This window comes from Brassica napus, chromosome C5 (genome assembly GCF_020379485.1).
Source record: "Brassica napus cultivar Da-Ae chromosome C5, Da-Ae, whole genome shotgun sequence".
Taxonomy (NCBI): Eukaryota; Viridiplantae; Streptophyta; class Magnoliopsida; order Brassicales; family Brassicaceae; genus Brassica; species Brassica napus.
The window spans coordinates 47,618,769-47,746,065 of NC_063448.1; the positions used below are offsets into that span (position 1 = coordinate 47,618,769).

General features: G+C 36.0%; 8 protein-coding genes, 1 long non-coding RNA gene and 1 pseudogene across 12 annotated transcripts in view; 2 read left to right on the forward strand and 8 right to left on the reverse strand.

Moving 5' to 3' along the window:
- The window catches only part of LOC111213117 (psoriasis susceptibility 1 candidate gene 2 protein homolog), a 2,779-nt gene extending 1,297 nt beyond the window's left edge, over nucleotides 1-1,482 (forward strand). Inside the window, exon 1 of the mRNA XM_048758908.1 lies at nucleotides 1-1,482. This exon is cut by the window's left edge and continues 1,297 nt beyond it. The gene's annotated coding sequence lies outside the window, so the exon portion shown is untranslated.
- Nucleotides 1,483-31,044: 29,562 nt separating this feature from the next.
- Nucleotides 31,045-33,987, reverse strand: LOC106452130 (nitrile-specifier protein 1). Of its 2 annotated transcripts, none has more exons than XM_013894154.3 (4): nucleotides 33,835-33,987; nucleotides 33,539-33,765; nucleotides 32,484-32,744; nucleotides 31,045-32,272 (listed from the first exon to the last, which is right to left on the reverse strand). In XM_013894154.3, exons 1-4 carry the CDS (start codon nucleotides 33,959-33,961, stop codon nucleotides 31,196-31,198), a joined length of 1,692 nt encoding a protein of 563 aa, XP_013749608.2. In that variant the 5' UTR covers nucleotides 33,962-33,987; the 3' UTR covers nucleotides 31,045-31,195. The 2 variants fall into 2 exon arrangements, with proteins under 2 accessions (XP_013749608.2, XP_022552774.1); XM_022697053.2 differs by having other exon boundaries at nucleotides 33,539-33,748; nucleotides 33,835-33,939.
- Nucleotides 33,988-42,247: 8,260 nt separating this feature from the next.
- Nucleotides 42,248-46,238, reverse strand: LOC125587827 (annotated as a pseudogene).
- A 3,865-nt stretch (nucleotides 46,239-50,103) lies between these two features.
- On the reverse strand, nucleotides 50,104-53,819 carry LOC125587320. Its single transcript, XM_048757569.1, has 11 exons — nucleotides 52,941-53,819; nucleotides 52,310-52,729; nucleotides 51,980-52,229; nucleotides 51,727-51,773; nucleotides 51,557-51,640; nucleotides 51,391-51,474; nucleotides 51,090-51,307; nucleotides 50,926-51,007; nucleotides 50,803-50,815; nucleotides 50,379-50,737; nucleotides 50,104-50,253 (listed from the first exon to the last, which is right to left on the reverse strand). The coding sequence occupies exons 1-11, from the start codon at nucleotides 53,817-53,819 to the stop codon at nucleotides 50,104-50,106; spliced, it is 2,586 nt and encodes an 861-aa protein (XP_048613526.1).
- Nucleotides 53,820-70,192: 16,373 nt separating this feature from the next.
- On the reverse strand, nucleotides 70,193-72,524 carry LOC106452131 (nitrile-specifier protein 1-like). Its single transcript, XM_013894156.3, has 4 exons — nucleotides 72,347-72,524; nucleotides 72,039-72,271; nucleotides 71,688-71,951; nucleotides 70,193-71,455 (listed from the first exon to the last, which is right to left on the reverse strand). The coding sequence occupies exons 2-4, from the start codon at nucleotides 72,228-72,230 to the stop codon at nucleotides 70,385-70,387; spliced, it is 1,527 nt and encodes a 508-aa protein (XP_013749610.2). The 5' UTR covers nucleotides 72,231-72,271; nucleotides 72,347-72,524; the 3' UTR covers nucleotides 70,193-70,384.
- Nucleotides 72,525-94,923: 22,399 nt separating this feature from the next.
- Nucleotides 94,924-105,964, reverse strand: LOC106345338. Of its 2 annotated transcripts, XR_007324217.1 has the most exons (6): nucleotides 103,741-105,964; nucleotides 103,497-103,597; nucleotides 103,224-103,333; nucleotides 102,203-102,849; nucleotides 102,041-102,115; nucleotides 94,924-101,928 (listed from the first exon to the last, which is right to left on the reverse strand). It is a non-coding gene; the product is annotated as an uncharacterized LOC106345338 (long non-coding RNA). The 2 variants fall into 2 exon arrangements; XR_007324216.1 differs by having other exon boundaries at nucleotides 94,924-102,115; nucleotides 103,741-105,962.
- Nucleotides 105,965-105,982: 18 nt separating this feature from the next.
- On the reverse strand, nucleotides 105,983-113,359 carry LOC106454017 (nitrile-specifier protein 2-like). The gene is made up of 4 exons (XM_048757571.1): nucleotides 113,322-113,359; nucleotides 111,853-112,033; nucleotides 110,011-110,254; nucleotides 105,983-108,257 (listed from the first exon to the last, which is right to left on the reverse strand). The coding sequence occupies exons 1-4, from the start codon at nucleotides 113,357-113,359 to the stop codon at nucleotides 107,551-107,553; spliced, it is 1,170 nt and encodes a 389-aa protein (XP_048613528.1). The 3' UTR covers nucleotides 105,983-107,550.
- On the forward strand, nucleotides 113,292-116,144 carry LOC106454018 (polyadenylate-binding protein 6-like). Its single transcript, XM_013896202.3, has 7 exons — nucleotides 113,292-113,580; nucleotides 113,732-114,044; nucleotides 114,113-114,372; nucleotides 114,478-114,771; nucleotides 114,870-115,222; nucleotides 115,309-115,371; nucleotides 115,515-116,144. Exons 1-7 carry the CDS (start codon nucleotides 113,358-113,360, stop codon nucleotides 115,716-115,718), a joined length of 1,710 nt encoding a protein of 569 aa, XP_013751656.2. The 5' UTR covers nucleotides 113,292-113,357; the 3' UTR covers nucleotides 115,719-116,144.
- LOC106452134 (GDSL esterase/lipase APG) lies at nucleotides 115,911-117,667 on the reverse strand. Its single transcript, XM_013894158.3, has 5 exons — nucleotides 117,228-117,667; nucleotides 117,015-117,145; nucleotides 116,683-116,916; nucleotides 116,335-116,590; nucleotides 115,911-116,257 (listed from the first exon to the last, which is right to left on the reverse strand). Exons 1-5 carry the CDS (start codon nucleotides 117,484-117,486, stop codon nucleotides 116,061-116,063), a joined length of 1,077 nt encoding a protein of 358 aa, XP_013749612.2. The 5' UTR covers nucleotides 117,487-117,667; the 3' UTR covers nucleotides 115,911-116,060.
- An 824-nt stretch (nucleotides 117,668-118,491) lies between these two features.
- LOC106345339 (histidine-containing phosphotransfer protein 4-like) lies at nucleotides 118,492-119,995 on the reverse strand. Of its 2 annotated transcripts, XM_013784551.3 has the most exons (6): nucleotides 119,840-119,991; nucleotides 119,598-119,728; nucleotides 119,444-119,512; nucleotides 119,118-119,189; nucleotides 118,874-118,946; nucleotides 118,492-118,751 (listed from the first exon to the last, which is right to left on the reverse strand). In XM_013784551.3, the coding sequence occupies exons 1-6, from the start codon at nucleotides 119,882-119,884 to the stop codon at nucleotides 118,704-118,706; spliced, it is 438 nt and encodes a 145-aa protein (XP_013640005.1). In that variant the 5' UTR covers nucleotides 119,885-119,991; the 3' UTR covers nucleotides 118,492-118,703. The 2 variants fall into 2 exon arrangements, with proteins under 2 accessions (XP_013640005.1, XP_013640006.1); XM_013784552.3 differs by lacking the exon at nucleotides 119,118-119,189 and having other exon boundaries at nucleotides 119,840-119,995.
- Nucleotides 119,996-127,297: the final 7,302 nt, after the last annotated feature.

Consider the following 127,297-nt stretch of genomic DNA (forward strand, 5'->3'; position numbering starts at 1 on the left):
ACAGCGTCGCTATCTCAACCGGTATGAGAACTGTTGGAAAAGAAATGCACGATTCACTTATTTGGGTCAAGATTCTAAGACTATCTCAGAAAAGTTTACATACGTAATATGTTCGACTGAATTTTTCAAAAACATACGGTTTTAGGTGATGCTCTCCAAATGTGGTACAGCCTTGGATAGTATCTTTTTTCCTGGATCATTTGAAAAAGATGGATGAAGATTGGCCTGGAGTCTACTAGCACATTTTGTGTGGACAATGGACTTCACCCTAAGTGGTGGATCTAGAAATTATTTTGATCTGGAGCAAACTTAAAATATATTAACAAAGTATTGTATATGCATGGATGCATTAATTAAAAATTTAAAGAAAATACATTTAAATTTTAAAAGTCATGGTGCAGGTCAACTGCCCCACCCTTTTTTCATGTAGTTTCGCCACTGTCCACCTTATAACTATAGGTTTTTCTCAGATTGTGTTGCTACTCTTATGGCACATGTACACCTAGCTTAACGGCAACGATTATTCACGTGGAGATTCTTTTTCCAACAGAGAAAACAATGGACAAGGACAAGTTTACGCTCAAAGCTTTATTAGTTTATTATCTCCAAAACTCAGCATACTACACGTTTGTAAAGAAGAAATAAATCGACTATCTAGTCTAAGAAAACCCTAATTCAGATTGATTAGGATGTTCTTAATCCTAATTTGAATTGGTTTAATTCCTAAAATTAATTACACTTGGTTTACATTAAGACACATTTAAAGTTATCATTTATCAACCATAAAGAGACTAAGACCAAGAGTAACCTCAGTCTCTTAACTGGGGTTCTTAGCTTTGGTTAAGAGACGGTTTTAGATTTTCTTAGATTTTAACTAAGAAAAGCTAAGAACCGTCTTTTAATTAAGAGATAAGAGCCGTCTCTTAGCCGAAAATTGTAAAAAAAAAAAGTCAAATCATAAGTTAAGAACTCCGGCTAAGAGACCAGGATTAATCATGCTCTAAACCACACGACCGTTCTCCATCTTTGGTTTTCGCTTCTTCCTTTTTTTATACGTAAAACACAAGTGTTAAAGTGCCTCCTTTTGATCTTTAGATCTTGATCTTCTTGTTGGTCCAACCGAGAAGACCAATAGATTCTCAATCAGGTTGTCTCGCTTATCTTCTCCTTGAATCTAATCTGCCGCCATTCTGGCTCGACTAGATTGTTCATCATACAAACAAACACTACAAGAAAACAAGCAGAATTCCGATGGAGGTTCCGACGGACTTCAATGTCGTCGGACGTTTGTGATGGATTTTCGACCAATTTCCGACGAAAACCAAAAATTTGAAGTCGTCGGAATTCCGTCGGCCATTTCCGACGGAATTCAGACGAAACATGGCTCGTCGGAATTTTCCGACGACTTTTCGACGACATTCCGATAAAACATGTAACCGTTGTAGTCGTCGGAAATTCGTCGAAATATACCGACGAACTTCCGACGACATTCCGATTAACAGATATAACCGTTACCGTCGTCGGTATTCCGTCGGAATTTTCCGACGAATTTCCGACGAACCATGTGACCGTTGCCGACAAATATATATGACCGTTGTATAGCCGTTTGAGATTGGAAAATACCGACAGTATTCCGACGGACTGCTTTACACCCATTGGAATTTTGTCGAAAATTCGTCGGATGGCCGTAAGCAATTTCCTATAAATGCAACCCCTCCTCATTCAACTCATTTACACTTCATTCTCTCTTCATTCTCTTTAGTCATAACAATTCCGTGAAAATCATGTCTTCATGAGCTTATTATCGTTCGTGGATGGATAAATCTCATTTGGATCCCAACACCAATTTGCTTACGAAAGAATACTTTCAAGGGATTGGAGAATTCATGAGGCTTGTTCAACAGCAACCGGATGCAAAAAGTGGTATGTTAAGATGTCCCTGCTCTACTTGCAATAATAATAAAGTTATAAAAGAATTTTGATGTTTGGACTCATTTGTATATGAAAGGGTTTTCACGTAATTATAAAGTTTGGTACCTTCATGGGGAAACTGGTTATGAATATGGTAGTACTAGCGAACCTCAGCCTGTTAGTGAACTTCAGCCTGATATTAGGTTAGAAGAATCTAGAACGGATATAGATTATGGTGTAGGTACTGAGCAGATGGTACATGATCATTATAGAGGAGAAGAACCAAATCCCGAATATAGGAGATTTTTTGACATGTTGGATGCAGGAAAACAGCCTTTGTATCAAAATTGTAGAGATGGTCATTCAGCCTTATCATCTGCAACTAGATTAATGGGTATTAAGACAGACTATAATTTGGCTGAAGAATGTATGGATGCGATTACTGATTTTGTCAAAGGTATTCTACATGAGGATAACCTTGCACCGGGTTCATACTACGAGGTTCAGAAACTTGTTGCCGGTCTTCAACTACCGTACGAAGTAATAGATGTATGTATTGACAACTGCATGATCTACTGGAGAGCGGATGAGACACGAAATGTATGCAAATTTTGTGGGAAACCTCGTTATCAGGAGACGAGGGGAAGAGTTCCGATCCCGTTCAAAAGAATGTTTTATTTGCCGTTGACGGAAAGATTGAAGAGGTTGTATCAGTGTGAGCGCACAACAAAAGCAATGAGATGGCATGCAAAGCATTCCACAAATGGTGAGATTAGACATCCTTCAGATGCGAAGGCTTGGAAACATTTCCAGTCAACATATCTAGAATTTGCGGAAGAGAGAAGAAATGTTTATCTTGGATTATCTACTGATGGTTTCAGCCCATTTGGAAAGCATGGAAGACAGTATTCTCTATGGCCAGTTATTGTGACACCGTACAACTTACGTAGCGACCGAGCGATCGTTCTGCTCGGTCACTATGTAGCGACCGAGCGATCGTTCTGCTCGGTCACTATGTAGCGACCGAGCGATCGTCCCGCTTGGTCGCTACGTAGCGACCGAGCTCGAGCCAAAGCTCGGTCGCTACGTAGCGACCGAGCTCGGCCAAGCTTGGTCGCTACGTAGCGACCGAGCTCGAGCCGAAGCTCGGTCGCTGCATAGCGACCGAGCGCTCGTCTCGCTCGGTCTCTACCGAGCTCGGTCGCTACGTAGCGATCGAGCGATCGTCCCGCTCGGTCGCTATGTAGCGACCGAGCTCGAGCGAAAGCTCGGTCGCTACGTAGCGACCGAGCACTCGTCCCGCTCGGTCGCTACGTAGAGACCGAGCGATCGTCCCGCTCGGTCGCTACGTAGCAACCGAGCTCGGCCAAGCTCGGTCGCTACGTAGCGACCGCGCTCGAGCCATAGCTCGGTCGCTACGTAGCGACCAAGCGCTCGTCCCGCTCGGTCGCTACGTAGCGACCGAGGGTTCGTCCCGCTCGGTCGCTATGTAGCGACCGAGCTCAAGCCAAAGCTCGGTCGCTACATAGCAACCGGGCTCGAGCCGAAGTTCAGTCGCTGTGTAGCGATTGAACCCTTCCGAACATCGATACGACATCAATCCATGCCTTCTCGTCAAACCTTCGAATGCTATCTCCCGAAGACCGTAGCAAGCTCAGTCCATGTTTTCCGCTATTCAAATTCATCGATCAAACTTCGCGGATTAGAAACCGCGGAAATTTCATTCTTTATCAAAAAGAATTCGTAGTAAACGTTTCGAGTCGGAAGACGGCCCAAAGGGATCTAAAACACGACTCGAGGCCCATCCTACGATTTCTTAACCAAAAGCCCGAAAACCGCAGCACGGTTTACGCTTGGTCCACAAGGAAGGATAAATGTCAAGTTTCCGCGGATAAATACGGAAGTTTTGAAGATAATTGGAAGATCGGGAAAATGGAATATCTCCATTTTTATGCTATGACGGCTTAAGGGCAGAAGAGTAAAAGCGTAAACCGACCTTGGAGCTAGTATATAAGGAGTCCTAGGCGAGGAGCATGGAAGAGGATTTTTTCCAGAGCAAACTTAGCACTTAGAGCAATTTAGGCAATTTTCTGTTTTTGTTATTTCGAGCTGCGACTCAATTAGGTTTAGCCGTCTTAGGGTTGCTAGAACTAGGAATCTCGCCGACAGCTCTCGAGCCCAGGCTTATACCTTGTTGTAAACGCTCATACGCAGATTCGGAATAAGATCTACTTTGCTCTCTTTTTCGATTTCTTATTCTTATCGTTGTTATTCTCGTGTTCTGATTGCTTGACGTGTGGTAATTAGCAGATATATCCGGGTCCTCTGGGAAATTAGGGTTTTCCTAGTTTCCTTATTTAAACGGAAATCGACAGTGCGAATTTCGGTTCCCACAGTTTGGCGCTAGAAGGAGGGGGGGGGGTACGGATCAATCTAACCCGCAAAAGCCACATCACTCTCGATCAGACATGTCAACTAACGACGCGGATAACGTGCAAACTCCTCTTAACGGAGGCAGCGGCACCGATCTCCACACTCCAGTAGCGGACGTATCCGCGGCCAACGCACAAGCCAACGCCGCGACGCTCGAGGAGTTTAAAAAGATGTTCGCCACCTATGAGAAAAGGTCGGAAGAACAGGATAAGCTCGTGAATACCTTGACGGCAAGGACCCAAGCAATCCGCCCCCGCGGAACCACCAAAATTTGCGGGAAGAGGCTCGACTTCGCTACCCCACTCGACAGATCAGGAGTCGCGCGGGAACGACCTTCTGGTCAAAACCCTAGCGAGAAATCTCCCATCGAAAAGGGGAACCCTGAAAGTCTTCCGCCCCCTGCAAAGGACTCGGAGGATAACGAAGCCGAACATATTGACCTGGATCCTAGCGATGTTTCCAACGACACCGACGAGGACGTCGACAGACATCCAAGAAGGACCAGAAGCCGATCTGCTCGGGAAGGCTCCCCGTTTAAAAAACCAATGACGGAAGAGGAAGAAATCACCTATTGGAACGAACAGGAAGAGCTGGCTGAAAGACAAACCGAGCTCACTCGCAGTAAACGCCGACAGGCTCGGAAATCTACTGACGATACATCGGATATCCGCGATCTTCGCGACTACATCACCAAGACTGCGGCAGAAGTGAGGGCCGTAAAGTCTCAAATCCATCATGCTACTAGTGCTGCCCCCGAAATCGATCGACTGTTGGAAGGAGCTCGGAAGACCCCTTTTACTAATCGCATTTCGGACATGAGGGTGTCCGATCCGGGAAAAATCAAAGTACCAAAGTACGATGGTACGGCCGATCCAAAAGCGCACCTTCAGGCTTTCCACATCGCGATGGGAAGAGCTAGACTGAAGGACGGCGAAAAAGATGCCGGCTACTGCCGCCTGTTCGTTGAAAACCTGGAAGGAGCAGCACTTGAATGGTTCGCACGCCTTCGTCGTAACACCATCGGGAGTTTCCGACAGCTCGCATCGGAATTTCTCAAGCAATACTCTGTATTCATAGACAGAGAAACTTCCGATGTTGACCTCTGGAGTCTCTCCCAGAGGGAATGTAAGACCCGATCCCGACCGACTAGGCCACGGTCGATGCCTTACGTGGCTCGGTCTATACACTGACCAAACCTCAAAAAATTTACCCTTTATTTAAAAATATCGCCCATAGGCGAGGGCTAACTCAGATCTTAGCTCAAGACTACCTTAGTCATTCCCTAGCTTAGATCATTTCAACTTATGCACAGCGGAATAACATCTATCATCCATTGGACTAAATCCCAGCCTAATCGTACTAGATCATCCCTTAACCGACCACAGCCTTTTCCAGCTTGGCAATATTGCGATCTTAGTCCCTACTAGACTAAAACGCCTTAACTTTACTTCTGTCCATCACTGGACTTTGTCATATTTCGATCCTGGTCCATTTAGGACGTGATCATATTCCGGTCCTGGTCCACTCAAGGACTCGACCATGCATTCGGACCATAGGTCCATCTCCGAGTAGGTCGTGTCCTGATCCTCTTCCTTTACTGGACTTGATCATATTACGGTTATGGTCCACTCAGGGACTCAACCTTACGGTTATGGTCCACTCAGGGACTCAACCGTCTCAATCAATACACAGCCTGAAGTTACCATCTTTCTGTTTCACAAAAAGAACTGGTGCTCCCCAAGGCAATACACTAGGGCGTATGAACCCCTTCTCAAGCAACTCCTCAAGTTGCTTCTTCAGCTCTGCCATCTGAGCTGGTGCCATTCTATATGGACTTTTAGATAATGGGGCCGTTCCAGGTTCCAATTCAATGATGAATGGGTCAGCCCTATCAGGGGGAATGCCCTGTAGTGCCCCAAACACATCCTGAAATTCCCGAACCAACGGTATACCCTCTGGGTCACAGGCCCCTACAACCTCATCAGTGTAAATGGTAGCCAAAAAGGCCTCACAACCATTTCCAAGCATCCGTTCTACTTGGACTGCTGAAACCACCAAACTACAAGAGGTTGGCTTGATTCCTTGGTACTTAATCGGGGTCCAAACTCGTTCTCAAGTTGCACCCTTCCCCGGTGACAATCTAGAGTTGCCCGATACTTTCCCAACCAGTCCATGCCCAAGATCACTTCATGATGCTTGAGGGGGACCACAATCAGATCTATAGGCATCGGCCTATCCAAGATCACCACAGGGATGACCTTAACCAGACCGACTGAGTTCATAACTTGCCCTCCGGCCGCACTCACTCGTTCAGGACCATCCCATGTTCCATACTAGAACAAACCTTTTCCAATCATACTTGGACTCACAAAACTATGTGTAGCTCCAGTATCAAATAATGTGTTTCCACACCACCGATCATTAAGTACTTAGATGAGTAGGATCTCGGTTTGATCACACATTTGGAAAATGTCCCATACCATTCTCCAAAGCATCACACATCTGTGAACGTCCCATACCATTCACAAAAGTGTTTATAGTATACCTCAATCCTCATCATACTAAGATACTTAACATCGTGTTTCTAATTCCTCTTGGAATTGATCCATTCCATTCACTCAATCTTAAGGAATCCTACCTTGACTTACACTGAGTCCAAGCTGATCCATCTGATCACAAGCCCACTCATGTACTAGCCATGTAGCGTCTCCCTTAGACTAACATGAACATTGCATATGCTCACTTGTTTTGAACGGCCACCAAGGGATGACATTTACCTCCAAGAGAGTGCTGCACGTTTCTTTCAACCTAAGCCACTCCCTGGTCCATGTTACCTCCCTTGTCCAGGTCGTCCATACAAAGATCTTGCATTGCGTCCATCATCCAATCCGTCTATTATTCCCAAATAACTAGATAAACTAACCTTTATGTTTTCAGGGTCTTGCCGTGGAAGAGTGTATCTTGGCTAAGCCGGCTCATCTTGGAACTTCCCCGTTCACAAGCATGAAACCCAAACTTACCTCAACTCTCACTTGGCTCACCACAACTAAGGTTCCAAGTCATCTCAGTTTTCAGAAATAATTTCGGTTTGGAACTCAACATCTTTGAGCACTGTCCGTAACAGGATCAAACATGCTCTGATACCAACTTGTAAGACCCGATCCCGGCCGACTAGGCCGCGGTCGATGCCTTACGTCGCTCGGTCTATACACTGACTGAACCTCTAAAAATTTTGCCCTTTATTTAAAAATATCGCCCATAGGCGAGGGCTAACTCAGATCTTACCTCAAGACTACCTTAGTCATTCCCTAGCTTAGATCATTTCAACTTATGCACAGCGGAATAACATCTATCATCCATTGGACTAAATCCAATCTAACACTTGTCTGGTCAGATCACCTCAGCTACTGGTCAGTAAACACCACTGCCAGCTAGCTCCAAGGTCGATCCTGAACCTAGACCAACTCATACAATCAGAGGTTCCGTTCCCCTAAGCCATTCTATCTAGATCTATGCAACATTGACAGATCATACCTTTTCCACATTCCCAGAGCTTGTTAGCTCATTGTCCCAGCTGACTTAGATGTCTTAGCTAGCTCACCCAGCTAGTTGAGCTGAACCACTTCACTTGAGGTTTGCTGCTCCGTTCCAGCTGATCGAGCTGCGAGGTAGCTTTGCCCAGCTCCCCGTCCACTCGTCCAACTCCGTTATACCTGCATAAACTCTTCCCTTGGGTATTTAGTCACTCAGCCAACCATCCCCACAGACCAAGTACCTTTGGGAAGTCTTCAGCTATATTTCTGGCCACTTCCAAAAGTGCTCCAAAAATTAATTAAAATTCATGAAAACTCATGATAAATCTCAACTAAGAGATTCCCATAATCGGAATCCAATGAATCGACCCAGATCATATGGATCCCGATCATGATCAGTCCGGCCAAGGCCATGGACATCACCCCTGAACCGGCCAAGGCCATGGTTCAGTGCTATCAAGTCTTAAGCGTATGCTCCCCTGGAGCCAAGTCCTCTCATGGACTAATAATGCCCATCAGATCCTAAGTCAATCAACCAACCACCCCACATGATTCAGAACTGATGAGTCTTCATACTTCCTAATCAGTCATGGAACCATGTCCCACTGAACCTGATTAGTGTTGCTCTTACCACCGGTGCATTCTTTGATCAATCAGATCAGACACCTTGATCCAACCTCCAAGGATCAGGTCGTCCATCCTTGCCCATGATCAGCTCACACACGGCCTGCCTTACCAACACCAAGGTTGATAACCAGCAATTCCTTATGATCAATATCATAAGTGACAATATGTTCCAGCACACAAACATATGATCAGATATCCTAACACAAGGATCTGACCCCAATATACCCTCAGGTGCAATTTTGACCGCAAGCAAACCTGCTCCAAAAATCAATTAAATTTCATGACAACTCATGATAAATCATAACTAAGAGAATGGTCTAATCAGATTTCCCATAACCGGCTTCCATCCCATTGATCTCGGCCAAGATCAGCCAAACCGGCCCAAGGGACCATCTCTAAATCAATCCCTAAAAACTCATTAGGATTCATGATAATTCATGATAAATCTTAACTAAGAGAATGGTCAAGTCAGAATTCCAAGAACCGATCTCGATCCTATGGATCTCGACATAGAACAGCCCCACCGGCCACCTTGACTATCTCGAAATCAATCAGATAAAAATCACCAAATACCATGATAATTCATGATAATTCACCACTAAGAGGATTCCAAAGTCAGATCGCCATAAATCCATAATGAAGTAGGAGATCCGGACTTAGCTGCCAAATCAAGGCCATGGAGGGTTCTTCTGAACCGGCCAAGCCATGGTTCAGTGCTACTATGTCTAATCATCAATCTCAATCATAAGAAGAAAAAATAACATGATTAATAATCATAAAACAGAGTTAGGTGTAACTGCAGGACCAGATCAGCCCATAGTGTACCAGACTATGTCCAATAGTTTGCAGTCCCCACCTGTTACCTCATCAGGGGCGTCCATGCTCCTCCTAGCACGCCTTCATTAAACCCTTATCACATACTTCCAGTATTGATAAGATCTAACCATGGTTCGTGCCCATCACTCCTTCCATGGAACTTCCATGAAACCAGTTTCTATACTGCATCCATCTTCAAGGCTGTTCATGCCTTTGAGAGTGGAGTCAAGCCTTCCCCCTTCTCTCCTAACCAATTGCGTGTGTTCCCAAGACACAGAGGAAGCCTTAGACATGATCATCCATGATCAATCACCATCCAAAGGTCGTGCATCACTTCCCTCTTTGTTCCCCATGAAACTGCTTTCCACACCAATCTTCCTTTAAGGCTGCATTGGCCCTTGGGAATGGATTCCGGTCATCTACCTTCTTTCCTCACCATTTGCGTGTGTTCTCAGGCCCTGGAGGATGCTTTGGGTGATAGCATCACGGATCAAAGCCACCAGAAAGTCCATCATAACTTTCCCCCTTGATCTTTCCCAAAACTGCCTCTTTATGGCCTTCACACAACCATGGGTCTTGGATTGGGAATCCGACCAACTCTCTATCTTTTTTCTGTGTTTCTTTGTGTTTCAGGGTGTAGAAGGAAGCACTGGAGTGCCTGAAAAGGCACGGAATTGCCTTCCTTATATAGGAGAAGGGGCATTTACCTTTTCAAAGGTTGCACCCTTTCGGTATCATTTCTGGCCATTGATTTAATCAATGGTCCAGATCACACCCTTTCGCCTCTGGCAGTTACCAAACGTCCTGGAGCTGTCAAACCACTCCTGGACATGTCCAAAACAAGCCCACACAGATTTCCCAAGATCCTGGCTCAATCCCAAGAGCCAACCAGCCCATCGGCACACACGGGTCGCCCACATGGCCCTGCCACTGTCCAGACCCGGCCCAACTGCCCATGACTTGAACACTCAGTCTAGCTGAGTTGAGCTGATCCCCAGCTGTCCCAGCTGAGTGAGCTAGACCATCCAGCTCAGGGAGCTGACCTACACTTCAGTGAGCTACATCGAGCTGCACTACACTTCACCTAGCTGGTCGAGCTTGCTTACTGCATCGCCCAGCTGTTATACACTGTGTCCACCTTGCTTCCTTTATCTTCTTCAATCCTTCTAAGTCCCTTGGTCAATTTCCAGACCTAGACTTAGTTTTCCCATGATCCATTCTGATCACTCACTTCATCGAGCTTCACCTGGATCTTGTCCAGCTACCAGCTCGCTTGTCCAGCTCCTTTGAGCTTGTCTCCTTCTTGGATTAGCTATGCCTTAGCTTCCTGATGCCCTTAACCTTACCTTCAGGCCATGATATACTTGTCTTTAGGTCATATGACCTGACTGGTGCGTTTCCTCGCACCGCAGTCCGTCCGGACGATCCTATCCAAGTTCGGGGACATGACAGGGAAGACGAACCCCTCCGCGAGTTTATCCGTCGGTTCAAGCTGATAATATCAAGGGTCAGTGGGATAAGCGACAAAGTGGCCATCGACGCGCTGAGAAAGACGCTCTGGTACAAGTCAAAATTCAGAAAGTGGATAACTCTCGACAAACCACGAACGATCCAGGACACCCTCCACAAAGCAACGGACTACATCATAGTAGAGGAGGAAACTAAAGTCTTATCGCAAAAACATAAGGCGGTAAGACCATCCTCGAAAGACGTGGACCCGAAAGGGAGAAAGAAGAACTCTCGTAACGGCAAGTACGTCCATCACGAGGGGGAAGATCTCCAGGGGGCGCATAACTATGCGATCAACTCGGATCAGGGTCGGACCATGGGCAACACATGGACTCACAATCAAGGGTATGACGAAAACACCTTCTGCGAGTTCCACCAATCCCGAGGACATTCCACAACCAACTGCAAAGTCTTGGGAGCAAGACTGGCCACGAAGCTACTCGCTGGAGAGCTCTCGGAAGTAACTAGCGTCAAGGATCTGATCCTCGATTCTGATCGCCCTCCAAAGACGGACAGAAATCCATCCGCTGAAAAATCCCCTCAACAAAACCAGCCTGGGGATAAACGCGGCAGGAGGCCAGACGACAAAGGGAACGATAACAATCACCGCAGAGTCAATATGATCATCGGAGGATCACAATACTGCAGTGACAGTGTGTCGGCCATCAAGGCTTTCCAACGGAAGGCGGAGTCGAGCGCAAATTGGTCTACATGGTCTCCTCCCCGAGATGGCCAAAATTGCTCGATCACCTTCACAAAAGAAGAGGCCGGCGGCATCGATCAACCTCACTGTGACCCTCTCGTCATAGATCTCGTTATACAAGACTTAGAAGTCGGAAGGGTACTCGTCGACACGGGAAGCACAGTCAACGTAATCTTCTGCGACACTCTCAAACGGATGAGCATCGAACTCGGAGAAGTAATTTCGACGCCAAAACCACTCACGGGTTTTTCAGGCGAAGTATCGATGACTCTTGGATCGATCCAATTGCCAGTCATGGCCAAGGAGATCACGGAAATCGTCGAGTTCGCGGTGGTCGATCATCCCGCTATCTACAACGTGATCATGGGAACCCCATGGCTCAACGCCATGCAGGCAGTTCCGTCAACCTTCCACCTGGGTCTCAAATTCCCAACCCCAAGCGGAGTCGCGGCCATCTGGGGGTGCCAAAAACAGTCGCGGCTATGCTTCCTCGCAGAGCACAAGTTAAGGCAAATCACGACTTCTACAGCTGTAAACGGCAAGCGCACGAAGATAGACCAATCTTCGGCCAAAAGCACCCCGGGAAAAAACGAATTAAAAATGTCTACCAACGCAAACGCATCGGACGTCGAAGCTCGACACAAGTCTGAAGCCCACGCTACAACTCAACCGGAACATCCGAAAAATAGCGTTGACCCAGCCACGATCGATAAGGTCAAGGCGGACATCGCGACATCTACCGCCGAGTAAGAACACTCGCGGCATGAAACAGAACTACGAGATGGCTTGATCCTCGAAAGGGGTACGTAGGCAGCTCGTCAAAAGACGAGTTCAGCTATCCCCCTCTCTAAAAAGGGGGGGAGTGGGTGCGTATACTCCCACTTAAAAAATAGCCATTATTGTAATCGAGTTTTTAAGAAACTTCAAAAACTTTTACTACAATATACGTTGTCCTTTTTATCGGAAAACGTTTACGCTTCAGTTAATCACAAAAAATTTTCAGGACACGCCTGGAAACAATAAGACTCTTGTCTGCAGCCTCATCCGGCCCAAAAATCGTAAAAAATCATCATCCTTCAAACGCACAAAGATACACGTATAATCCTCGAAACAACTGCGAGACGTCGCAAAGTTAAAATTCGAAGATAATACGAACAAATTGTCCGAACGCGACCACCAAAACCTTACACCCCGTTCGTCGATTGGCCCGACGAACACGCCAGCCGTCTTAAACAAACGCAATTCGATCACTCTTTTGATCTTTAAAAACGTCCAGCACAAGGACAAAAGCGCGCTACAACAAAAATCCGAAATTTTGGTTTAGCACTTCCAGTTAATTCTGAGAAGATGCTCGATTCGTACCATACAAGTCATATAAGCCGAGAACATATCACGGACTTTAAATCGGTGCGAATCAGGAAGAAATCGCAACAGGAAAAACGATAGCCGGCTAGTCACCGCATAAACCTTAACCGAAAGTAAACCTAGGTCTTGCCCAAACCCAACGCTTTGGTCTCAAACATCTCAAGGCATGATATCTAAAAGATACGAGATCCTAAACCATGTCTCTCCATTCGTATCTCAATGTTCTCGGAAATCATAAGATAAATAATTTTTACGAAAATCACGAACGAACCAACAGATTGAACGTCTCATCGGAATTAAATATGAGACGACAACTCATATTTACTTCAAACCTACTCAGGAAAACTCGAAAACGAAAACATTCATCATATAAATAACCGCGTAAAGCGGTAAGGGGATTCAAAGCCACCAACGGCCAATCCCGATAAACGATAAAAACGGCCAAAACAGGCCCGTACAAATCTCTCGGCCACAATCGGCCATAAACATGAAACAGAAAGACGAGCATCTCTCTTTTGATAACTACTCCACCTCTCATAATCCAAAGTCAAAGTCCTCGGACAACGAAGCACCGAACGCATCCGCGGGACGATCCACTTCCTCGCCATCATCGGGAAACCCAGTCGAAACCTCCTCGGTATCAGGGGAAACCGGGATGGAATCCCAGAACCCTTGAATCCGCTCGTCGATCGGAGGGATAAGCGCCTCAGCGTGGGCACGTTCATTCATCCCACTCTTCATCAAGCTCATTTCCTCCTCAACCGCATAGTCATCGGCTCGCGTCCTCCAAAGACTTCCGACCGAACCGCGACACTCACGAAAGTCACCCACTAAGGTAAAGGCATTCTTGAGGTTCCCATACTCAACCTGGAATTGAGAGCCACGAGTCTTCATCACCTCGACGAATTCCCTCTTGCCTTTCCTTTCCGCTTTGCGGATGGCCCGCGCATGAACACGAGTAAGTTGCGCCTCTCGCTCCAACATCTCGCCTTGAACGCGAGCGAGATCCCGCTCCGCTTTCTCCGCTTTGAAGCGGTAGACCATGGCTTCTCTATGGCCCGCCTCAATGGCCGAGCCCAGCAAGCTCAGGCCCTGCAAAATCGATTGACATGTTATAAATATATATATACATAGGACAATCACCAAAAAATTCTCAAAAAACTAACCCCATTAATGATGCGAGATCCTTCCGCAACGACTCTCGGCCTCTCCGATTCTTTCGTAGGAGGAGGAGCATCGAAGCCCGGTGGCAGATCAGCAAAGAAATCATCGAAATCCGGATTAGGGACCTCGCTCGAACCACTGCCATCGTCGTAAGCAAGGTTCGGATCCCATCCTGGAAGCATAGAGTCATCCATCAAAAATTCTATGTCGCCAAGATCGACATCTTTTCCCTTCCGAGAGCTCGACTCCGGCACAGCTGTTGGAGCTTCGACGGGATTCTGGTCGTAAGATTTGGAGTCGCTTCCCGTGTCCGCAGCCAAAGCAGGACCGGGTTGCACGAATCTCAGTGCCTTCCGAACCCTCTTCGGCGTAAAAGAAGTCCAGAAGAAGGGACCGTTCCTGAGAAGATCCCTCACCGCAATGATGTCCTCAGGGAACGGAGCAAGAGGGTTGATGAAGGGACGATCATTCGGCAACCTCCGGAACAGTGGAAGGCAACTCTCTTCGACGGACGCAGCGTCTATACGAACAAAGAAAAAGAACTTCTTCCACGAGTTGAAGTTAGAAATGAACTTATTAACCACTGACATAAATTTCCGAGGGACCAACCTATGCTTATCCGTATCTGTGACAAGTTGAAGCCTCAAAAGCGCTTCATAAAGATCGACGGAAAGGGAAAGGCCATGCTCGTAGCTTAGGATCAGGATCCCAATAAGATGCTGAATGGCAAGGGGAGTCAACTGGCTTATCGCAACTTCGAAACGGTCCAACACTCTGACGAGAATTTCGGGTATTGGGAACCATAGGCGACAACGCACTACGAACGCCTCGTAACAAGTGAAGTAACCCTCTGGGGGGCTGTTAGCACATTCCCCACGGCGAGGAACCCGGAACTCCACAGCATCCGGGATATGGTAGAACGATCGCATGATCGCGAGAAACTCGTCGGTACTCCTGCTTGCATCCCCTTTCTCGACTCGACGATGGGTCAAGACCGGGAACGACTTCTCCTTGGGAGGGGTCAACGAGCCATAATGAGCAACCCACCATGCCTCGTTCTCGACAGGATGTACCGAGTGAGGCACGAACTCCATCTTCGGAACAATGAGCTCTTCGTAAGCACTCGCGGATGAAGACCTTTTTTCCGCAATCTTTTTCTTGCTCGGCATCTTTAAACTTCTCCTAAGAAAATAGAGGAAAAGGGTGGAGAGAAATAAAGAAAAGTTTTTCTTAAGAAAGATCTTAGAGAAAGACAAGAAAGTGAAAAAAATATGAAACAAGTTACCTCCCTTCTTATAAGCATGAGGATTTACTGTTCAAGCTCGGACTTTCGGATATTAATTCCATCCATCACGCCTAACTTGCTGAACATGCCTAACCGCACGCTAGGATCCTACGATGCATGATCCTAACGGGCTGGGGGGCTAACTGTTGGGGTCAAAAACGGTTACGACGGAATTACCACCCGAAAATCCTCGGAGATCGTATTTCCGAAAGAGATAGTAAAAAGGAAGATGTAACTTTCGTAAAATATAACCAAACACAAATTTTTTACGAAGAAGTATCCTTGAAGATTCAAACCAAACTAACCAAGCTCGACCGTTGCGTAATTACCACGCATACACGCTGTCCGGTCGTTGCGTAGCAACCAAGTCCGAGCCAAAGCTCGGTCGCTACGAAGCGACCGAGCTCGAGTCAAAGCTCGGTCCCTACGTAGCGACCGAGCTCGAGCCAAAGCTCGGTCGCTACATAGCGACCGAGCGCTCGTCCCGCTTGGTCGCTACGTAGCGACCGAGCTCAAACCAAAGCTCGGTCGCTACGTAGTGACTGAGCGATCGTCCCGCTCGGTCGCCACGTAGCGACCGAGCTCGAGCCAAAGCTCGGTCGCTACGTAGCGACCGAGCGATCGTCCCGCTCGGTCGGTACGTAGCGACCGAGCGATCGTCCCGCTCGGTCGCTATGTAGCGACCGAGCTCGAGCCAAAGCTCGGTCGCTACGTAGCGACTGAGCGTTCGTCCCGCTCGGTCGCTACGTAGCGACCGGGCTCGAACCAAAGTTCAGTCGCTCTGTAGCGATTGAACCCTTCCGAACATCGATACGACATCAATCCATGCATTCTCGTCAAACCTTCGAATGCTATCTCCCGAAGACCGTAGCAAGCTCAGTCCATGTTTTCCGCTATTCAAATTCATCGATCAAACTTCGCGGATTAGAAAACGCGGAAAGTTCGTTCTTTATCAAAAAGTATTCGTAGTAAACGTGTCGAGTCGGAAGACGGCCCAAAGGGATCTAAAACACGACTCGAGGCCCATCCTAAGATTTCTTAATCAAAAGCCCGTAAACCGCAGCACGGTTTACGCTTGGTCCACAAGGAAGGATAAATGTCAAGTTTCCGCGGATAAATACGGAAGTTTTGAAGATAATTGGAAGATCGGGAAAAATTGAATATCTCCATTTTTATGCTATGACGGCTTAAGGGCAGAAGAGTAAAAGCGTAAACCGACCTTGGAGCTAGTATATAAGGAGTCCTAGGCGAGGAGCATGGAATAGGATTTTTTCCAGAGTAAACTTAGGACTTAGAGCAATTTAGGCAATTTTCCGTTTTTGTTATTTCGAGCTGCGACTCAATTAGGTTTAGCCGTCTTAGGGTTGCTAGAACTAGGAATCTCGCCGACAGCTCTCGAGCCCAGGCTTATACCTTGTTGTAAACGCTCATACGCAGATTCGGAATAAGATCTACTTTGCTCTCTTTTTCGATTTCTTATTCTTATCGTTATTATTCTCATGTTCTGATTGCTTGACGTGTGGTAATTAGCAGATATCCGGGTCCTCTGGGAAATTAGGGTTTTCCTAGTTTCCTTATTTAAACGGAAATCGACAGTACGAATTTTGGTTCCCACAATGACAGAGGGGAGAGAGCAATATATCATGTTACTGTCCCAAGCATGTTCAAGGAAATTGGACGACTTAGTGGAAAATTTACGAAGCAGAGACTTACGGACACTGAGCACGCTCATTAGCAAACATATTTGCTCACCAATTGTGAAGATGTTCTACAATATGAGAGGTAAAAATATTTATTCATTTATTGTTAGATTAATATTCAATAAATTTATTTCATTTTGATAATATTTTTGTATATAGTGTATATATGGCGGAGTTGCGTATGACTCACAGGCATGCAACAGAAGATGAGCTTCAACAACTTAGAGATAACGGATTTGATGCATGGCTTCGTAGTTATGTGAGTCATATATCATATTACCCTATGCAAATGAGTAGTTTAAATTTAATATAAACTAATTAACTTTTCAATCATATATGTTTTTAATTTATAGGTGAATGATGGTTTGGCCAGAGGTCTTGTGTTCGATGATTGGATACGCGAATTTGTGCAGGAACCAAACTATGTGGTCAAATCATATCCAAAATTTTGTACGCAAGGATATGCATTCACAAGGAAAGGTCATTCTAAGACAACATATGATGCTGGTGTTTCATCTTCTTCCGGTGACGATGTCTACTACGGCAACATAAAAGAAATATTGGAAATCTAATTTCCTGGAATGGTTGGATTGCGTTGTGTAGTATTCTATTGTGATTGGTATGACACCACCCCAGATAGAGGAGTGAAGATTGATGCGTTTGGTGTTACATCAGTTCATTCGCGGTGGAAACTTCAATATTATGATCCCTTCATTCTTGGTTCGCAAGCTGATCAGGTATGTCAATCAACCCAAATCAACCCAAGAGGACGAGTGGATGGAACTTCTGATGATGATGAACCATTGCAACCAGAGTCTACCAGCAACGCCCAGGCAGTTGAAGATTTGGAAAATGTTGAACTCGTTGAGAATTTGACTGTGTTTGGACTTGATGATGTTGTACATTCAAAGCCAGAAGCTGAGGTTGGGGAGTTTGATGCAGATTCAGAAGATTCTGATTAGTTTTTTTTTTTTTTTTTTATTGGTCCGTCGGAAATCCCTCGCAAAATACCGACGACATAGCGACGACCAAGGGTTTCATTGAAGTTTGGAAATGTCCTCGATAATTCGTCGGAATATACCGACGACATTCCGACGAACTTGTCTAGTTCGTCGGAATGTCGTCGGTATATTCCGACGAATTACCGACGACATGTGTTTCTAAAAAATTTCAAACATAAAAATCTATAAATTTAGATGCCAAAACTATGAAAATAACACATAATAAGTGTTTAGTATAGTATTAGATCGCAACCGTTTAAATATAACAACTCATTAAAATATTTATGTATGCATATCATTGTTTTCATAACATCTCATCTTAACACTCATATACTTATACAATCACATTCATCTAATCTTACACTACAAAAAATGTTGTGTAAAATCGTGTTATAAAAACATTTTTATTGTTAAATCTTTATGCAAATACTATATATATTATCAAAGATTTGGATTTTGCATTTAGAAACTTGTAATCAACACCCTAAACACTAAGTCGTCGGAATTCCGTCGGAAAAGGTCGTCAGTATTCCGTCGGAATATACTGACGGACACCAATTCCGTTGGAATTTCAATTTGTCCGGGAGAACCAAACCGCGTGAAAATTTTCGTGAATCGCCAATTGGTATATATTTAATTATACCGACGGAATACTGACGAACCCGTGTCTGTCGGAAACGTTAAATATAATTACCCTTCTTCTTCCTTCTTCGTTATTTCCGCCTCTCTCTCAATCCTCTCCGCGATTTCTCTCTCTCTCACGGCGATTCCGGCCATTCTCGAGCTACCATCACCGGCGAATCCTCTTCTCACCCTCATATCTCTTCCCCAAACCCCAAATCATGTAAGAATCATCACAAACCTTGTTTTATCTCAATTGTTTAGGGTTTTGGAAGTTAGGATTTTAGGTTGTTTGATTGAAAATTTTAGGATTGAATGGATAGTTTAGGATATATAAGTTAGCATTGTTGTTTGGATTGTTGTTTTAGTTTTTTTTTGGAATTATTTTTTGTTTTTGTTAAAATTCAAAGCGTTTTACTATTTTTAAAATGTTTTTTTTATTTTTAAAAACGTTTTTCAAGTTTCCAGTAATAAACTATGTATAATAAAACGTTTTTCAATTTTTTTTAAAATATTTAACAACATTTTTCTATATTTATAATTTTTTTATAATTTTGTATACATATATATATATATATATATATCATGTATAATAAAATTTTTTTAAATTTTTATAATTTTTTATAAGTTTCCAGTAATAAACTGTGTATAATAAAAGGTTTAATAGTTTTTTATAAAACGTTTATAAAACCTATTGTAAATATATAAATGAAAACATTAAAAATAGAAAAGATTTGAAAAGATTTTTGATGTATTAATTTTTTTTTTGGGTCCAAGGATGAAACCCACCCCGCAGCCCATCTTCGATGTAGTTCGGTGAGCAGTTCCCGTGCATGGGGATTGTCTCACGAACAAAACTCGGTTCCCGCATATATTCCCGCTCCAGCTCCCGCTGCCCCTCCCGCTGCTGCTCAACAGGATCCGGGGGTCATGCCAGTTGAACTATTGGTTGAACAACTAGGTCGAGAGCATCTCCCGGTTCTCCAACCCAACCCACGACGAGGACTAGCACTTGGTTAGTATTTTTTTTATTTGTAGCATTATGTTTTTTTTCCATTAATTAACTTGCTCACTTGTATTTTTTTTAAAGGTTCACCAAGTCGAGAAATAGCATTAGCAGGAGCATCAACCAGATGATGTACTCCATGCTCCGTTTTGGATATTCAAAGTGGAGTGTGATCCCTTCCGACGAACGAGAGTTCTGGTTTCGTCAGTTTGCGGTAGTAACTCTTCATTTTTTTAAAGTATTTACATTTTTTTTAATATATTTACTTATTAAATTATGTTTGTTTTGTAGCAAGAGTTTAACTGGCACTCCGATCTCACGGAAACAGTCCGTAAGAAATTCAACGAAAAGGCCATGGACTCTTATACGAAGCAGATGAACGCGTGGAAGACAGTTTGGCAGAAGAACAAGAGGCCACGGTTCATCAACGGGACGGTGTGGGAGTAGTTGATAGCTCATTGGGAGAAGTAAGAAACTGCAGAGACGTCTTCTAGGAACTCCAAGAACCGGAAGAGGGATCGTGGCGGAAAAGATATGTATGTGCACAACCTCGGCGCTTGCTCTATGTCTACTAAGGAGGATGAACTTGTAAGTTTTTTTATTATTATTTATCTCTATTATTTTTAAAAAATATTTTATATATTCCTTGGCTAATAATGGCGGTTTTTTAGATCGAAGCAAATGACGGTAATCCCGTTGATCGTCTCCAACTCATTAAGGTGGCTCACACTAACAAGAAGACGGGTCAAATTCAGGACCTCGTGATCAAAGGTGTCGTTGATTTGGTGGAAAATGAAATAGCATCTCAATCTCAGCTTCTCTCTGATGACGGCGATTCTACGGGAGCTTCAACCAACTTGTCTCTATTGCAAATAAATGAGATGGTTGAAAAGGTAATTTTTTTATTAATATTTTTTTTTTTATAATGTCGATTACTAACTTGACCCTATTTACTAACTTTAAATATTTTTGTAGGCGGTTCCTAAAAGGAAAGGAGGCCGTTTAGTTGGGTTGGCCCGCCGTGCTTCTTCGTATCCGGCATCTTCTTCGCAAGCTCCGTATGCCGATCCCATGATTCTCGAGGAGCTACATGACAAAGATGAATAGATTGGGGCATTGGAGGAGCAGAACACCACTATCCTTTCTGAGAATGCCACTATCCGTTCGGAGAATGCCACTATCCTTGCTGAGCTGGCATCCCAGAAGAAATTCAACGCCGAGATAATGCAGAAGCTAGATCGTTTGATGTCTTAGAGTTCTTAGTTTTTTTCTGCTTTTTAAAACTTTCTGAATGTTTTTTTTTCTATTTCGATTTGTATGAATTTTAAACTTTCTGAATGTTTTTTTTCTATTTCGGTTTGTATGAATTTAAATTCTATAATATTATTAGTTTTAAATTTCAGATTTTATTTATTTATTAATTAATTTTTAATATAAAAATGCAAAATTAATTCGTTTTTAAAATTGATATATTCCGACGAATTGCGGGCGTCGGAATATACCGACGGACTATGGTTCGTCGGAAAATACCGATGGAGAGGATTCCTCGAAAAGTTCTGACGAACTATTGTCCGTCAGTATCTTCCGACGAACCATAGTCCGTCGGTATTTTCCGAGGACTACGTTCGTCGGAATAGTCCGAGGAACGTTCTCCGTCGGTATATAGTTTTTCTGATGAACTCTGGTCTCGTGTGTCCGCATTGGAATATCGTCGGAAGTTCGTCAGAATGATGTTTCTCGGTATTCGTCAGAAAGTCGTCGAAAGGTCTGACGAAATTCCGACGAATACTTTTTTTCCGACAAAAAGATACCGACGAATTGGTTCGTCATAAATTCGTCGGAATCGGTCTATTCTGACGAATTTCTGACGATTTCTGCCATCAGAATCCCCCTGTTTTCTTGTGGTGAAAATTAAAATTGAAACCAGTATAAAATGAATTAAACAACGTATTATCATATACTGATTCTCTTTTATAATTATATTTAGATCATTTTATTGAATATTAAGACAAAAATGTAATAGAAACTAAATTACTATGGCTATTTCATCAAAATTTAATATTATAATTTATTTTGAATATTAATATGACCATGACTTATAAGACGAATTAAATATTTTGAAAACGCAGGGTAACTCTAGTAAAGATTGTATGCATGGAATTTATAACACATGAAATTTTATGCCAAAGTCAAGAAAAAGATTAAGATAAGCATAATGTTATATTGTGTTAAAAAAACATAATGTTATATATAATACTTGCTCTTTTTATATGTGATCATCATACGATAGAGATAAATATTTGTATTCACAAAACATATAGAAAGAAAACAAGGTAATATAGAGAATGTGGTGCTTTCTACCAGAAACTATAATATTCCGATTGCCATCATTTGAAGTTCCCCACATCCTGAAAGTTCAGACACTACCAGTTATAGGAACAAAAACACAAGATATCAAGAACGCTTTCTTGTATATTACAAATATGTTAAACAATCTTTCTAGATTTGTTTAATCCGATTTACTCTCAGTCACACACGACTAGAGACAGACCAATTTCTAATCTCACGAAACAGAAACAAGAGCTGCACCCAAGGTCACTCGTATTTCTTCAGCTATCAAGAACAAACCTCTTGCTATAGCTTTTTCAATCTCAAACGGCTAACATCGATCTACCCAAAGTAATAAGGTTAAATACCCTTAACACAATATCTTATTTTCCTAATATTGTGATAAGCCCAAATCTTCCAGATCTTCTTTACTTCACGCCAAAGTAATATCCTAGAACCAATGAGACACTGACACGTCATCATCTCATAACTGAATTGTAACAGCGAGTTACACATCCATCAACTCGTGTAACACCTCCTCTGTTTCACGATCAGCACAAGCTCCTTTTCCTGAGCTTACATTCTCCCCCTTTTTATCTGAATGTAACAACCTAAGCATCCTGCACTGAAACAACCACACAGAACAAATATCCAAGACCATGGAGATAACTAGAATATTCAAACTACTAATCATGAGCTGAAAACCACATCCTTAAATAAGTTGCAAATACGGTTCATAGGAAGCACAGCCGATACACATAGTCTAAGTCTTAGATGTCACAAGATATATAACATCAACAACAAATGTCAAATGAAATTTAGATGTGACACAGTCATTATTCAGAGACGCCTCAATCCTCTTCCTCGTCTTCATCATCTCCATCCTCCTTCTCGTCTTCATCAAACTCAGGATGAGGGACATATTGCACATAATCTCCTCCTGCTTAGTTGCGCATTAAGATAAAAACATCTTTGTTAGAAAAGCAGCAGGTAAAGATATAAAAGCTGTACAACTCCCTTACTCCTCAGGCGGACTCGAATGGCTTTGAGGCTAGCAACGGTGCGATTGATGTCTTCTTCAAGACTGGCAGCACTTGAATCTGCTCCAGACCCTCGACCAGCCATAATGTCCTTGACGACCAATTTTGGTGTTCCCGTGAATTCATCATTTAGAGTGTCAGGAGGTACAGTACGTTGAAAGAGAATGACCTGCTGAATCAAGGTAGGAAACATGATGCAACGGGTCTTCTCTGTCTTAGTGTTCCCCGCCATCGCCATAATTTGATCGTATACTAGTTTACCAATGTCGAATCCATCATGATGATGGAGCATGTAGACAAACCTGAGACGCTTCTGATTCATGGATGTGTAGTTCATGGTAGGAATCCAATTCGAGCACACGAGTTTGTACAGAACATGATTTGTAGCAGTGAGATACTTTGAGCTCATATTCTCCCATCGTCTTATTCTGCCGTCAGTGAGAAAACCACAAACTTCATCAATGCTTTCATCCATCCAATTGGGATCTTCTTCAAATCCAGGAATGCAGTACAGAGAATTGATCAGACTCGGAGAGAAATCAACAAGAGAGCCTCTGACATACGCAGCTACACCATCGTTTCGTTCCTCAGCCTCAGGGAGATTAGCAATGAATTCTCTTACCACGTTCGGCTGATAGGGATCGATATCAGTGAGGGTGTGAATCAAACCTGCTCCAGTCACAATTCTTCTGACATCAGAGAGATTATCGTCCGCGAGAGAGATAGACTGCTGAGGAATGAATTTCCGGCCTCGGAAGTCTTTGTACCGCTCAGTCGCCGCCATTGAGAAGAACTTTCCAGTCATTGACATCCTTTGTGGTCGCATAAGCTCTGGATAGAACTGAGCTTTAGTTTGATAAACATTCCGACTCTCCGCATATCTCTGTTCTTTGGAGCGATTTTCAGGAGTATCAGCTGCAACCGGAGCTTCATCGGGGTTGTCGTTGGAGGATTCCTCATCAGAGAGAAACTCAACTTCCGGCTGAATGTGCTTAGGCGGAGGCGCAGTATCACCAGCTGAAACACGACGGCGAATCCGCTTTCGCGAGGATGAACACGATCCAGAAGGGATGTTAGAAGTGTTCATCGGAGCTGTCTCGGAGACACATGGCGGATCGGACTCAACATTCTTCAGCTTCGAGAGCTGCGAGCTTCTTCTTGTTGGTTGCATGTCGCGGATGAGAGAGATCGAGTGCGCCGGCGAGAGAGAGAGAGAGTGTGACACTTGAGATCTGCTGAATCATTCAAGCCACAAGTAACAACCCTAAGCTCACTCACAAGACCCGTTAGAAAACAAAAAAATAGGCCCAAAATATATGACCCAGAACTAATGAATGAAGAACTTAAAATCAAACCGTTGTTGTTTTTTTTTTTTAATTTAAAAAAAACTATGTACCAACATCACTTACGTTTGTGAGAGAGAGAGTTTGTGAGAATGATAATCACGTCCTTGTGAGCAGTACAGCACGCAAAAGAAACCGTATCTATAACAATCCGCCAGAAGACATACTCAAGGATGCCTTTAGCGTCCAGAAGAAAGCTACAGAGATTACTTCCCACTCGCACTAAGTCACCAAAAAGTTTTAATAGAAATCAGTGAGACCAGCCCAAGTCTGTAGCTATTTCTCAGCCGAGTAGCTGTCACAGACATGATTCTACCACACAACTCACTCACACCTTAGCTCCTACAGCACAATCATTTGTATGGTCTGGAAACACAGGGTAGACATCTTGTGGGTCTGTCTCTCCAACTCGACAGACATAGTAAACATATTTTCTTTTATCAGAGTCTGTTTATCAACCCAAGTGAGTGAGACAGTTGTCAATACTAGAGACTAAGTGGGGCAACACCTCGCTCCAGGCTGAGCTATCTCGAAGAGTTGACATCAACCCTGCCCAGTCCGGACAGTGATCGAAATCAGAGTCTGAATGTTGTGTCATCCAGCTCCAAAACGAGTATACATCATTCCAGGCCTTTCCCTTTTTTTTTTTTTTTTGATTTTCTTTGCATTGCATGAGATATGATATTCTCCTTCTGCCTATTTTCACTCAGTCTCTGCTGTGTTTCCTCATTCAATTCAGACAGTGATCAATGCTCATACCAAAAATTTTGCATCATCCTGGTCCAAGATGAGTGTCTTTCACCAGCGAATCAAGTGACTGTACTATTGAGAAGATAGGTGGAGTAAGCTGCACAATCGAACTTGTTGGCTCAAGGTTTTGGGATTGTGGTGACATATCGACAAGCAGTAACACATATATACAGCAGCTCTCCTCTTCTTACATGACTTATTCAGAGATTCACAATCCCTAAGGCCTTTCGAAGGCCTAGGAACGTGTTATAGTCCAGAGGTTTGGTGAATAGATCAGCCAGTTGTCTTTCCGTTGGTACATGCTCCAGGATCACGATTTTCATCTCAACCAACTCTCTCACAAAGTGATGTCAAATGTCAACATGTTTGGTACGTGAATGCTGAACCGGATTTTTAGACAAATTTATAGCACTCATATTATCACAATGAACTAGCATAGGGTCAGAGATGATACCATAATCCACGAGCATTTGGCGCATCCACTGTAATTGAGTGCAACAACTCCCTAGGGCGATATACTCAACCTCGGCGGTTGATAGAGAGACACAGTTCTGCTTCTTGCTATGCCAGGCTACCAAGTTGTTTCCAAGGAAGAAACATCCACCAGATGTACTATGTCTGTCGTCCAAGCATCCTACCTAGTCAGCATCACAGAAACCTGCAAGATTCACGTTAGTTTCAAAGGTATAATGTAGACCAAAATACAACGTCCCTTTAACATATTTGATAATGCGTTTGACAGCATTCATATGTGATTCCTTTGGAGAGGTTTGATATCGTGCACAAATACCTACGCTGAGACATAGATCTGGTCGACTCGCAGTAAGGTACAGCAGACTGCCTATCATGGCCCTATAGAGTTTTTCATCGACCGGTTTCCCATCAGCATTTCGCGACAGCTTTGTAGTTGTGCTCATCGGAGTACTGGTTGTCTTACTCGTCTGCATCCCAAATCTCTTAACAAGATTTTTCGCATATGTGCTTTGTGATACCGTGATTCCGTCATCAAGCTGCTTGACTTGAAGTCCAAGAAAATAGCTTAGCTCACCCACCATACTCATTTCGAACTCCTTGGTCATAGTTCTTACAAACTCATCAACCATGGACTGAGAGGTTCCTCCGAATATGATATCATCAACATAGACTTGAATGATAAGTATGTCTTTTCCATTCTCACTAATAAACAAAGTTTTATCAACTCCTCCTCTTTGAAACCCAGCCTGAGTCAGGAACTCAGTCAGTCGGTCATACCAGGCTCGGGGAGCCTATTTAAGCCCATACAGTGCCTTCTTGAGTTTGTAGACATGATCAGGAAAGTGAGGGTCCTCGAACCCTTTAGGCTGTGTGACATAGACTTATTCCTGTAACACACCATTCAGGAATGCACTTTTCACATCCATTTGATATAGCTTAATCTTCAGATTGCATGCTATTCCGAACAAAAGTCTGATCGACTCTAGTCGTGCAACTGGAGCAAATGTCTCATCAAAGTCTACACCTTCGATTTGTGTGTAGCCTTGTCCTACAAGTCTGGATTTGTTTCTGACCACGTTCCCATTTTCATCAGTCTTATTCTTGTGGATCCATTTAGTGCCAATGATGTTGACCCCATCAGGTCGTGGAACTAGTTCCGATACCTGTAACCGATCAAACTGCTAAAGCTCCAGATGCATAGACTCTGTCCAAAACTAATCATTTAGTGCTTCCTGGAGAGTTTTAGGTTCAATCAAGGATACAAAGCACTCGAGTTCGTTCATCTCAACTATGAAGCACGCAAGCTTGACCATTTCCTTGAAGTCAATCTCCTCTTTTTTTGTGACTCTCTCGTCAAATACTCCACCAATCACATCAGGAGCAGAGTGATTCTTATGCACTTTAGCTTTATCCAGATCAACACGCTGTTCCCTGGTCTGATCATCCTCTCCTTCTGACTCGTCTTTGATTTTTACCTCAGAGGATGATGAAGCTGGCTGTGTGACACACTCAATTTTCCGAGTTACTCGTGCTTGATAGAATCCGACACTGTCATCAAACACAACATTTACATTATCTCCAATGAACTTGGTGCATTGATTGAACACTCTGTATGCTGAGCTATTTGTTGAAATATCCTAGAAACATCCCAACGTCACTCTTTGCATCAAACTTCCCGAGATGTTCTTTATCATTCAAGATGTAGCACAGACAACCAAAGACGTGCATATGACTGAGGTTTGGCGTCTTTCCCTTGAACACTTCATACGGAGTAGTTTTTGTGTTAGGCTTGACATACACGCGATTTATCACATAACATGCAGTGGCTATAGCCTCTGCCGAAAAACCGGATGGTACACTGTTTCCGCAAAGCATGGCTCTAGCCATCTCTTGCAGTGTCCTGTTTTTTCTTTCCACTACTCCATTCTGTTGAGGAGTTCTGGGAGCTGCATAATTATGTTGGATTTCTTGACTGTGACAGAATTTATCAAATTCTTCATTTTGAAACTCTCCTCCATGATCACTCTTGATCTGCACTATGCCGCATTTTTCCTGTTTGAGTTGCAAAGCCGGAATGCGGAAACTTTCCAATGCATCAGATTTGTTCCTCAGGAAGTCTACCCAAGTGTATCTGGAGAAGTCATCTACAAGAATAAAGATGTATCTTTTTCTAGAAATGCTGTTTGCCGTGATTGGTCTCATAAGATCCATATGCACCAGCTTCAGTATTCCCTTGGATCTGATCTCAGAAATCTGCTTGTGCTGAACCTTAACCTATTTTCCCTGACAGCAACCTCCACTCACATTGTCAGTTCGTTTCTCTAGTTCTAGAACTCCTCTGACAACCTCAGCATTGACCAGTCGGGTCAGACCATTAGTATTCATGTTATCGAGTTTTTTGTGCCAAAGATCCAACTTAGACTCTTTAGCCGAGTAGCACAAATGTGATGGCTTCCACATGTAACAGTTGTTTCCAGATCGCACACCGCATAGAACCACATTCCCTTTAGTATCGACAGCTCGACATTCTTTGCTATTGAAGATAACCTCCAATCCCTCATCACACAGTTGGCTGACACTGATGAGGTTTGCCTTAAGACCGTCCACATAGAAGACATTAATGAGTCTAGGTAAGACAGCCTTGTTCAGTTCCCCCCACTCCTCGTATCTTTCCTTGACCACCATCACCGAAGGTCATTTTGCCTCCTTTGATAAACTCGAGCTTCTCAAAGAAATCTTGATTTCCTGTCATATGTTTTGAGCAACCACTGTCAAAGTACCAAGGAGTATCAAACTGTAGGTTGGAATCAGAACTTGGGCATGCAACGTTGCTCACTAACTCAGTTTCAGTGGACAGAGTTGCAAGGTTGCAGATGATAGGTTGTTCTGCATCAGTGCGTAGTTCATTCTTCTCACTGTGTGAGACAGTCGAGGCTCTCTGCTTGTAGTTCAGGTACAGATCTCGCTTAGCTATCCAAACATGAACATACAAGGATGGTTCCATAAAGCAAAGATTCATTCTCCAGGCTCGTTGATACTGATTTCGTCGGAAGTAGCAGAATCTGACGCTATGACCACGCTTTCCGCAGAAGTGGCATCCATTTCCTCGTTGCATAGTAGTAGTCTTCTTCATGTTTCCACTTTTCTGATTATCAGTCTGAACCTTTGTTGATATTTGGGTTTCTTTTTCTTTCGAACTGCCTTTCACAAATACAGTTTCTTCAGCAGATTTGGATGCAGAGCCTTGAAAACCCAAACCCCAACTGCTGCTAGGACACTGACCGATGGTGAGAAGATGATCCAGAGTTGTTGTGCCAGTAGTAAGCATTCTTACTTTCTTGAGATTTACAGCGAGTTGATTTTCAAGTAATTTTCTCTTGTCCATCGCCTTGATCAGTAGATCATTCAGATGATTTACCTTCAGCTTAAACTGCTTCTGCACCCTTTCATGTTCTGTCATCGCTCTCTTTAGGGACAGCATCTCTTGGTCTGAGTTCTTTAGGATTGATAATTCAGCACTTTGATTCGATGGTTTCTCCAATTCCAAGATATTCACCTGAGCTTTTAGCATGGCCTTATCTTTCAGTAGTTGCAGGTTCTCATGGCTGAGTTCAGCAAATTTGTCGAACAGAGACTTGTATTCTGTTTCAAGGTCGTTGTTGAGATCATCTTCATCCTCTTCTACGACTGAATCCAGCTTTGGTTCTTCTCCCTTACAGACAAGTGCCATAAAGTTTAGATGTAGCTCATCTCCATCGCTGTCACTCTCTGAGTCTGTATCACTGAAACACATGAGTGACTTGTCCTTTTTCAGATTAATAGGACATTCACATAGAGTGTGACCAAAACCCTTGCAGTCAATAGACTTCAGTTATTTTCGTTTAGTTAGCGGACACTCATTGCGATAATGCCCATAGCCTTCACACTCATGACACTGGAACTCCTTCTTCTTCGAGTTCTTCGATCTGAGTCGTTCCTCTGAAATCGTGAGTTGGATCGATTCCCTCCTTTCTCCACTCGCTTGATGAACTTGTTGAAGTTTCGAGCCATTAGTCCCAAGTTCTCTTCAATCTTTGTGACTCGATCCTGTTCTTTAGAGTCAGCTACAAATGCGATGCTTTTTTGAGAGTTTGCGGTTCGATTAGTTTTCTCCAGATCATGAAATTTCAAGATACCAGACAACTGATCAAACTTCATCTCATCAGTGTTAACGGCTATATCCAGTACAGCCTTGTAAGCTTCGAATCGTGGAGGTAGGCATCTTAACAGTTTTTTCACCAAATCCTTCTCATCATATTTCTTTCCAAGAACTGAAGCTTCGCTAGCAAGTTCATTGATCTTTGAAATGAATCCGTCAATCGGTTCATCATCCGTCATGCGAAGGTTTTCAAACTTTGAGGCTAAGTGATCAATCCTTGTTCTCCGTACGCTAGTATTCCCTTCAAAGTGATTGGTCAAAATATATCATGCCTCTTTAGCAGACTCACAGCCTTGGATGATTTTGAACTGGTCCAGATCCACCGAAGAGAAGATCGTAGTGAGAGCTTTAGAGTTGAACTTTGATGCTGCCTTCTCTTGATCAGTCCACCTATCCTTCGGCTTTAGGGCCAAATTTTTGTCATCGGTCATCATTGTAGGAACATACCAACCTTCCTCTACTGCGGTCCATGCATCCTCATCAATTCCTTTGATCAACTGTCGCATCCTTGCCTTCCAATGACCGAAGTTGCAACTGTCCAGCATGATAGGTTTATAAATCCCAAATAGTTCCTTCATGGTGTCCATGAAAACCACGGGATCTCAACCTGTTAGTAGTATATGATACCACAGAGGTTTCCTGCTCTGATACCAAATGAAAGTTCAGAGACTACCAGTTATAGGAACAAAAACACAAGATACCAAGAACGCTTTCTTGTATATTAGAAATCTGTTAAACAATCTTCCTAGATCTGTTTAATCCGAATTACTCTCAGTCACACACGACTAGAGACGGACCAATTTCTAATCTCACGAAACAGAAATACGAGCTGCACCCAAGGTCACTCGTATTTCTTCAGCTATCAAGAACAAACCTCTTGCTCTAGCTTTTTCAATCTCAAACGGCTAACATCGGTCTACCCAAAGTAATAAGGTTAAATACCCTTAACACAATATCTTATTTTCCTAATATTGTGATAAGCCCAAATCTTCCAGAACTTCTTTGCTTCACGCCAAAGTAATATCCTGGAACAAATGAGACATTGACAAGTCATCGTCTCATAACTGAATTGTAACAGCGAGTTACACATCCATCAACTCGTGTAACACCTCCTCTGTTTCACGATCATCACAAGCTCCTTTTCCTGAGCTTACACATCCATCATTGTTCACTGAATTAAAAGCTAAAGCTAATGCTATGTGTTCTTAATTTGGCTCTTTTTTACCTGGTGCTTCCGTTGAAGAAAACAAGCAGTTTATTGATTTAAGAGATGAAACATAACAAACATTCATAGAAGATTAATAAAGCTGATGAAGGATCATATGGTATCACGACCCTTCCTTATTGAATCACACAAACAATCACAAACGGTAACGATCAAACGGCATTTAAGCAGAGTTAAACTCATAAAAGAAGAGATCTTCAAAACGGTCATTGGTCTGAGCTTTGCCACCATGCATCAGGAGCCCTTTCTTACCATTAATTGTTGCACTCGTGGAAGCTGTCCATCCCCTGATCTCCGGAGTCTCCTGCTTCTCTTCTTTCTTTTTATTGTGGCCTCCAAAAGGGTTTCCGATCGAAACATCTACATCTAATAGGATTGGGATCCCAAGATGTATTGATAGTCCTGATGACCCACTCGTTGTCCCCTCCACCTCCTTCTCTTCACCTAACTTATCCAACCTCTCCCACTTCAACGTCTCTGTATCCAACGCAAATGTCCCATCCATCAATTGTCCCGGACCCACGTGAGCTTGTGGATCCATCGCTACCTCACCTCCAAATACAACAATGTGTTTCCCAACAACCGCACTAGCAAAAACGCTCCTCGCGGAAGGCTTCTCACCAAATGTTTCCACTTGTGTCCACTTGTCTTCAACCGGGTCATAGTAATGAACATCATCTATTTCACATCCGTTGAATCCATAGACCACCCAAACCTTCCCGTGCACTACTTCGAGGCCGGCTCCTCCTCTTATGCTAAATGATTCCCCTGGGGTCGCACACTGCTTCCACTTCTTATCAACGATGTTGTAGGAGTCTAGGGTCTTGAGCCGCTCCGTAGCACTCACTCCACCGAAAACATAAATGTTTTTATCATCGGCTGCCATAGAGTGGAAGCTACGAGGAGTGGGTCCTTCTTCGACCGGAGTTAGCAGTTTCCACACGTTTTTGGTCGTATCATAAGAGTAGAAACCGTTGTATTTGCGGTCCGCGTCTCGGCCACCAAAGACATAGAGGGTTTTTCCAACTGACACCATTCGGACACCTAAGCAGGAGAGGTGTGGAATGTCTCCCGTGGCTGGAGCGATGGACCATTTCCCGGTCTTGAGGTCAAAGACGTAAAGGTCTTTGTCAATAGGCACATTTGGTGTGAACTCGCCTCCAAAGGAGTAAATCTTGTTTCCTACTTGTGCTATGGCATGTGAGCATCTTAGCCCTGGGGCCTTTCCTTTTTGCTCCACCTTAAAAGTTACTATGATTTGTTAATTAACACATTTAAAAAAAGATTTACAATCTGATTTATGATTACAAGATTTACTCATCTTTTAATTAATTCAAGTCTACTTTTAGTTAGATATATACGTTTAACCACTACTATGTTTTCACAAGATCACATATATCTATGTTAAAAAGGAAAATCGTTTTTTTTATGTCGATCTAAGAGATTTTTACCTTTGTCCAGTTTCCAAGCGAATCAAGAGTGGATGAGAAAGAAACATAGGCTCCAAGGGCGTGTAGACCATTGGTCGAACGCCCGTGAAACCCAACGATTTTCCCACCTTGGAGAACAAACTTTACCCCCGGACTGGTCTCGATGTGCTTATTGGTTTTGCCTTTGTAAGTCTCGAACTTAAGAGCCACGATGGTTTCTTGAGTTACTGTCTCACGGAAAGCTTCTACGTAAATGATGTAGTCGTCGACATCAACCACAAACTACATATAAAAAAAATACAGCTTTCAGTACGAAACCAATATTGAACAAAATATATATTTTTTTCAACCTAATATAATTATATAACTAGATTTTGACCCGCGCAACATTAGTGGTATATATTTTTAACGTTAATCATATAATTAAATGTTTATATAACTATTTCAAATACAATAATTTTATAATATACATGTTATAATTAATCAATTGTTTAAAACCGTATGTATTTTCACTTCTTATTATATATTTATCTTATTGTATTTGCATTTAGTTATTAAGCAAATTAATATATTCATGAGAAAACATATTTGAAAATGATTTTGTATTTAATTTATGCTAAATTCTGACCCTTGTTTCAAAGCTGTATTTCTTTTTACTAATATTTTTTATACTTATTCATTTTAGATAATATATTATTGTATATACAAAAGTCTAAGATATGTTAATTTTTAGAAATGTATTATATGGTTTGCTAATTTTAAGTTGTTCTATCATCATATTATATTTTTAAATTTTGTTTTCATAAATATAAATTATTTATTTTAAAAATATAATATGATGATAGAACAAATTAAAACAGATTTGTAAGAATTTTAAAATAAATATATTTATATTTAAAATAAAAGATATCAAAATATATTCTGATTAAAGTATTTTAAAGACTCTATGTATTATTAGTCTTAATAAAATATATTTAATAAGATTTCTAAGTGATGATCCAAATTAAAAAAAAAAAATTATATATGAAAGAAGTCATGACTTCTATTTTAATATATAAGATATATATTATTAGTACCTCCTCAACTTCTTGTGTTTTTTCTCCATGTTCATCTCCAATAACCACTTCAGAACCATCGACATACTCAAACTTGAGGAAGGATATACAATCCTGGCCTTGCCCTACATATACTTTTCTAACATTTTCGTGAACGCCATCATCCCATACATTTCCTTTCTTACCACCCTTTGCTTCCAGCTTTAGGACCATCTCTTTTGCTTGCGCTTTCTTACAAATATTACAACCTGTAGTTACGAAAGTCATACAAAAACAATAATATGGGGTAGAGGGAGAGAGATGTTGAGAGAACTGACCTGAGAATAATTTAATTATTGGTGCAGTGATCCAATATTGGGAAATTGCATGGTATTTATCGACCCATGGGAAGTAAACATCGACGAATTTCTTCATGTATTTTATATCTCGCGATACACGAGACATTAAATAATAAATGAACCGCGATACACGAGACATTAAATAATAAATGAACCCATGTGAGTACACGTTGACATACCGCAAGTAGTGGGATCGGAATATATTTTCACTAAACCAAATACAAGCCAACTCATCTAGTTTCCTTATTAGTTATACAAGGAGCATCGCCAGAGGAATGATCTAGGACTGTTAAATATGGTAAAACCGAACCGTACCGAACCGAACCGAACCAAAATAGACAATATGGTTTGATTTTGGTATATACCATATAAACCGAATGGATATAATTTTATAAAAACCGTAGGATTTGGATATGGTTTGGTATATAACCGATTAAACCGAATAAACCGAATAAAACCGATTAAAAGTAGAAACATGTAAATATGTATCTATTTTATAACAATACATGAAAATCTATTTGTTATATAAGTTAAATTTGTGTTAATAACTATTACCATAATGTTATAGTAATAAAGAACCGTATATAATTTGTAAAACACTTGAACTATAATTAAATAACAATACATCTTATTTTCTAAGTCTTTTTTTTATCTTTTTGCTTTATTTTAGTATTCACTAAATTAATATGAAAATGATAAATTTGATGGAAAATAATTAATGGAAAATTTTCACAACTTTTTTCTTATCTATAAACAAACAGAGTTTCGTGTTCAATCGAAAAAACATGACTTTAATGAACACTAAATATGGAAGAGTGAAAAAACTTTTCTTTCATGTTTCTGTTTTGTTTCATATTTTTATTTTCAAAATTTCAGGTTCTGATTTTAAATATAGATTTGATGATTTTATTTGATGGTAGAAGCATTTTTACGTTTTTGTTCATTTATTTGAACATGTAATATATTTTTAATAAATGACTGTGTTGACAATATGACTCTAAAATTTATTTTATATGATCTCAAACTAAATAATTATGTTTTTTGGTATAAAACCGAAGAAACCGAAAACCGACGGTATATAAACCAAACCGAACCGAAGTAAATATGGATTTAGAATGGTAGTTATATTTTACTAACCAAAATACCAAAAACCGAAAAAAACCCAACCTAAACCGAACCGATATCCGGATCGAACACCCCTAGAATGATCAGAGCTAATTTCATGGCAAATTCTATTAATGAATGAACTCATGTGAGTACACGTTGACATACCGCAAGTAGTGGGATCGGAATATATTTTCACTAAACCAAATACAAGCCAACTCATCTAGTTTCCTTATTAGTTATACAAGGAGCATTGCCAGAGGAATGATCAGAGCTAATTTCGTGGCAAATGGGCTATTGATGAAATACAATAAAACTCCTAATTTTATACTTGATACATGAATACAGATGATAATTTTTCGGACATGAGTCAAATATCATTTTTTTCTTAACTACTATGATTTTTTGAACAATTCTTAACTACTATGATGTATTTATAGTTTTGCAGTTTCGTTGAGAATATATTCCGTTGTAATATTCTTATTCATATGTTCATGAAATATACTAATATAGGCATTATATTTCCTTAGAATTTATTTTTATTATATATTCCATGACAAAAATATTTTTTTATAATACTTACAAATCTACCATATAATATATGAGAAATTTGTTAAAAACAATTATATCACTTTAAAAAGTTGCATTACTTCTGAAAATGTGATTAAATATATTATTAGGGATGAGATATTATTGATCAAAAAAAGAATGGGGATGAGATATTAAAAAATTCCAAAATATCCAAATCATAAAATCTTGTTTTAAATAATGTTAATCACGATGAATATATTGCTTTCAAAAAAGAGGATATATTTTAATAACTGTTTAAAATATTATTAGTTTATAATATTATATTTTAAGTGATCAAGCTTAAAACTTAACATTTTAATCAAGTTATTTAAAAAATTAATATATAATTATAATATATGAACTGTCCATCTTAATGTAGCCACGCGATTATGCCCTTCAATTTTAAAACCGGAACCAGTCGGTTTCGATTGGATTATGTCAAGTGGAAGTCAGTTTCTTATGTGTGGCTCTCACGTAGGGGTGTTCAATCCGGATATCGGTTCGGTTTCGGTTCGGTTTTTTTGGTTTTTTGGTTTTTCGGTTAGTAAAATATAACTACCATTCTAAATCCATATTTACTTCGGTTCGGTTCGGTTTATATACCGTCGGTTTTTGGTTTATTCGGTTTTATACCAAAAAACATAATTCTTTATTTAGGGATCATATTATATTAATTTTAGAGTCTTGTTGTCAACACATTCATTTATTAAAAAATATTATAAGTTTAAATAAAAGAACAAAAATAAAAAATGTTTCTATCATCTAATAAAATAATCAAATCTATAATTAAAATCAAAGCTCAAAATTTTGGTAATAAAAATAAAAGACAAAAAATAAAACAGAAGCACGAAGCACGAAGCACAAAAAATAAGTTATTATATTCTTTCATATTTAGCATTCATCAAAGTCATGTTTCTTCTATTAAACACGAAACTCTATTCGTTTATAGATAAAAAAAATTGTGAAGAATTTCCACTAATTGTTATCATCAAATTTATAATCTTTATTTCAATTTAGTCAATGCTAAATTAAAGCAAAAAGATCAAAAGAAGACTAAGAAAATAAGAAGCATGTTTGCGATGAATTGTTATTTAATTATAGTTCAAGTGTTTTACAAATCAGGATTATTTTATTACTGTAAAAAATATGGTAATAGTTATTAGCAAAAAAATTAACTTATGATTTTCATACGTTGTTATAAAATATATACATATTTACATGTTTCTATTTTTTGATCGGTTTTATTCGGTTTATTCGGTTTTATCGGTTATATACCAAACCATATCCAAATCCTACGGTTTTTTAAAAATCATATCCATTCGGTTTGTATGGTATATACCAAATCCAAACAATATTATCTATTTCGGTGTGGTTCAGTTCGGTACGGTTCAGTTTTGCCATATTGAACAGCCCTACTCTCACGATGATTGATTACATTGATACCTTTAATAAATTAAAAATATTACATTTAAAATACTATTATTTATTTTCTATTTATTTTCCTTTTTAAAAATTTCCAAAAAACATATACATATAATAAAAAAGAAATTTTTTATAAAGTTAGAAAAAAATGAATTGAGAAATGAAAATATATGTATATAAAATATGATTTCATAAAAAAAGAAAAGTTCACAAAATAGTAATATTACATTTAAAATATTTTTAAATGACATAAAATATACTTTTGAAGTAATAAAATACTTTGTCTATATCTATATTTTCTTAGATAAAAAATATACATTTGTATATAAATGTGATAACAATTTACGCAAACAATCTTGATATTAGAAAAAGAAATATTATTTCTTTTAAAACATAATTTTAAACGATACAAAAAACTCAAAGTAATAGAAATCTTTTTATATATCTATCTATTTTCTTAGAAGATTACATAAAACAATTAAGTAACATAAATTGATATATTTTTAGTTGATTAAAAATAGTTTATAATTAGTATTATTAAAATGCTTTATTTTTGACTATTATATCTTTTAATTACAAAAAAAATATCGATAAATTATATTTTACTTATATAATATTATTTTCAAACAAAATCACATAGTTACAAAATAGTTTAATGAGGTAGATATATTATATTTTATCATTAATGAAGTTATTTCTTTTCTTAATATTAAATTTGCTTTTAAATTTTATGTTTTTATGTTTGTGGAACTTAATAGAACCATAATCAAAATACCAAAGCAAATCTGAATTCTCATTTTTAAGATTATTTAAAATAAATTTCAGTTTCCATTCATGAGCTTCCAAAAAGGGGAATTGCCACTAATAACACTTTCCTAATACCACTTTTCAACTTTACCATTAAATTTTTAATGGCTAAAGTAGCATTATACCCTTATTTAATCAAACATAAGAATATGTCTTCTCCACCAAGAATTTTCAAATTCAAATTCCCCAAACTGATCGACGGTTCCGGCGAGAGAGATTCGATCCGGCGAGAGAGATTCGATCCGGCGAGAGATTCGACGATTCCGGCGAGAGATTCGACGATTCCGGTGAGAGATTCGACGATTCCGGTGTGAGATTCAACGATTCCGGTGTGAGATTCGACGATTCCGATGAGAGATTCGACGATTCCGATGAGAGATTCGACGATTCCGGCGAGAGATTCGACGACTTCGGCGATTTCCCCGGCGAGATTTGATTATTCAGACGACATTGACGTCCGACGAGATTTGGCGTAGACTACAAACTCAAACGAATAGAACAATCTCTCTTCACGAACGCTTAACAAAGGTCAGAGGATAATAGATAGTGATTTTCGTCTCTTTTCTGTAATTTTTGCTTGGTCTCTCAAAATCGATCGGTTTCTGGGAAAGAGACGAATTTTTTCTCATGAAGTTTTCAAATCTCAGATTTATAAAGCCTTATAAATTTTTATCTATGAGGAACATAGTGTTATGTATTTTTCTTTTTGATATATCTTGTTGATCATTCCTTCTCTAATCCCTATGTTCTTATAATCAAGTTATGATGATCGAAATATGTTCTATATGTGGAGAATGGAAACTAATAAATGGAATTCACTGGGATTTCATAGTGGATAATCAACGAGGATCCTCTCTTAGTATGATTCATGAAGATATCAGCTACAATGATTTGATTGTGGTTGTTTTAGATGATTTTGGAATTGATGGCAACAGAAACAGTGTAAATCTTAGCTATGCCTCACCTTCAAAATTAAACTTTGGTAAAAAAGAGCTTCCTCCAGCATTTATTAGGAATGATCGTCAAGTAACATCTTATCTGAACAAACTTAAAGAGAATGGAGACCTTTATCTATGTGTAACCATTAAGGTAACTACATGAAACTCTTTTGCTAACTTGTTTGTTTATTAGAGTTATCAGTTATTTTATAAGGTAGTTTTTAGTACTAATGATTTGCTCATTGCTTGAGGAAGTACGCCATAGCAGTATCTATTACAACTTTTACATTTATAAGACCTTATAATAATAATTGTGCATTTTGGAGGATCATTACCACATATATTTTAACTATTGGCTTTTATGTTTTTTTTAATGTTTCAGAGAAGAACTCAATTATCACCAATGATTGTGTCAAATATGATCCAGTCACGGGGTGAAGCTTTAATTAATCATGATTTGCCTATTGATGGAAATAGTAATCCGCTTGAGGTATTTATTACAACTCTTATATTTATAAGGCCTTATAAAAACATTATAAATGATTATATATTTATCTTTATCTTTTTATGTTTCAGAAGGAAACACAAATATCACCAATGATTGTGTCAAATATGGTTCAGACACAGGATGAAGTGTTAATTACTAATGATTTGTCTATTGCTGGTAGTAGAAATTTCTGTCAGGTATTTATGTCACCTTTAAAGTTTATAAGAACCTTATAAAATACAAGGTACAAGATTCATTACTAGCTTTATGTTTTTATGTTTCAGAGAGGAACACAAAAATCACCATTGCTTATGTCAAACATGATGCAGACACAAGATGAAATTTCCAGTACTCATGATTCGCCTATTGCTGGAAATAGTAATGTATTTGAGGTACTTTTTAAAACTCTTACCTTAATAAATTGTTTAAGAAATTAGACTTATGGAGTTCTACAATAATATCGTTACTTTTGGCAATATTGGCTCTTATTGAGCTATTTTTGGTTGTGACGTACTTATTAAAACTTTGTAAATAAGGTTGTATTTTATAATGTCTTATAAAGGTAATATATACATGTTTATTTTTCTGGAGAGGAACATAAACACACCCGGAGACTGAATGGAACAGCATTCAGAGAGTGGATGAAGTCTCTGGTATACAACATACTCGTATTAGAGACAATCTTATTTCTCCTTCAAGTGGTCTTGTTAGCAATAAGGTACATATAACTTTTTCCTTTGTTAAATATAAATATATAAGAGTTTAATCAATGTCATATAATGGGTTATAAATTCTATTTTTAGTGTACATGTTTCATGTTTTTATCTTAGAGAGGATTGGGCTCGATTGGACTTGTTGTATATGGGTCTGGAAAGTCAAAATTGACATCTTTTTCTAGTAGACGTGGTAGAGAAAGCATGGGAGAAGATTCACATTCCCATTCAGATATCTTGTCTCCAATTTGTTTAACAAATCAATGTGATGATGATGATGATTTGTTCTGCGAGAAGTTTTTCAAGGATAAAAAGGAAATGAGCAGAAAGTTGAGGTTGCATGCAGTCATCAAAAGCTTTGAGTTCCACACAGAATATTCAGACAAAACACATTATGTTCTTAGTTGTGTGGATGAAAGATGTAGTTGGAGTTTTCGTGCAAAATCAATTAAAGGATCTCAGAGTTTTTTTGTTAGCCATTATGTATTTAAAAATACTTGTGACACTTCTCTGAGAAGTGTTAGTCATCGGCAAGCTACTGCGAAACTGTTGGAAACTATGGTAAGCAATCATTATGAAAGAGGAAAGATTGGGCTGAAACCTAAACAGGTCATGGAAAAAGCTAGAAAAGATCATGGTGTTGTGATTTCATATTCAAAGGCTTGGAGGTCTCAAGAGCACGACCAAGATATAGCTAGGGGTACTCCTGATGACAGTTATGAAGCTTTGCCCAGCTGGTTTCACATGATAAAAGAAAAGAATCCAGGTTCTGGGACTTTTATCGAAGTTGATTATGTTGGGAAATTCAAATACGCATTTTTGTCGCTTGGTCCATCTATCAGAGGGTTTAAGTTGATGAGGAAGGTACTTTCTGTTGATGGTGCCCATCTGAAATCAAAGTATAAAGGGACTCTACTTGCTGCCACAGCACAAGATGGTAATTTTCACTTGTATCCTATAGCTTTTGCTATAGTTGATTCTGAGAATGATGCCTCATGGAGTTGGTTTATGAAATGTCTGAAAACCATCATTCCTGATGAAGAGGATTTGGTTTTTGTCTCTCATCGTGAAACCTCTATTGAAAACGCTCGTTTACAACATTATCTGTTTGCTCACCATGGAATCTGCGTCTTTCACTTTGAAAAGAATGTCTAGGACAATTTCAAGAGTTCAACACTTGTCCCTTTGGTAGTTGAAGCTGCTTATGCCTACACCAAGGATGATTTTGATTGCTATTTTCATGAGATTGAGGCGTCCGACATTGTATTAGCAGATTATCTTCGTAAAGTAGACTTCAGGAAGTGGTCCCGAGCTTATTCTCCTGCTAATCGCTTCAACATCATGACGTCAAACTTGGCCGAATCTATAAATTCTTTGCTGAAAGTGAGTCGTGAGTATCCAATAGTCTGTCTTTTTGACACTATTAGGGTGATAATGACTAGGTGGTTCACTGAACGACGTGAGCAAGGAGTTCGTCACATGCACCCTGTCACGTTCGATGTGGAGAACAAGATGAAGGAGCTATATGATTTTACGTCTCGCTTTCTTGAAGTTTCCAAAATCAATGATTCCGAGTTTGAGGTTAAGGGAGATACAAGAGATGAAGTGGTGAATTTTCAAACAAGGCATTGTTCATGCTTTGTGTTTGATGTTGAGAAGTTTCCTTGTGCTCATGCAATTGCTGCTGCAAAGGCTGGAAACAAGCATGAAAATGATTATATCGATGAGTTTTTCTCCAATGAAAGGTGTGTTTTCTCAGTCATTGTGGTAATACATTACCACGTTTATAAATGTTTATATAATTGATCGAATTTATAAGGTTTTATAAACATTGTTCTACAACACTTCTTTTTCATTTTTCTTTCTTGGTTGTACTTTTATCTAATTCTCTTAATTTTCTTATTAGGTTTAAACTAGCATATTCAGAGAGTGTATATCATGTTGGCGATAAAGCATATTGGGATATTCCTCCACATGTAGCTTCGTTTGTCTGTCGCCCTCCATCTACACGCTTTTCTAGTGACAGGAGGAAAAAAAAGAGGATTCCAAGTTCGTGGGAGTATGGAAAATATCGGCCCATATCCAAACCATCACCCAAGTCTTACAAATGTAGCAAATGTGGACAGAAAGGTCACAACAAAGGTAGTTGTGTAGTGCCTATTTGATAACAGAGTAATATAAAAACTTGTGTGCAACTGATTATTTTTATATGATGTTATAAGAGAGAATTGGAATCGCATAGTTTTTGGGGAACCTTTTATTATTGCATTTATCATTTTATAATGCTTTATAAAGTTTACAGGTGTCTAATAGAAATTATGTTACTTATTATACGAAATGTGTGGTTACATTAACAACCCTTTATAAAACATTGGGATTCAGATTAATTGCAGAAATTATATGTTCTTTTGATATCTTAGCTTACCTGCATGAACATAAATAAAATATGTTTCCTTATCAAAGGATTAAGGTACAAACCAAAATATATTTTCCTCATCATGGATGATTAAGGTACAAGCCAAAAGATGTTCCTCATTGAAGACATCAACAAAAGATAACACTAAAACTTAAAAAGTTTCATTGATATTAGTTAAAAGCAATAAAAAACTGAAAGAGCTTCATTTCTTCAAATTCGCGATGCTTCTAATCGGTTTTTTTTCAGATCTTCCAATACACGTCCTATCGCATCAGCAGCTGAATCTTCTTGTTTCTTTTGTATTTTTGATTTGGAGGTGTCAACGTTAGGTTCCTTTATAAGCATAACAATTAAGAAAATCAGAAATGATAATTGGAAGTAGTCAATGAAATTTGAAAGAACATTTTATAAACCATTATACACAGAGAGATATTTACCTTAGTTACTCTTCCACGTTTCTTTGTAAACTTCACATGCTTTTTAGATGCATGTTCATTCACTTCTCCATCCTCCAATTTTAATGACACAATACGTGAAGTTACATAGAGTATATTAAACATTTAAAAAGTCAATCAGTTTATAAATACTTATAAATCAGCTTACTTCATTGGTTTTTGGATTTTCACTTTCTTTAGCATCGACTTTTGCATCATCTTTTACTTGTTGTAGTACTTCACGTGGGGGTGTTACACCTTTCCTCATTCCCTAATATCACAAGACAAAAAAATAACTTAGGAATTTCGAATTTAATAACGGCTTTTGTAAATCAGAAATGATAATCATAAAGAATATTTTATAAACCATTATCCGCAGAGAGATATTTACCTTAGTGCCTCTTCCACGTTTCTTTGTACCCTTCACGTGATTTTTAGATGCATCATCATTTACTTCTCCATCCTTCAGTTTTGATGACACAATAAGAAACGTTACAGAGTATATTAAACATTTAAAAAGTCAATCAGTTTATAAAGATTTATAAATCAGCTTACTTCATTGGTTTCTGGATTTTCAATTTCTTTAGCACCGACGTCCACTTATGCATCATCTTCTACTTGTTGTTGTACTTCACATGGAGGTGTTGCACCTTTTTTCATTCCCTAATATTACAAGACAAAAAAATAACTTAGCAATTTCGAATTTAATAACAGCCTTTGTAAATCAGAAATGATAATCAGAAAGAACATTTTATAAACCATTATACACAGAGAGATATTTACCTTAGTTCCTCTTCCACGTTTCTTTGTACCCTTCACGGGCTTTTTAGATGCATCCTCATTTACTTCTCCATCCTTCAGTTTTGATGACACAATAAGAAAAGTTACAGAGTATATTAAACATTTAAAAAGTCAATCAGTTTATAAAGATTTATAAATCAGCTTACTTCATTGGTTTATGGATTTTCAATTTCTTTAGCACCAACGTCCACTTCTGCATCATCCTCTACTTGTTGTTGTACTTCACCTGGGGGTGTTACACCTTTCTTCATTCCCTAATATTACAAGACAAAAAAATAACTTAGCAATTTCGAATTTAATAACAGTCTTTGTAAATCAGAAATGATAATTGAATGTAGTCTATGAAATTTGAAAGAACATTCTATAAACCATTATACACAGAGAGATATTTACCTTAGGTACTCTTCCACGTTTCTTTGTACCATTCAAGTGCTTTTTAGATGCATCCTCATTTACTTCTCCATCCTTCAATTTTGATGACACAATAAAAAAAGTTACAGAGTATATTAAACATTTAAAAAGTCAATCAGTTTATAAAGAGTTATAAATCAGCTTACTTCATTGGTTTTTGGATTTTCACTTTCTTTAGCACCGACGTCCACATCTGCATTGACTTCTGTGTCATCCTCTTGTTGTTGTTCCTCTTCCTCTTGTGTATGTCCCTATTTCAATAAAAGGATTACATATTTATAATGATTTATAAATTTAAAACGATTGTTGAGTTTATAAAGATTTATAAATCAGCTTACTTCATTGGTTTCTGAATTTTCACTCTCTTTATCACCGTCGTCCACGTCGACTTCTTGTTCCTCTTCTTCTTGTGACTGTTCCTATTTAAAAAAAAAATTACACATTTTTTAATGATTTATAATTCTAAAACGGTTACTCAATTTATAAAGGGTTATAAATAATCTTACTTCATTGACTTTTAATGTGTCACTTTCTTTAGCTCCGTGTTCGACTTCTGTATCATCTTCTTCTTGATGGTCTACTTCACGTGGAGGTCTTACACCATTCTTCTTTCCCTAATATTACAAGACAAAAAAAAATAGCTTAGCAATTTCGAATATAATAACAGTCTTATAAAATATCAAAAACACAATAACCTTAGCGATTTCCTGTCTTTTGGCATCTATATAATTTTGTAAAACTTCTGTTTCATCAAGTTCATAATCGGCATTCTGTCCATTTACCTGGAAAATTATATGTGAGCACACACACATTGTATTAAAAATATGGAGACGTTATAGATAACAAACCTTGGTTTTTGTGGTGGCTTCAGTTTCTTTTGACTTCTCAGCTTCCTGTTACAAGTTAGAAGTATATAAATCTTTCTTTTCATTTACAATATGAAACAAATATAGAAAATAGTTTACCTTCACTGTTTCTCCACGAATGTTCAAAAGACCTTCAAGGTAATTCACTTTTTCTTCAAGAGACACTACCTTCTTAGTGAGGAATTCAATCTTTTCTTGATCAGTTGCATCAATCCCAGGAAAAAAATTATTTTCGTCCACTTCAGCTTCAGCAACGGCAATGTCGACACTTCCATTGAGCCAATCTTATCTCTTCAAACGATATCCTCTTTTGACAAGATCAACAACTCTTCCAAATTCACAGTCAACATCTTCAACCAAGTCGCTATGCAATTAGGGATCTCCAAGGATACATTTGACATCAACCTGATAAGTGTTTGCATATGATCAAACAATCGATAAAAGAAGAATGCAAAGACTAAAACAGTTTTATAAAACATTAGAAACGGTTACCTTCTCCATTTGGTCGAATCTGTTAACCTCCTCAATAAAAAGCGATTTGGTTTCTTTCCAATGCAAGCACAAGAGAAACTTAATTTCATCATCCCTAATACCAAAGAACGTGCCTAGTTGATTCACAGAAGATAACGCCCATAGCTGAATTGGATATATAAAGCCACAAATCGCATATTGATCTTTCTCCGTCAACTTTTTATAGGTAAAGCTCTCCACTTATTTCCGTAAATAATCAAAGGCCAAATTCCCCCAGGGATACTTGCAAAACTCTTTGAAATTTCTAGGTCTAAGCAGACGCTCTTCTGGTATACTTGTCACCGGATTGCTTGCCATTAATATCCCTTCCACAAAGATTGTAGCTCCCAATCTTAATCTCTGATCAGCAGTAAGCTCTGTACTCTTTTCCACAAGTAGTTTAAGCAAGGTGTTTAGAGTTTGATTCTTGTTCATCCATGGATCTTTCTTCTTCTTTTTTTGTTGCTGAAGTCTCCACTTCCTCTTCATCTTTATCAACAACACAAGGCAGACCCGTTGCCAAGTGGAATTCTCTTAGAGAAAACCTCATTAGTTGTTCTCCAAAAGAAAACCACAAACCCTTCTTGCCAATATCAATTCTCCTTATGAGTAAGTGATGAATCAAATGCCTTGAAAACGCCATATGCTTCTGCCTCCTTCCCATCTTAATTACCGGAGCCAAGAATGAATCTTCAAACTTCTTGAATTCTTTACCCAAAACGTTTTCAACTTTACCAACCAACTTCAGATTGGAGCGCTTGTTAATTCTTTTCAATACGACTCCTTTGGTACCAGTTTCGGAGATTCTTTTTGGCAAAGCAATCTTATCATTAGATTTACTCATCATTTCACCTGAAACAATTCAAAATGGTAATGTCAAAGATATGTTTTATAATGACTTATAAAAGTTTTGTTTATCAACACTTGTAAATCATAATAGATCAATCTAAAATCGATTAACCACATCAAAAACGAAAGAACTAGCAATGAAATATATCGCAAATGACAAAAAAAAAACCGTAGTCTACTATATTCCAAGTTACGACATACTAAACCTAAAGGCCATAACCTCTAACAAAATTATTCAAATATAACACTAATATCAATCACACATCTATTATAGGCAGAGCGAGAAGAAGAGTCGCCAAGAAGAACCAATAACATTACCGGAGTTAAGAGAAATCGATGGTAATTGAAAACCACCAGTGAAAAGTAGGTTTTTGTACTCAAAGAAATGGAGAACGGCGGAATATAAAAACAGATGAAAAGATGCGGTTGTAGATTTGTATCGGAACAGACGCGAACGGAGGAAGACGATGAAAGGTCCCGTCTTTTTACCCTTAATTTTGACGGTTTTATTTTTAAGGCCCAATTTTGATTATCAATGTTTAAGGCCCGGTTATATATATGGTTTAATGCTTAGAAAACAATAGTATAGTTTTGTTAACTATTATAGATTTACAAGCTCTTGTAAAGTATTTTTATGCTCTTATAAATTATTTATTGGGCTTTATAAATTATTATATATAGATTCATAAGTCTTTATAAATTAATTATTGGCAAATTTGTAAATCATTTTATACACATTTATAAATTTCTTAAAATTATTTATTGGCCTTTATATATTACCTTATAACTTATTTCATAAATCTTCATAAATCATTATAAAATAATTGTCAAATTTTTAATATAGATTTAGAAGCCCTTGTAAACTATTTATATGCTCTTATAAATTATTTATTGAAGTTTATAAATTATAATATATAGATTCGTAAGTCTTCATAAATTATTTATAAGCTTTTATAAATCCTAATTTGCATTTTACCTTGTGGTATCTCTTGAGGGTCTATGATCGGAGTGGCTACATCATCCATCATATCATCTGATTATTGAGGTAATGGTAACTCCACTCCCTACACATCATTCATTAGTAAAAACATATAGTTTAACGATAAGAAAAAGAAGCCTATGACAACACACAAGGGGGTTATAGTTTAAAACTTACATCTACGGGTTCATGGTTTTGTGTTTCAGTCTCAGTGGCTTCTAAAAAAGAAGTGTTAATGGGGCTCTCTCGAGAGGATTTGATTCCGGTGGCATCATCATTCACTGTATCATCTTCATCGTATTCTAAAACAAGTGTGTTACTAGGGCTCTCTTGAGCTGGTCTGATTGGTGTGGCAGCATTATTTTCAAATTCTCTCTGAAAAAATGATGTAGGAAGATTTTAAAGTACACCAAAAATGAATACAACTTATGTGTGAGAAAATACCTCATCTGCTTTGATCCAACTACCACCACCTAGCCACTCCATTGACAGCCTAATCTCAGTATAATTAAAAATCGCATCCTCTTTTGTGGCAGCGAGATACACTTTTTACTTGTTTTCAAGGAAAATTTCCGTCACTCGACCTTTGCGCCACCCATGTGTAACAACCACTTCAACATAGTCGTTCAGACTGTACTATGCACAAAGATCTCGAGGAGGAGATGGCCTGATTTTGAAAATATCAACTATTAAATGTTTTCCTTCCGCTTCATCACTCGAATTTTGTGAGATTGTACATCTTTTGATCAGAAATTTTCTTCTATCATCTCCTTGTGATCGAATCTCTGTAATTACTAATGCTCGGACCCAAATTTTTTCCTTTTCACTTTCACTAATTTCACGGGTCATTTCCACCAACTTTCCTGTTCTAAACATGTGTTGACTCAATACCTTCAATTCCAAAACAATCATATATAAGCTAAAGCCCTCAAAAATTCAAAATTTTAGAACTTAAAACATACAAAGAAAACAATACATTGTTTTTGCTTTTGACCCATTCGGAGCCGATCCAATCAGCATGAGGTCTCAGTTGGCTTCTGATGAATCTCATTATGTCTGGTGGATCATCAAAGTAAACCAAAAAACTACCATCTGGCCTTTCAACTACGATAAGACCAGTCCACCAACCATTATTAAAATAAGCATCCACCATCGACCCTTCCTTGAATACGACACCCTCATTCAGACATTCTGGCGGGACCGGCCGAATAAAACGTCGTTCAATATTTTCCTTGCAAGGATTTACACCGTCTTCGTTGAACAAAGTTTTGTAACAAACCCGAAGCTTTTTTCCTTTTATTCTCGTCAAATTTTGCTCGAGGATAGCTCTAAACCAAGAACCTTTGAACCCATCTTCTTGAAGAGATACTTCTACTTCACAATCTTTGGCAATAGACAAAAGTTTTCCTTTTTTCTTCAAATTATTCTTCATTGGTTACTACTGAAAAGGAATCGGAAATGCAGAGCACAAAAAAAAAATCAAGAAAAGAAAGAAAGAAGGTGAATAAAGATCAAATGAACGAAACTGAAACAAATTGAGATTTTAGATAAATCAATTAGGTTCCATAAAAAAATTCAATTCGATTTTGGAGTGTATATACAAAAGCAAATAGAAATTTCAATTTGATCTAGATTGAATATAAAAAATCAAAAGAGAATACAGAGAATGTTCTTGAATTAACTTTTGCTAAAATCGATTCAAGTTGAATTGAAACTGAAACTGAAACAGATTGAGATTTTAAGTCAATCAATTAGGTTTCAAACAAAAATTCAATTCAATTTAGATTGTTGATTCAAAATTGAAGATGAAACTCAATAACCTTTGCCACGATAATAATTCAAAATGGGGAAGATCGTTGTGTTGATTCTTCTTCTCGGAATTTACGGACATAGAAAAGGATGAAGAAATGATAGAAAACAACAAGAAAGCAAAAAAAAAAAAAAACGTGTCGTAGTGGAGAGGATGAAGACGTGGCGTGAGAAGAGTTAAATTTACTGTTTTGCCATCCCTTTGGTAAATGATTAAAAACAGATAAATTGTTGAGATCCTGGGTCGAACCCGGGATTCCGTCTAAACTGAAATTTATAGTAACCTCAACTTACCACTAAACCATATCACATACTCGTTACGGTTAGCACGTTTTCTAGTATTGGTGTTTACATATCATTATTTTAGTATATAAATATTGTAAACTGATTTATAAGCCTTTATAAATTAATTTTTATAGATTTATAAGTCTTTATAACTTTTAAATACGCCTTTATATATTCTAAACTCGATTGATTTTACAAGAGGTAAAAAATCAGTTTTATTTTTTATCTTATATAAAATTTATATGACCTTATAAATTATTTTATACAGATTTATAAATCATTTTGGTTGTTTATACGACTTTATAAACCTTAATTCTTTTTTGTTTTATGAACTGATGAGCTCTTGAAAAACGATTTATAAGCCTTTCTATATTAGTTATAGACCTTTATAAATTAATTTTCACAGATTTAAAAATCTTTATAACTTTTAAATACTCCTTTATATTATCTTAAACTCATTTGATTTTACAAGAGGTAAAAAACGAGTTTTAATAAGGTCTTATAAAGCTACTAAGATATAAATTTTGTAATAAACCATTTTGTTTTGATTTTACAAGAGGTAAAAAACCAGTTTTAATAAGGTCTTATAAAGCTACTAAGATATAAATTTTGTAACTTTTAAATAATCCTTTATATATCTTAAACTCATTTGATTTTATAAACCATTGTAATAAACCATTTAACTTTCTAAATTAAAGCAAAGCCATAAATCGAAGTCATAAACTCTTAATACTCATAATACTCATAATTCTACTAACAAAGTTTACCAAACACGCATAAAACAGATAGTTGTTCACACATAACTATAAGCAAGTGATAAAGTTTTTGTTCATTCCCACATTAGTACTCATTGTAATTCCGAGAAGATATCAACCGCCAACTTTTCTCGGACGATTGCAATTTTTTCTTCACTCAGCTTTGTCAAGTCCACTGTACGCATTGCATGGCACTCTATCGGCTTCAATGCATAAACTCCACTGTCTTCTATTTTAAGAACCTGAAACAAAAATGTTTTAGTAATATATTAGTCTTAAGAACATAGCAGATAAATTATAATATAAGTTATTTGATCTATGATACAAATCTAACATGAAGAGTTAATAGCAGTTATAAAGATGTTACCTGTGGAAAACCTTCAGTTACAATTTTTATCGAGAACTTGCTTGTATCCATGCTGACATCTTTGAAGAAGTTGCGAATCATGAATGGGAGAGCTATCGCATATGCATTAACGTCAGGGACCAAACTCGCATCTGTGAACTTCATTGCTGCACAATTGAATGATGTGATACTTCTCTTCTCCAAGTTGACTACAACTCCAAGCCAATACTTCTCTGCTACTGCAATAGCCGAATAGAGGAAGTTGATATTCTTCTCTATGTTGTACTTGTCAAAGCCTGTTCCAAATTGGAAACCTTTCTTGTCATCTAAAAACTCATCATAAAGCTCATCTATTTCTTCAAGAAACTTCACTCCAACAACTAAGGCAATTTGGTTAGAAACAAATCTGGATTGTTTATCTGTCTCAGTTTCAGCAACTCAAAACCTGCTTCAATACGCTGAGACAAAAATAATAAATACTCAGAAAAGCGATCATATAGTTTAATAAAGAAGATTAATATAAATTTATAAGGGATTATAATGAATTTTTGTTCACATATAGTCTAACCGTTTTTGAAAGCTTTTTTCCCGGAGTTTCAATATCTGAAAACCACTTTGCGGTTACTATCTCTTGATTGATTCTCAGTTTCCTACATTGGACACTCATACTTTTTATGTAGGTATCTAGTTTCACCTCATGAAATATATAGTTTCTTATAAAATAAAACTTACTTTTTTTTGTTTGACATTTTCCATTCTCTCATCTTTTCTTTTCTTGTTTTATCAACTGGCTCAAAGGGATGAAGAATCAGATGTTTCTTCCTTACTGCTGTAAACGGTGGTTGTGTATGAATGGATGGTATTTGACCTCTTTCACTTCTTCTTAGTGGAACATTATCTGTATCAGCTTTAAACTTCTTTTGAAGTGGAGGCTCAATATCTTCGTTTACCTACAGACAAAAAAAAATAGTTTTTACAAAGGGTTATTATGTCTATAAAATAAATGAATACTTATAAGGTTTGGAAAACAAACCTGACTGTCTTGTTGTACCAATCTCTTTTTAATTTTCATTAGAGGTTGGAAAACAGTAATCTCACAAACATCTCTCATAAGAACCTGATTCATGCAAATTGTTTTTATATAATTGTTTAATAGGCCTTATCGATCATGAAATAGTTTATAAATCTTTATAAAATACCTCATTTGTACCTTTTCCACTATGACTTTCTTGGGAAAAGAGATCAAACTTAGGAGACGTAAATGTTGGAGTAGGCGATGAAACCTTCAAACAAAAAATTTGAAAATTAGATGTTTATGCTATATACATTAAACTTTTACAAGGCCTTATAAAATATATTAATTTTGTACCCTTGTATCAAAGTTTGGAGTATTGAATGTTGGAGTAGGCGACGTAACTTACAAAAGAAATAAGAAATTCAATTTGCCAAGCACTAAATCAAAAAAATTATAAACCTTTATATCCTATTTTAGATTCATACCTGCGACGTTTGTTTCAAGCAACTTTCTGATTCAAGTTTTTATGTGTCTTCGTCTTGAGTGATTTTTTGTGTAGTCTCATTTTCTCCAAGAATATTCTCTTCTTCCCTTAGATGCTCTGTACCAGATTTCGCTTCTTCATCACATATCTCTTGTTCATTTTCATCATCTTGTGCACTTCTTCCATCCTCAGAGTTTGCTTCTTCAGCAATTGTATCTTCTTCATTTTCATCATCTGGTGCACTTTTTTTATCACTAGAGTTTTCTTCTTCATCAATTGTATCTTCTTCATTTTCGTAATCTTGTGCACTTCTTCTATCACCAGAACTAGCTCCATTCTCACAATCATCTTTGTTTGGTGAACCGTCATTAAACTTAAAAAAAACAAGTGAAATCGTTAGAGAAAAATAACACGTGAAATTTGATAAGTACTTGGTAAAATTCAATTGGTTACCTTAACTCCTAAAACATTCTGGATCACTACTACTCGCTTATCCAAATCACGAACCATTTGAATTAGCTTATCAAGTTTCTCGCTGTTAGACATGGAATGATCTTTATCTTTTCTTTGCTCCTTATCCTTTTGATACTCTTCATCTTTATTTTTCTCTTCATCTGTCTTTTCCTCTTCATCTTCACTATGGTTCAGATCTTCACCATGCTCTGCATCTTCGTCTTTTGTCTTGCGTTGTTGACCTATATCTTCTGTTGCAACAAACATATCCACAAAACCTTTCTCCCAATCGCTTCTCCTCATTTTGTATCCTTGTTGAACTAGTTTCACAACACTGTGAAAGTCAGTATCGTCACTTTGTGTTGCCCCCACCAAATGTTTGTATTCCTCAGCTAATCCAATCACTGTGCTAACCTCAACCTGTAGAATAAATAAAACAAATCTCTGTAAACCTCATATATATTAATTTATATAGTCCTTATAAAACTACATTTACAATCTTTTATAAACACACGTCACATTTACAATCCCTACAAGACACCGATTTGTGGACCTTTTCAAGGAGTCCCTAGAAATCCACTTTTCAAACAATACAATACGAATATATTTATACACGCTTATAAAAACTCACATTGTTTTTCTTCTCCAGCTCTAACACTTCAGTTATTGTCGGAGTTCTTGTTGAGTCCCAATGTAGACACAATGGTTTTCCCAAAGATTTACCAAGCACATTCACTGATGACATTGCCCACAAATTTATGGCTAGCGCAAAACCACTCACTTCATAACTATCTCCTGTCCAGGAACTTGCACTCAAACTTTTTACACTTCTCATCAAGATGCTATAAGCAGTTTTACCCCAAGCCATCTTGGGTAAGCGATAGTTCATATAACGCTGCAACCTGTCTCTCGGGATTTTAGAACTCAGGTTTTCTGCCATAATTACCGCTTCTGTGATTATTGATGTTCCAAGGGATAATCTTTCTAGTGTTGGCATGCTTCGTGCTTTCTCTTTAAACATTTCATACAACATTCTCACCGTAAACTTATCATTCTTGCCCAGCATCCAAAGGTATGGCTTCTTCATTATTTTGAACTGCGGCTCTGTTATTGTCTGATCTTCCTCACAACGTAAGCCTGTTGTCAGATGAAATTCCCTTAGTGAAAACCTCATAGGCTGGTCTGAGAAAGTAAACCAGAGATCCTCTCCTTGCGCCAATACTCTTCGTTGCATTAGAAAATGGAACAACTCTTCTGAAAATTGAACCCTATTCCTTTTAACCACCTTCAAAATGCTCCCAATGTGAGAGTTCTCTATCAAAGAGAACTCTTCTTTTCCTAATATATTTTCTACCTTCTCGACATAATCAATCTTTGAGTGATGGATTATCGCTTTGGGATTATCTGGTGTTTCTACAGCTTCATAAACCCTCCCAGGCAATCTCAAGGTTGTGCAAAACTCGTTGCTATCCAACTGCACTACAAGACAACACTTCTTGAGTTCACGCATCTTATAATTACTTGAAACCCACATTTATAAAGGCTTATAATTTTTCAAAAAAACTCAATTTTCACTATCGATACTCTTTCTCTTAGATCTAACTAGGAACATGACAATCCTCAACCAATCTTCTTATATTTTCTTATAACAGAAATAACAAATTCAAAAAATGACTTGAAACAAACAAAAAGATACCCAAATTTAGGAACTTACTTGTAGAGAATCGTGAAGATGAGAATCATGAAGAGGAGAATCGTTAGGAGAAGACGGCATTTTTTTAGATGAAATTTTGAATCGTGTAGTGTGATTGTTATTCGTCGTCACCGGATGCTCTTTCTAGAGAGACGTCGTGACTAGTGAGAGAGAAGACCTTTTCTCGTCGTCTTCGTGAGAGAGGCCGCCGTTGTTAGAATCGCCGTCGTCCTAAAACTTAGATTTATAAATAGTTATAAATTTTCAAAAACTTAATGTTCACTATCGAAAATCTTTCTCTTATATCCGACTATTAATAGATAACTCTTTCTCTTAGATCGTAACAACAAAATCTGAGAAAATTACTTACAATTTGTGATTCTTGCTCGATCTCGCCGTCGTCACTCGATCTCGTCTGCTTCGTGCATGCGAGAGGATACACTCGATCTCGCCGTCGTCGCTCGATCTCGTCGCCGTCGTCGCTCGATCTCGTCGAGAGTGAGAGATAGGAAATTAGGTTAGAATTGTGAGAGGATTATTTTTGTCTTTTGCCTATTAATGATTTAGGTATTTCTGAAAATGTCCTCCTTCTAAGTGTATATTTGAATAGTGGTATTAAACAAAGTGTAAAAGTAAAATTTCCTCTTCCAAAAATATATCAGCTACTTTTTTAATCAACTTGTATCAGCTACTTTTATGCATGTAACTTCCTATTGATCATCGCTTTATTTTCTAATATTTTTTAAAAAACATCATATAATTTGATAAATATTATGAAAATACATGCACGTTTAAACGATAAATAAAATTGATTTAATTTGACTTAATTATAATAAAAAAAATTATATTTCATTTTGAATTTGATAGAATATATGTAACTTAATATACTCACAACATGAGAAACTCGACTAATCCAACTTATATCTAAAATCCTAGATTTAACTATGATAAAAATTTATAATTTTTTAAGAATAGTAATTTATTTTATCAATATAAATCATAGAACAACTCAAAACATATTAAAAATGAAAATAAAATATTAACCAACTGTTACAATTTAGTTCTTTTGTAAACCTTCTATGTATGCATGAGACTCTAGAATATTATCGTTATATTAATTTATATAATTTGGTATCAGACACTTTAGTTTATTTTTTTATTTCATTCTAAGCTTAATATATCTTAAGTTATACACAATCTTCATAAAATATATTTACATATCTAAGACAACAACTACCTAAATGCAAATAAGAAAGTAATCAAAATTTTAATATATAGAATAAAAAATATTATAATTGAATTCAGAGATGCAATTCAATTTACCCAAATGATAAGTAAATCGATTGTAAAAACAACAAAACCGATTAGATATAACATATATAAAATCAAATGTATAATTAAAATAATATAATATTATTAAAATAAATGATGCATACAAATTATAAATTAATTTAAAATTAAAAGTAAATAGAAATCAATTATTATAGTATGTTTACTTTAGAAATATTTATACCCGTGCATGAGCACGGAAAAATCACCTAGTGAAAAAGTATATATAATAATCTCTATTACAAATTCGAATAAATATTATAGAATATATATTATTTTTTATTTTTTAGAATAGATATTGAATTGTGTGATTTATCTTGAACACAAATGTAAAGTATTAGTATTAATCTAACTAATTTATGTTAGATTGGTCACCTTTGGCAAGACAGTCGACATGGATATTAAATATAATTATAGAAAAAGAAATCAATAGAGAGAGCTTTAATTTCATCCAATTCAGATGCCATTGCTGGCCAGTCTTCTTATTTCTGAATTAGCTTTACAAGCTGTTCGTAGTATGATTTGAAACGAATTTCCATGATCCTGTGTTTTACATTTTCTGCTTATCCCACAACAGGCCTTCAACTTCCACTTGTAGGGGTGAAGCAGTACAAATTTTTCCATGCGCTTTAAATAGAACTGGAATTTCTTCGTCCAACAGCACAAAACCCAAACCAGCTTTGTCGCTTTTGTTTATCACAGCATCTATTTGGCATCTCCACCGAGATGGGGCAAGAGACTGTGATGAGTTATTGATTATCTATTGCTGGTCCTCCATGTCGATGACTGATAGTGATACTACTGTTACTAGCTGAGTTAGCATCCAGCTCTTTGCTTCCTTTACGACTCCTTGGACTATTGTTGAAATTTTTTTCTGTCATGCGTTTTCAAATATACCATAAGATTCATGGGAACACAACCATCACTTATGAACTCATTCCTTGCTCCTTTACACGAAACAGAAGGAAATCAATATTTTCATATAGGGACGTACACGGAAAACTCCACGGAGAAGTTGGCACGAAAGATAAGACCCAGTATTACAGTGCCGGTGGACAATTTTTTTTTTTTTAACACAACAATATTTCATTCATTCAAGGTGGTTAAGTCTCAGCCATAAAGGCCTCATTTACATTCATTCAAGCACTGTTTTGACATCATCCTTCTATCTTCTAGTTTCACTTTTGAATCCTTTCGTTGGATAAACCCGGATGTTAATGCGGTGGCAGATAGGTTGGCAAAACAGTGCTGAGACAACTCCATAAATTTCCATCTTTTCCTCATTAATGGCATTTATCAGCTGAGAGGAATCTGATTCAAAGCACACAGCTACCAAACCCAATTCAATGCACTTGATCATAGCTTCTCTCATGGCCATACCTTCTGCAAGGAGTGAGGATTGAACATTCAAATCAAAACCAGAGAAGGTAAACGACACTACAAGAAAACAACGGCATACTGAGGGAAAAAATCGTCGGTATGTCGTCGGAATAACGCTATTCCGACGACATACCGACGAAAAAAATCCTCGGAAATAACTCCTCGGAAATTCATATTTCCTCGGAAATCCCTCGGAAATTTCCGACGGAATTCCGAGGAAACCCTATTTCCTCGGAATTTCCGAGGACCACAAGTTCGTCGGAAATTCCTCGGAATATTCCGAGGAAGATGTCGTCGGAATATTCCGAGGGATAAACTTCCTCGGAATATTTCCAAAATTAAAAAAAAAATTATAAATTTATTTTTTTAAATTGAAATTCGAAAATATAAAATTAAAATTAAAATAGAAAACATATTTAAAATACAAAAAATAATAAAATAGTTTTTATAAATAAAAAAAATGTTTTATATATACAAAATTAGTTTTAATAAATATGAAATCATCTTTTTATAAATACAAAATAGTTTTTATAAATACAAAAAATAATAAAAGAGTGTTTATAAATCAAAAAATGTTTTATAAATACAAAATTAGTTTTATAAATATAAATATTTTTATAGATATGAAATCATCTTTTTATAAATACAAAATAGTTTTTATAAATACAAAAAACAATAAAATAGTGTTTTTAAATCAAAAAAAATATTTTATAAATACAAAATTAATTTTAAAATATGAAATCATCTTTTATAAATCCAAAAATCGAATTTATATACAAAGAACGGTTTGTATATTTAAAAATAGTTTTTATAAATACAAAAATAAAAAAAATAGTGTTTATAAATCAAAAAAAAATGTTTTATAAATACAAAATTAGTTTTAATAAATATAAATATTTTAATAAATATGAAATCATCTTTTATAAATCCAAAAATCGAATTTATATACAAAAAACGTTTTGTAAAATCGAATTTATATAGAAAAAACGTTTTGTAAATACAAAAATAATGAACAATTTATAAAAAAAGTTCTAAATCAATTCAACACAACCAAATCACAATTCTAAACCTATTACACAACAAATCACAATCCTAACCAATCACCCTAACAAAAATCTATCAAAAACCTTCTAAAATCATCAAATCTACTTAAAAACCTAACAAATAGGACCTAAGAGAGTGGGATAGGGTCCTTACATGATTTGCAAGGGAATGGAAAGGATTCGCCGGAGAGATCGTCGCGAGAGAAGGTGGAGAACGCCGGAAGGAGAGAGAGATCGCCGGAGAGGAAGAAGAGAGAAATGGGGAAGAAGAGAGAAATGGGGAAGAAGATGCGTTTCAAGTTTATAAAACCTTGGGTCCGACGGATATTTTCCGTCGGAATTCCCTCAGTATTTCAATTTCAATTTTCGCGAAATATTTGGCGGCTTGTTTGCCCGGTTAAATGAAAATATTCCGAGGAAATTCCGACGGCCACTTAAATATCCGTCGGAATTTCCTCGGAATATTTTCATTAATTCGAGGAAAAAAATATCCTGTGCATGTATTTCTATTAATTTATATTGTTCCTCGGAATTTCCTCGGAATATTCCGAGAAAATTCCGAGGAACTAGTGTTTGGGGTTTCAAAACGTCAATTTGTTTTTTATAAACGCATCGATCGATGTATATATATTCAAAAACGCATCGATCGATCACGTAGATGCACCGGGCCGTAAGAATGTGATCGATCGATGAGATTATCCCATCGATCGATTGAGGATATCAAGTGTTCCTCGGAATTTCCTCGGAATATTCCGAGGAAATACCGAGGAACTAGTGTTTGGGGTTTCAAAACATCAATTTTTTTTGCCGTATTTCATTTCTTATACAATTGTAATGCATACCATTGAGGATTCTTTGTATAGATGAGCATAAACCATGAAATAAAAAATTTCAAAACGAATTGTAAGTATTCCCTTTACCGTTCATTAAAGTGTATAAGTGTTTCTCTTATGTTGTGGGGATTTCGTTCATACAATCGGAAAAGTGTTTATTATAGGGTAAGAAACAAATTTTTGACTTCATAATGAACGTAAGACCCTTAATAAGGGTTATATAGGTGTTATTCAAACCGCAAAACGTTGTTTTCGGTTTAAAAACCCTATTTCCTCGGAATTTCCTCGGAATATTCCGAGGGAATTCCGAGGAAACCCTCTTCTTCCTCGGAATTTCCTCGGAATATTCCGACGAAATTCCGAGGAACTAGTGTTTGGGGTTTCATAACGTCAATTTTTTTTTATAAACGCATCGATCGATGTATATATATTCAAAAACGCATCGATCGATCACGTAGATGCACCGGGCCGTAAGAATGTGATCGATCGATGAGATTATCCCATCGATCGATGAGATTATCCCATCGATCGATTGAGGATATCAAGTGTTCCTCGGAATTTCCTCGGAATATTCCGAGGAAATTCCGAGGAACTAGTGTTTGGGGTTTCAAAATCTCGAATGTTTTTTTATAAACGGATCGATCGATGGATTTATGTCCAAAAACGCATCGATCGATCACTAAGATGGACCAAAGCGTAACAATGTGATCGATCGATGGGTATATGTCCAAAAACGCATCGATCGATCACTAGTTCCTCGGAATTTCCTCGGAATTTTGTAAAATCCCTCTAATATTTCCTCGGAATTTCCTCGGAATATTCCGACGGATTGATGTTTCCTCGGAATTCCGTCGGTTTTTTCCGTTTTCCTCGGAATTTCCTCGGAATATTCCGACGGATTGATGTTTCCTCGGAATTCCGTCGGTATATTCCGAGGAAATTCCGAGGATTTCATTTTCCGTCGGAATGTCCGTCAGAATACCGCTGTTTTCTTGTAGTGCGACAAGGTTCCATCAATGATATTCCACCCGAATCCAGCAATGTTTCCCGGGTTCTTCCAAGCCGCATCCTCCTGCAAATCGCACACTCCGATGTTGGTCCCGGTGAAGGTGAGTTTCGCTTCTCCATCTGCTGATTTTTAATCTGTCCATCTTGCCATTCTCTTGCAGCTAAACTAGATTCAGAGAGAACGTCTTCCGGGGTTAAGGTTTTGTTGTTGAAAAGCAGATTGTTGCGGTCGATCCAGAGTGACCAGAGAATCCAAGGTGAGGCGTTGGGCATTTATTAAACCTATTTAACTGGTCAAAACCATAAAGCAATATAACAATCTTTACAAAATGATTTTGAACTAGATGTTAGTAAACTTTTCACAACCTCAACAACTTTCTGTATATCATTGAAAGTGAATGTGCTTAAAATAAGAGGGTGTTATGGACAAATAAATTATGATATGGACATAAATTATGGTTGTTAGAGCAACCGCAATGGTGAGACTCACCACGGAGTCCTTAGCCATATAAAACTATTATTTTTATTTTATTTTATTTTTTTAATAGTTAAGGATATAATCCAAAAGTTTAGTCCAATGGTGAGTCTCAGTTTGGAGTCCTTATGAATAAAAAAATATTAAATGTATTTTATTATTTTAGAAAGTAAAATATAAAATATTTACTTATAACATGATTAAATAAAAAGACGATTAAATATAAAGATGATTAAATATAAAGAAACAACACGACGGTTTATAAGATGATAAAATATAAAGATACAACATGATTATGAATCACCAAATTTGTTCCAAATATTTTCAATTAAATCATATTTCAATCGATGATGTGCCTGGGTATCGTGAACATCATCCCGAATGCCGAGCATACTATGGATATTTGTAGACCTGTCTTTACCCACCCATGAACTTCTTGTAACGTCTTCTTCTTCAAATTCATAATCATCGTACCGAATGTTTCCATTTCGTTCATTTTCGACTATCATATTGTGTAGTATGATACATGCTCTCATAATCTTCCCTATCTTTTGTTTGTCCAATGAAAGAGCCGGGTTCTTCACAATCGCAAATCGAGATTGCAATACTCCAAAAGCCCGTTCCACATCTTTGCGGGTTGCTTCTTGTTTTTTAGCAAATAATTCTGCCTTAGGACCTTGAGGGCTTGTGATAGATTGGATAAAGGTTGCCCATTTGCGATATATACCGTCTGTGAGATAGTAGGCCAAGTTATACTTGTGTCCGTTGACCACATACTCGACCGTGGGAGCTCGGCCTTGGAAAATGTCATCAAAAACAGGAGACCGATCCAAGACATTAATATCATTTAAAGTACCTGGCAGACCGAAGAAAGCGTGCCATATCCAAAGATCTTGTGAAGCCACAGCCTCTAAGACAATGGTCGGTTTTCCTGATCCACGTGCGTACTGTCCTTTCCAAGCGGTTGGGCAATTCTTTCATTCCCAATGCATGCAGTCAATGCTTCCAACCATCCCAGGAAACCCGCGTTTCTCTCCAATATCAAGCAATCGTTGAAGATCCTCTGCTGTCGGCCTTCGTAGATACTCATCTCCGAATAACTGTATTATTCCGTCAGTGAAATGGTGTAAACACGAAAGTGCCGTGCTTTCACCAATTCGGAGATATTCGTCTGCCAAGTCAGCCGTCGTACCGTAAGCAAGTTGACGAATAGCCGCCGTACATTTTTGTAGTGGAGAAAGACCTAACCTCCCGGTTGCATCTTTTCTGTGTCTAAAAAAATCAAATGTTCTCCGAGAGGCTCACCACAATACGCAAGAATAAATCCTTATTCATGCGGAACCGGCGTCTGAAAAAATGTGCCGTGAATGTTGAATGTTCGCTGAAGTAGTCATTCCATAAACGGTTGTGTCCTGCTTCACGGTCTCGTTTTATATAAGCACGTCTCCTTTTCTTATTGGTTTGGGATTCCATAATGTCATTGCATGTATCTTCGACAATATAGGATTCGAAACCCTATATACAAATCTCCCCAAATCGATTTATCCCCAAATTTTTTTAAAACCGTAATTTCAATCGTTAAACGAAATCGATATAAACCCCATTATCCAACTCGATTGAGAGGAAACAAGAAGATAACTGATCTAATTAAGCGAAAATCAACGATTTTAGAGAAAGATTTACCAAAAACGAAACAGAGATGAATCGCCTCCGATATCGCCTTTTACTCGGGATGATTTTTTTTTCTACGGTTTCGGTCGAGAATGAGATTTCTCGCTTGACCCAACGAAACACAAACCAACGCCCACCCAGTTAGAAGAGGATACATACTCAAGGATCAGCCCCTTAAAATCTTTCTCGACGGGACAATCCTTAGGTTTACACGGATAATTAATATTATTATATTAACCCTAAGCTAAGGATTAGCGCTAAGGATCCGACATGGACCGCCGTTGCACTTGCTCTTATATTGCGCTGTTGAAGAGTAGATAATTATTAAGTAATCAATTATATAAACAATAAACAATTATAGTCGGTAACCAATAAAATATCAATGGTCAACGATAAGGATTATCTATATATAATAGATCTGAACCTACATATTGCCTTATTGAGCATGATTTGGATTTGAATTGAAGTAAATCTTTAAATAATAAATAATACTCCATGTGTTTCTTCATATATGACTAGACCCTGACCAGCGCGCCAGCGCGGATATTAATTTTCAGTTTTTAATTATTTATTTTATTAAATGATGTATTTGTAATATTCGTTCATATTATATTCATTAAGTAAATATTTTTTTGCATCTTAAACTATCTATTTTTTTTTACGAATGTGTGATATCATATAAAAAAATATAAAAAATGAGTATATAGAGTTAATTAGATAATTGTAAAAACAGAAAAAAAATTTCGTATGCGATATCATATAAATAATGATCCACCTAGTTAAAAAAAATCATGATTTTTATTTATTTGTAATTTTTTTTTATTTTGACCATTTCCTTAAAACTATATTAAATTTTACATATTTTAATTAGAATATTTTTAATATATTTACCTTTTTATTTGAAATGCAACTCAATATTTTTTCAAAAATTATAACAAAATATTTAAAAAATATTTTTACAATTTGTTTGAAAAATATGAAAATTACATTTTAAATTAAAATTATCATAAAATATGATGAGTTTTGATGTAAACGAAAACTTAAATTATATCAAAAATAATTATATTCAATGATAATAACAATTTAAATTGATTTTTTTTTTTTAAATACAAATTTCAAAAATATTGTTTGAAAGAAAATTCATTTATTCTTTCGAATATAAAATAAAAATATTATAATTAAATAATAAAAAATATAAATAAAAACCATAAATTTAGCAAATGACAACTGAGTTATATTATGCTAAAATTTTCTTTCTAACAATTTAGCAAATGACAAATGAGTTATGAACAAATAATACCATATAATTTTTAAAAACATAGCCATTCTTAAATATTTTTGAATAAATAATTATTTTTAAATTTAATCAACTGAAAATAATATTCGTATAATTGTGTGAGTCAAATTCTTGTTTTATTGATGCATGTTATATATTAGTGCTGCAAGTTTTAGGTAACATTTTAATGATGCACGTTTTTTAAAATCTTCATTATTAAAATTATGCACGTAAGGATAACTCATGAGTTTTTTTGGTTGATTAAATGACATTATGTCCAAATTTACTTAAAGATATTTTATTAAGGTAACCGAAAAAGACAAACAATAAAATAGGAAGTTTAAATTCATTTAACCATATTTCATTAATATAACTGAAAAGACAAGTAATAAATTAGGCAGTTTTATTCGTTTTACGATATTTCATAAATGCAACTGAAAAAGACAAGTAAAAAAATAGGGAGTTTAATTAATGAAATAAGAACATTTTCAAATGGATACTTCTCTTTTAATAATATAGATGTTTTGGTCTAAATCACAAGAATTGAGAAATTTACTTTTCTTTAAAAATACTTTTGAATATATAAATTAAAATTCATTCAACCAACGGTAGAAAACTGCAAAACCTAATTGTTAAACATCCTCCCTTGACGCCTAATTGTTAAACATCCTCCTTTGGCGCCTAATTGTTAAACTGCAAAACCTAATTGTTAAACCTAATTGTTAAACATCCTCCTTTGACGCCTCACCTCTCCGTTGCACAATCATCCTCCCTCTACGTTCTCCTACACAATATTTTTCGTTGGAAAATGTTAGTTTCGATGACTTCGTGGAAAATCTGGTGTAGTAGAGGAATAAAACAAGACAAAATCTGGTGTAGTAGAGGAATAAAATATTTTCATGGAAAATGTTAGTTTAGATGACTTCGAATCTGAAATGTACTGTAGAAAAAAAATGTACTGTAGAAAAATAAAATAAAGTGAACTGTTAAAATTGAACGAGCGAACAAAAATGATATTAGTAACAAATTACTGAAAAGAAAATCATCGTGTTATTATTTCGATCGTACGTTTGAGTAGAATAAGTTATATTAATTGTAAAGGAATTCCATATCTGATATGAATTATCACATTACGTGATTTAAATGTTTAAGTTGCCATTTTTGGAATATGCAATGATTTTATGCCACCATTTCTGGCGCCAGTCCCGGCTAGGAGGGTGGATCGAATTGACACCGTACGGACGCCTAAGCTAGAGAGGTGCGTAACGTCTCTGGTGGATGGATAAATGGATCATGTCCTCCTGGTCTGAAGGTCAAAGACGTAAATTAAAGGTCTTTGTCGATCAGCTAATTTGGTGTTAACTCACCACCAAAGGAGTAAATCTTGTTTCCTACCTCTGCTATGGCCTATGTCATGCGAGCATCTTAGCTCTGGAACCTCTCGCTTTTGCTCAACCTTATAAGTTAATAACATTTGGTAAAGAATGTTTGATGTTTCTAAACCTTTGATGTCTTTTGTGTTTTTCTATGAACTTTGCATATGTACATCATCACAGTTTAACTCTCCTTTGTGTAGGCTTATCAAAATAAAAACTCTCCTTTGCAGGCTTCACGTCGATGAAGGGCCAATTTATATCTTCTTTTATGTCTTCTTCTCGCAAGCCAATGTATCAGAGAACCCATCTTAAAACAAACCGGAAATGTTTTTAAGTTGAACCGGAATCAATTCTGGTTTACACGAGTTTTTGTTGAAAATTATTAAAACCCTACTCCAGAAATATTAACTAGGGAAATAGCACCCTACGACGTTCAAAAAATCTATAATTCACTCTATGACTAATTTCCCTACCGATACATTGTGTGTCTTAATATAATATTGCTATAGTACTTTTCTGTCTGACCGGTGAAACTTTCAAAGAAAAACTAATAATAATTAGTGACTGTAAAAAAATAAAATGTGGCCAATTATGGTAAAGAATAGGCAACGACAAAGGCGTAGACGGTGAGTACACACAACGACTTTTTCATTTCTTTTCCTCTTCTCTTAAATCATTGATTCTCACAATCATGTTTTTGATTTCATATTTTGTTTTCGTTTTAGAATCTTGCAAATGAGATTGAGATTTTCGCATCATGGTTGATCTGTGCTGTTATATATATTCAGTGGTGAAGACTAACGACGGCGGGTTGGTAAAAGTTTCGCCATGTCAGAAAAAAAGAGGAGATGAAGACGATCTCTATATGGTGATGAAGAATAATGACGCCGTGAACGACCCAAAGTTGATTGGAGAAGATGAACAGTTTTTGTTAAATTGTGTTTTATTCCATGCATATATAATAGAAATGTAAAAAAAAACATGTATTATGTTTGTTCAATTCATGTTATAATGCGGCATATTTTGTTATTATACTATTTAACATGTTCCATTCCATTTGACGACTAATAAAGAGTGTTCTATTTTGTTTAGAAATATAGTTTATAATTTTCCTAAGTTCTAAATATCGTTATATGTTTTCGAACCTGTAAAAATCGTACAATGATCTATATTGTACATTTTAATGTTACATAATATAATTTAATATTACATAATATTATGTACTTTTTAGATTTTGATATTTGGGTTTATGGTTTGGTGATAAGGGTTTAGGGCTTAGTATTTACTAGGTGAAAGTATGGTTGGGGTCAACATTAACTTATTTCATGCAATCAAAAATATTTCATAATTTAACCAATATGTATTATGCTATGTATTTTTTTTCCATTCTATTTGGGTTTAGGGTTTATATTTGGGTTTAAGGTTTAGTGATTATGATTTTAGGTTTAGTATTTAGTAGGTGAGGGAGATGGTTGGGGTCAACATTAACTTATTCCTTGCAATTATAGATGTTTTATAATTTCACCAATATATACTATGGTATCACTACAAGAATAATGCATACACTCCGAAAGCTATATTCATCGGAAGTTACACGGTAATGACCTGTTCCCACTATTTTCCGACAATTGAATATTAGTCGGAGTTTGGATCTCGGTAATTTCCATTTCTCGGAAACAAGTAGGTAAATTCCGATGAAATATCTTGTCGAAAGTCTTTCTCGGAGAGTGATCGGAAGATACCGAGGAACATTGGAGGCGATATGTACCAATAAACTTCCGACAATTTAGTATTTTTAATTAAAAAAAAAACAAATTAATAAAATAAATAGAAATATAATTCAAATAATATTACACTATCAAATATATATTACATATAAACAATTAATTACAAAATTCTATAGAATAAAAATAAAACTATTTAACTATACGGTGCTTCGATGGCCGGTGTTGTTGTGAAGGCTCCCGCTACACGGAGTTGCGACGGTGACTGAGAAGGAGTTGCAGGTGGCGGTGCAAGGAGTTCCGCCGTGGTGGTGTAAGGAGTTCCGTCGGTGGTGGTGAAGGAGTACCGGCGGTGGTGGTGTAAGGAGTTCCGGAGTAGCGGTGCAGAGAGTTACAGTGGTGGTGGTGATGCAAGGAGTTACGGCGGTCCAAGGAGTTGAGGTGGTAGTTGTGTCTCTTGAAAGAATCACAGATCTAGAAAAACATAAAGTAAATATGAATGTCTCTTGAAGAATCACAGATCTAAAGAACATAAGGAATATGAATGAGAGGAGGGGAAGAAGAAAATAGGAGAAAAAAGGAACGAAAGAAGATAAAATGGAGGAAATAAGAAGAAGAAAAGGGAAGAAAATATCTTATTCTTCATGGAGATCTGTGGAACAAAGTGGTAGAAGAGAAGATAAGCCGAACATTGATAGAGAAGAGGATCTATATTGTTGCTCCAAAAAAAAGAGGATCAATATTAAAATAAATAAAAATTATTAAATACATATGTTTCGAAAACAGATATGAAATCTGGCAAATCTCCAAAATAGCACCTTTCTAAGTTTATATCACAAAAATAGCACTCAAAAACTAAAATGACCAAAATAGCACCTTTCTAAATTTATCCTTTGAAAATTTTAATTTTTTTATTTTTCAAAATTTGAAATCTTAAACACAAAACCTCATTTCTCAACTCTAAACCCTAAACCCTAAACTCTAAACCCTAAACCCTAAATTTTAAACCCTAAATTTTAAACCCTAAACCCTAAACCCTAAACTCTAAACCATAAACCATAAACCCTAAACTCTAAACCCTAAACCCTAAACTCTAAACCCTAAACCCTAAATCCTAAACTCTAAACCCTAAACCCTAAACCCTAAATCCTAAACCCCACCCTTTAACTCTAAACCCTAAGTTTGTAACTTTTGATAAAACATTAAGTGATATTTTTGTGACTTTTGACCTTGAGTGCTAGTTTGGAAACAAAAACTTGGTTTAGTGCTATTTTTGTCTTTTTCTCTATGAAATCGCTGTGAACCACATATTATAGATAACTATAAACGTTATATATTAAATATTATGGTTTAAATATTATATATATTATCAAATATGTATTCGATACATATCTGTGTATACAATACAAAATTTCCGGAGAAGGTTTCATGTAAATTCATCGGAACAATATCCACTTTAAAACCGAGTATTTTCCGATGATAATCTCTGACAAAATAGCGAGAAATTTCATTTGAAGGTACAATCCGGGAATTTTCCGACAATTTAACGAGACGTTCCCGAAAACCTTTTTTGTCGGAAAAAACCTTCAAATTTCTGATGAAATTAGTGAGTCCTCACAACTATCTCGCTTAGTCATCGGGAATTTTCCTAGAACAAGTGCCATCGGAAACTTTTTGTCGGAGTCTGTAATGTTTTCTTGTAGTGTATGTATTTTGTTTCATTCTATTTGGATTTAGAGTTTATACTTGGTTTATGATTTATATTTGCGTTTAGGATTTACTGATTAGGATTTAGATTTTAGGTTAAGATTGGGGACATCCGATAAAATTATATCCCATAAAATTGATAAAATTTTATCCGATAAAATTGATAAAATTGGAACTATTACCATGGAAATTCTAACCTTTAGATCAATAATCTTTTAAAGATTCGTTTAAAAATAGCATTTCGTATGATTGGAATCTGGTGCATAAAAATCATTTCTCTTTCATTATAGACCACCAACACTTTGGTAACGAGGTCCAATTATAACGATTGACAATTATAAAAAAAAAAAAACATTGCATTGCATGGAACTTATAGCACGTGAAATTTGTTGGTGCCAAGCATGGTGGTATATATAACACTTGTTCAATATATGATATCATCTACGATTGAGAACTTTTTTGTAAACACAATTATAAGGAAAACAATTTTGTACGTATTTTGTATTTTTCAAACCTTTTGATATCTTTTTTTTTTAATATGTAGTTGATATCTGATATAAATACTCTTTTATATACGAGTGAGTGAAACAAAGCGCAGCTCTATTCGTATTGAGAAAACTGAAATTGGGGATTGAGAAAATTTCAGTACATTTTTTCTTGTAACATTTTCTCATCACATTTGTGTGTGTTTGATATGCATAAGTTTATTGCTGAACTTAGGTTACAATAAAAATAAGTCATGTGATTATTTTGTACCTTTTATATTTTCTTAATGGTTATTTACTTCTTTTACAATTTTTAAAATACAATCATTTAAATAAAACCTTTTTTTTTTGCTCTAACCAATCAGACCATAATTGTACCATGATCCCGAACAGTAATACTAGTACAATCGTTATTTGTTCAGATTGGACTAAGGGCTGTTTGTCTTACCATCGAGATGATTTATCTGGATGGAGATGAGAGTTTTGTTTGTTTAGATTTAAAATTGCAACTCATCTGGATGGCTCAACCGAATGAGTTTCAGAAATTTAATTTTAATTTTAAAGTTAATCCAGCTGAACCAATTTAGACTACCTGGATGGAGATGAATATGTCAAAACGGTATAATGTCTATTATGCCATTGATTTAAATTACATATTACAAACCTAAACCTAATACCAATTTGTTACTCACAAAAAAGACAAAACCGCATTTTCGCACCAAAATCATAAAACACATTTTTGCCAAAACAAGAAAAATACATTTTTTCCACAAAAATGTATTTTTCCCACCAAAACCACAAAAACACAATTTCCCACCAAAATCGTAAAAATGCATTTTCCAGCCATAAACACAAGCACGCGTTTTACCGTCAAAACGTGTTTTCTGCCGAAAACGCAAAATATGTTTTACCGCCAAAAACGGAAAAAGTGTCTTCCCGCCAAAAACGAAAAAAAAAACATGTTTTCCCGCCACAACGGAAAAAGGTGTTTTCCCGCCAAAAACAGAAAAACACGCTTTCCCACCATAAACAGAAAAATGTGTATTTCCCACCAAAAACTGACAAAAACGTGTTTTCCGCCAAAAAAGGAAAACACGTTTTCCCACAAAAAAACAAAAAAAAAAACAGAAAAACATGTTTTTTCGAAAAAATCATTTTCCCGCCAAAAACGCTAAAATGTGTTTTCCTAAAACTGAAAACGTATTTCCCCGCAAAAAACAGAAAACTCGTTTTCCTGCAAAAAAAATGGAAAATGCATTTTCGTGCCAAAATTGCAAAAACAAGTTTTCCCGCCGAAAACGCAAAAATACGTTTTCCGCCTAAAACGCATAAACGCGTTTTTCCGTCAAAAACGCATAAACGTGTTTTCCCATCAAAAATGAAAAACACATTTTTCCGTTAAATTCATAAAATTAATTTTCTCCTAAAACTGAAAAGGTTATATTTCCCTCCAAAACTATTTTTATAATTTGGATAAGTAAAAAATAATAATTGTGAAGGAAAAAAAAAATATGATTAAATCAAAACAATGCTATTTTGATTAAATCAAAACAAAGATATTATAAGAGTATTTTAGTATTTTGTTTACTAAACTTATCTGGATGAAAATGAAAGTAAAGAAACAAACATAAGTCCATTTAGATGATTCATCTAGATGAACCATCAAGATAATCAAACAAACAGTCTTAATGGATCAGATAAATGGATCATTTGAATGGAGATGATAGATGGTACTGAAACAAACCGTCCCTAAGTATCTAAAACCCCGGATTATGATTGATGTCTCTTTAGTATATAAAACTGATTTTGTTTATGAATCATGATTCTGCGCTCTAAAAGCTAAAGCTATGGCCCTGCATGCGTTCTTAGTTTGGTGATTCATATCCAGAAAACAAGTAATTTATTCATTAAAAAGGAAACATAACAAACATACATAAAAAGTAAACGGAAAGCAAATGAAGGATCATACATGTCACGACCTCCCCTTATTGAATCACACACAACGCAAACATACAGAAAAAAATAAGAAGAAAACGGAAAGCTGATGAAATATCATATGGTATCATGACCCTCCCTTATTGAAACTCGTAAAAGAAGAGATCATCAAAACGGTCATTGGTCTGGGCTTTGCCACCATGCATCAGGAGCCCTTTCTTACCACTAATTGTCGCACTCGTGGAAGCTGTCCATCCCCTGATCTCCGGAGTCTCCTGCTTCTCTTCTTTCTTTTTCTTGTGGCCTCCAAAAGGGTTTCCGATCGAAACATCTACATCTAATAGGATCGGGATCCCAAGATGTATTGATAGTCCTGATGACCCACTCGTTGTCCCCTCCACCTCCTTCTCTTCACCTATCTTATCCAACCTCTCCCACTTCAACGTCTCTGTATCCAACGCAAAAGTCCCATCCATCAATTGTCCCGGACCAACGTGAGCTTCTGGGTCCATATCAACCTCACCTCCAAAAATCACAATGTGTTTCCCAACAACTGCACTAGCGAACACACTCCTCCCTGAAGGCTGCTCACCGGTTGTTTCCACTTGTGTCCACTTGTCTCCAACAGGGTCGTAGCAATAAATATCATCAATCTCATAGTTGTTGAATCCATAAACCACCCAAACCTTCCCGTTCACCACTTCGAGGCCGGATCCTCCTCTTATGCTAAAATCTTCTCCTGGGGTCGCACACGGCTTCCACTTCCTATCAGCGATGTTGTAAACGTCCAGGGTCTTGACCCGCGTCGTAGAACTCACTCCACCAAAAACATAAACGTTTTTATCATCGGCTGCCATAGAGTGGAAGCTACGAGGAGTGGGTCCTTCTTCCAAAGGAGTTAGCAGTTTCCACACGTTTTTGGTCGTGTCATAAGAGTAGAAAGCGTTATATTTGCGGACCGCGTCTCGGCCACCAAAGACATAGAGGGTTGTTCCAACTGACACCATTCTGACGCCTAAGCAGGAGAGGTGTGGAATGTCTCCCGTGGCTGGAGCAATGGACCATTTCCCGGTCTTGAGGTCAAAGACGTAAAGGTCTTTGTCAATAGGCACATTTGGTGTGAACTCGCCACCAAAGGAGTAAATCTTGTTTCCTACTTGTGCTATGGCATGTGAGCATCTTAGCCCTGGGGCCTTTCCTTTTTGCTCCACCTTATAAATTACAAATATTTATCATCAATTTTTTAAAAGAGACTTACAATCAGATTATATCAAGGTTTACGCGTTCTTTAATTAATTCAAGTTTACTACACTTATATTATATGACCACTATTACGTGGATTTTCAAATTTAGTCAAGCTTCTTATCACACAGTCCACTATATATGATATCTCTATGTTAAAAAGGAAAATAAATTTTTAGTGTCGATCTATTAGATTTCTACCTTTGTCCACTTTCCATGCAACTGAAAAGTGGATATTGGGTCAGAAACATAGGCTCCAAGGGCGTGTAGAACATTGGTTGAACGCCCGTGAAACCCAACGATTTTGCCACCTTGTAGAACAAACTTTACCCCCGGACTCGTCGTGAAGTGCTTATTGGTTTTGCCTTTGCAAGTCTCGAACTTGAGATCCACAATGGTCTCTTGAGTTGCTGTCTCACGGAAAGCTTCTACGTAAACGATGTAGTCGTCGACATCAACCACAAACTACATATACAAAAATACAACTCTCAGTACGAAACCAATATTGAACAAAATAGATATTTTTTTCAACCTAATATATATTATTAGTACCTCCTCAACTTCTTGTGTTTTTTCTCCATGTTCATCTCCAATAACCACTTTAGAACCATCAACATACTCAAATTTGACGAAGGCTATACAATCAGGGCCTTTCCCTAGATATACTTTTCTAACATTATCGTGAACGCCATCATCCCATGCATTTCCTTGCTTACCACCCTTTGCGTCCAGCTTTTGGGCCATCTCTTTTGCTTGCGCTTGATCAATCTTGCGAATATTACAACCTGTAGTTACGAATATAGGTAAGTCATATACAAAAAGAATCATATATATGGGAGAGAGATGTTGAGAGAACTTACCTGTTTATAAAGTATTGATTGGTGCAGTGATTCATATTGAGAAGTTGTATGGGTATTTATAGAACCATAGGAAGTTCAGGTCGACCTATTTCTTCGTATATTTTATATCCCGCCATACACGAAAAAATAAATATTGAATGAATACATGTGACTAGCCGTTGACGTCCCCGCAAATAGTTGATCAGGATATATATTTCGTACACCCAATACACATGTTTAACGAAACTAAAAGACAAGCCAACGCATCTGACTTCCTAACTAATTATTCTCGAGCGTTGCCAAGAGGGGGGTATGGACAAAGCTAATCGTGGCAAATGGGCCATTAATTAATTAACATGATAAATCATAATTTTATTTTATTTTTGCTAAATTGTAAATGTCATTGAAAACAATGAAGGTTTGATTACATGTTAATGCAACCTAGTTTGCTTTTCAACCATTCTGAAAGCTTAGAAGTGCAAAAAAGTTATAAAAAAACCCCTAAACCCCAAAGAGTTTATGATCAGTCTTAACCAAACAATGGAAGCTTGAGCATAATACCAAAACAGAACTAAAGACTAACAGTTTAATCTCCCCCTCCCAAGCACTTCTCAAATCAAAGGAGCAACCTGAGACTGCGAGAGTAAAGCCATGAAAGGTGTTTAGTCAGGTCTCACCGAGGTGGCTCGCAGCAGGCATCGACGGTGACGGCTGGCTCCCATCCCGGAGCTCCGCTGAAGGAGGACACTAGCCAACAAAATTCAAGCTTGCTCGGTGTTAGCTAAGGTGTAGACCCGACTTCGACGCCGTTTACATTGAAGAACACGTTGCGGTCAAGCGCAGGCGGTCTATTTGGCTCCCTATCTGGCTGTGCGACACAATGGGTATAACATCGACTTCAGGACACACTAAAGCTAGAAACCGAAGCTTAGGAGGATGGAATTGACGAATAGAAGAAGCGATTAAACTCCTTGAAAACACACGGCTCATGGTAGAAAAAGGCTACCCCTTGAAGCAGGTGACATCGTGACTAAAGTTGTCCTCAAGACCCCAGTGAACAACATCGGTAGCAAGAAGAAGTTACCAAACTTGAACCAGAGACCACCATGGTTGTTGTCTTTCGAACTAGAGAAATAGGTCCTCGATGGCTTACCTCATAGCCATCTTTCACTCAAAGAGAGGAGAAGCTCTATGGAGACCCTTGGAGAGACTTGATCGAGGAGCCAACTGGAGCGAGATGTAGAGGCTGAAACGACGACGGCAGCGACGCGTCTGGTGTTCTGGCTGTCTCGGATCTCAAAATTTGTTAAGCTAGATGGGCTTCCAACCTAAAACCAATTGGTGATAAGTGGAGTGACACATCTATCTTATATATTGCTTGGAATCCCTTCCAACTACCGATGTGGGACACTTTGTGTCTAATACGTCCCCTCGAGATGATGGCTCTTTGAGCGTCAATCTTGGAATATTCGGGCAAGGATCGATGGACCAACTTTGGGCCAGATCGATGTGGATCGGATTGGGCTGCGTGGATCGGGCTCTGATACCATGTTAAGTTAGATGGGCTTCCAACCTAAAAATCAATTGGTGATAAGTGGAGTGACCCATCTATCTTATATATTGCTTAGGATCCCTTCCAACTACCGATGTGGGACACTTTGTGTCTAATAAAGTTGACCCAACTTCGAGCGCAAACGGCGACTAACAAGAGACCCAAGGGGCGCCCCCAAGATAACCCCGACTCTTCTTGCCTCGCCGGAGCTCCAGAGGAACCAAAGACGACTTTGAATCCGACTATCCGGTGGAGGAATCCAACAGATCCAGAGGCGCCGAGCAGAGAGGCAAACCGAGCGGAGAACAACGAAGGGAAGAGGTGGAGATGAACACAACGAGAGATTGTATGGTCCTCTCGCAGCACCAGATGGCGACGGAGAGGCTAGGGAAAATCGACGATTTGGATCGAGGAGATTAGGTTTCGAGAGAGATAATTGGGGGCGCGTTGGGTGGACGCGCCGTGGTTGAAACTTAAATTATGTTAAATAGTTTGATGCTTAATGTTCATTTGCTGATAATTTCTTACCGATTTATATATGTCGTCAACTACAAGAGTTTTATTTATCCTCTCTATACCAATTATAAATAATTTTACTCTTTAAGAGAATAAATGTAGAGATTTAGTTTCAGTATATTATTAAGAAATAATAGACTATAGGCTAGGCTAATAATATAACTTATATCCATATTTAAGACAAAATCAGTATTGTGATGCTTTAGAACGCTAGATTTTTCCACAATTTATTTCATATGATTGAAAGATTAATAAACGTTTAATGATTTTTAAAAGGATAGATATTCTTTGGAAAGGTGTCATGAGATTTTTAGTTGGATATACATGATACGAGGATTTTATCACTAAAGTTATTACACGTAGCTATTAGCACCTAATCTGAATCAAGTATTTTGTAAAGCGTACAATGTTGACTGGTTAATTGGTGACTGAAGATGACTCGTTAAATATTAAAATGCCGACACGCAGACAATATTATTTGTGTTATGAAAAGAACTGGAATTTTATTGTATCGCGGGAATTTAAACAAAGCAAAATTTTATACCCGTATGAAGAAGATAACACTGATAATAGGGGAGAATATGTTATTAGAAGGAGAGGAGATGGTGTATTATAAACGAACGCAAACGTTCGTATATATAGAAGAAAATTTACTGTGCAAATAGTGCAGCGGGACCCATATCTTTAATTATTTCAAACATTACGGTGGCCGCATTTGTTTACTTTCGTAACACTCCCCCTTGGGGGCCGGTGTCACTATCCGCTCTCGCTTAACGTCTTTGTTGCCTCGTTAAAAACATTTCCAGGAAAACCCAATGGGAAAAACCATAGTAAGGTAAAAAGAGTACAACTACGTAAGCTCCCCCTCGAATGAACAGTCATAGATCCTTCTGATGGCACATCCCAATGTTATGGATGTGTTTTCTGAATACCGAGGTAGGGAGTGATTTTGTGAAGAGGTCGGCTACATTGTCGCATGATCGAACATATCTTATTTCAATCTCTTTATTCTTCTCGAGCTCTTGAGTGTATGAGAAGAACTTCGGAGGTATATGTTTGGTTCTATCGCTTTTGATATATCCTTCCTTCGTTTGAGCAACACATGCCGCGTTATCTTCATACAGAATAGTTGGCTCCGTATTTTCGTCAATCCCGCTACTTGAACAGATGTGTTGGCTCATTGATCTCAGTCATACACATTCTCTACTTGCTTCATGGAGTGCAATGATCTCAGCATGATTTGAAGAAGTAGCCACGAGCGTTTGTTTCTGGGAACGCCAAGATATAGCAGTGCCTCCGATCGTAAAAACGTATCCTGTTTGCGATCGGGCTTTGTGTGGATCTGAAAGATATCCTGCATCTGCAAAACCAACCATTTGACCTTTTAAACTTTTAGGATAAAACAAGCCTAAATCAATGGTCCCTTGGAGATAACGAAAAACATGTTTGATCCCATTCCAATGTCTTCGGGTTGGAGATGAGCTGAATCTTGCCAAAAGATTCACAGCAAATGATATATCAGGCCGTGTACAATTTGCAAGGTACATCAGCGCTCCAATTGCACTTAGATATGGTACTTCCGGACCAAGTATCTCTTCTTTCTCCTCAGGTGGTCGAAATGGATCGCTTTCAATATTAAGTGACCTAACGACCATCGGGGTGCTAAGAGGAGTTGATTTATCCATGTTAAATCGTTTCAACACTCTTTTAGTGTATGTGGATTGATGCACAAATATACCATTTTGTGAATGTTCTATTTGTAGGCCAAGACAATATTGTGTCTGTCCAAGATCTTTCATCTCAAATTCTCCTTTGAGATAGTCTGATGCCTTTTGTATTTCTTTTTGAGTTCCGATAATGTTAAGATCATCAACATATACCGCGATTATCACAAATCCGGATATTGTTTTCTTGATGAAAACACATGGGCATATAGGATCATTCACATATCCTTCTTTTGTTAAATGATCACTGAGACGATTATACCACATACGTCCAGATTGCTTTAACCCATATAATGATCTTTGCAATTTTATTGCACATAACTCTTTAGGTTTGGAACTTAATGCTTTTGGCATTTTAAATCCACCAGGAACTTTCATGTAGATATCAGTATCTAATGATCCATATAGATAAGCTGTAACAACATCCATGAGACGCATCTCTAGATTTTTATCAGCTGCTAGACTCATCAGGAATCTAAATGTAATGGCATCCATAACTGGAGAATACGTTTCTTCATAATCGATTCCAGGTCTTTGAGAAAAACCTTGAGCCACTAGACGAGCTTTGTATCTCGTAATCTCATTTTTCTCATTTCGCTTTCGAACGAAAACCCATTTGTACCCAACTGGTCTCACATCTGCAGGTGTGAGCACAATAGATCCAAATACTTCTCGTTTATTAAGCGAATCAAGTTCAGCTTGTATTGCATTTTTCCATTGTTCCCAATCATGTCTCTTTTGACATTCATAGACAGATTTTGGTTCTGGATCATCGATTTCTTCATTTATTTCACTTGACACAATATATGAGAAAGCATCATCAAGGTCATTTTGTTCATTTCTATTCCATATCCTTTTATTATGGATGTAATTAATAGAAATCTCATGATTATCTTTCGATTCATGATGCTCTGATTCATGATGCTCTGATTCATCAGAATCCTTATCATTTATTTCCTCCAAAATATTTTCTGCTATTTTAGGTGCATCATATATTTCAGCTTTCTTCTGTTTCCTAGGATTCTTATCCTTAGAACCAACAGGTCTACCACGCTTCAGGCGTGTTTTTGGCTCTCGTGTGTCATCCTCCTTTTCTTGTTCATTTGGCATTTTGATACGAGCAGGAGCATTTGCAGCTGGTATATGAGATTTAGTTACCGTCTTGGTATCTACAAATGCATCAGGTAGCTGGTTAGCTATACTCTGTAAATGCATAATTCGTCGAACTCCTAGTTCTGACTCTTTAGTAGGAGGATCAAGATATAACAATGATGGTACACTCCATTTTATATCACTTCCAACATTTTTGTTTTCTCCCCCTAGAACTGGGAATACATTTTCGTCAAAATGACAATCAGCAAAACGTGCTGTAAAGATGTCACCAGTCTGTGGTTCTAGGTATCTTATAATTGATGGGGAATCAAAACCAACATATATTTCCAATCTTCTTTGTGGTCCCATCTTTGTACGTTGTGGTGGTGTTACAGGCACATATACCGCACAACCAAAGATTCTAAAGTGGGAAATGTTTGGTTCTCGACCAAACGCTAGCTGTAGTGGGGAATACTTATGGTATGCACTCGGTCTGATCCGAATGAGTGCTTCTGCATGCAAAATGGCATGTCCCCATACAGAGGTTGGAAGTTTTGATCTCATGATCAATGGTCTTGCAATCAATTGCAGACGCTTAATTAAAGATTCAGCCAAACCATTTTGCGTATGAACATGAGCAACCGAATGTTCAACTTCAATTCCCATTACCATACAATAGTCATTGAATGCTTGGGATGTGAATTCACCAGCGTTGTCTAGTCTAACTCTTTTAATAGTATAATCAGGAAACTGTGCTCGCAGTTTGATTATCTGAGTTAGAAATCTCGCAAATGCCACATTTCGAGATGATAATAGACAAACGTGTGACCATCTACTGGATGCGTCAATTAATACCATAAAATAGTGGAATGGTCCACAAGGTGGGTGTATAGGTCCACATATATCGCCTTGAATTCTTTCAAGGAACTTTGGTGATTCTTTATCGATTTTGGTTGGCGATGGCCTTACGATCAATTTTCCTAGAGAACATGCAACACATGTCATTTTATTCCCTTGAGAAATCTCCTGGATTTTCAGTGGATGACCATGTGAACTTTCTATGATTTTACGCATCATTGTAGTGCCTGGATGGCCAAGGCGATCATGCCATAATGTGAACTCTTCTGGGTTCTGTTTTACTAAAAGATTTGATTCGATCTCATCGATATAAGTATGATGTAGTCCCGAAGGAAGTTCTGGAAACTTTTCTAATATGTGTTTTCTGCCACATTTCTCAGAAGTTACATACATGTATTTCTTTCCATCCTCAGTTGCAGACTGAGTATCATATCCGTGAAGATATATGTCTTTAAAACTCAACAAATTCCTTTTAGAACTTGGAGAATATAAAGCATTATTTATGGAAAATTTTGTTCCATTCGGTAAAGTAAAGTTTGCTTTACCAGTTCCTTCAATCACGTCTGCAGGACCTGATATTGTATTGACGACAATTCTTGTCGGTTTTATATTAGAGAAATATCTCTTTTGTCTCAGAATAGTGTGCGTTGTTCCACTATCTGGTATGCATATTTCACGAATCCGTTTCTTGGATTTTGCTCCATTAGCATTATGATCCATTTCTGAAATTGTCATAAATATAAAAGAAACATAAAATTCATTCATATAAAGAAAAAAAAACACAATAATTATACAATAAGATGACGTTAAAAACATCATTATTTGTTTAAAACATGAAATATAATAATTATACATGGTAATACTGAAAACTATTCAATACTCTTATCATAGGCATTTCGATTCTCTTCAGGAGTAATCTAGTCCAGCTCATTAGCGAAGTCGGAGGATTCAAGGTATGAGGTCCCTTCAACATTTTCCGTGAGGTTCACCTCTTTAGCCTTTCCTTTCGTGGACTCTTGATATAACTTACAGAGATGTGAAGGAGTACGACAGGTACGGGACCAATGTCCTTTACAACCACATCTGTAACATACTGTCTCACGCTTCTGGGTGGTATCCTCTTGAGTTTCTTTACCCTTGGAAACTTGCCCGGGTCTAACCCACTTATTAGATCCCCTCCATTTGGGATTGTAAGTTTTTCCACGTTTGTTGTTGAAACGGCGGCCATGACCTCGATTGGCTTGGTTTCTTCTTTCCGAATTTTCTATCGCCGTAGCATTCACTTCAGGGAATGCTTTGGCTCCCGTAGGCCGGGAATTGTGGTTTTTGATTAAGAGCTCGTTGTTCTTTTCAGCTAACATGAGCGCAACCATCAATTCAGAAAATCTCGTGTACCCGCATTTTCTGTAAATTTCGGGTAAGAAGTGAAGCTGTTTGTGGAAGGTGATGTATGTTTTATTCATCATTTCTGCCTCAGAGACAGGATTACCACAATACTTCAGGAGTGCAACTATCCGCAGGACAGCGGAATTGTAATCCTCAACCTTTTGAAAATCTTGGAACCTCAGATTTTTCCACTCTTCTAGAGCGTGAGGAAGGTTGATTTGTCTCTGGTTATCGAACCTTTCTTTTAAAGTTTGCCACAGTTCAGCTGGGTCCTCGACGTTTGCATAGTCGTGCGTTAGACTTTCATCTAAATGCTTCTTCAGGAAGATTATCGCTTCGGCTATATGTTCGGGTGGTGATTTGTTACCGATTACAATTGTTTCGGTTATCTTTTTCATCACCAGATATGGTTTCACGTTTGTGACCCACCCGACGTAATTTTCGCCAGTTATTTTCAGGGCCGGGAACTGGAGTTTCTCGATGTTTGCCATTTGTAATTCGAATCGCAGAGTGATCGTGCTGATAACGTGTTATGAAAAGAACTGGAATTTTATTGTATCGCGGGAATTTAAACAAAGCAAAATTTTATACCCGTATGAAGAAGATAACACTGATAATAGGGGAGAATATGTTATTAGAAGGAGAGGAGATGGTGTATTATAAACGAACGCAAACGTTCGTATATATAGAAGAAAATTTACTGTGCAAATAGTGCAGCGGGACCCACATCTTTAATTATTTCAAACATTACGGTGGCCGCATTTGTTTACTTTCGTAACAATTTGGGCTTAATTATCACTCAATTTATACTTTCTTAACAACATAAATTCAAAAATGACAGTCTTTGAAAGCAGTAACTTCAATTATTACCCCCTTAAATAAAGTATATGCTAAACAAATTTATTTTATCCTATATCACTTTCATGAATAACCAGACACTGCGATATTATGAACATGATTCCCCCAATCCGAAAAAGTTATAATCACATACAATTATTAAAAGCAAATAAATCTCTGACAACGACTAATCACAATCGTAAAAGTAATATATAAACTATACAGCCTAGTTTACGTTAAATCATAGGGGACCGTCTTCCGACATAGCATGTTATTCATTTTCATTTACTCATCCCAACTAAAAATACCATCATATCAACATTGGTACCAAAATATAATAGTGTTTTAGCAGTCTGTCGTGGTTGAAAGTTGGAACAAAGTTAAGTAAAGTAAAACTTCTATAAAAATTAATAAGGTTGGGATTTTGAAATTTTATTAATTTATGAAAATTTCTTTATTTAGAATTTTAAGATGTATTTATTGTAAAATACAAAATATATTTGATTCTAGTGTATAGATATTAATTATTATTTTTTAAAATTTGACATTTATATTAATTTTATATATTATTTGATGTATATAATATATAGTGTATATAATTTAAACGTGGTTTAAGATATAATATTACTAAATCTCATCAAAAATATATTAAGTGTTAAAAAAATATAAAAATAATTCCATTATGAATATAAAAAACAATATAATGATAGGTTTTTACTTATATAAAATATGTATACATATAAATTATTAATTTATAATTTTAATGGGACCGTATCTTTACATAGAATTCTCTAAAAAATTATTAACCTATTATTTTATAGATTTGTGTCAAATTTTGAACTAACCTAAGTTGGGACTAGAAAAATTTATTAATTTATAGAGATTATTAATTTATCGGGTATTAATTTATAAAGGTTCTATTGTATTTGTTTTGATATAGATAAGCTAAAACCATATATAATGTAATTTGTATTTTTTTCCTCTAAAACAGAAAATATATAGTACTTTAAAATAAAATTGATCAAAATATACGGTAAAAATAAAAATTATTATTTTTCCACTAAATATAAAAGAGAAAAATTAGTACTTTCTATTTTAAAAAAAAAATAGAGACGAGTGAAAGTTGTTTTCTAACTACTATTTATTTTTTGAGCAAATTTTTTCTAACTACTAATATATATGTAAAATATTAATGAGTTGAAAATGTTCTAATTGCAAACATGAAAGTAACTGCCACTATCAAGGTGCTATCAAAACTTTGTTATATATGAGGCTTTAAATTTGTTTATGGAAACTTATGTGGATAAGGTTTATCAATCCATCAAGTACTACATAAATCAGACGTTGCATCGGTCTTATTAATACTTAGTACTTAAGAATTCCCTATTTGCTAATAAAGAACAAAAAAACTTATTCATTGTCCCCATAGAATAGTATTAGGGATTCTTGTCCACTTAGAACTAATATTAAGGTAAATCCAATTTTAACCCTCTAATTATACAATTAAAAACAAATTAAAAGGAAAACTAATTTTTATAGTCTCATTTACTCATTATTTACCGATTTCAAAAACACGGTTTACCCGTCGCAGAGTTTTAAAGTATTCTCGCCGGCGTCTCTTCGTTCATCACCTCCACCTCTCTCTTTGGTACAACCTACAACTCTTCAAAGATCTCTTAGAACATGGTGGAATTGAAAATTTTCTCTAGAAACAAGAGGTTCTTTCAACATTCTTCTTCTGTAAGACTAGTATCGCTAACGTGACGGATAGTTTTTATGTGGTTCTTACGCCACACTGTGTCTGTTTTTTTTTTTCAATTCAGGGAAAAATCTAAGGAAACACAATGCAATAGCCGACCAGCCGAAATCAATGCTACATTTGGAGATTCGTTCATGACTTGTAGCAGTAGAACAAAGCCAATTATTTGTTTCTCATCACAGCCGACATTAAACCGACTTAATATTGTAGCAGACCATGTCGTTGTGCTGATTTTGTTTGTTCTCATTAGGTCTTGATGTCATCATTGACCTCTCTTTTATGTGACTGGTTTCTATTGTTTACAAGTATGGAAACGTGTTTTGTTGCTCTGCTCTTGGTGTCGAGACGTGTTTCATTTGGGTACTTTACGGTTTGTTATAGTTGAGACAACATTTATGGACTTGGAAAAAAAGGAAATTAAACTCAGTTTTATATTTATGGATTTGGAGAAAAAAAGAAAACTCAGTTTGAAAAGTCACGAGGTAGAGCAATCTGTTGGGACCTTGTCATCAAACTCATCAGTGGAGTGAAGAACTATTCGCCTTGTTGGACTTCTTCTTCCCTTTGTTGGCATACGATAGTTAAACGCATATTCCTTCTCTTTGGCTTCTCAAGCTTTTTATCACTACCTTCATTATCATTGACAATAGAAAGTGAAATAAGAACGTGAAGAAAAACGTCGGTGAAGAAGAAGAAGTTTGTTAATTTATGGCAAAAAATTAAAAAAAGGAAATAAACAAGATTTAAAAGATTTTAGGAATATTTTATAACTGTTTTTAGCTAGATTTTCGGATTTTGTTTACAAATCTAGTAGAACTTACATTCTACCAAAGTTAGAAAAGAGATGAAGTGGTAAATCTGAAAAACTGAGATCGTAGAAAAAAGAAAAGTGTGAAGAAAGTATGTTCTGCCGAAGCAGATATGATAACTTTTATTATGCTTTATAATCTACCAAATATACAGAACATAGAAGAAAATGTAGATTTGTTATTCTGTCTTAGTAGGTCGAAATGTTTTGGTGTATTGTGCATTCTACTTTGGGTAGATCATTGTGTCTTATGTAGATTGTATATTCTAAGTCGTCGTAGATGGTAGATTTGATATACTAACACCTTTAGCCTATTTTTAAATTTACTATTCCAAATATTTTTTGAATCCAAAAATATTTTTTATATATACACATTCTTGACTACTTCATATTTTATATTTTTCTTAATTTTTTTGCATTGTAAATATATTGATATGAATTAAGTCCAAAAATGACAAAATTTGATTTTGTACTAAGGGGACAATAGTTTAGTTTACTTGTTCCGTTTTCCCAAAATTCCCTTATAACTATCGAATCCTTTTGAATCTTTAGTTTTATATTTATCAATTAGTGTCCAAAAGATGTAGATAACCGCTCGACCAATATTTTAGCATTTTAAACTTCCAATATAAACCAGCATTTTAAACTTCCAATATAAACCATAACATCAGCCATTTTCTATCTACAATGTCATATATTTTGGATGGAAACAGTTAAAATTTTTAATTGAGAGATTTTATCAGGAAATTTTTGAATAATAATTTATAAATTCTTGTAAATTTGATAAGATTTATAGAATCAACAAAATTGATAAAGGTTTATAAAGTTATATGTGAAAGCTGTAAATAGTTACAGAATTTTATAAAAAGTATATAATTGTAAAACCATATAAAATTATGGGCCCTAAAATTATTTATAAATCCTTATTTATTGTAAGAGTTAAAAAAATAAAGTAAATTTTTTAAAAGTATAATATTATTTATATAACTTTAAAATTATTTTATAGGAGTTAGTAAAATACTTACAAAGATCAATAAATATTATTTTTGTGCACAAATTTTATTAACTAAGTCTAAGGCGCTACAACGATTACAACCAGAGGTAAGTTCGACGGTGAGATGAACAACAATAAAACAATAAAGCATGAGATAGAAGTGTTACAAGGAGAAACTTGCTCGAAGTAGAGAGATCCGCATATAATCTTCGCTTGAATCTTTGAAACCACACCTCGAAAGAGCTTCAGATAGTCTGAAACGACGTTGAAATATCCTAGTGAAAGGGTTTTGAAGAGGAGTGAGAAGCCGATTGAAGCTAAAGAACCCATCAAACAAATGAGATCAGCTCTAAAATCGACTTTATTGACCCGGGAGATTAGGTGAATCTCAAGTGATCCAGAGAGAAAAGCGATCGGTAAGCAAGATGGTGAAGCAGTTGAACTATTTTTTTCTCCAAAACCATTGGTGAATTTGACGCTAAAACGAACAGCGTGGTTGATCTATAAATATTTATACTTCATAAAATAATGTATAATTCTTATAAGGATAGATAGTACAATTTATTAAATATTATAAATCATTTATAAAAATTGATAAACAATGTAGTACAGTTATAGGGTTATCAAATAATAAACAAAACCTTATTAGTTATTTTTAAGTTGAAGGTTTTTGAAACATTAAAATATTAATTGAAGGGTTATCTTTTGATTCAACAATAGTTGAAAGGCTTTATTATTAAAACCCGTTAATGAAATACTAGAAATCTTCTAATTTAATAATTGATATCTTTTTCATAATGATTATTCAATTCCAAACAAAGGGGTGATTGGTTGGGCTTTATCTCTTTACTTTAGCTTTATTTACTTTTAAATCACTAAACTTTATCAATCATGTTGTAACTTTATTTTTAATAGTTAAAACATAAATCAAGTTTCTATAAACTTTTATCAATCATGCTTTAGCTTTATTTTTAAATCTACAGCAAAAAAAAACTAAAGCAATTTTTTTTAATGTATTTTAGGTAAAAAACCTACAGATTTCTTTTATAAGCTCTAGAATCTGTGAAATAAAAAAATTATCTATAATATCAAATAAATTAGATAATCATAATTAAAAACATCTATAAATATTTAATTCAATTTTGAGTGTTGTAAAAATTATTGAAATATTTTAAATAAAATATATATTATTTATATATCAAATAACAATAAACTTTGAGAATTTATAAAAATATTAATATAAATAATTTAATTGATAAAAAAATAATTATTTTATACATACATCACATATTTCACCTATTTTATTTTAAAATATCTACAACCTATAATTTACAGCTACAACAAATTTAACTACAGCAAAAGTCTCTGGAAAAAAATATACGGTAACAACTTTACAGTTACAACCAATTTACCTACAGCTAAACTTTTACAAAAAAAATATACAGTAACAACTTTACAGTTACAACCAATTTACCTACAGCTAAACTTTTACAGCTAAATTTTTAGAGCCACAGTCCAACCAATCACCCCCAATATTTTCCTTTTATTTAAAGATTTTAACAAAAAACCCTCAAATAAGTTTATTTCGGGTAAAAACTCTTAAGTTAAAAATTTAATATAAAAATCCTTAAATTGACTTTATTTAATGGATTAGCCCCTTTTTCTACAATAACGTAAAATAAAGTAGGGATATCGGTAAATTTTTAGTTTATGAGTTTTTACACTAACCAAATTTAATGGAAGGGTTTTTACCTTAATCAAATTTATTTTGGGGGGGGGGGGGGGGGGGGGGAGAGATTTAACATAAAATTTGTAACTTAAATTTATAAAATTAACACTTCAAAAATGAGCTAATTTATTTTAAAAATTTGCACTCATACAATTCAATCTGATAATATTTTCTAAATTTCATGTTTTTGAATCCGGACCGAACGTGATTTCTTAGGTATAAATATCATAATGAGGCTCAAACATATATTCCCAAAAAATCAAGACAAATGAATCAACTAAATGAAACTAATCAATACTCTTAGGTATTTTTCTAAATTACATGTTTTTTTAATTCGAACCCGACCAAGATAAATGAGATCCTAAGACGAAGGCTACGACTGCACCTCAACATTTCAAGGATTTGACCGCATCATTCATCATACAATCTACTCGAATCAAACCAGTATACATAATAACATCTTTATATATTGAAAAGATCTTCAAGTGTTTTCTGGAACTGAAAAAGTAAAAAACCAACATAGTTCATAATATTAAAATCAAATATTCATATGCTTCATGTTGGGAAAATTATCCAATATCGATGAGATGAAGATGGTATTAGACAACTAGAAAATTTAAGAAGAAGACTCTTAATATTTAGGAAAGGGTTTACTACAAAGATTTTGTTTTTGGAAACTCTCTCTTACAAATATTTTCTCTCTTTGTTTTTCTTGATTCTTGGATGATTACAAATGGTGCTAAGCACCCCTATTTATACTAGTAAGTGGAGACTACAAGTTAGTTCTACACACTTCATCTTCTACACACTTCATCTTCTACACACTTCCTTTTCTACACACTTCTTCATCCTTCTCCATTTTTCTCTAGATATTTCTTCTTCTTTTTGGGCTTCTTGGGTCTTGGGCTAATGAGGGAAAAACCCAACAAATCTCCCCCTTCCCGATTTAGCCCGAAACCGTTGCCATCCCAGTGCCTTTGCAGCAATCTTCAAACTTCTTCAGCGGTAATACCTTGGTCATAAAGTCTGACCAGTTTTTGTCGGTGTGTACCTTTGTGAGATGTATGAGCTTCTCTTCAAGAACTTCTCGGATCCAGTGATGTCGGATATCAATGTGCTTTGAGCGAGAGTGAAACGTTGGATTCTTTGCTAAGTGAATAGCACTTTGGTTGTCACATAGCATGTTGTACTTGTCTTGCTTTACTCTCAACTCAAGCAAGAAGTTCTTCATCCATAGCATCTCCTTGCATGCTTCCGTTGCTGCGATGTACTCCGCTTCCGTTGTGGATAAGGCAACACACTTTTGTAATTTCGATTGCCAGGAAACAGCTCCCCCTGCAAAGGTAGTCACAAATCCTGATGTTGATTTCCTTGAATCTTTATCACCAGCCCAATCTGCATCGGTGTAACCGTTCAGCTCCAATTTTCCATTGCCAAAACATAGACACTTCTTCGTTGTGCCTCGTAGATAGCGTAGGATCCACTTAACTGCTTTCCAATGCTCCTTTCCTGGATTCGCTAGAAAACGACTCACAACTCCTACTGCATAGGCAATGTCCGGTCTGGTGCACACCATAGCATACATGAGACTGCCTATTGCTGATGCATATGGGGTAGTCTTCATTTCTTCTTTCTCTTTCTCACTTGTTGGACTTTGCTCCGAACATAACTTGAAATGTCCACCAAGTGGAGTGTTCACTGGCTTTGCCTTATTCATGTTGAATCTCTCCAACACCCTTTCAACATATCGTTCTTGGGATAACCACAAAAGCTTCTTTGGTCTATCCCGAGTGATTTTCATTCCAAGAATCTGTCTCGCTTGCCCCAAATCTTTCATTGCAAAGGACTCTCCTAGGTCATTCTTCAATGCGGCTATTTTGTTGCGATCTTGGCCCACAATCAACATATCGTCAACATAGAGTAATAATATGAGAAAGTCGCCGCTTTCGTACCTCTTTATAAAAACGCAATGATCGTTCTTGGTTTTCTTGAAGTTGTGATCCACCATGAAGGAGTCAAACTTCTTATACCATTGTCTTGGGGCTTGCTTGAGACCGTAAAGACTCTTCTTTAATCGGCACACCAAGTCTTCTTTTCCTGGAACCTTGAATCCTTCAGGTTGCTCCATATAGATCTCCTCCTCGAGTTCACCATGTAGAAAGGCCGTCTTGACATCGAGTTGTTCAATCTCCAAGTCTAGAACTGCTGCTAGACCAAGAACCACTCGGATAGAGGACATCTTCACCACTGGAGAGAATATTTCTTCAAAATCTATGCCTTTCTTTTGGTTGAATCCTTTCACAACCAATCGAGCTTTGTATCTTGGATTTGAGCTTCTATCTTCATACTTCAACCTATACACCCACTTGTTCTTCAAGGCTCTCTTTCCTTTTGGTAGCTTCATCAGCTCATAAGTGTGATTATCATGCAAGGATTGCATTTCATCTTGCATAGCTTCAACCCACTTATCTTTATGGGTGTCTCCTATGGCCTCCTCATAGCTTTGAGGCTCCCCCTCATCTGTAAGATTAACGTACTCATCTCGATAATATCTTACAGATGGTCTTGTCTCTCTTCCAGACCTTCTTGGCTCATGTTCTTCCTCTGGCTCCACTTGAACTTCTTCTTCACCTTCATCACCATTCGGATCCATGATTGGATCCCCTTCGCCATCATCTCCAATCACTTGTTCATGATCTTGAGGCTTATGAGAATCTTCATTCCTTACAACCCTTAGCTTTGGTTTCTTTGATTTGTTGATGTCTTCGATTGTTTGATCTTCGAAGAAAACAACATCTCTGCTCCGGATAACTTTTCTGTTAACCGGATCCCAAAGCCGATAGCCGAATTCGTCTTTTGGTGATCCAAGATAAATGCACTCTTTAGTCTTAGAGTCTAGCTTGGCTCGTTCATCCTTAGGTATATGGACAAACGTTCTGCAACCGAACACCTTCAAATGGTTGTAAGAGACCTTCTTACCCGACCAAACTTCCTCCGGGACATCGCCTTCCAAAGGAACTGATGGTGTAAGATTTATGACGTCCACTGCAGTCTTTATGGCTTCTCCCCAAAATGGTTTGGGTAGTTTAGCGTGAGAGAGCATGCACCGAACTCTTTCTGTGATCGTTCGATTCATTCTTTCAGCTAGCCCGTTCAGTTGTGGCGTCTTTGGTGGTGTCCTCTCCATCCTGATTCCATGAGCTTTGCAAAACGCTTCAAAGGGACCTCGGTACTCTCCACCATTGTCAGATCGAACACACTTGAGTTTTTGACCCGTACTTCGCTCTGCTTGGGCTACAAACTCCTTGAAAGCATCAAGAACTTGATCTTTTGACTTCAAAAGGTATACCCATACCTTCCTTGAATGGTCATCAATAAAGGTGACGAAATATGATGCCCCTCCATTGGATTTCTCGGACATGGAGCATACGTCAGTATGCACAAGATCAAGAATATGCTTTCTTCTTATAGGCGTAGATGATCTTCGGAAAGCGACCCTATGTTGTTTTCCGGCTAAGCAATCATGACATGGTGAGAGAGAAATACCTTTCATATCAGGAAGAAGTTTCTTGCTAGAAAGTATACTTAAACCTTTCTCACTCATATGCCCGAGTCTTCGGTGCCATATATCGATGTCATCACTTGCAACGTTTACTTCTTCCTTGCAAAGCTTGGCTTGAGTCACGTATAATGAGCCTTCTTTTCTTCCTCGAGCCATGATCAAACTTCCTTTGGTTAACTTCCATTTGCCACCACCAAAATGACTGTCCAAGCCGACATCATCGAGCTTTCCGGTTGATATGAGATTGAGTCGCATGTCGGGAACATGTCTCACATCCTTGAGAACTATCTTACATCCAGTGTTTGATGTAAGAATAACATCCCCCTTTCCAATGATCTTGCTTCTTCCTTGATTTCCCATTTGAACATTACCAAAGTCACCACTTTGATAGGTTGTGAAGAAGCTTCCATGAGGGGTGACGTGAAAAGAAGCACCAGAATCAACGATCCATGAGCTATCATCAGAGCTAAGATTACATTCTCCAACGAGATATAATTCTTCGCTCTGGTCTTCCACAATGGTGGTAGTCTTTTCTTCATGCTTCTTTGTAGGATTGAACCGGTCTGGTTTGATATTACCGGCTTGTTTGTCTTTCTTGAAAAACCGACATTCCGACTTCATGTGACCCTGTTTGCCACAGTAATAGCAAGTAACTCTCGGACGTGACTTGGATCTTCCTCGAGATTGGTCTCGTCCTCTGCTTCGGTTTTGACCACGAGTCTCTTCTCTACCTCGTCTATCAACAATGTTAGCTTCTGAATATGAACTCGAACCTCGTTCCTTCCTGCGAACTTCTTCGTTTAGAAGGCTATCAGTGACGGTGTCCATGGTAAGCTTTCCCTCCGGTGCTGAATTGCTTAGAGTGACAACTAGTGTGTCCCAACTCTCCGGCAGTGAACTGAGGAGTAAAAGGGCTTGCATTTCGTCTTCAACCTTCATATCAACTTTGTTAAGCTGATTTACAATCCCCTTGAAATTGTTCAAGTGCTCCATCATGCTCTGGCCATCCTTGTACTCCAACTTTACCAACCGTCGAACAAGAAGAGCTTTGTTTCGAGGTGTTTTCTTTTGAATCATGGATTCAAGTTTTGTCCATAATTCAAAAGCATTTGTGTAGGTAGAAACATGTTCAAAGAGAGATCGGTCAATGTACTTACGGATTACAGCAACCGCTTTTCGGTTTAGTATTTCCCATGTTTTGTCATCCTTTCCTTCCGGCTTCTCCTTCATGATGATGGGTTCATGCAAATCCTTACAATAAAGGTGATCTTCCATCATCGGTTTCCAATAAGAGTAGTTGTCCGTCGTGAGTTTGAACATGTCACCTTCAAAGGTAACGGTGGCCTCCATCTTCACTTCTTCAAAGATAACGGTAACCTTGCTCTGATACCAGCTGTTGGGAAAATTATCCAATATCGATGAGATGAAGATGGTATTAGACAACTAGAAAATTTAAGAAGAAGACTCTTAATATTTAGGAAAGGGTTTACTACAAAGATTTTGTTTTTGGAAACTCTCTCTTACAAATATTTTCTCTCTTTGTTTTTCTTGATTCTTGGATGATTACAAATGGTGCTAAGCACCCCTATTTATACTAGTAAGTGGAGACTACAAGTTAGTTCTACACACTTCATCTTCTACACACTTCATCTTCTACACACTTCCTTTTCTACACACTTCTTCATCCTTCTCCATTTTTCTCTAGATATTTCTTCTTCTTTTTGGGCTTCTTGGGTCTTGGGCTAATGAGGGAAAACCCCAAGAGATCATGTTTGGTTCGGATCTAGAAAAACATGTAATTTAGAAAATAATATCAAACTATATTGTATCTAGTACGAATTTAAAAGATAAATTAGCTCATCTATATGCATTTTTAAGTGATATATTTATAAATTTGGGTTATTAAAATTTTACATCATTATTATTGTATTTTCATTTTTTTCAAATATTTAAATTCCTTAACTAAGTTTGGTTAGGATAAAACTCCCTAGCTAAGTTTAGTTATGGTAAAAAATCTTAGCTAAGTTTAGTTATGGTAAAAATAGCTAAACTAAAAATTTACGGGTACTCTAGACAGAGAGGCTAATCCGCTTAATAAAATCAAATTATGAGTTTTTACGTTAAATTTTTAATTTAAGAATTCTTATCCGAAACACGCTTACTTGAAGGGCTTTCTTGATCCTTTATTTAATTGCAACTAATAATACATGTGACTAGACGTTGACGCACCGCAAATAGTTGATAGGAATATATTCCCAATACACATGTATGATAATGAAACACTATGACCAGCCAACTCATAAACTTCGTAACTAATTGTACTAGGAGCATTGCCAGGGGTGTGAACAGAGCTAATCTCCTGGCAAATGCGTTATTAATTTATTAACATGATAATATTATAATTTTAAGGTTATGAGTTGAATGCAATCTTTTATTTATAATTAAGGTTATGCAGTTTTCAGTTTTGGTAAATTAACAATTTAAATTGACTATAATACTTTACTAGGTAAAGACTGACCCTTTGCAGGGTGACAGTTCTTAAAATATTAACACTCTATAATAAACCACGTTTTAGATAGAGTGAGATATTTTATTATATAAAAAAATTTAAAAAAAAATATCAACAAAAGATATGTAAAATATATTTTAATGATTTGATCAAATTAAAATTGTAAAAATTAAAATTTTTTTTTGTCAGTAACATAAACAAACTCATGTAAATTCTGTAAACTAAACTGGTAACTTTTCATCCATATGAACGACAAAAGATAACTGCTTCCTTGCACTTCGTGTGAAACTGTCTATCAAATTTTACGTTTGTGGTCTCAGTGGCAGAGGGAGGTAGAGAGGAAAGAGGGCAACTGCCCCTTATGAAATATTGATTTTTTTTGTGTATTTTCATTGATTATTCAAAATTTATATGGTTTAGATGGTAAAATTTCTACTATTGCCCCCTATAAATTAAGTTTAAATCATATATTGCCCCGGTAAAACATTTGTCTGGCTCCGCCACTGCGTGGTACATGAATGATCTCTGAGCTGTTGAAACTTCTCCTCAAAAACTTTATGTCTTCCAAATAACTTGTAAAAGCTGGCTATTCTTCAGATTATGAAACTATCTTCACCAACTGAGAACAATTTATTGCAAATATAACATTATATTATCTTAGATTCCCCATACATTTCATTGCCTAAATGAGTGCCTCTATCTCTGAATGTAGTGGCGAGTGGCTCGCTCTTGTATTTCTCGCTCCCATTAAACCATGAAAACATTCTAAAATGTTATACCACCCTAGTCATGAATATAAATCCTTATTTTTCCATGACCCATCCGTAAAACACCATCGTCCTGGGATAGTTAGTATTGTTGCTTCTAACGATAATCTGGTAAGATCCAATCCATGTGTAAGTGAAATATGTGCCTCAGTCCAAAGTAATTATTTTGTTTCTGCCAATTTTAGAGTATATTTAGGATCAATATCCAAATTGCTAAATACTTTGTTATTTCTGCATTTTCATATATACCATAAGATCCACGCAAATTGATAATCTGCCAACTCCGAAGAACACCTCCAAATTAAATAATATGTTCGCAAATAGCGATTGAGTAGGAAAGATGTATGGATTCGATGAGATCGGTGAGAGGGCCCAAACTTGTACCGCCCGTGGACATTCAAAAAACACATGATTTATGGACTCTTCAGATGCTCCACATCGTGCGCAGATTATATCCCCCTGCATTCCCCTTGCTTTTAAGTTTTTATTTACCGCTATACATCGTCATATCAGTTGCCATAGAAAATGTTTCATTTTAGGCGGGCAGCGTACTTTCCAGCAAAAAGCTTTCAAAGGTACGACCGAAGGACCATACTCTGACAATGTTCTTTCTCTATCCGGATACACTCGTTTTACTTGATAATCACATTTAACCGTGTATCTCCCATTATTTGTAAAATGTCATCCATCACGATCTCCTGTCGGGAGACGACTAAGTGGTATATTTTCAATTATTTTCACACCGTGAGGATCCACCGAAGTTCGGATTGCCTGTAAATTCCATGTTCTCGATATTAAATCGATGAGAGAATCCACTGTAAGATTCGGAAAAAAATTGTGTTGATTTTTATTTGCTGGTCTCGGGCGAGTGGATGAGAGACAAAGATCATTCCATACTTAAATAGATGTTCCTAATCTCACCCTTTTGATCAGTCCTTTACTAACCAGAGATCTAGCAGAGATAATACTGCGCCAGCCATAGGAGGACGAGTACGATCTGATTGGTTCAGGGGCGATGCATTCCTGAAATATCTTCCTTTGAACACACGAGAGAATAATGTGTTTGTTTTCCTATTAATCTCCAAAATTGTTTTCCAAGCATAGCTGTATTAAAATATATGAGATCTTTAAACCCTAAGCCTCCTTCGTCCTTAGGACTACATAATTTATTCCATGATTTCTAGTGCATACCTCGAGTATCCCCCCCCCCCAGACTCCACAATTCTTGCCATTTTTAGTAATTGTGGGCGTTTTGAAAAATTCAAAATATAACCTATACAAAAAAATCTAAATTTTTATTATATTATTAATGTGATTTTTAATTTTCTTATAATTTTTTTTAAAAAAATATAAATGATACATAAATTATTATAAAAAATTTATTATTTAAAATCATTAACGGTCATATAAATTTAATCAAATTTGATAATTTTGTATCTTTTATCTAAAGAAATAAAAAAAAAATCTTGTATGTATATTACTAAATGATTTTATAGTTATTTAATGAAAAGTATATTATATGTTTAGATTGACCAACTTATTTCTCTAACGATTCTAATAATGATTTCAGTGACGATACATGTCATATTTCATAAGTTATAATGTTAGTCAGATAATGTACAAAGCATTGATAAGTTAATTAAATGTATTTCGCAGAGCCGAGCTTGGCTATTATTATTGTTTGGTTTATGAACCATTATTGTTTGGCCAAACATTTCAAAGTCCTTTGCCTGAGATTTGAACCACAACCATAGAGTATTAAGAGCATCTTCAAAAGAAACTCTATAACTCCAAATATAGAGTTTTTTGCTTTCCTAAAAGAAACTTCAAAACTTCAAATTTGAAGTTTTGAAGAGTGAAACTCCAAATATACAGTTTCACTTTTCAAAACTTCAAATTTGAAGTTTCATCTTTTTATTTGCATTTTGGTCCTTACAATTATACATCATATTTATAGTTCTTAAATATTTTTTTATTTATTGTTTTAATCATTAAAACTTTTATATCTCATAAATATTTCAAATTTGTTTTATAAATTTAAGTTTTACACATGAAATTAAATAAAAAATTTAAAACAAGATTTATAATATTTTAAAACTAGAATTAAACAACAAGAATATTACAAAAAAAACATAATAAAAACTTATTAAAAAGACACATAAAATTATTTATCTGATATTTGGTTCTAGCTTTGTAGTCAGACCCAACTCTGATATTCCGTTTTCTTTGTTCTTTTGTCAATTTCTGAATTTTTATTAAATCCTAAACTTTTTCCCAATAGACATTACAAGTATAATTTTATTTAATTATATATTATGTGAAATAAATATTATATTTTATATTAATTTTAAATATCCAATATAGTATTTGATAAGTTTCAGTAAAAGCTAAAGTATATTATTCTTAAAACGTGTTTAAAATATGAATTTTTAAGATATTTTATAATTTTATTACAAAATTGACCTATTACTCTATTCAATACACATGGGAAAATACTCTCTTTCTATATTTCCTCTATTAAAAACATAAATCACATTCAATAAATTATGGATGTGATAGTAAAATTTAAAGATATTTGGATTCATAAAAAGAAAAATTCAATCCAGATCTGAAATTGTGGTTTCAAACCACAAATCCTAGAAAATAAACTCACTCATCTGATAAACTCCTGTACCCTTCCCGAAACATTATGTTACATGGAATTAGAAGCGGGTACGCGAAAGCGAAATTGTATGAAACGCAGAAGCAAGATTTTTTTTATAAAAAAATAGTAAACGGGTGCGTGTTGGAAGTGTATATCTATCTATATATATTAAAATACAATAAAATTTGTGACTAAAATTTGTGACTAAAATTTATATGATTCAAATTAAAAATAAAGCATTTATTAGTATATAATAATTTTAATGATTTCAAATCAAAACTATGAAAATACATGTAAGTTAAATTTATAAGAAATTATTATATTAATTATTTCAATATTTCATAAATAATTGACACAATATATTTGAATATATATGCTCCATCTCTAATAAAACCTCAATGCATAAATATAATTTATAGTATTAGTTTTATATTCGTATATTTATATTCTCTCTATTACATTACTACCGAATTTTAAATTTGATATAATAACATAAACATGATGTTATATTATATTGATTTATGAAATTGTGATTTTTAAACGGAAGTGTTATTCTAAAACGGAACTGTATGCTTCCAATGTATTTTTAAATATGATATTTAGAAGCTTTTTGGAACCGAGATTCTGTAAGCTTCCTTAAGATTTCGATTTCGATTACGGTTCTGAAGCGGAAAATGGACGTACGATAAAACTTTCAATGAAAAATAGAAGTTATATCTCTTTCTCCTAAATATGCAATACTTTCACAAAATCTATTCATTTTTAGTAAATATTTTATAAATAAATTGTATTAGAATTATAATTCATAAAGTTATTAATTTATGAAATAGTTTAATATGACATTAATTATTTTTAACTTAAACTTTATCATAAGTACATTCTGCAAATAATTATAGAAAATTCTGCATAATATATTTAAGAAAATATTAAAACCAAAATATATTTTTTAAATAATATTATTTTCTTTGAAATAAAGAAAATATATGTTAATTATCATTTATAATACTGATGAGATTACATTTTTATGAAGATTTATAATTTATTACTTGATTTGTTTTATGAAGTTATATTCAACCTTTGAACTTAAAACCAAATGTTCATTAATTTATCAATTGAATTAACTTTTTAAAATATCACTTGGGTCATTTAAATATTTACAACTTGTGCCACTGAAATTTAAATGTTATTGCTTGCTTCCTTCATTAATGGTATTTTAGTAATTTAACCGACATCTAGCGTGTAACTTTACTTACCGAAAATACATTGTTCAGTTGCATAGCAAGAGGCAAAGTGAGAAACTTTCTTGTATAATTTCCAATCCGAGCTCCATAGATCTCACCGTGTGATCATCTCTGTAACACTCCCTAGCTTGTACATTCATCTCTCACTCTTAATCTTCTCTCGATTGATTACTCTCTCTGTATAGTTCTAAAATTTCATGGTGATTTTGCATTTTTCAGTAAGAGGTTTAGGCTTAAAAGATGTTTGTATCCATGTGTTCTGCCGACGCCACAGTCTTACAAGCCCAGCCCGTTATACACTGGCGGTTAAAGCAAAACAATAATTTCATGCGCTTACGGCTTTTACCTATTGAACCCTTTACTTGGAATTTTCAAAAGAAAACAACATTTATTAAGAGCATGATTATTGATTATTGGAGGATTATTAAGATGGAGTTCTTAGCGGAATAAAAGAACATGTCTCTTAACTTTTAATTAAAAAAACTAAAAACCGGCTCTTAAATAAGAGTTTTAAGAAACGGTTCTTATCTTTGTTAGTTATAAGTTAAGAGACGGGTTCTTATATTCCGATAAGAATCCCACCCTAAGAACCTCCCAATAATTATGCTCTAAATGTTTCAAAAAAAAAACAATCTTTAGAACATGTTTATTGTAGGTATCTTAAGTTTGATTTCTTAGCGTACGTAATATAAAATACGGCCTCTTAACTCTTAACTAAAAAGCTATGAGACCTCTCTTATCTTGGTAAAAAGAATTGACTACTGCACCACAGTCAACTATACAAAGTATGGTGCCTTTGAATATCTAATATTTTTTGCGTCTAAAGCACAAGCTTCGTGAATTCAAACCCAAGGCCAAAATTGAACATTTTGAAATCTTCGATTTAAAAGAGAACTATTATCTTAACCTATTATAGGTCAAAACTAAGATAAAGATTTATTGACTTTTCAAACTAAGAATCAACCAAAGATGAAATGAAAGAAAATTTTGTCAACAGAAGAACTAGAACGAGGATGGATGGAACTTGCATAAATCATAGGAAGAAAAAGGAGAGGAGCAAAAACTGACTCAAACATCGCCGAAAGATAAATCCTAGAAATATAACTCAATGGATATCCGTTTTGATTCAATATGTATATATATATATAAAGAATTATATAACCATTCATATCTCTCCAACAAGAAATTTTATTTTTACATTGAAAATTGGTGACCAATTATATTTAAATGTATTATTTATGATTGATTATCCTATTTTAGATTTATATTATTAACAATATTATCTTCTAAACAGTTAAGTTTTTTTAATTTTGTGATTTATGCTAAATATCTCATACTAGATAATAACTCGCGTCTTGCGCAGGATGAGATTATTAATTTCGTTATTTTTAAGATAAGAAACATTAGGTTTGTTTATTTTGGATATCAGTTCAGTTTTAAATTGATTTTTTGGTTTTTCTCTGAAAATATAACTATCGTTCTAAATCCATGTTTATTTTGTTTTGTTCGGTTAAAATGATTGATAATAGTTTGTTTGTGTTATTTTGTGCTATTCAGTTAAATCTAGATAATAGTTGGAAAAAAAACATCCAATATTATTTGTGTTGCTTGTACTGGTGACATTTTAAAATTATGTATTTTAAAATTTTAAATAAGATAATCTAATATCTATACTCATAGAAATTAGTTTTTAAGAGTTTAATAATGTAAATTAATTTTATGTAATTCATTAATAGTATTTTTTATGTAATATATTTTTTATTAGTAATTTTATTATATTAATTTTTTAATTACCAAAATCTAATATAATTTAGAAACTTAAACAATTGGATTTCTTAATGGATATTGATAAAATACACTTCTACACAAATGGGATGTTGTAGGTTTTAAACCCAACCTACATTAATCAAAAATGGACCGTGTATTAATGTGTGTTTTGTTTGATATGTGACCTTTTACAAAAAAATCAATTTAGTCAAAGCGATTAAGAAAACAAAAACATAACTTTACCTTCTCCCATCCTCTTACCGACTGCATCTAGATGAAGAAGGAAGAGCAATCGATCAGAGGCTGATATAAACAAAACACATATCAGACAAAAGTGCGTGAACTTCATACTCCGAGAACACTTGAGGAGCTACAGCTTTTCTTTTAAGAATCTCAAGGATCGACTCTCTTTTTGCGTCTCATCTGCAAATATTTCCGAGATGCAAATCACCTCCATGTTGAGACAAGCTTCTTGCCTCCTCTCCCGATCCGTCACCTCCGCATCCTCCAAATCAGTTACGGCTCATACCTTTCCAACGGAGTTTCCTTCCAAGATTGATTCAACTTTGGTGGAGTCATGGAAAAGAATCGCGCCAAACATGGGCCTGCCAAAGACTCCTTCTTCCTTCATGAAACCTCGTCCATCAACTGCGTCTTCGATTCAGACGAAGCTCACCGTCACAGTAGATAAAGAACTTCTCTACTCTGATCATATATTACTCAACTTCCCTACTCCTAAACTTGATCGTTATGAACTTCTCTACTTCTCTACTGTCGGCTTCTCTGCTTTTTCAAAATAATTCCAAGTTATAGACTTGACCAATATCACGACAATGACCGGTCATACAACATAATATAGACCCAATTAGCTTTTCATCATTTCGATCGTTATGAACTAAATGATACAAAAAATCCACTTGTTTAGTATAAGCAAATCCTCGTGTTTAGTGTAATCAAAATAGGAAATATTTTTCATTAGTATACCGAGTTTTGGTGAGAAGTTCTGTTCAAGCGACACGTCAACGTATTCATCTTCAAAGTGATGTGAGGCTGTCACGTAGCCAATATAGTATTAACACATTAAAATTAAATGACTTTTTTTAATATATAAGAGATTATAAAATGGAGGGAGTAATAAAAGTATTGATCAGGATAAAATGTAATGACTCATAGATATCTTCAAAATCATGATATCCGCTCCACGCCCACTTAATATCAAAGACTTAGACTGCCTTTTCTTTCATTTTTGAACCAAAGGGTTCGTTTAAAATAGGAAGAAGAATTCTTTAGATTATTTAAAAGTGTAATTTTTTTTAAGTAATCTATTTTCTCAACATGTAGATGAACATCGATTTGTTTATTAAACATGTAAATGGCATTATAGTGATCCAATCGTCCTTGTAGACCTTTATCACTCTCCTCGGAGTGTCATATATACAATTGTTTTGATTTGTGATTCATGGCTCTATTCTTACACGCGTTTTAGGAGTTTCTAACACATCCATAATTCTTCATTTAACTAGTATCATATATACAACTAGGGTCGGCCCGGGCTACATCCGATTTTTTTGTTTAAATTTAAATTTTGATTATATATTTTGTATGTTTATTTAATATATAAATAGTACAATCTATTAAAATACATAAGTAGGTATATTATTATAAATTTTTTAAGATTTTCATTGTTTTTTGTCTTACAAATTTTGAATTTCTGTATCCAAATTTTTTTTATTTTTGTTATTGAAAAATATATAAGGTGATAAGCAAAATGAACAAAAGTTAATTAAATTTAAGCTATGGTGTTTAATTGGTTGGACTATAGATATGTTTCATTTCACTTGCAATTTTTATAACTTTTGTTTCCAATTACCAAGTAATTTAATGGACCCTCCCCCTTTAAATCTACAAAAAATGTAATTGTTTGGTTATATTTTTTATTTTTCTATTAGTTAATTTTCCAGTTTTAATTTAATAGTTTTGTAAGTTACAAAAAAATGTAAATTGTTTGGTTATATTTTTTAATTTTCTATTAGTTAATTTTCCAGTTTTAATTTAATATTTTGTAGTATTTTTCAAGTGAATAATATTGTTTAAATGTTTTTTTGTTCAATGTAGTTATTTGGTTTATATTTGAAAATAAATTTAAATTGTATGAAACCAAAAAATTCTCAACTAACAATAAAGATAATGAAGATAGATAGAAATTATTTTTTCTTGTTTGTCGTTGAACTCCAATAATTTTTAATTTGGGATGATGAATTTTTAAATATATTTTTAATATCTCACGTGATCCTCATATCGGGCTGTATCACTGCAGCGCCGTGCTTACGTGAGAAAAAAATGAAGCACTGGCCTCAGGCATTTTTTTATATATAAAATCGTTAACATCTCTATGAGTAGTTAAGTAACATATGAGACCAATGAAAACATGTATTTTTGAAGAAACTTAAAAAAATATGAAAACAATTGTTAATTACTAAAAATTGTATAAAAAAATAAATGTTTTTGCACACTAAACTACAATAACTTTCTGTACCGTTGACAGTTTTTAAATTGTTTTTTTTTAGCTTCGGCAGCACTTCATGTTGGCACGGCCATGTATCGGGTTGTAAGGTATCAAACCTAGAAGAGCATACTCGAAGGAGATTCGTCTGTTTGTTACTTCACGACAATCCTTCACAATTGCTTCCAGCGGATAAGACTTGGCACTTGGTACATTTTTCTCCCGGTTTGGATGGATCATGTAAAGTGAATTAAGAAAAGTTCAAGAATGAGTAATAACAAAGAGAATTACAATAATCAAGAGAAGTTTGTGTAAAAGATCATTTTAGTTATGGAACAACACACGAATAAAGCAAGAAAGTAAGCTTATAAGAGGCAAGCTTCTCATTTATGTTTGGAACACGACAAATGTAGATTTTTGTAACCATTAGTTGTCCAATTTCAATGTCCTTACTGAAAAGGAAAAGCATACCAAGAGTGACTGCTAGATATGTCTTATTGTTTTAACATTTCATGCACTATATCATATATGAAAACATCACGTGCCAGTTTACAGTCATATTAATGACTCATCAAACATACACTTGTCTTGGCTTTTGTCAATTAATTTTATAGTGCATAGATAATTAGACGCTTAGCAAGAAAGCTTGTATATAACTTGACAAAAAAAGAAGAAGCATGTATATATGGCAAATATTACCTTATTCAAAAAACGATGAGCATCAAGTAGTACTGACTCTAGGTTCAACATCGGCTCACCCATCCCCGTTCAGAACCACCTATGTCACCCTGTGCTCGAACACTTCCTCGATAGCCAGCACCTAGACATTTAAATTTACAATTAAAAACTCAAGCCACATTTACACTGTACCAAGAAATCTTCTCACGGGTTTGGATGGTTCCAACAACTAAATCCAGTACAATGATACACTCTCTCTCTCTGGCTGACCTTGATACCAAGTGAATATATTTACAATGTTACATTTTTTTTTTTTGGTGCAAATGTTAAAATTCATACCATTTTTTAGAGTTTATAATGTTACATTCACAGAGAAACTAAAACAACAAAATAAAAAATCTTATTATTTAGTACTACTCAATAGCAAGAAGAATAAGTAAATACAATCAGACCTTTAACACTTCGAAACTAAGCACAACCTTGAAAAAGATACAGACTCCAAACAGAAATTGAGAATCTTATAAGATGATAACCCAAGGGTCAGATTAATATCAGAGAGAGGAAGAGAGATTTGGATCTTACGGGATCAGATCCTTTAGTTTTTTGATGCATAAACATACGTCCATTGCCAAACGTTCTTCTTCTGGTCTTCGACAGAGGCAAAATGCAGCAGCCCACTGTCAAGAAAGTATTGGAGTGTTCGGAATGTGTTAGTAACTAAGCAAGCAGGCCTCATGAACAGACTCTAAGATCCTTGCATCATACAGTCAGTTTAGAATGTCTACTCACGCATATGTCTCTTCATCTTTCTCGAGTGTAAAGTCCTTGGAGAATGTTTTGGTTTACCTCTGTGATTAATGCAAGCTAGGGAATCACATCAACACAAAGAATTAATAAATCATTGGGAAGTATAAATTAGCAAAAGAAAAAGCAAAAGGAACAATGACTTACCAGTATCAAAGACACTCTAATATCCTTGGATGAAACCAAACACTTTCTTATCGTAGTGATGCGTTGAATCGAAGGTGTTATTTATAGGAGAAGATTCATTCGGTAATCATGGAGGAGGGATAAAACATGAAGCCATAACTCTGGAACGTTTCAGATATGGAGAGGAAGCGCGAACCTCTCATCGTCGCCGTGCGAGAAGAGGAGAGACGAACTTCGTGTCTTTGCTTCAGCCGTATTAGGGTTAGAGGCGAAATACACTTTATCGGGCCGGATACGCTGTCCTAATTCTCGGCCCAAAACACGCTAACGAAGCCCATGATCACATTAGATTAAATGAAAAGCAGTGCAACACCGGACGGGACACGTGTCGAGCTGTTAGGAGACGATTTTCTTAGGTGGAATCCTACGTGGCGCAAAAAAGAGAGAGCAAAACACTCTTTTATATAACTAGGGTTTGCCCGCCCTATAGGCGGGATAGTAAACTCAAAAATTACATAATCTGATCATGATCGGGTAGCTCGAACATGAGTAAGGAATCAATGTGAGATAAATTCATGAAAGTATATGCCACAATAAACTTGCTTGAGCCATGATTATACTTGACTCAAAAATTACGTAGCTTCCCGCCTTCTGCATCGACCTTTAACCTGGTTCAAACACATATCACAACAGGTTAACTAACTATAAATGTGCCCACTTGTATTTATAGTGTTTCTGCTGCAAGAATTAAAAATCTAGAGAATACAAAAGACTCACTTAAACCAAAATCATATCTAACATGAGTTTCTAATAAAGCTAGCAATGTCATTCTGATAACATCCCGTAAAAGGTCATGATTTCAATGTATTATATGAGCAATCCCACATGTATATAATATACTACTGAGCAAACATGCATTCTACTTCTTGTAAACTCTCAAACATAACACTGTTGAACGACCTAAGTGGAATAAAATAAGTTCAAAAGGAGGATATGTCTACTTTGTTAAAGGTTTAATTATGAAGTCACATGTCAGACTTACTTATCTGCTCCTTTACAAAGTAGTAGTTTTCATCTTCATCCTGCACTATCAGTGGCATTTTTTTTTATCTCCTACTGCTGATCTCAAGAATGCTGAAGACTTTGTACAACCTGTAACAGAAAGCTATTTCAGTACTCAAGTAAGTTAAAGATTAAATAAAATTTTGATGGCATACATCAAAGAAGAGGAGATAATTAATTTTGTCAATATTGTTGATATGTTGAACTCAGGATTAAGCTTCGGATTTGGACATAACTGGTGCTGCAAATCTACCTGAAATTCTCTAGAGCCAGAAGCTGAGTGATGTCTCTGTAAAGTTCTTCGTTAAATGTCGAACTTTCAAATATTTGACTTATATTTCAGCAGATTTGGCACTGTCAGAAAAAGAATACAAACAGTTTTATTAATTAAAGGAATAACATAGTCAAACCATATATTTGAGCAATAAGTTAAAACAACAAATCATGATCTGGAGCTTCAAATACCTTTGCTTCCTATAACCTTAACAAAGCAATACCTTTGCTTTCTAGCGGACCAGCAAACGTTTATTAATTGGTCAGAACTGCTAGCACGGATCAGAAGTATTCAAGCCAACAATTCCATCGCAGTACTGATTCTACTTCTGCTGCTACTATGGGATGGAAGCACCGGCTCTTCCTTCGGAAAATGGTAACTCAGGCTGTCGTATTTCATTTTGGAAACAACACAACAATGTTCTTCACAGAAACACCTCATTTATCACTGCAACTTTTTTTCACACTATTGATCGTAAGATCAAGAACACCATCTCTGTAAGTAAGAACCGAAAGCTCTTTAGGTGACACTAAAATTAAATTATATTATCTTGGTGTAAATCATGTTTCAGTTTAATGATATTAACAATAGCAAAAAAAAAAAACAGTTAAAAAGTAAAAAAGGCCAATCCAATTATATGTGTTTTAAAAAAAAAATTGTAAGGTTTTAAATTTTTTATCACAAACCTTGAGCTTTCAGATGTTTAACTAACAAATGGATTCAACAGCTTGATCAGATTTTGATGTTTCTGGATTGTAACTTTAAAAGTGAGTTGCAGAAAGCTTTAGAGGTTTTGATAAAGTTATATAGATGACTTAGCTGTTTGTGTAAATGTGCTTCAAACATTGATTGCTCTGATGATTTTCTTGAATTCTTCTTGGCTGTCTTTCAAAGCCTGCAAAGATGGAATCACTATTTAAAGTTTGATCCGTCTTGGCAATAGATTGATCTTTTAATTGCCAGAATGTTAAAAAGAACCCAGATTCATGCTCCAGCCTAACACCACATCAACCAAAGTACAAATTTATCCAAACAAATCTAACCCCAAAACAAAATTACTGTTTTTTCAAGCTTTGTAGAAACTGAATTCAGAAATAAAATGGAGAAGATGAAACTGATTTCCATTTATTCCTTCATAAACTGATCCAATAAATGAAAGACCTTTAATCATATGCAAACGCTGAAAAGGCTTGCAAACCTTTCGATGATTTGATTGAGGGGATATGACAAATTCCATAATCAACATCTTAATGAATTTCGAGATTTTATCAGGGTCACAGTTCAATTATTCGCAGTGTTCGGAAGCTTGGATAAGGGCGTCAATTATTCGCAGTGTTCGAAATCAGAATCTCAGTATCTATCAATAATAGATCATATTGTGCTCCACTAAGAGTATTTACCGCGATAAAAGGTACAGTATTTTGAGTGGGTTAGCCATTGTGAAAACCTACTATTAATCTCTACTATCTAAATATCACATTTCCAGAAGTCTTAATCAGTTAGTTGATTGCCAATTGGCACTTGATTTCGTCTTGCCCTTTCTCTCGTTTTGATGATCACAATTTTTTTGTATGTGCTGAGCTTTCTTTACGGCAGTTTTGTCAAGCATTGGTCTAGAGCTTAATATGTATAATATCCTTTTGTTCATGTGTGCCTCTTTAATTGTACATGTTGATGTTTATAGCGAGCTGTGATATTTATCTAAGTGTATGTACGAACTCGAAATAAGCCAGGAACTACGTTTTGAATATAGATATATCCTTTCACAGTCTCTGTTTGATCCTGGGGATTAGTTTAAACTATTCGGTGAGATTTTTACTTTTAGCCCTCTTGTTTTTTGAAATAGTAAGCGTGATTTTTCTGGAAAGCTTAATAACTCGGTCTTCTGTTTTTTTTTTCCTAGGTCCTGTTGAAAAAATAGAAGAATGTGGTTGTTGGCTTGTCTACTGTGAGAAATAATGATTTCTGATTAAAAATCTTGAAAATTGCCCCAAGCCTTACATAAGAAGTGTTTTCCATTGAAAGACAAATTGAAAATATTGGTTCTCGTTTGGTACAATAGATTATCTATTTTTTTTTTTTTTGACGTCGAACGGCCATTCTATTACTCAAGCTTGAGCTGGTCTGGGTAACCAAATATAGTAAAATATAAAATTGTGACTTATTCTTGTCACATATTGTGGTTATTCTAGAAGTTGAAATAGACGTGTAGTGCCTTTACAACCTCCGACATATTCTGCCCCTCTTTTGAGATGAGAGACACCGCCTCCATCTCTATAAGTCTCCAGCATCTACGCAGCTTCTCTTGTGGTGTGTCCTCTCTTCTCATCCATCTCATTCTCTCTCGTCTGTTCTTATTACTTCGATGTCGCCAACTCTTCCTCAATGGTTCCTACAGTGGGTTCAGTCATCACCAGGTTACAACTTTGAAAACTGTGGTTTCTGTTTCCTACATTCCCTTACACCATCACCCTAGTTACAGCTGGATTCAGGGGATCATCTTCCTTTGTAAGGTCAGTTACATAAGTATAAGATAAGAGGTTTATTCATCAGAATTGGGGATGTTGTGACTCAGCTTGTAAAAATCTACACATCTCTTGAGATCATACTCACACTATATAAGTTCCAAGTATTGTACATAAACAGAATGATCAACACAAAGACATTAACATGATACATCAAATATAAATTTTAGATGCATAGACATACCTCTGCATAGCTAAACGCGCTTCTTCTGGTCCTCCACGGATACATATGCAGCACCCCACTTTCAAAAAATATTAGATTGTTAGTATGAATAGAGGAACGTATGAGTAAACTAAACATACCTATGAAGAGACTCTTAGATCCTTGAATCATATAGAAAGACACTTTAGAATTTCTACTTACCCATATATGGCTTCTTCATCTTTTTCCTTGATGGATGCTCTAGTATAATTCTTTGATCAATGGAAGACAGCGAATCACATCAAACACAAAAGAATCAATCAAGCATAGGTGGAAAGCAGAAATCGATCAAATAAAAAACGTTTGTATCTCTTGATGAAATCACAGTGAAGGCAGACTCTCGCCGTTGAGCCAACCAAGAAGCGCCATCTTCACTGCTGTCGTTATTAAGCCAAGCAAGAATCTCCGCAACAGTGAGATGCTCGGAAGATCTGTTGGACAGAGTAAGATCTGAAGGAGTCCATAGTTATGGCTCTGGCCCGGTCCCCTGTAAATCACCATCACTAAAACGATTCAACAGGCAAACAAAGAGAGAAAGAGAGATTCCTTGCTTCCCAAAATCATTAAGAACATAATAACTTTAAAATCAAGCAGGAGTATGTGTTGATGGAAGATGGCAAGCTCCTGTGTCCTCCTAATCTCATACAAAACGACGCCACTGAAACTCGATCAGAGATGCTTCATGACGATTCGTCTTATACACCATCCTAGAAGATCAAACGACGCGATCGAAATCCAACGAATAGTTTTCTCACATCAACTACTGCATCTCAAGCTTTCAAATTGCGTAGAACAAAGAACGGGATTAAAGATTAAGCCAAAAAAATGAATAATGGGATGAACCCTAAATTCCAGGGAAACGCAGATTGAGAGAAGCTTACGTCATTATCGGGCTGAGTTTCATGAGAGAACACAAAGCCACATACACATAACGCAGCCCACTATGGTTGCTTCAGTTTAATCAACGTAAGTGGACAGTGTCGCACTCTCCTTACACGAATTAGTGACGTGGCTTGATCAGAAGAGAATCCCCTTCTACTTTATGTTATTAGATAAGATTGTTTTGATTTATGATTCATGGCTCTGATCTTAGTTTGGCTTCTTTCTTTATATTCTCTGATTTTTTTGGAGAAAATAGGAAATTTTATTGATAAAACACGAAATATATAACAAACAAACATACATAAACAAAAAAAAAGGAGACACTGACAAAGGATCATATGATATCAACTATCACGACCCTCTCTTTATTAAATCACAAACACACAATCGCAAGCGGTTATCATCTAACAGCGTTTTAAAGAGTTTAAGCAGAGTCAATCCCGTAAAAGAAGAGATCATCAAAACGGCCATTGGTCTGAGCTTTCCCACCATGCATCACAAGCCCTTTCTTACCATCGATGGTACCACTTGTGGAAGCCGACCATCCTCTGATGTTCGGAGTCTCCTCTTCTTCACCTAACTTATCCAACCTCTCCCACTTTAATGTCTCTGTATTCATCGCAAAGGTCCCACCGGCCAATTGCCCCGGACCCACGTGAGCTAATGGATCCATCGCTATCTCACCTCTGAACAACACAATGTGTTTCCCAACAACCGCACTAGCGAAAACGCTCCTCGCGGAAGGCTTCTCACCAAATGTTTCCACTTGTGTCCATTTGTCTTCAACAGGGTCGTAGTAATGAACATCATCTACTTCGCATCCGTTGAATCCATAAACCATCCAAACCTTCCCTTGCACTACTTCGAGCCCGGCTCCTCCTCTTATGCTAAACGACTCTCCTGGAGTCGCACACTGTACCCACATCTGATCAACGATGTTGTAGGCGTCTAGGTTCTTGAGACGCTCCGTAGCACTCACTCCACCGAAAACATAAATGTTTTTATCATCGGCTGCCATAGAGTGGAAGCTACGAGGAGTGGGTCCTTCTTCGACCAGAGTTAGCAGTTTCCACACGTTTTTGGTCGTGTCAAAAGAGTAGAAACCGTAGTATTTGCGGGAAGCGTCTCGGCCTCCGAATGAAAGAATATGCCGATATTCTTGCTATTTGAATTAGTCCTTTATGTATATTTCAGTTACATAATTCTCTCCCACATATTAGGGATCTTCTCAAACTGTAAATGGCTTATATACGCCCTCCATTGTACATTGTTAATCAAGTGAATATTCAGAGACTTTCATGGTATCAGAGCCATCTCTCTGATCTGCTTCCTCTTATTTTATTTTTTTTCATTATCGTAATCTACCTCTACTTGGTCACTTGGTCGCTAATGGCAAAACTCAACAGGCTGGAGTAGACTACGATGAGACTTTTGCGCCAGTGGTAAAACCGGCCTCCATAAGGACGGTTCTTAACATCGCAGTTTCAAAAGATTGGGACATGAGGCAACTTGACGTCAAGAATGCTTTCCTCCATGGCACAATCTCTGAGACAATATATATGCATCAGCCCCTGGTTTCGTCGACAAGGCACATCCACACCATGTCTGCAAGCTCAACAAAGCTCTTTATGGGTTAAAACAAGCACCCCGAGCTTGGAATGCACGGTTTGCTACTTATCTAACCAGTCTCGGGTTTGTGTCAAGCAAGTGTGATCCATCTCTCTTTGTGTATCGCAGCAACCGTGGACTTGCTTACCTACTACTATATGTAGACGATATCATTCTAACAGGGTCTTCTCGCGAGTTGGTTGCAGATATCATTACACAACTCAATCGAGAATTCCCTATTACAGACATGGGACGTCTCAGCTACTTCCTCGGCGTTAAAGTGGAGTACAACAAGTCTGGCGTCTTACTCTCACAAAAGCAATATGCGACTGAGATACTAGCTAGAGCGGGCATGTCTGACTGCAAACCGGTATCAACGCCCGTGGATGTCAATTCCAAGCAGTCCGCTGAAACAGGGGATCAAATCAAGAACCCAACAGATTACAGAAGTCTCGCAGGTGCCCTTCAATACCTCACCTTTACACGTCCTGACATCGCCTACGCCGTCCAGCAAATCTGTCTGTTCATGCATGACCCACGGGAACAACACATGAGCGCCTTACGTCGCATCCTGCGATACATCAAAGGCACCAGCTCTCTTGGCTTACAAATATTCAAGTCATCACTCAACACCCTCACTGCATACTCGGATGCGGATTGGGCTGGATGCCCCGATACTCGCAGATCTACCTCTGGTTATGCCGTGTATCTCGGCGACAATGTCATCTCCTGGTCCTCAAAACATCAACAAACTGTTTCTAGATCAAGTGCGGAAGCAGAGTACAAAGGGATTGCCAACGCTGTTGCAGAAACTTGCTTCCTACGGAACCTACTCCTCGAACTTCACTGTCCGATACGAACAGCAACACTTGTGTTTTGCGATAACATTAGCTCTGTCTACATGTCTTCGAACCCAGTCAAACACCAATGTACTAAACACATAGAAATTGATCTTCATTTTGTCAGATAAAAGGTCGCATTGGGTCACGTGAAGGTCATTCACGTTCCATCAGCGCTCCAATACGCAGACATATTCACAAAGGGGCTCCCGACATCTCTCTTCAACGACTTTCGATCCAGTCTAACCGTCCGCTGCGCCAACAATCAGACTGCGGGAGGGTGAAAGAATATGCCGATATTCTTGCTATTTGAATTAGTCCTTTACGTATATTTCAGTTACATAATTCTCTCCCACATATTAGGGATCTTCTCAAACTGTAAATGGCTTATATACGCCTTCCATTGTACATTGTTAATCAAGTGAATATTCAGAGACTTTCACCGAAGACATAGATGGTTGATCCAACTGACACCATACGGACGCCTAAGCAAGAGAGGTGCGGAACGTCTCCGGTGACTGGAGAAATGGACCAAGTCCTGGTCTCGAGGTCAAAGACGTAAAGGTCTTTGTCGATGGGCTGATTTGGTGATAACTCGCCACCAAATGAGTAAATCTTGTTTCCTACTTGCGCTATGGCATGTGAGCATCTTAGCCCTGGACCCTCTCCTTTTTGCTCCACCTTGTAAATTTATAATATTTGTAAAAGAATGTTTTAAGAGATTTATTGTTATTATACTTCGTATCATATAAATACGTGAGAGGAATTGTTTAAGAATGGATTTCACAATAAATGTTCAGCATGGCAAGAGAAAAATTACAGTTTTCTAAGCAGTGATCTTAAACAGATTTATCAACTTGAAACATTTTTAACCATTTAAAATTTTCTACCAGTTTTCATATATTTTGTTCTTGAAATCTCTGATTTATTTGAATAAAGACTTTTAGATAACCTATCGCCGATTTCATAATATGTTCATATATCTCAAATTCAGGTTCAACACTTATCACTTCTAAATAACAAACATAAACGATATCTAGTATCTTGATTTTTGTCATCCCATCTCCAAAAGCATATTCAAACTTGGACAAAAAGAAGCATTAAAGTTTTTAGAACTCCAATTAATGTTAAAATGTATAAAAAAATTCACGACTTGAAAGGATAAAGTTGAAGAATTCCAATTGCCAATTGATGTTAGAAAGGTACGAAAAATGATGTTAGAAAGTATGAAATTTTTACCACTTAAATTGATAAAGTTGAAGAACTCCAAGTGACTTTAAAAAGTCAAAAAAAAAAATCACCGCTTAAGAGCATCTTTATTCAAGTATATCCGCGTAGGATCCACTTTTTTTTAAGAAATCGGTTACCAAAACTACCAAATAGTAATCGATCTTTAAGGGTTTCTTACACTGTTTACGGGCTCCACTGACAAGTGGCGGTCCGCAATTGGTTCGTTTTTAATTTTTTTTTTTCTTCTAAATTCGAAAAAAAAAAAATTAAGAAACCCCATTTGGAATTTCTGGGATAATGATGCTCTAAAGTGACAAAGTTGAAGAACTCCAATTGATGTTACTATTATGAAATTATTCACCTCTTAAAGTGATAAAGTTGAAGAACTGTAACTTCTATAAGTATGAACCTTTGCACCACTTATCAAAAACCTTTGCTACATGATACATCATGTAAGTAACGTGTTCTTCCCAAGCTTAGAAAGTTACAATGCATCAGTCAATACAAGATGAGCTATGTCACTTTTGTCCCAATGCTGTATCATATATACTCTTTGAACATTTTAAGGACGACTATCTATTTCCAAAGACGACTATCGTATAGCATTAGATCTTCACCTACACGAAATGAAAGTTACCAACCTATTTCTCCCCAAACTCATAGTTCCATACTTATTTACCCATAAACCGGTGATTTTAATTAGTTTATTAATTTTAATTGGCTTACTTTTAACCAAATAATTTAAAATCAATTAAACCAAACAAAATTTTAATTTTTAAATATACTTTTTATTATCTTTTTCACGAACCTTTCTTCTAGTTCTTCACCAACGTCATGAAGTAACCTTTGATGAAGTCTCTACGGTGAAGTCTTAAGTTGCAATTAGTTTTGTCCCATGACTAACAATAAAACTGAAACAGAAGTCAAGTTGTCTTTTTCCATCACCGTAGATGAATAGATGATAAAGATCAAATCTTTTCTACAGTGAACTAATCGATGGCTTTCGCAAGATCCGGCTGTTTTCTCCAGCCGTTGAATTCATCTATTACATTAAACGACTTCTTAGGCCCGAGATCAGAGACGGAAGAGTCAGGCTGCTCCACGGCGGCTTGAGCCTGAGCTAGCCAGTCGCTTGTAGTGACACCGTGAAGCACCGCTCGGGTTTGGTGTCGGCCAGTAGAGGTGAATTCGAGCTTGATATCGGGTTTGAGCGGATATCCTTGATGAAGCCTGAAGGAGATGATGACGATTTGGAAAAAGAAAGACCTGCTAAGAAGATGAGTTTTTTTTTTTAAAGAAAAAGTATTTAAAAATTAAAATTGTGTTTGGTTTAATTGATTGTAAATTATTTGGTCAAGAGTAAACCGATTACAATCAGTAAACGAGTTAAAATCATCGGTTTATGGGTATATAAGTATAGAACTATCAATTCAAGGAAAAATAAATTTGCAACTTTTATTTCATGTGGATTTAGCACGAGCTGATAGTTTGCTGAGAATCTAATGATATATGATAGTTATTGTGGGGTAATAGATAGTCATCCCACATTTTAATGTTACTCACTCTCTCACAATATGTTTGTAAAAGCACCAAATGCTGAAACTAACCTATGTAAAATTTTGGTGTTTTAGCAATACAAAGTAACCTTAACCGAAAAGGAGGATTTGTGGCATAATTCTTGTCTGTAGACTAGTAGTAAACTTGTATTCCGTAATACAAATTATCTATAAGCCACATAATACATATGCAATACGAAACTACATAGTAACATACCCAAAATAGAAAGTTGAAAAACCAATAAGCCCAAAAATAGTTCGTAAGGGCCACTCTCTCACAATATGTTTGTAAAAGCACCAAATGCTGAAACTAACCTATGTATTATACGAAACTACATAGTAACATACCCAAAATAGAAAGTTGAAAAACCAATAAGCCCAAAAATAGTTCGTAAGTGCTACTCTCTCACAATATGTTTGTAAAAGCACCAAATGCTGAAACTAACCTATGTAAAATTTTGGTGTTTTAGCAATACAAAGTAACCTTAACCAAAAAGGAGGATTTCTGGCATAATTCTTATCTGTAGACTAGTAGTAAACTTGTATTCCGTAATACACATTATCTATAAGCCACATAATACATATGCAATACGAAACTACATAGTAACATACGCAAAATAGAAAGCTGAAAAACCAATAAGCCCAAAAATAGTTCGTAAGGGCCTTTCTTCCACTATACATAGACCAAATTCTCTTTATCCCCAGCTGGCCCAGCACCAGATATACATCTTTTGCTTTTTTTTAAAAAAAAATTAAATAAATTTTGTCATCTTATATTACGCGAGTATATTAAGAATCACACTCGCAGCGCGTGTACTCTCCGTACGTAAATCGTACAGTCGACTCTGCGACTCTCCGTGTGCTGCTCACTCGCTAACATTACGGTTATAACGGAACGATATCTATACATACATGTGTATATATATATATATACACTACATACACACATAACGACGAAAGACCTCTCTGCTTCTTCTCCCTCTCTCTGACGAACAACCATGGCGGCGATCGTGAAAACGGAAATGCAAGCCGTAGGAAACAGCCAGTCCTCGAGTCTCGCTTCGCTTTACGTCGGCGATCTTAGCCCCGACGTGACGGAGGCTGATCTCACCGCCAAATTCTCCTTGACTGTCCCCGTCGTCTCCGCTCATCTCTGCCGCGACTCCGTCACCGGAAAATCACTGCGTTACGCTTACGTCAACTTCGACTCAGCCATCACGGGTAAAGAAAAACAAACTCAATCCGTTTTGTTTCTTCGCTCTCGCGACTTCGTTAGGGTTTTGATCATCTCTAGTTCTAGGTTTTCTTGCTATTGATTGATGATGAATCGCTTTTCTGATAAGTTCTTTTTGTTCGTGTTTCTTTCGGTTAGCGTCGAATGCTATGGCGTGCTTGAACCACACTGATCTGAAGGGGAAGACGATGCGTATAATGTGGTCTCAGAAAGATGTTGCGTACCGTCGTCGTAGTGGATTGGGGAATCTCTTCGTTAAGAATCTTGACAGCTCCATCACTAGCAGTTGCTTAGAGCGGATGTTTAGTCCCTTCGGAGTCATACTTTCTTGCAAAGTCGCTGTGGAGAATGGCCAAAGTAAAGGCTTCGGTTTTGTTCAGTTTGCTACGGAGCAATCTTCTGTTGCTGCTCGTCTTGCTTCCCACGGATCTATGGTTGATGGCAAGAAACTGTAAGTTGAAATTTGTTCACTTCTGAAGGTTAATGATCAATGTCTTACTTGGTGTGTTTCTTTATCAGGTTTGTGGCTAAGTTCATTAACAGGGATGAAAGAGCAGCTATGTCTGGGAATCAAGAGTTCACAAACGTTTATGTGAAGAATCTGCTCGAGAGTGTTACAGAGGATTTTCTCCATACCATGTTTTCTCAATGTGGGACGGTCTCTAGTGTTGTGGTTATGAGGGATGGTATGGGAAGATCCAGAGGTTTCGGATTTGTCAACTTCTGCCATCCAGAGAATGCAAAGAAAGCTGTGGAAACTCTCAATGGACAACCACATGGTAAAAACTTAACTTCGTTGCCTTGCCTCTGCACTTAGCTAGTACAATTAGTAGATTGTTATTAGACAAGAGTTTCTGATTTTGTAACATTCTTTTGGTGTTTAGGTTCGAAGAAGTTGTTTGTTGGAAGGGCTTTGAGAAAAGCTGAAAGGATGGAGATGCTGAAACAGAAACACAAAGACAACTTTGTTGCCAAGTTCAATGTTGGTTGGTTTAATCTGTACTTGAAGAACTTGACCGAATCAATGGGCGAAACAAAGCTGCGAGAGATATTTGGAAGCTATGGGAAGATAGTTTCAGCAAAAGTGATGCGTGATGAAAATGGCAAAAGTAAAGGATTCGGCTTTGTGGCTTTCTCTACCCTTGACGAGTCCAAACATGCTAAAAGAGAGCTCCACGGTAATACTATAACTAAGAACCTAGCGTATCTTGTATTTCCTCTAAACCAAAGCTGATATATATACTGATTTGATCTGGATTTCTACTACTGCTTACAGGATTTATAGTGGATGGACAGTCACTTGTTGTTCGAGTTGCTGAACGTAAGGAGGATCGCTTCAAGAGGATGCAGAAATATCATCCAGTACAGTCTCGCCATTACATGCAAGCTGCTCCTGTCCCTTCACCAGCTCAGCCGGTCCCGCCATCTATGGAGTACAAGCAATATTATGGAGTGCAGCCACGCAATTACACGCAAGCTCTTCCTGTGCCTTCACCTGCTCAGCCAGTCCCACCACCGTCTATGAGCAGCCCATATGGTTACTTGCAGCCATTCCATATTGGAGCATACTATTACCCTATGGCCACTCAGTTACCACAGATGTCGGGTCACCAAAACATGACCACCTACGTAAGTATATATCTGCAGCTTCAAAACAAACACAAACCCAATCTTTTGCATTATGATCATTCACTCTTCCCTTTTATATAATTCAGGTTCCCGCTGGCCAAGCTCATCTAAAGGAGAAAATATCAGTTCAACTAGTCTACAGACGCCCGGTATGAATTTTCTTTACTCATCTTCAACGACAACAACTGTGCTGAATCTTTCTTATATCTCTGAGTTTCTTATGTTGAAATGTTCAAAACACTGGCTCTGATGAAAGCTAATAATACCTCTAAGCTGATGATATGTTCTGCAGGGTTACACCACCTTTGTCAAGAGTGGTGCTAAACAGAAACTGGTCTTTAAGGGGCAAGGTGACAAAAATTTAGAGGCAGGCACTTGCTCCACCAAAGCGAAGACATCTGCTGAAAAACGTAAAGAATTATCATCGCATTTGATGGCAATGTTGACACCAAATAGGAATGCTGCACAGAATTTAGCAACACTTGAAGTTGCTTAGCATTTGCCTTCCGGCCCCCTCCTGCTGTGGCTTGATCTTTTCTTACTCTACTTAGGAACTCTACTATGTTCATTTTAACCGTTCAAGAACCTCTATCTTTTGTTTTTGTACAAACGAACAAAGCACAAGAAGGGTTGGTTGTATATAGTTTTCTGGTATGAAGTTGTTTCTCAACTTTTGGTTTTCGTGCAGTAAGTAATCAATCATCAATTCGTTTATGGTAAATAGTGGTGGACTTGATACATAAGTTCAGAAGGAAAATAACTGTGTAAGACTCAAGGTTTGACAGAAACACAGCGATTACAGAAGAGATTAAGACACTTGTGTTTGACACGTAAGAGATCAACCGATGAGAGAGAAGCCCTGTCCAATCAAAGCAGTGGCGAGAATCTCATTGGCAGCTTCGGAGGGATGAACACTGTCCCAGAACACATACTGAGTAGCATTGGTGCATGTCCCGTATGATTTCGGATTGCACAAGAGCGAAGTTGTCTCGACCGTTCCTGTTCCACAACATCCTTTTGTTGCTTCCGTGAATCCTGTCAAAACAATAAAGATGAATGTGTGTGTCATCATGGATGATTATGTTATATCAGTACATTTTTTTGTGACTTACCAGATTTAGCAGGGGACTGAACAAGATCATATAGTGGGGTGAAGATGTCAAAGACAACAATCTTTAGACCAGAGTATTGCTTCTGAAGCTTTGAAGCAGCTGCGTTAAGCTTCTTGTTGAATTGCTGAGCATCTGTGTTGAGTCTTGAAACACAACCTTTTTCATGGTAACCGAAAAGGGTTCTTGCTGCTGGAAGACATCCCGTTGGAGGCAGAGATGTCACACCGATCTTCCTTGCCCCAACCGCATACACTTGCTGCATCCACAAAGATTCACAGTCTCTTCTTTGCAATTGAATACAGAGAATAACCAAGATAAAACAAAAAAAAAATGAGAGTAAAATGTTACCTTGATAAATGTAGAGAAGTTATCAATAAGCATAGATCCGTACTGATCAGCAGTGTAGAATTTGTTAACAAGAGGATTCACATAATAATTTTGAACAAAGTCACTGCTTCCTGCACTCAAGAGATAGATTGATCCCTTTATGATCGTATCAGCTTGTTTGCTTCCAGCAACTTTTATGAGCTTCCTCTTGTACTCCTTGTAATACTCAACTTGCTGATACAACGGAATCGCGTGCTGCCAGCAAAAAAAAAAAAAAAAAAAGGAACACAAAATCAGAAGAGAGAATACAAACAAAGAAGAAATGTATCAGATGAGGAAGAACAGTCACTGACATTGAGAAGAGCGGCTTTGTCATCGTAACCTGAAGCTGCAGAAGCGAAATTAGCACCAATGAGAAGGTTCTTCCCTGAAGCTTCGGGACTTAGATAAGCTGGTGGGTATTTAGTGAACCCTAGTGTCTCAGCTGTAACACAGAAACACAAAGAACTTCAGTTTGAAGCAACTTCAAAAGATAACTTGAGCTACAAGTAATAGCTTTTTTTTACCGGTAATATCAGTGGCTAATTTGCCGTTGCAGAAACGGCCGGTGGGTTTGTGGCCAGCAAAATCACGGCCATAAGGAGGGTAATCAGCTCTGAAAAGGGTTGGAAGATAGTTGTTGTTTCCGACATCAACTACAGAGTCACCAAATATCATCATTCCAGGAAAAAGACTCGTTGGAGCATCTTGAGCAAATGAAATTTGCAAAACAGAGTAGGTTGAGACCAGGAGGAGAAGCAAACATGACGTCATGTGGTGATCCATGTTCTTGCTTTGGTATGTGTGTGAATGGTTCAGTTTGATACATATATATACATAGAGTAAAGAAGAAGGTTACACAAAGACAAAGAGGTTAGGGAGTTTAATGTACTTTCAATGTTGTGTCAACTCTCTATATCTCTCTCTCTTATTCAATGTTTCTCCAACCATTTTTGATTTGTGGAAACAATTGAACCAGCCTGTCCTTCCTTTTAATTGTTTTATAGGTAGTTTTATTAAAATGATTTACCTTTTAAGTGAAACAAAGGTGCACATGGATGCCATAAATATGAGCTGGTGTGTGTTTAAACTTTAAAGTGAGGAAGATGGAGGTTGTGGTAGTGAGTGAGACTAGGGCTAATAAATGAGAGTGGTTCGACGTCGCTTTAGACATTAAAATAGTTAACTAATCAATAAATATCAAGAAGAACATCTGGTTATGTAAAAGATCTACCCAACACTAGGCTGTTCTGTATTTATTTTTCATTTTTCCAGGCAGAGAAACTTATTGCTCTCTGCTTCTAAAAGTCAGCGTTACTGTGTATCTAGTGTCTACTATACGCTGAAGAACTTGAGATATTTCTCTGCAGTTTAACAAATGTTGGACCATTTTAAGAAGACACGTTTTATTTATTCCTCTGCATGGGACTTTTGCAATGTTTTTTAGTTAAATTTATTTTTCCCATGCATAAGACCTATATTTATATAGTTAGATTCTCATCGTATGAAAAACTAGGATATGTAAAACTAAGAGTACTTGATTGGAGAAGTATTATCTCATTAGATACATGAAAGAGATTAATGAATTATAGTATTAGCTAACTATCGAACCCTTGTATGTGCTTTTTCTTTTGCTTTTATAACCAGTACTATTAGCAGTAGCAGTAGCAGTAAAGACTATACTTTTGAAGTGCATCTAACATAATGAAATAAAGTAACGTATCATGGTAAAAGGCGAATCGATAGATGCATGTTTGTTTTATTGTATACCGTTGTTAGTGGAAGACAAAATGCTACGAATAAGAGGTAATCTTGAATATATGATCTCTAAGGAGAATATTGGCCATATAAGGAAAAAAATTAGGAGAGGTTTGGACCGTTTATTAACATACATAATATTAAAATTCAAGATCTTCTTTATAACGTACATTGAGGAACTGTTTTTATTATATAGTAATTTCTAGTACAAAAATCGCTGACGATTCCTCAAATGTCTCTCTCTCTTACTTGGACCTACGTGCTGTCTCCTTAGGTCCCGCCTGTCTTGCCAACTGTTCGTTACAAATTTTAACCTCAGTAAATAATTAAACACTTACTATGATTAAAAAAGTAAATAATAAAAGATCATCACATAAGTTGTGATTCTGTTAAGCTTAATTGATCATTGGCTTGCCTGGAAATAATGTTCAAGCTTCTTTCTCAACGTTGCGTGCTCTTTTTTCACTTGCTGGAAAGTCATCAAGCATCTGCACTCATCGCAAGTATGGAATAAGTGAGAAGATTAAGTACAGCAAACGTAAGGTTCAATGGGTTACTGCAATTTTAACCCCATATGTTTTACTTGTTTTCACTTTGACCCCATGAGTTTATATTTATGTATGAAAAAAGCTAGTAGGCAGGTGTTAATGGAATGATACCCTTCGGCGTTTCCAACTCTGCAGTATTCCCTAAACATGGTGCATTCAGTTTTCACCTTACTCGCACCAATGCTACAGAAAGAGAAAAATGCACGTTATGTGACTGTTAATTCCGTTTCCATCAAAAGTATCTATTATTTAATAGTTCTAAAACTTATAATTCAAAATAAAAGTATGTCTACTGTCTAGTAAATTTTGTCATTTAATCATAAATGAGAATGAAAGTAACTTTCAGTGTGCTGGTGTTGCACTCTTTTTACTTACATTCAAAGTACTCACTATCTCATTTCTATAATAAGTGTATCAAAATTAAGGGGAATAGTTACCTGCTGCTGCTGCCCTTAAACTGATGCATGTAGTTATCCAGCCGATTGAAATCAAATGATCCTCTTTCCCTGGATTGTGATTCTCGTTTATTAGAAAACTTGAAATTTTGTGCACAATTAGAAACATCAATATGAAAAGGATAAAGGTACTCACAGAGCTTGGTCAATGCTATTGATTAACCTAGCTGAATCTTTGAAGTATAATGTGGCAACTTCTTCAACAAAATTAGGGTTTACATCATCTTGGAGCTCTTCTAACTCCATGAACTGTTCGTCGAGATATCCCTGCATGAATTTTCCCATTTTAGATTTCAATTGATTCATTTTCATTTATTTAAAAATTTTGATAACTAGTTCAAATAGGAACACAAACACTAAGCAACAAACTTTAAAAACCTGATCAAAGAGGGACTGCTTAATGAGTGCCACTTGCCTCTGCATTTATGTTATATATATATATATATATATATATATATATTATTTTATTTTTTTTTTGGGGGGGGGAGGGGGGGGGGTGGGGTGGGGGGGGGATACTACTTGAGAAAATATTAATTAAACTTTTAATTTGCTTCTTTTGTTAGGTAATTTGAGTGGCAATGCAATACTGAAATGGTGGAAAATGTGAGCATATATATAGGGGAAGAGAGAATATATAGATAATTAATTCCACATTACATCCTTTTTTTTTTTGTCAAACAATTCCACATTACATCAAAAAGGAGAAGTATAAAAGATAAGAGAATATATATATATATATAAATGATGGGAACCTGCAACGTAAAGGAGATGAATTCTGTACAATGCTACAAAAATAAAAATAAATTGTGTATTCGTTAGAGTATCAGCCTATTTCGATGACAAGTGGATGCATTCCTCAATATTTTTTTTTCTTTTAAAAGGAAAAAGACATGCTTTGTATTTAGGAAAATTGCATCAAACAAATTATAATTCACTAACTAATCAAACAAAAATTCTTCTTCATCATTTCTATATTATAGACTATATTACTATTTCTATTTATTTCTTTATTTATTTTTATTTATTTTTATTTATTTTTACTTATTTCTTTCCCCTTCAATATTATTTCCTAAATAGTTTCTAAGCTCTATAATAAATCAATTTGAAAATTCAACCGAAAAGAGTATAATCGTGTAATACATATAACATAATTTGAATTTTTATAATCAGATACTTTTTCAAAAAAAATATATAAATAAATAAATAGTTATTAAGTTTTCCGTCATAGTATATATAACATATAGTTGTTTTGTATTCTATCCGTTGATATATTTAAACAATAATATATTTTCTCTTATAGTTTCTATCATAAGTTTATACTATTTTTTACTAGTTCTATAATTATTTTCAGAAAATCAGATTCTGAAAATTTAGCATGTATTCAATCATTTATCTGTGATCTACACATAAATTTCTTTCATTACTCAGTCTAATTTAATTTTATTTAAAAAACTATTAATATGTACTCATATATTTTATAGTATAATATTAGGTATTTATACTACCTATATCAAAAAGTAGAATAATAATTAAATGGTGTAACAACTTTCTGTATAGCGGGAAAGATAAAAATAAAAGGGTGAATTGGTTTAAAAACCTTAAAATGAAGAAATTAAGAAAATACTTATGATGTGACTAGTTCGTGTGTATGGAGAAAGGTATTACAACATGGAGTGTAGGGTATTTGGTTAATTAGGGTAAAAGTCTAGTGCATGGGGTGCAATTTACCAAAATAAAAATACAATGATTTTAGTTTTCACTTCATTTTCCAATTATAGGTGCTAATGATTATCGGGAACTTGGTTAGTTCACAAATTTACCCTTTTAATTGTTTTTTTTTTGTTGTATTTGTAAGGCTATTCGAATAGTGTCTTGATATATTACCATGCATCTCTGTAATCTCTATATGACTTCTTAATTAATTATTGTAAGTGTATTCGAGTAGTGTCTTGACATAAGTTCATATGTATAGTTTTTTCAAAAAAAAAAAAAGTTCATATGTATAGTAGCATTTTCTTTTGACCCATTTTTTTTTTCTCCTTATCGGTTAAGTAATATATTAAGATACCATTCAATTACTATTGTCTAAACTTATAAACTTATATATTCTTGATGTCTAGAAAACTTATATGCTCTTAAATAGTAATAAGAAATTACTGTGGATGGACGATCTATTGCCCATAGTTAAGATACCATTCAATTATCGGTTAAGTAATATATTAAGATACCATTCAATTACTATTGTCTAAACTTATAAACTTATATATTCTTGATGTCTAGAAAACTTATATGCTCTTAAATAGTAATAAGAAATTACTGTGGATGGACGATCTATTGCCCATAGTTATTACAAAATTAAATTAAAAAAATAATCAAAGTATCTCATGATTGGCGAATATCATCTTATTCAATTACTTATCCCATAGACAGCTAACGGCGAACATTGGAAGTTTGGAACCTTAACGCTATTATATAAAACACATATTTGGAAAGAGGTGCAAGATATATATAATAAAATGTATTAATTTAGACAAGAATTTTTCTGAAAGTGAAAAGGAGAAGATTAGTATATAATTCAAGAGAACTATATTCTCAACACATAAAAGGACCATTTCTGTCTTGATTAATTACTGAATATTATATAATGATTTGCGGAAATCTTGTCTTTTCCGCCAAGGAAAGGCTAGGGCTTGTGCCGATGCGTGTGTTCCGTACTTCCTATTCAATTTATTAATTTCTAACACTTAATAATATTTCTTTTAGTTGTGAAAAAAAAAAATCTTTTAAATGGAGGAATTATGATACATATCGGCAACGAAAATTAGACAAAAACTGTTATTGGAAACAAAGAGCAAGTATCGAAAAAGGAAAAACTGAACTAAAAGCAGAGCAAATCAAGTGTGAGCTAAATGATTGACACAAAGATACATACACGTCTTTTTATCATTGCAGCATTATATATATGTTCCTTCATCGTGAAAACGAATTACAGATGAGAGAGATTGATCACATACAATGTTCAGCTTTATTTATTCCTCCGCCCACCAAACCAAAGTTTCACTTAAAACTTGTCTACATACTTTTTGGTGGAAGTGGGTTTAGAATATAAGTTTTGTTATTGCTTGATGCCTCTTCCCGATTATTCTCCTTAATTCCGACCTTCCATGTAACAACAAGTACCTTATACCAAAACAATTAGATAAGAAACATGCAAAAATTTGTGAAAATACGTCAGAAACATGCAAAAATTGTGAAAATACGTCAGAAACAATAATGAAACAATATTGAATTATTTTTTTTTAATTTATACCAAATATTTGTATCTTAATGTTTTATAAACTATGAAAAATATAATGCATAGAATTGTGACAATTGTGTAAAAGAAATTGTTTGAATGCGTTAGAGCATGCCCATCTGCAAGTTCTTAACACAATATCTAAAAATAAAAATAATTTTTTTTTATAACGTTTGATTTATTATTTCAATTGGAAATTACATAGTCATTATGCAAAAGCATAGTAATTGTGTTTGAGACAAAATGATGAAAGCAAAATGTACTATGATTAAGTATATCACTTTTCGCCAGTTTGTCTGCAACTCTATTTCCTTCTCTGTTTATCCATTGGAACTCCACTGATTCAAACTTCTGTTTCCACCAAAATGCTTCTCGTATCCAATTATATGAATGAAAGCATAAACCAATTCTGTTAAGGAGGTGAATAGCTTTTTGACAGTCCCCTTCTATGATAATCTTCTTATATCCATGGCTCCAGCAATTTTGCATTGCCATAATGATCGCCTGCAGTTCGCTTTCCAACGGATTTCTAACTACCTGACCAATACCTTGTCCCGCCCCTTGATAAACTCCTCTTGAATCTCTAATCACCCATCCAGCACGGCTCGGAATGTTTGAATTGGTGAAAGAACCATCAACATTACACTTTATCCATCCTGTATCTGGTCTTCTCCATTCATTTCTTCTATTTCTGTATGTCCCTCTGACCGAGCTTACTCCTGTTCTACTATCAACCGTAGCTTGATTGTTTAGTAATGGCATGAAAAAAGGAAGTATTTCTATCCCCTGCTCTAAGCCATTGGATTCTGCTTTTTTTGTTTCCAGAAGACCTCTTCATCTATGTAAGCTTGATCTAGTTCCTCCTTTAAATGTGTTTTCTCTTGTTGGGTTGCATTATTATTACTGACAGCTTTATCTAACTTGGTTCGAAGGATCGAGATACATTCTTGAGCATTACTTCTGTTATTTCTTTTCCATCTTGCAATATGGTGACGACATCTACTGATCCTCTGAGCTAACGGCAACTGTATAAACTGAGCCTGTCCCATACCATTCCAGCCCCTTTGTACTGAGTCTTTGAATCCTTCTTTCATACTCATTCTACTATAATAGCGAAATGTTCTTCTGGGCTGTTCTTTTTCAACTCCAATATATGTTATCATAGGTCTATGGTCAGACTCACCAATCTCCAAATACTCATTCTCTGAAGCTGGGAAGAGCGTGTTCCACTCAGAGTTAGCCATTACGCGATCCAAGCAGCATTGAACTTGATGTTGACCTCTCTGCCCAACCCATGAAAATCTGTTTCCCACTGATCTTACATCTGTTAAGTCATTATGCCGAACCATTGTGCGAAAACCTTGAAATGAAATTTCAGGCCGCACTCTACCACTCTGTTTCTCATGATTTCCAAGAATTTCATTGAAATCACCAAGTAACAACCATGGTTGGTTCCGTCTACTAATCCCCATTCGTTCCAAAGCTTCCCAAGTATAGTGACGCAAAGAAGTATTTGGGTTTCCATAAACGAAGGTAAAATAGAAGGAACCTTCATTACCATCAACTTTACAATCTACTAAATTGGGAGATAGACTTAAAACTGAAAACTGTACATGCTGCTTCCAAAAGATAACTAACCCACCACTAGATCCTATAGGCGGCACTGAAACATAATTAAGAAAATTTATCTGAGCTCCAACATCACGGATGTAGTCATCATTCTGTTTTGTTTCTGACAAGCATACAATGTCCGGGAGATACAACCTGTTGATCTCCTTAAGATTAATGAAAACTGATGAAAGAAAAGAGACAAAAAATTCATTTGGGGATTTTTAAGATATTTTTAAGAACTCCAAATACATATCTGTCACTTGATTATTGGTTCTATTATTTAAATAAAAATAAAAATCTATTTTAATGATATTTCTCTATTTTTGTACCACTATCTTGTATCAATATCTTTAATTTTTTTTCAACATCAATATCTTTAATTATGTTAATTAGTTTGATGCTTAATGTTCATTTGCCGATAATTTCTTACCGATTTATATATGTCGTCAACTACAAGAGTTTTATTTATCCTCTCTATACCAATTATAAATAATTTTACTCTTTAAGAGAATAAATGTAGAGATTTAGTTTCAGTATATTATTAAGAAATAATAGACTATAGGCTAGGCTAATAATATAACTTATATCCATATTTAAGACAAAATCAGTATTGTGATGCTTTAGAACGCTAGATTTTTCCACAATTTATTTCATATGATTGAAAGATTAATAAACGTTTAATGATTTTTAAAAGGATAGATATTCTTTGGAAAGGTGTCATGAGATTTTTAGTTGGATATACATGATACGAGGATTTTATCACTAAAGTTATTACAAGTAGCTATTAGCACCTAATCTGAATCAAGTATTTTGTAAAGGGTACAATGTTGACTGGTTAATTGGTGACTGAAGATGACTCGTTAGATATTAAAATGCCGACACGCAGACAATATTATTTGGGCTTAATTATCACTCAATTTAAACTTTCTTAACAACATAAATTCAAAAATAACATTCTTTGAAAGCAGTAACTTCAATCATCTATCACCCCTTTAAATAAAGTATATAAACAAATTTATTTTAACCTATATCACTTTCATGAATAACCAGACACTGCGATATTATGAACATGATTCCCCCAATCCGAAAAAGTTTTAATCACATACAATTATTAAAAGCAAATAAATCTCTGACAACGACTAATCACAATCGTAAAAGTAATATATAAACTATACAGCCTAGTTTACGTTAAATCATAGGGGACCGTCTTCCGACATAGCATGTTATTCATTTTCATTTACTCATCCCAACTACAAATACCATCATATCAACATTGGTACCAAAGTATAATCGTGTTTTAGTAGTCTGTCGTGGTTGAAAGTTGGAACAAAGTTTTTTTTTTGTAAACAGAGTTGGAACAAAGTTATGTAAACTAAAATTTCTATAAATTAATAATGTTGGGATTTTGAAATTTTATTAATTTATAAAAAAATTAATTTATGAAAATTTCTTTATTTAGAATTTTAAGATATATTTATTGTAAGATAAAAAATATATTTGATTTTAGTGTATAGATATTAATTATTATTTTTAAAAATTTGACATTTATATTAATTTTATTATATTATTTGGTGTATATAATATATAGTGTATAGAATTTAAATGTGGTTTAAGATATAATATTACTAAATCTCATCAAAAATATATTAAGTGTTAAGAAAATATAAAAATAATTCCATTATGAATATAAAAAAAACAATATAATGATAGGTTTTTACTTATATAAAATATGTATACATATAAATTATTAATTTATAATTTTAATGGGACCGTATCTTTACAAAGAATTCTCTAAAAAATTATTAACCTATTATTTTATTGATTTGTGTCAAATTTTGAACTGAACTAAGTTGAGACTAGAAAAATTTATTAATTTATAGAGATTATTAATTTATCGAGTATTAATTTACAAAGGTTCTATTGTATTTGTTTTGATATAGATAAGCTAAAACCATATCTAATGTAATTTGTATTTTTTTTTCTCTAAAACAGAAAATATATAGTACTTTAAAATAAAATTGATCAAAATATATAGTAAAAAAAAAAAAATTTCCATTAAATATAAAAGAGAAAAATTAGTACTTTCTATTTTTAAAAAATAGAGACTAGTGAAAGTTGTTTTCTAACTACTATTTATTTTTTGAGCAAATTTTTTCTAACTACTATATATATTTAAAATAGTAATGAGTTGAAAATGTTCTAATTGCAAACATGAAAGTAACTGCCACTATCAAGGTGCTATCAAAACTTTGTTATATATGAGGCTTTAAATTTGTTTATGGAAACTTATGTGGATAAGGTTTATCAATCTATCAAGTACTACATAAATCAGACGTTGCATCGGTCTTATTAATACTTAGTACTTAGGAATTTTTAGATAGTACTCAAACGGTACTCCATGATTTTTTATAGTTTAACTGCATCTCGACAGTGTGTCGATGTCTATAAGCTTTATAATCATTAAAATTTAATACAGCAGATAGAGAAGTGTAACACAAACACAATTTTTTTGTTGACAAAAAAATTAACACACTTTTTTTATTACTATCAGAAACCGAAATATGAAATGGTGAATCAAAAAGGTCAAAGATGTATTTCACTTCAACTAGCTTTCTCAGATATTAGAGAAACTGAATATGGTAAGACACGTATAACTTTTTTGAGAAATGTGCTAACCGCGGTACAATGCTTTGAACAGCCACGCATAAAAGTATTTGAAAATCTATTTGAGCCTTTGACCGCCTATGGAGAGTTGTATGCTTATTGGTTTATGGGTCTCCTACCCTGTTTTTTTTTATCTATAAGGAGAGCCAGTGTGATCCGATCCTCAGTATCAAATTTATCCTCAACCATTTTTCGTTTATTGTTTTCCCATCGAATTTACTTCCGGGTGTTGTAGAACCTTTAATTTTAATATAATCAGTTTTTGC

Excerpts from the sequence above, each read along its gene's own strand:
- LOC106452130 (XM_013894154.3), bottom strand. The coding sequence starts at position 33,961 with ATGTCTCGTGTATCGCGAGATATAAAATACATGAAGAAATTCGTCGAT. Across the intron at positions 33,766-33,834 it reads AATAATTAAATTATTCTCAG|GTTGTAATATTTGTAAGAAA; the intron begins GTCAGTTCTCTC and ends TCGTAACTACAG. Across the intron at positions 32,273-32,483 it reads CGCTTGGAAACTGGACAAAG|GTGGAGCAAAAAGGAAAGGC; the intron begins GTAAAAATCTCT and ends GTAACTTTTAAG.
- LOC125587320 (XM_048757569.1), bottom strand. The coding sequence starts at position 53,819 with ATGCGTGAACTCAAGAAGTGTTGTCTTGTAGTGCAGTTGGATAGCAAC. Across the intron at positions 52,230-52,309 it reads AGAATGTTTTAGGAGTTAAG|TTTAATGACGGTTCACCAAA; the intron begins GTAACCAATTGA and ends GTTTTTTTTAAG. Across the intron at positions 50,254-50,378 it reads TAACTGAAGGTTTTCCACAG|GTTCTTAAAATAGAAGACAG; the intron begins GTAACATCTTTA and ends TTTTTGTTTCAG.
- LOC106452131 (XM_013894156.3), bottom strand. The coding sequence starts at position 72,230 with ATGGCCCAAAAGCTGGACGCAAAGGGTGGTAAGCAAGGAAATGCATGG. Across the intron at positions 71,952-72,038 it reads AAACACAAGAAGTTGAGGAG|TTTGTGGTTGATGTCGACGA; the intron begins GTACTAATAATA and ends TTGTATATGTAG. Across the intron at positions 71,456-71,687 it reads TGCATGGAAAGTGGACAAAG|GTGGAGCAAAAAGGAAAGGC; the intron begins GTAGAAATCTAA and ends GTAATTTATAAG.
- LOC106454018 (XM_013896202.3), top strand. The coding sequence starts at position 113,358 with ATGGCGGCGATCGTGAAAACGGAAATGCAAGCCGTAGGAAACAGCCAG. Across the intron at positions 113,581-113,731 it reads CTTCGACTCAGCCATCACGG|CGTCGAATGCTATGGCGTGC; the intron begins GTAAAGAAAAAC and ends TCTTTCGGTTAG. Across the intron at positions 114,045-114,112 it reads ATGGTTGATGGCAAGAAACT|GTTTGTGGCTAAGTTCATTA; the intron begins GTAAGTTGAAAT and ends TTTCTTTATCAG.
- LOC106454017 (XM_048757571.1), bottom strand. The coding sequence starts at position 113,359 with ATGGTTGTTCGTCAGAGAGAGGGAGAAGAAGCAGAGAG. Across the intron at positions 110,255-111,852 it reads GGCCTAAGAAGTCGTTTAAT|GTGGAGCAAAAAGGAGAGGG; the intron begins GTAATAGATGAA and ends TAAATTTACAAG. Across the intron at positions 108,258-110,010 it reads CATCTATGTCTTCGGTGAAA|GCCGAGACGCTTCCCGCAAA; the intron begins GTCTCTGAATAT and ends TTTCATTCGGAG.
- LOC106452134 (XM_013894158.3), bottom strand. The coding sequence starts at position 117,486 with ATGGATCACCACATGACGTCATGTTTGCTTCTCCTCCTGGTCTCAACC. Across the intron at positions 117,146-117,227 it reads ATTAGCCACTGATATTACCG|CTGAGACACTAGGGTTCACT; the intron begins GTAAAAAAAAGC and ends TCTGTGTTACAG. Across the intron at positions 116,917-117,014 it reads ACAAAGCCGCTCTTCTCAAT|CACGCGATTCCGTTGTATCA; the intron begins GTCAGTGACTGT and ends TTTTGCTGGCAG.
- LOC106345339 (XM_013784551.3), bottom strand. The coding sequence starts at position 119,884 with ATGCAGAGGCAAGTGGCACTCATTAAGCAGTCCCTCTTTGATCAG. Across the intron at positions 119,513-119,597 it reads AATAGCATTGACCAAGCTCT|GGAAAGAGGATCATTTGATT; the intron begins GTGAGTACCTTT and ends ATCACAATCCAG. Across the intron at positions 119,190-119,443 it reads TTTAAGGGCAGCAGCAGCAG|CATTGGTGCGAGTAAGGTGA; the intron begins GTAACTATTCCC and ends CTCTTTCTGTAG.